Source organism: Mus caroli, unplaced genomic scaffold (genome assembly GCF_978045245.1).
Source record: "Mus caroli unplaced genomic scaffold, Mus_caroli_1 scaffold_8, whole genome shotgun sequence".
Classification (NCBI taxonomy): Eukaryota; Metazoa; Chordata; class Mammalia; order Rodentia; family Muridae; genus Mus; species Mus caroli.
Window position 1 is genome coordinate 75471413 of NW_028227263.1, and position 144179 is coordinate 75615591.

General features: G+C 40.3%; 1 long non-coding RNA gene across 2 annotated transcripts; it reads left to right on the forward strand.

Moving 5' to 3' along the window:
• The first annotated feature begins 51994 nt into the window (after positions 1 to 51994).
• Positions 51995 to 112046, forward strand: LOC110299240 (uncharacterized). Of its 2 annotated transcripts, XR_002378440.1 has the most exons (6): positions 51995 to 52093; positions 54044 to 54137; positions 54508 to 54662; positions 95027 to 95074; positions 105919 to 106031; positions 111772 to 112046. It is a non-coding gene; the product is annotated as an uncharacterized LOC110299240 (long non-coding RNA). The 2 variants fall into 2 exon arrangements; XR_015047732.1 differs by lacking the exons at positions 95027 to 95074; positions 105919 to 106031; positions 111772 to 112046 and adding an exon at positions 58320 to 58669.
• The last annotated feature ends 32133 nt before the right edge of the window (positions 112047 to 144179 follow it).

A 144179-nucleotide genomic window follows, 5' to 3' on the forward strand; every position in this document is an offset into this window, starting at 1 on the left:
TCTTTCTTTCTTTCTTTCTTTCTTTCTTTCTTTCTTTCTTATCATTTTATTTGTTTACATTTCAAATTATATTCCCCTTCCAGGTCTCCCTTCCATGAACCCCCCCCCCCATCCAATACTCTTCCCCTTTGCCTCTAAAAGGATGCTCCCACCCACTTCCACCTCACCCTTCTAGCATTCCCCTTCTCTGGGACTTCAAGGCTCCACAGGACCAAGTGCCTCCCCTCTCACTGATGCCAGATGAGGCAATCCTTTTCTATGTATGTAGCTGGAGCCATAGACATCCCCTGTATACTCTTTGGTTGGTGGTTTAGTCCGTGGGAGCTCTGAGGGTGTCCGGTTAATTGATACTGTTTTTCTTCCTGTGGGGTTGCAATCCCCTTCAGTTTCATCAGCCCTCCATTCCCCCTAACTTCTAATGGGGTCCCCAGGCTCAGTTCAATGGTTGGCTGTGAGTATCTGAATCTGTCTTAGGTGATGGCAGAGCCTCTCAGAAAACAGCCGTACCGGGCTCCTGTCTGTAAGCACATCTTGGAATCAGCAATAGTATCTGGGTTTGGTGTCTGCAGATGAAATGGATCACAAGGTGGGGCAGTTTCTGGATGGCCTTTCCTTCAGCCTTTGCTCCATTTTTGTCCCTGCATTTCCTTTAGATAGGGATGATTCTGGATTAAAACATTTTAGATGGGTGGGTGGCCCCATCCCTCTACTGGGGGTCCTGTCAATCTATTGGAGGTGGTCTCTTCAGGTTCTATCTTCCTACTGTTTGGTATTTCAGCTAATGTCATCCACACTGGGTTCTTGGATCCTCTTGCATCTCTGGTTTCAGGGACTTTCTAGTCGTCCTCCTCCCACGCCCCAGTGCTACTTATTTCTATTCATTCTGCTGGTCCTCTGGATGTCTCTCCTGTCTCTTCCTATATCTGGTCCTGCACCCCCTTTTTTCCCCTCCCCTTCCCTACTCCTACCCAGATGCCTCCCTCCCTCTCTCTGTCTCCCATGTTTATTTTGTTCCCTGTTCTAAGTGGGATTGAAACATTTACACTATGGCCTTCCTTTTTGTTAAGCTTTATATGGTCTGAGTTGTATCATGGGCATTCTGAGGTTTTGGGTTAATATCCACTTATCAGTGAGTACATACCATGTGTGTCCTTTTGGGTCTTGGTTACCTCACTCAGGATGGTATTTTCTAGTTCCATTCATTGAGATTAATATCTTAGCCTGACACCTGACCGGAGTAGGCCTAACACCCTTCCTGCTTCTGTGCCTGCCTCTTGAAGCATATAACTCGGAAACCCCCAAGCAGGTGAACACAACCCCCAACAGGTCAGTTGGGTAGATCACTTGGAATTATTCTCCATGCAAGTGAGGCATCTCAGTAGCCTTCAGCCAATGACCTTTCCCTCCCTAGATATTCTTATGCTCTTCCCCAAATGTATAATAACCCTTTGTTCAACCCAAATAAAATGTATGCATTCAAATCCATCCCCGATAAAGAAATATGAACAAGCTAAGATCATCTCAGAAAGCTGCTTCATTAAAACTCATTGAAGAAGGCCTTCGTCTGAAAGAGCTGTAGCACTAAGGTCCTTGGAGACCACCCCTCAAAAATCTCACTCCCAAAGGGACCAGGATCCAGCTTGCTCTGGACTCCAGATCACCTTCCTGGGCCTAGCATACAGAGGCATCTGACTCCCTGGAGGGAAGAGGCAGACCATGGACCCCACCTGTTCCAGACTCTGCCCTGTCCTCTCTGAGCAGGTGTACCAGAGCTGCTGGACCCTGGAGGGAGAGAGGCAAACCCCAGAACCACAAATAGGATAAACTCAAAGAAATTATTATTAAAATCTGTGGGACTTAAGAAAATGATGTTGAATGATGTGTTTGTGTAGTGTTTAGAATAAAATTCTTGAAAATATTTCCAGTTAATTATTAATCATTCCTTAACTAATTATTTCCACAAAGTACAATAATACAAACTTTTTTTTTTTTTGCTAAAAGGAATGCAAATGGCTTAGTGACCGGAGGATAATAAAATTGAACTTTGTAAGCACGGGACTTGATATACTCTTCTTTATTCCTAGGGAGCACTTCAGACATTTTTCTTCGTAGAAAGTTAAATAACTGCCAAATAATCAAAGTCCTATGGAAAGTTTCTTAAAATTAAATTTTAATTCTAGTTCAGGGTAACTTACAGACATAAACCTCTTGAATCCCCAAATACCAAATACATGCCACTATGGAAGGAAAATAGACATAACTCTGTAAAACCTAGGCCACCTCTTTTATTTTTCTTCATTTGGAAAACCAGAAGCTGTATAGGAGCCTTCGGAATTATGAAGCCAACTGGGAAGGCACAGCCCAGAAATTGATGTGGAGGAAGCCAAAGCTGTAGGGCTTCTTCCCTGGGGCAGCAGAGAGATTCTGCATTAGAACTTGAGGAAGAAAAGAGGCCCAGAAAAGGAGGAGGCTGAGCATAGCAGTCAGCCTCTGCTCCAGCCAGCAGGTACATGCAGACAACCTGAGTTTATGTCAGTTATGTAAACACCTCTTTTAACTCAGTCTCTCACTTTCTGCACAAAACATTTAGTTATAAGCTCTGTACAACTACCTACCTTTGGCAGAATCCAGAAGATATTCAAAGGACCTTGAGCAAGCCATCGACAAAAGTGTATGGAATATGTCTGCTAATGTCTAAAAGTAGACATCAGTGAGTATCAGTGGATTATGCTTTCTAGATTATATAATAAATATGTCATATATATGTACACATAGATGTGCTGGATATCAATAACCAAAGAAATGGAACTATGAAGGGGAAATTGGAAAGCTGGCAAAATATTGTGATTCTAAAGGAAAGTTATCATTTAAAAGGCTTTGACTATAGGCTTAAATCAAAGTCCACAAACTAGCCTCATCAGTCTATGCAGAAACCTTCTATGTTAACGTAGTATAGTTCATTTTTCAATCAGGACAGATAAATATCATTAGAAAGTTGAGTGCTCATCTGCTATGGAGACAAAGCAAAGGAGACAACAAAGAACCAAACCCCACAAACACCAACAGAAGAAAATGGAAGTAAATCCTATATCACAAAAAATAGAGGCAAAGAAGTACGGCAGAGACTTGTCACTCAGACCATCATTGAAAGTTCCTCTAAATAAATATTGAAAAGATAAAATGTAACAGGGTGAATGGTTATATTAAGAAGTAAGGGATTTTCTTGTCCTCAGAGAATCAAACTATACATTGTTACTTGACAGGCATGTGTGTGTGTGTGTGTGTGTGTGTGTGTGTTTATGTGTGTGTGTTAGAGCCAAAGATGACTCTGCAAATATCCATTTTCATGGACAGCCCTAAACTGAACAGCATTACCGATGAAATTGGAAATATTTTTTGATTAAAAGTGTGACTGTATAATACACTTGAGCACATTTTCCATTAGAGCAAATTTATTGTTATGTTAGACTTCTGCTGTAGAAACAGATATCTGAGGTAACAGATATCTAGTTTCACTTACAATAAGTAGATTTGTAGTCAAAGCTTGATGTGCCAAGTGTCCCTGAACATTCTACTAATCCTTCTAGGAAGGTCGAACAAGAGCAAGCAACACGTTTTTTTCTAAGACTCCTAGCATAAGATGACCCATTAAAGTTCAAGAGGGTTTTGGCCAAATGGATGTGTCTATCTCAGCAGCACTGGCCCTGGTCAAATGGATGTGAAAAGCAGCAAATCAATGCAGACCATGACTCAGAGCTTTAGGATAAAAGAGTTGGCTATTAATATTTCTATTAAGAGCAATCTTTAGCCCTAAAGGTCTAGCTAAGTATTAGAAGGCTCTAAAGCATGAAAGAGTTCTGGGTCTCAACACTAGCATACCCGACAACAGAACACAGTATTCAATACCAGCCCCAACCCATCCCCCCCCCCCAAAAAAAAACACCAAAAAACCTGACTTACAAATACAATCACAGGTTGAGACAGCAACAGTGCCTGTGGATTATTTGAATGTTCACAATGCAAATAATTTTATCTAAACGTGACTAATGTGCAAATTGTGTGTATGTGTGTCATGAAAATATTTGGATCACTCGTGGATATCTAACTATGCCGTCATTTGTAGGGAAGACACTAGTTTTTGTTATAGGTTTAGAGGGGATTAATATCTCCCTATCTAATCAGTTATTCTGTCTGTCAACCTCCCCATGGGATAGGGAACAAACATGGACAAAAAATACTTACTGTTGTGTTTCAACACTGTTTCCTCAATACAAGATATATTATAAACTCAAATTTGTTTTACCTGTGAAGAAATGGGGGAGGGGAGGGGTTAGAAGGGTATAAAACAATGATGCAATATTGTAAAGGAAGACTAAAGTTTAGCCTCTATAAATTATTACAGTTACTGATGGTGTTTGCAAGAGTCCCTTGACACATGACCCTGTTGTGTGACATCGCAGCACTGTAAGTGGAGAGCAACTAACTGAATGGCATTCTCTCCTTTGCCCCCTTTGACTCCTTGGCCTTAAGCAAGTAAGAGTGTCTTAACCTCATGCACTTCCTTTCCCATCGTGAAAATCTGAATCTAGAGGCAAGCATGCTGACATCTATTAAGCACAGCAGAAGGCGGACATCTAAGAAACAACCCAAATACTTGAAGGCCTGGACAGGCTGAGGGAGAGGCTTACAAGAGGCCACATGTTTTCTTAGTCTCTGACCTGCAGGCACACACCTGGACTGGGTCAGGTTACACCGAGCTCCTTCCCACCTTCAGGTCAAGCCCTGGTGGATGGATGATAGACCCAGGACCCTCCTTAATTAAGCATACCAATCACCTAAAGCAACAAGAGGGTATTAGGGAATATTGGATGTCATTCAGTTTCTCCTTAAACTTCCTGTCCCTTTAATTATTTCAAAAGAGAAATGCTGTTATTTTTCTTCAAGTTAAAAAGAAAGAAAGAAAGAAAGAAAGAAAGAAAGAAAGAAAGAAAGAAAGAACAAAAGCAAAGCTTCTTGAAGGGATAGATGTCTGTGAAGATAAAGCAGTCATTCCATGGAAAGTGAGCTGCCCTATGTTTGTGTCTATATTTGTCTAGAGGCTATGTGGACACGAGTCTGGGGTTACCTGTTCCCATTCACTAGCTGCTAATGTTTTTCTCTTTGGAAGATGGCAATGGTCAGGCACCATCTGGTTTTCTGAATGCTGTCTTATCAAATTCTTGGTTCTTTCTTTCTGAGAATCATCTTGTTTTCATTGCTGCTGCTTCTGTTTCTTTCACACTGCCTTCCCATGTATGGAGAGCTTGCTTCAGAAATGTCCTTAAATCACAACAGCGAGGGAATGAGCAGTGTCTCCTGTTGCCTAAAGAGATCTCAGGTGTGTGGCTTCCTCTAGTACAAAGGAGACAAACCATTCACAAGCTCAGAATCCTTCGCATGTAAAATGGGTCCAGAAGACTTAAACATACCTGATGTTTTCCATCAGCATTCAAAAGATAAACTTGACAAATTTTATTTCTCTCCTCTCTTTCTTCTTTTCTCTCTTTTTCTCTCTCTGTCTCTCTTTCTCTGGTTCTCTATCTCTCTGTTTCTCTCTGTGTCTCTCTCTGGTGTGTGTGTGTGTGTGTGTGTGTGTGTGTGTGGTGAGTGTGTTTAGTTATGTGCACACATGTGTAGTTGGTTTTGAACATGTGTGCATATAAGGAGACCAGAGGTCAATGTATGAAGTCTCCCTCTCTTGTTCTCTCCTGTATTGTTGCAGACATGGTCTCACACTAAGTCTAGATTCCATAGATTAGGGTAGGCTGCCTTACCAGCAAGCCCTTGGGATCTACTTGACACTACTTCCCCAACACTGGAAATGCAGATGTGCCACTGTGCTTAACTTTTTCTACTGATGATGAAGATCCAAACTCAAATCCTGATGCTTTCAAGTGAAGCACGTGATCCGCCTAGTAGTCAGCAGTACTGCTAGGATTGCTTTTAAAGTATATAGTAGTTATTCAGTATTAGTCTCCATGAATCCTTCTGTCCCTTTCTTAGTCAAAAAGTGATTCTATTAAAATATTGCTGAGTGGTGCCTCCAATATCAACCTAAGACAATCACTTAACATATCACCCCACTGAGATTTTTCCTATCTTCTAAAGCTAAACATTATCTACTGTTAAATACTAAATGGGGCACTCACTAAATATAACTAACTATGGCATGCTCACTGTCTTGAGTTCTTCCAATAGAATCTTAGCCCCATGAAGTACTGACAAAATCAATTAAATATACTCATAGACTATTAGAAACACTCAGTGTTTATTGAGTAATTCACAAACTACTCATTTCTGGGGATAGCTACCCACTAAACTTAAATTCCTAGAGTAGTCTTGTCCAAATGTAAAGAATGACTTTCAGATAAAATCTGTCAGTGTTCATGAGTAATTACTGGTATGTACATTTTCAGTCAGGTTTGGTAGCATCCACCTGCCATTCCAGCTCTTGGTAGATAGAGGCAGGAGGGTCAGAAATTGAGAGCCATGCTTGGCTTCAAAATGAATTCAGTTTAAGGTTACAGTCTGAGCTACCTGAGACCTTGGGTCAAAAACAAAACAAAATTATATCTTGATTAGGTTATGGATGTGTATATAGACAGATGATAGATAAATGATAGATTAGATAAACAGAGATAGAATGATAGATAGATAGATAGATAGATAGATAGATAGATAGATAGATAGACAGATAAATAGACAGACAAATAGATGAAAGACAGATAACCTTTCAGTAGCATGTAGTAGAATTCTCCCTGTTCAATTAATTTAAATATTAATACAACATAAAGCCTGTGATTGGACAGGAAAAAGGGAGGTGGAGCTAAGAGTTTCAGAGACAGGATCAGGGACAGGAAAAGGAGGGAGGAAGATGGAGGAAGAACAAGACAATCCAGATTCCGCATGGCTCTAAATAGCCACAGGTAGCTATGAATATCTTTTAAGGGATGGAGAATTACTGGAGAATTTGTCTTATCTAGGTAGATAATTTATATCATTAATAATTGAATCTGAAATTATTGTGTGGGCATCTTGTGAATTGAGAATTTATTGATATATAAATCTAACTGATTAATTATAAGCTTCAAGAGTTTTGATTTACTGGGTTAAGGGGATTTGTGTCAACTTGTCACAAGGAGTAGATAGCTGAAGAGGTAGAAGCATTTCTGAGGCAGGCCAACGGGAGCTGGGTCACTGGGGCCCAAGAGTATCTGGTAATAGTGCAGGAAGCTGGGCTTTTTAATATTTCCTGTAACAGCAGCATAGTGTAAGAATATGATAAATTAAACAACATTAACACATATGGGTCAGTTATGCAATATGATATAAAATTTTAGGAAAAATAAAATCTTTCAGTGTTTAGAAGGACATATGTTTGTTTCCAAGTTTGACAGTTTGCAGCATGACCTTATGAATGGTGTTTCACCTCTATGTATCTTGGATTTATTATCTAAAAACTAAGAAAAAAAAAGGAATCCACCTACTGTATCAATATGTGACCAGTATTAAAAATAGTGTATAACAACACAGAGTTCAGTGCTTGGTGCATAATGTGATTTCAAAACCGATTGAAGACTTTAGTTGTGCATGTGGTACCAACCTGCAATCAGGAGTGTGGTTAGTGTCATAAGTTCAAGAAGGATAAAAGCAAGTGTTAGAGGCCAGCTTAGGCTACACAGAGAGACCATCACAAGAAGAGGAATGGCAAGAGAAGAAGGAGAAAGAGAGAAGATGATGGGAGAGGGAGAAGAATGACTTCTAACCTTGAAAATGTTGATTGCTAGATTCCCATGCCTTGTGGCCTCTACATAGACAATCAGTTTGAACTAAACATTAAGTTTAGCAAGGCAGAGACTACAGGTTTTCTAGAAGATAGAGCTTCTCTTTAGGGCAAACCATTTCACAAGCTGGCAGTGACAATGAGCTAACCACTCTTCAGGAGAGAGATAGGGGCTTGTCTCAAAAATCAACACTGCAAATGCAAATTGAGCTTGCAGCACATAAAGTAAGCTTGGTTTAAAACCTTTTGTAAGCCCTTATTATAAACGTTTCAGATCAGCAAGCGAGTTGTTCTATTAAACACTAAACTTCATGGGAATAATTAAGACTCATTTAAAGAAGAATTACTCTAATATTCAGTAGGAGAAGCAAAAGCTAATTCCTGTTCTTTCTTAACTCAGAGCCTTGAGTGTATAGTGATCTTGAGACTGATGAAGGAAGCCAAGTATTGACTATCGACTTTTTTAGTCTGATTTGTGTTACTATAACAGGAGATCTGAGACTGGCTAAGTTATAAGCACTAGTTCATTTGGTTCATGGTTCTGAAGGATGACATAGGTAAGATTATGTTTTATATATTTCATCTGCTTGTTTCCCATTACTATATTAGGCCATATGGGCAAGCTAACTTATAAAGTAAAGGGGGTTCTTGTATCTCACAATTCTGGAAGCCCAGTTAAAAAAGAAACAAATACCAGGGGTGTTCTTCTGGTAGAACGCATGAAAGCAGAAGGCACTGACTGCAGAAGACAAAGAGAAGTGTGGGTTGCCTCTACTCTCTCTCCCTCCTTTTGTAGGGACACCAGTGATTGAGTCCATGGTCTAACTTGATCTTAATCACCTCCCAAAGATCCCGTGTTTAAGCACGATAATTTGTAAGTTTCCATACTGTTCATATCTTGTAAATAGGTTTAGATTTAGTAGACTCAAAGCCAATCTTGTCCTAACATAGATATTATATACTTTTTTTTGAATCAAAAATGATTTCATGCTTAAGTCTCAATGTTATTTAATACTGTTAAGAAGGACTCTTGATGGCTATACAAATGCTAGAGGAATACATCACTTAAGTATCACAACATAAGGTTCCATAACAATTGAGAAAAGTTGCCTAAGAACAGGCAATGGATACATATCTGAAGACTGGGAACATAGTTAGGTCCCTTTCTCACATGACATGTTAAAAGAAGTTAAGAAAAATTATGGTTCAATGCAAAGATTAAAATACAAAAGAATTCTAAAAATTTCATGAAACATTAAACAAAATTCAATTGGATTATAATTTTTAAAATGCTTCTTCAATAGTAATATGTGGGGCAATGGGCTATGCACAGACAGCCCGGTCCCCAGTCGAGCTGAGATCTTGAACCCCGGTAGGACCCGGTGGTGGTAATTTCCACCTACATGGGACAGTAGGCGTTCGACCATGTTACTGCCCCCACAGCCATCACAACAGAGGCTGGCTCATGGCTAGCAGTCAGGTAGACAATGTCCCAAGTTTAAGGCCTTCTGGCTAGACTCCTCCCCACAGTTACCTAGCAACAGCAAGATAACACATCCCACTATCTGTTTGCCCTCTCCTCCCTCTCTAAGTTTTTACCTCCCTCTCTTAAGCTTTTACCTTCTTATTCTCTAGCTCTTTTTCTCTTTTCTTTCCCCCCTCTCTATGTGGCCATGGCCAGTCTCTCTCTCCTTTTACCTTCTCTATTTCCCCCTGCCTTTCTACAATAAAGCTCTAAAACTATAGACTGTCTCTTATCATGAAGGGCTGAATTAAAGACTCTCATCTCCATGGGAACCACCCAGTGCCTCCTTCTCCCCCTGCCCTCTCTTCCTGTATCTCGTACTGGGGCCAAGTGCTGCTCCGGGGCCGCTATTCTGTTCTCAGCTTCTCTGCTGTATCCAGCGTGGGGTGCCAGAGTCTGAGAACCTGGTACCGGGGGCTGCCCCTTGTTCACCCCCTGCTGTGTAGGGTCAGTGACTTCACACAGCCACATGCCCACCCAGAAATCATCCAGCCCACCCAGAGCACCGGAACTCTGGCGGGACTCGGGCTATCTTCCTACCCCTCTTTCCCCACACCCAGGGGTCTGCAGTAATATAAATTATCCACCAAATTAGAAAAAGTATTTCCAGCTTTGAAATTTCCAGTACGTAAGTATTTGTACTTGTATTTGATTTGTTTATTTTATATTTTGAGACAGGATGTTTTTTTCTGTAGCACTGGCTGTTCTAAAACTTACTATGTAGTCCAGGTGATCTAGAACTCACAGAGATTTGCCTGCCTCATCCTGACAAGTGCTAGGGTATAAAGCATGCACTGTCATACCCAAAATTTTATATATGTAAATATAAGTGATAAGTGACATATAGACCTAATTACACACACACACACACACACACACACAGAGAGAGAGAGAGAGAGAGAGAGAGAGAGAGAGAGAGAGAGATACAAAACCAGAAGAGGAATCAACTTCAGAGTTAGTCAAAGAAATAAATGTTGGTTATGCATCCTACAGTTGATTTATTTTCTTTAGATCTGATTAATACTTAATAACACACATGTGCATGCCTCTCTCTCTCTCTCTCTCTCTCTCTCTCTCTCTCTCTCTGTGTGTGTGTGTGTGTATTGTGCAAGTGAGTCTAAGTTATCATATGTGAGCAAGGGTATATATACTTGGTAGAGACCAAGGACAGCTTGGTATGTTAGTCCTCCATGTTGTTTGACTCACTTAGTGGTGGTTATTCCCAGCTGTCAAACTGGCCCAGGAGCTTTTGCGGATCCTGCTGTCCCCAGCTTCTATCTCACCTTAGTAGCATGAGGATTACAAAAATGTGCTGCTATGTCTAGCTTTTACATGATTATGAGATGTAAACTTAGATTCTCATGTACAGCAATGATCCATGTCTCTTTTCTTGGCTCAGTTATTTCTACAAAATGCCTTTTAAGCTTTAGAGATGTATTTAAAATTACACATAATATGAACGTTGACCACACTCCACTACTACTCTGAGAGATCCCTCTTCTTTTTTACTTTAAGCTGAACTATGGTTATCAATGTTTATGGTTGCCTATTATTTCTTAGAACATTGCCAAAACAACAAAAATTTATTTTTTTCTATGAAACCAAGTATAACAATTTAAGTTTTATAATTAAAAAAAAATCATTTGAACTTTAGCAATAAAAAGTTAGTCATTATCTTTTGTATCTTAAATTGCTCAATAGATAGCAGACATCTGGGAATAGTGTGTTTATAAAAGTCACAATAGCTTGTTAGAAGTTCAATTATGGGTAAACATGTGTTCTGGATATCAGCAGGTGCATACCACAGGCAACTAACTCTGCTGGAACATCAGAGCAAAACTCTAAAATAAAAACCATGAAAACCATGGCTTTACGTCTCTATGTGTTTAGAAACGATAAACTTAAAACTGGATATAATCAGGGTCTGCAGAGATATCTCAGGCAATCAAGTGTTTGCTGTGTAAGCATCAGAACTCAAGTTCGAATTCTCTGTCTCCATGTAAAAGGAAAGCATAGTGGTACTGAGGGTGGTGAAGCAGGCCTGGCAGAAGCATCCTCAGGAATGAGTGGTCCACTAGCATCCTTGGCGATGCCTGGTCCACTAGCATCCTCGGGGATGACTGCTCCACTAGCATCCTCGGGGATGAGTGGCCCACTAATCTTGCCAGATTGGTGAGCTCTGGATCCAGTGAGAGATAGTGTCTCAAAAACATATGAAGGCAGATGCTTGACATCCAACTGTAGCCACTACAGAGAGATGCACACACACAGGGTGGGGACATTTTGAAATGCTGATATAAGATGCTCTCATTGCTGTTACACTCCTGGGAAGAGAAGAAGATGTGCTCTCTGTTCAGAGCCTTGAAGAGTGGAATGTTCCTCTTGTCAGGTGACCCTGAAGAGGGATATAGATAGATTCCAAGGACTCTCATGAGCTGTGAAGGTCCCCAATTTGCTTCTCATTCCAGCTTCTAGTTTTCATTAACTTTAGCTTCTCGTTTAGAGCCCCAAATAATGTTTTATAGTGAGGGCCGTTTATGCACCTATTGGAAAAATAAACTAGTCATAGTTTAATGCTTTGACCTTGTTAACTTCCAAACTGAGAACCCATGGAGTCTGTCCCTCAAGGGACCACTGTGGATGGGTGGAAGGCTACCAAGTAGAAGGCCTGCCCCAGATACTGGGAGAGATGCACATGCTGCATGTTCTGTTGATACATTTCTCAATTTGTTTGGAAAAGGTTCCAAAAAATGGTGGAAAGCTCAACTCTTTAGTATGTTCCTTACAATCCAGGACCAGGTAAATGTGTGCAAGACGGCAAGTCGTCTTCAAGATGAGGTCCAAGTTAAAAGTTTGACATACAAAGGTCAAAGGAGGGTGTCCTTCCAGCTCTCACATGGGAGACTTGAAAGATCCAAACAGGAACCAAGCATATCTGGAAGTTTCCTTCTGCCCTAACCCTATCAACCACCCACCTGTTACTTAGAGTTCTCTTGAGGAAAAAGTGAGCTTTGAACAGTGGAGCTTGGGAGCCCTGATTTAAGCAGTATCAGCAGAAAAGCAGTCTCTTCTTTATCTCAAATTAACTACAAATTCAATTAGAATAAAAATCTTCGCTCACCCCGCAGAAGAGATTTTACACAAAGAAAAGCAGATGTTCCCGCCACATTGAGAGCACTTTGCCCAGCAGTCGATGGAATTTTCCATCTTGCAAGTCCAATCAGTGGTGAAAGATACACAGAGCCAGCCTCTCCCACTCTGAAAAACAGCTTCCATTTCCTGCGCGCCTTTAATTAGATTTACTTCTTCAACTGAAATAATATGAGGCTGAAAGAATGCAGGGGGTGGGGAGGGGTGGGAAGTTTGCTTAATACTGGGTTTGCCAGGGACTGGGGAGATTGCTTGGTCTGTAAAGTGCTTGTGGCAAAGCATCACGACTTGAGTTCAATCCCCAGAATAAAAGTACAAATGCAGGATGTGGTCGAGTTGGAAGCATTGTAGAGGAAGAGACAGGAGAATTCCCTGAAACTTGCTTATTAGCCAGTGTAGTCATTGTTCCCTGAAAAGGTAATATGAACAAGTCCTTAGGAACAACACCTAAGGTTGAAGCCTGTCTCCATTGGCATATGCACGGATATCCCCACTCCACACTCCCACCCTCCAATACTGCATCAGCAAAGCCAGAAAAGGTTAAACATTTACTCCAAGGTGCTTTCACAGGTGAAGCTTTTCTTACTTACTGAGAGTTTGTTCAGCTGGACAATACATAGTAGTAAAACTAACCACTGGAGACTGTAATGAGATCATAGCTTAAAACTCGATGCTGAGCTTTGAACAAATAAAGGAACACAAATGGAAATTAGAAGAGACCTACAATAAAGTTATATGGATTTCTCTTTCTTTCTTTCTTTCTTTCTTTCTTTCTTTCTTTCTTTCTTTCTTTCTTTCTTTCTTTCTTTCTTTCTTTCTTTCTTTCCTTCTTTCTTTCTTTCTCTTTCTTTCTTTCCTTTCTTCCTTCCCTTTCTTTCTTTCTTTCTTTCTTTCTTTCTTTCTTTCTTTCTTTCTTTCCACATAAAAATGGCCCATGAGCCAATGTGCTCATTGAAGAGATGCTGAGCTACAGTTGGAGTCAGAGACACTAATATTGAAGGGACACACATATATCAGGCTACCATGATCTCTTTGGCTTCTGGAAATGTCTGAACATGCGTTAAAATATGTAAAACCTACTTTAGTTTATATTCATCCATTTCATAAGAGAGGAAACTTTAATGATAACTGTTAGATCATATTTTCAAATTTACTGAGAATAGTAATGAATTATTGAAAAACACACATTGTTTTTTATTATATATTATTAATTTATTAGGTTCCCTTTATTCTTAGGTGTATTACTAAATAAAGAAAAAATAACCCACTTGATGCTGAGTTTCCATTTCTTTCCACAGGATGGTATTGAAATATGTCACATCTTTTTTCAAATTTTCCTTATCAGGATTGGAATAGTATTGTTACACATCATTTTATTCCTAGCCCTCATGGATCTATTTCAGACAAGTTAATTCCCCACTAATACAGCCAGACTGACTTTGCTGAACTGTACATCTGTTTGTAAGCATCTCCACATTAAGTGGCCAGGAATTACCTTCCTAAGGAAGTGCTCCATGGATCCTGTGTTTTTCCAGAGTTCTTCTCTTTCCTGGGCCATTTCCGTTGCCTGTCCCTACACTCTATCCACTTCCTGTGTATGTGTTAAATGATTCTGCAATCCCCATGGCCCTTGTAGTTCATTTTTTAGCATGTTTGTCCTGGACAACACTATAGACTCTAGGAAAAGCCCCAAACAATACAGGGAGATGAGCAGAAAGCAGAGTGAGCCAGCAACTGCAGGTGCAGATGGTAAAGGATGCCAGGAAGAAAAGTAGAGAAGTAACAAAAGATGAAAGAGTGGTGTTTACATCAAGCCAACACCTGATGTAGCAGAGGTAACACTGGATTTAGCTGAAGCGAGTGACATTGTAGAAATATCTGACACCTGGGAACCATCTTAGATCTTTTGGAATGTAGAGTAGACGGCTTTGAATACAGAAATGGATATTATTAAGTCAGAGAAAGCATCTAGATACTCCAACACAGCAGTCGGCTCATGCCTGGCCCTGCAGGCTACTGCTACTGGCACTTTCCCTAGGTATCCCCACGGGTCCACAGCTACGTAATTCCCTCTCTGTCTTCCTGTTACACTTTCATATCTAGAATCATGTACCATATTCTCATTATAATTGATCCCATATTTATCTGTCTGAGCTGTAGAATTTTATTCATCTTCCTATGTCTGGGGTCTAGCACACACCATTGGCATTAGTAACGATTGGGTATTTATTATTAAATAAATGGTGAGTTGAATATGTGATTAAGCAAATGAATAAGTAAACAAACAGATGTACTTAGTAGCAATGGCTCTTCAGGGCAGAAAACAGGATAAAAATATTCATTATTTTTCTAACTGAATATTGTCTCAGTATTCTAAGTAATGGAATTTTATCTTCTCTGTACATTTTTACTAACATTTCTTCATTTATAAAACTGGAAATTATTGAAATATATTTATATTACACACACACAGTTTCATTTTGCTTTGACCACAACTCATAAAGAAGTAATGCAGACTTTTGTCTTGCCCACTCATGTGGCAAGGAAGTTGGCTCCAACACTCTCAACATCTGCCCAATGTTGTTTTTTTTCTTTTTTAAAATATTTTTATTAGGTATTTTCCTCATTTACATTTCCAATGCTATCCCAAAAGTCCCCCATACCCTCCCCCGTCCCACTCCCCTACCCACCCATTCCCACTTCTTGGCCCTGGCGTTCCCCTGTACTGGAGCATATAAAGTTGCATGACCAATGGGCCTCTCTTTCCAGTGATGGCTGACTAGGCCATCTTTTGATGCATATGCAGCTAGAGACAAGAGCTCCGGGGTTCTGGTTAGTTCATATTGTTGTTCCACCTATAGGGTTGCAGATCCCTTTAGCTCCTTGGGTGCTTTCTCTAGCTCCTCCATTGGGGGCCCTGTGATCCATCCAATAGCTGACTGTGAGCATCCACTTCTGTGTTTGCCAGTCACCGGCCTAGTCTCACAAGAGACAGCTATATCAGGGTCCTTTCAGCAAAATCTTGCTAGTGTATGCAATGGTGTCATAGGATCCAAATAACGGCCCAGCGTTTAAGTCCAAAGTAGTAGAACCTTTAGAGTACCACATGTTAGACTAAATATTAACTTTCAAATCAGTATAGATTGATATGTAGTTAAAAGGCTATTAAACAGTTCTGTATTCGGTTTCTCCCTAGCTGAAGTCTCGACATTTATAGTGTCAACAGAAGAAGTACTGTTTTCTTCTGCTATATACCCACAAGGTCCTTCCCACTGCCTCTGACAGGCACAGCTCCTTCCTCCACAATCCTTCCTGCCCTTCACCTTACCAGTTATTGTCTCAATATTGGTACATAAATGGATCCACAGAAGAGGGAAACATTGTCAAATTCACATCTGTCATTTTTTCCAAGTCTGGAGACCTTCATGTAGATGGACACATGTGTCTTCCGCTGTCGTTATTGGTATGTGTGTATTTGTGTTTCAGCTCTCAAAATTTGAGCTGTGATGTGTTTTGGTGTGGATTTCTTTGACTTTATCTGGTTAAAACTCTATTTTACAATTTTTTAAATAAATAAGATATATATGATTATATATGATATAATTATATATACACATATATTTTATACACACACACACATATATATATATATTCCAAGTTTAGAGAAGTCCACCCATCCATGACTTATTAGGGAAACTTCTCAAGTCCTTACCTTCTTTCTCCATAGGACTTTGATAATGCAAATGATAGGTTTTTTATTACAGCCAGAAATCTTTGTATTTCAGGATTGTATCCTTCCTTTTTTCAGACTACTTTTTGAAGAACGTATCCTTGCTTCTAAACATCAGCAGTCTTCATGGCTTCCAGTTCACCTGTATTTCACATCTGTCTCTTCCATTCTGCCCCAGAGCCTGCCGGAACACTGCCTTTTCATGCTGATATTTGCAATTTTTTTTTTCAGTTCAAGCATTTTCTAACTGGCCTATGATTGTATCTATGATTTTTGAAGGACAGAACTTTTCTGTTTTTCCTATTTCTTCATGGAGGCCTTCCTTCCTTCTTTCTCTCCATGCTCCTTATATCTATTAGTTTCAAGATTGTTTACATTGCTTAATGAATCATTCCCACAATAGTTGTTTTAAAATCTTGGTCAGATAATTTTAACATTTATGTCATAGATTGTGTCCTGTGTTGTTTGTTGCTTTGTTTCTTGCAGGTTGGTTTCATTCTTGCTCTAGACATGACAAGATGGAGGAGGAGGAGAAGGAGGAGGAGGAGGCATTGAAATATGGACATTGAGAAGCTATGGAGGTCTTTAAACTTTCTTTTTTAACTGTCTTCCTCTGAGACCACTCTAGTTGAGGAAAGGGAATAAGAGTTAGGAATGAAGATACCCAGGCCCCTCTGTTGTTCCATTGACAGATGGGAGAGAAGGAAGAGAGGATGCCACTTGCTGTAGTTGAGCTGGGATAAATCTGCAACCTTGCTTCCCCATGTGGGAGGGCCAGATGTGCCTGCATGGCTCCAAATGTGTATTCTCCCAGAAGCCCACGGTGGGGCTCTTGTCTGTCTTGCAGAAGTGAATTCTTCTGCTCCCCACATTAACTCCTGGGGTCTCCTCCTCCAGTTAGTTTCATGTGCTTGGCTTAGTTAAGCAGCTATTTATTTTTCTTTCTTTCTTGGCTTCCTGGTTCTTTGACACCTAACAGAGAGAAGGGAGAGAGGAGGGCAAGAGAAGAGAGGGGAAGCAATCATGAGAGACAATCACGTCTATGTCCATCGAGACTCCAGGTTCCTTGACTCTTTCTCATAGGAAAATGAAGGAAAGGCAAAACTCAGGCTCTTTCTTGCTCTCCTTGTGACCTGAAATTCGAGGTCAGTCTGATGTCTCCTCTCCACATTTCAACAGCTTCTTATGTGTGTTTCATATAAATTCTCAGCATGGTGGCTGTACACAGAATAAGAAACAGAAAAGAAAAAAAAATATTCTTCTGCACCCTCAACAGGACTGTTAACAAGAACACTGACACCGTCAGAGCTATAAATCACACTGATATTTGTGTATTCCAAGCATCTTTTTGTCGCAGTTTATTCTTCCTCGGTGGAAGCAGTGCTTCATTCTCTCAGAACCCCAGGCTATTCTCGGGGTGCTGATCCACCAGGAATTCCAGGAATTACAGGCATGGACCACTGTCACCAGCTTTGTCCCATTTGTTTTCTGCAGAAAGTTAATTTTCGTTACTCATCTGTATATGTCAACTTAATCAATATATCATTAGAAAAATCCAACCTAACATCTCAGTTATGGCAAATAGAGAATTCCACCTCAAATCCCCAACTGGAATTCCTTGAGGCCTCCTTGATTAGCAGCGAAGTTCTCATCACAACCTTCACCTCGCAGGTCTCACTGAAGAAAGAACGGGAACAGCCATTTTTAACCTTTAATTTCCCTCTTCTGGTGATTCCAAGGCACTCACTTGAGAAGCTGTTGGGATTCATATTCCACAAGCCCCGTTCCCTTATCTATAGACAATATATTTTAACCACTGAAATAATATCAATGCAGGTATATATTTTTGAACCCAACATCACCATTTCAAACTACCAAACAGCTTTGGTTTTTCCCCTTAGTTTATATGCCCAAACTTTTAAAGTACCTATTGATATAGTACAGCAAAAGTGTCCACTGAGCATTACGTGCTGAGTGTGGGAAAGTGTGATCAGTGTTGCTAATGGAGGTTTGTCACTCAGTGGGTTGGTGTGTCCTCGTGGCATGAACGAATTATTCCAACGTGTTTTTCATTTGTATTGTTAGCTATAGACTAGACAGTTAATATTAACCCACTGAGGTTGAGCTGGTAAGATACTCCACAGAGTTTGAGTTTAATATTTTATGTAGGTTTTTGGCTTTATGGACACACCTGTGACACCATGGACTTAAATAACAATACACTTATTTTATATCATGGAAAATTAAGTGTAAGGGCTGGCAAGATGGTTGAGTGGAGAAGAGGAGCTTGCTGAAACTCCCAGTGAACTGAGTTCAATCCCCAGAACCCATGTGGTAGTTCACTTTCAACTTAGAACGTGCTTATTCCAAGCTCACCTAGGTAGCACAGAGAGAAGGTCTCAGGACTCAGAGGGCATCAGGAGAGAGCGACAAAATGAGGACAACAAGCAATTGTCTAGACGGACTTTCCCTGAACACCTCAGATATTACTGTCTCAACATTTCTTTTGCAGATCCTGCTGAAAAGAAGGTATTACAATTTCGTTGGCATCGGTGACCTGGCATCTCTGAATTATTTCCTGCTTTGGTTTACAGAGGAATAAGCCTGTAATTAATTATATATCAGAACATGAGAATCGACCTGGCAATAATGTACAGGCTAAGAACGCTCTATTTACATATGTAGGTTATTTAAAATATGTCTTGTTAAATAAATATTTAAAATCTCTCCTTATTTGGCTTATAAAGTGTTCGAAAAGAGGCTGCAGTTTGACTTTACAGAATGTTCAAAAGTGAGAGACTTGATCTAGACAATTGTCCGTGCCCAGTTAACATCACCTCCTATCCTTGCATAGCAGGGCACACAGAAAACATTCTTAGTAAAAACAACAACATCAATTATTTACATCAGCACTGAAATGTATACTAATGGGAACAAGTTGGTCTTCAGGAATTCATATAGCTTATAGAACATATAAGTACAACAAGGAGCCTAGGCATGAATTAACAAGATGCCCAACAGTGGATAGGGTGTATGGAAAACAGTGGTGTCACAATAAAATGTCCCCTCTGTGGGTAATTTCCTCCTTGTAAATATCTAGATTTACTTTTAAAGGGAAATAAAATAAAATAGAGAACCAAAAAGAGATTTTTTTTTCATGCCCGTCAAATCAACAAGACCCTGGTAAGAAGAACAGACACAGGAGGTGACAAGGTGGGAAGATAAGAGAGTCTGAATGATACACAGGAGGGATTCTGCTGGAATTGATGAGGGCGCCCTGAAGTTAACTTTCCTCCAGAGGGTTTGCCTCTAACCGCCTTTGGTCCCTGCAGAACGGTTCCGTGAACATGGCAGCTGCGGATCCACCAGGGGGAGCAGTTCGCCAGCACAAAACCAACCTTCCCGAAAGAAGCCGCTGAAGTTGGCTCTTCCTCTCAATTTACACAGCTGACAGGACCCTGATTTTATCAGTTCTCCTAGATGCAGCACGCACATACCTGGAGCTGATTCCCTCCAGCCAGCCTCATGCTACTGGGATACGATACACCTCACAAACTCATGATCACAGGCACGCTTTTCCGTGCATAGCAGCCCTTGTAATGTACTGAAATCCCTCGCCTTTTTTTTTTTTTTAAATAGGAAGTAATTTGGGCTCAGCTTCCACACCATCTTTTAAGGAGAGAATGAATAGTTTATCAAACTAGTTGTTCGGCGTGGCATTAAAGTGTGTGAGAGTCTCCCTCAGGTCTCGAAGGCAGGTATCTACTGGAGTTTACTGATAACCCGGTTTCTCTCTTCAGCAACCCCCCCCCCTTTTCTTCCTTTAACCAAAGCCCTGGGGCTGGGAAAGAAAACAGCTGTCAGAGAAAGGCTGGTGTCGGTGATAAGCCTTTTGTGTGCAAGCTCAAACTTTGAGACCAGCCTGTCCAAACAAAACAGCTGTGGTCTTCAGTGTGGACGGCAGAGTACACCAAGCCTGTTGGAGAAGGGGGGTTTGGGGGGGGGAGGCATCCAGAAAATATGCTGGTTCCTGAAGCATTCTGTACATGGTTGCACAATCCATGAAGGAATTCCCAAGAGGAGCCAAATTTTATTTTTAGTAGAGGTCAGTCCTCCGGTCTCTTTATTCTAATCCTCCATTGTGGCGCTTTAGCACATTGCTGTTACAATAGCCCTTGATGCTTGAGGTGGAAAGCCTGGCTCCTGGCTCCGCAGCTCTGGCATGAGGAAGGCGGAGGAGCCTGGGGGCTCATTCTAGATTCCCAAGTCGCTAGTGAAACTGCTCTCAGGGACCCTTGTTTCTAGATCAATCTGCTTCAAGATCCGCCTCTTTCTGTTAGTCACAGAGCCTGTGTCAAGGGCCTGTAAAGAACAATGTAAGAGACGCCAAGGCTACTCTGTAACCTCTTAGTCTGTGCACCCGACTCTTAAAGCCACGAATGAAGCAAAAGTCAAACTCTTTTTTTTTTTTTTTTGGTGAAACAAACAAACAAACAAAAACCAACAGACTGTTTCTGGAACTTATCTGCTTTCCCGTCCCTCATTCGTCCCTCATGAGCAACTCTGTAGAAAGCAAGCCTGCAGCTGACATTCAGGGAGTAGCTGATACCGCCTTTCTACAGGGGTTAGTGTCCCTTCTAAGTAAATCAAACACAGGAACTAACTTAGGAGCATTTTCCTTCAACCTTTCTGTTATTATACATTCTCATAATTTTCAAATTGACTTCTGAATAAACCACAGAGGAAAAAAAATCATGATTCTCAGGTGATCTTCCGTATCAAATTTGTCGATTTATTGTTGTATGTTGTTTTTGAAGAGGACCAGGCTGAAAGAGCTGAAATCATTTTGGGCAAAGTTTTATTTTTGGTATTCCACTACTGGATCACAGTTGTTCATCCTGGAAATGGAAGTGAAAAGAATCCCATTAAAATCCATAATAGTATGGGCCAGGCATAGTGGCATATAGAATCCCCACACTCAAGAGACAGAGGCAGTGGTGAAACAAACTCAAAAGCTAACATTGTGATCTGATGTTATCACAGGGATCTATGTCTCAGTATGGGGGTAATCTGGGTTTTTTTGGACCAGGAGACTGAAGGACAGACAGCGCTTTACCTGGCTGATTTTCTTGCTAGTCTTCTAGTTGTGTTTGCACAGATACCACAATGCTATATTCTGAATTCTGGCACAAATCCATGAGAGGTAAAGCTTACATGGATATTAAGTGCTTAGTCACCAGATTGAAGAAATTGAGTCACATTTTATACCTAGTAGAGGAGTAGAGGGCTGTCTGCCCCTGCCCCTGCCCCTGCCCCTGCTCCTGCCCCATTTCTGCTTTTGTCTTTTTCCCTTGTCCTTCCATTCCTTTCCAATCCCTTGCTTCCTGAGTTTCTCCGACTTAAGGACCTGTATGTGATAAACAAACTGTACTGCAGAGTCATGGGTCAGACCCCAGAGTAGAGACTTAGCATCGCAGGCAAAAGGAGACACTGATTTCAACAAGATGTCAAAATTGTGCCCATACCTGACCCAGATTTCTTAACCCTCCTCATTGAGAAGTGGCCCTCTGCCTAGACCCATCACAGACCCTCAGTGAGTGGGACAGGCTGTTCCAAGCATCCCATTTAGTGTGAACTGCTTGGAAAGGAATTCAGAGTTTTTCAGAGTTTTGTGACAACTTCTGCCCTGCAGATAACTCACTTGAACGGTTTCCTTCCTCCCCACATCTCCCGCTCAGCACTGAAGAGAAGTATCTACCTTCCGAGGCATGAAATGAAGTGATTTACTTGTTGCTCCAGAACCACTTCAAAGGTTCCTAGATATTGAATCAAATCTAAGCAATTTGTTTTTCCACCCTGGATTTCTGAGCCAAGCTAGCTGTTTCTTTCTGCAGCCCAGGTCATCCCATGAGAGATCAGTATATATCTTGTTCCGTGCCATTTAATCGCTATGAACTTCCAGAGTGTTCTGCATGTTCTCCCCCAACTTTAATTTACATTACATGCTTTCTATGGGGATGCTAAGTGGCCACCAGAACTTCTAATTTGGTAGAATTTTATCTTAAATAAAATGGAAGAACACAGGCATCAAGACTAAAGGGGATTTCCATCCTATTGTAAGAGCTCTGCTGATACCCCTGAAGAGTAAGAAACACAGCTCAGGCCAGAGGGACAGGACACACCCAAGCTGACTCAGATTAGTGTCTAACAGACATCTTTAAAGGCGAATGCTCTATAAGCAATTTTCTCCCGATGTTTTAAAGGCATGAAAGCTACAGTCTGCAAACTCCCTCCTCACACAAGCCCTCCTCACACAAGCCCAAGCTCTTTGTTTGGTGTTTCCTCATTTTATAACCAGAATCAAAGGAGAAAAAGTTCTTCTTCCTCTTGTCAAACATTAATACACAAACTGAATAATTAACATGAGTTATCACGGCTCTTGATGTGAGCTATGCAGCCACATTTACAAATAGCAAAGTAATTGGCAAGATGAAAACAACTCAGACGTGTAGGAGTGAAGCCCTGCCAGCATCAGCGAGAGAAAATAAAATATCTTTCATTCTTTCTCTGGACATTTTTGAGGAGCGGGGGTGGGGATAGGGGTTACTGGAATACTAGAGTGGAGTAAAGTGTGAGCCGTTTGAATCAGATCCGTAACTGTCTTTAATTTGTGTCCCTTTTAGCCTTCTTAAGAATGCACCCAAACATTTAGAGGGCTTCATCTCAATTATCTAAATGTTCCCAAACTGAAAATGAAAGGGTCTATCTAATCACAGGTGAGGGGGAAAAAAAAAAACCAAAAAAACAACAAAACAACAAAACAAAACAAAAACAAAAAACAACAACAACAAAAAAAGAAAACCAAACCCTCAAAGGGCTGAGGATGTGGCTCAGCAGCAAGAGTGCTTGCTGTGCATGAGTGAGGACCTGAATTCTGAGCCCAAGCCCCGACATGGGAAACCAAGGGTAGTAGTTGATGTCTCTAATGCCAGAGCTGGAAGCCAGGGTCAGGCAGATCCTTGGGGCAGGGCTGGATGGCCAACCAGCGTAGCTAAGTCTGTGGGCACCAGGTTCACGGAGAGAGAAACATGGTCTCTAAATTAATGTGAAGAATGAGCAGGGGAAATACCCCAGGTCCACCTCTGGTTTTCGTGGGCACATGCGTGGGTCAATGCGCCAGCACGCACACAGACACAATTGTGGGAGCACGAGCACACATGAGAGAGGCAGAGGGACAGCAACAAAAGGAAACAGAGGCAATGGAAGACAGAGATACGCAGAGAAACAGAGATAGACAGAGAAACAGGCAGAGAGCAGATAGACTGAGAGGCAGAGACAGATTCCGAGAAAGCATGGCTTTCTGTGGCTTCTATATACTTGATTCCCAATTTGTCTGTAAGGCAACATCATGGTTTTTTGTTTGTTTGCTTGCTTGTTTGTTTTTTTATTATAAATAAAGTTTTAAGAAAACAAGGAAAGGAAGCATCTTTAGGAAGGAGCCCAAACATCCATTCCCAAGACATCAGAGTACCTGCTTTCCTGGCCCTGAAAGAATCTCCAATGTCCATCTTATTCTGGAACCTTCCCTAGAGAACACAACAGGGAACTACTGTGACTTGCTGAACTACTGTGGACTTGTAGTGACTTGTAAAACAACTTACAATGAAATGTTCTGGAATCCAGATAGAAAGTTCTCCAACTTTTAATAAATACTTTAAAGGAGCTGTCCCCTAACTTGGTTCTCAGTCTTTGTTTTGGAAGTTTTGTGTTGTTTAAGTTAACATTACTTAATGTGTGTGTGTGTGTGTGTGTGTGTGTGTGTGTGTGTGTGTGTTTGTGTCTGTCTGTGTATGTCTGTGTACATGTTCATGTATGTGTGTTCACTCACATGGAGGCTGGTGGTCTTTCTCTATGGCTTCCATCTTTTTGAGAGAGTATCTTTCATGGAATCTGGAGCTCAGCGATTTGACTAGAGCTGCTGGCCAGCCAACCTCAGAGACCCACCTGTCTGCTTTGCCAGCACCAGGGTGACCAGTGAGTACTGCTGAGCCTAGTTCTCTGATTTAATCACCAGGTCCCAAACTCAGGTCCTTACAATTGGATGACAAGCAGTATAGAAACTGACTCATCTTCCCAGTGTTCCTTAGCTGTGTGCTTTTAGACAAATGAACCCCGACAGTAGATCTGTCACCTCACAACATTCCCACCTCAGAACTCTCGAAACTTGAAGCTAGATATTCTTCATTGTACGGAGCCATGGTGTCCATCATCGGCCTGATTTGACTAGATACTGCAATGCCCTTATTCGCAGTCTGTGGCAGTTTTCAAATAGTAGAAGATGCCTCTGAGGGCAAAGGAACCTCCCATTGAGAACTACCACTGTGGCTCATTTACTTGAAATAAGGATTCGAACCTTCCCTAACTTTACTTCTGCTACTACTTATTAAGCAAAAATGAATCTTCAAGTTGATAGGCTAAATGTTCTGACCTGAATGAGCTCTGGCAAGCAACACTGTATAAGAGAGGAACTTAACGAGTAAAGAGTCTATAAAAATAATGACTGCTGTTATTAACATATGCAGTTAAGCTTCTGTAATGAAAGAGTTAAAACACCTCCTTCATGGTCACCAAACAGGGGACATAATTATATGAGACCTGTCTCAGTAAATACCTGTTAGCTAGTTCTGAACAGCAAAGTTCTCAACTCAAGTTTCAAAAACAAAACTTGACTTTACTTTTTAAATGATCTGGGTAAACACTGGAAAGGCGTTTTGAAATTCATCCTGCACAGCCAATTTAAGTGCATCCATTTCCTGAGCTCAGATGTCCTCTGAGAAACAGAGAAGCTAGGTAATAAAGGTGAGGATGGGACAGCAGAGGTTGCTTAACAAGGCTAGCTGTAGCTGCTTGGAAGCAGTCCTAAAGACGGCGCCCAGTTCATTCAAGTGTGCCCAGGCATCTGCGAGCCCAGAACAGGGCGCCCTGTGGTGTTTAATGTGTGATACAGCTAGTAGGGCAGGAGTAGGGAACTGAACACCAACCTTGTGTCTCTGTGTTTATTAAGTTGTATCACATGACATTCGCCTCCCTAAACGGTGGCTTGGTGTGACACCGAATACTGTGATGTGTAAAGGAAGGTAACAGAGGCAGATCCAATCACTCCCGGTAACAAAGGCTTCTTTCTTAAGCTCTTTGAAAGGGTCTTTGGACACAATTTCCTTGTGTAACAATCACTAAATCCTATTCTCTCTGAATTGTGATATGTCCTTGCTCCTGGCTCGACTTTGGCTGACGTCTCTTCTTACACTTGTGGTAGGTGACCTATTTTACAGGGCTCCACCAAACAACGCCCCAGTTACCTCCCAAGTTAATTCAAACAAAAGCAACACCACCATTTGAGAACTGAAGAAGGCCCCGCCGCTTCCCAGGAAGCTTTCTGCAGAGTTTTTCTCACTTAGGACTAGCTATGGGTCCTGTCATTTTTTTTTTCAGATCTTTTAGAGACATCTTGAGCTTAAAGAAACACTTTGTGGGGAAAACAAACCCGACCCACCAAGGAAGCCCTGAAAAGAGAAACCACTGCCCAGGACAAAAAAATGTATCCCGGAGTTGAGTCTGAGACCATAATAACACATGGCTTAGTGAAGGGGCCACACAGATTTGTGAAAATTGGCTCTGGGTTTATTTTATAATTGATTTTTTTGTTGTGTCTTTGTGATTATTTGTTTTGTGTGTGTGTGTGTGTGTGTGTGTGTGTGTGTAAGTGTAAGCATGCATGTGAGAAGACCACTTGTGGGAGTCAGCTCCGTCCTTCCACCAATTAAAGCTTGAAGTTGGGTTCTCAGGTTTGGTAGCAGGTGCCTTTCCCAGAAGGGTGATCTTACTGGCCCCACCTTTGACTTTATGTGGAAAGATCTACAGCTCTCTGGGAGGGGTGGATGTGTGCTTCTCACAGGCTCCTGTCCTAATTTTGTTTCATATCCATGTTAACATTCTAACCAAAAGCAAATTGGAGAGGAACAGGTTTATGCTGCTTACCCTTCGGCTCACCATCTAACTTTGAGAGAAATCAAGACAGGAATTCAAAGCACTAACCCGAAGTTGAAATGAGAGGGAAATGCTTCTTGCTGGCTCCTTCTTTGGCTTGATCGTTCTCATACTTTGATAGCACTTTTATACATTATAGGACCAACCTACCTAAGAAATAGCGCTACCCATGGTGGGCAGGGCCCTCCATCATCAATTAAGACAATGAAGACTATCTTTTATAGACATGTTAACAGAGCAACTCTCTTCAAGGTGACAGCTAGTGTGGATGATAAAGCTATTTACTACCTTCAGTGTCTTCTTAACCAGATAAAGCACACTAGTATAAGAATTGTGGACATTTGTCACTCAAATTAACATGTATTTTTATAGATCATGTTAGATCAGTTTCAAGCTTCAAATCATGTTTGAAAATAAAAATAAATAGTCTGTCATTGTTTATAGAAAGCAACAAAATACAGTAAACAGGGCAACTTGTGGTTCAATGATATAATAATGGCAGTAATACGAAACACAACTCTATCACGGTTACATTTTCTTTTCAACTGTAAGAAAGAGCTGGTTTAAGAAGCTACCAGTTCTGCTTTGGCCTCTGTCTTGCCAGTGCTTGTCAAGGGTCCAGGGGATAACTCATGGTGAGACAAATCTATCATTTCTCCTGAGTATTTTCTATAGTGGTATGAGTAGCCTATAAGATTGATGCTCCCTCAAAATGCCATATTAAAGTGAGGGAATTTGTTTTTGATACACCAATGAACTTTCTCCTTATTCCAATTGAATCTGTCGCCATGGGTGTATTGATTTCACTTTCCCTGGCTCCCCATGCTTTTTCTTTCCTTTTGAAGTAATGCCTGTTGAAATTTGTAGTTAAAAAAAATGAAATTCATCTTGCTCCTTCTGTGGATCCGATTCTGTTGAAACCAAGTTTTACTTGAACACTGATGTCCTGGGCATCAGAATTTGAACTGCTATCCCTGGATTGCAAGTAGGATCAGTTGTATTCTAGGCTAGTACTGAGGGCCTAGGGAATCATTCTCCATTCTTTGAAAACTAAACTCAAAACACTCTTCAATTGTCAGGTCATTGTCAGCAGGTTAGTCGATGCATTTTTTTTTTTTTTTAGAAAACCTTTCTTTTTCTTTCTTGGCTAGCTGAAGCTTCTGGACTCAAACATCCCATAATGTATCACCCGTGGAATTCAGTCTGGCCCTAAATACCAGCTGACTTTACAATTCAAATGTAATTGCTGATACACTTAAAAAAAAACCACTTCCAGGAAACTGTAAATGCTTGGTTTAGCTTATAATGAGTGACAGTATTTTCTATTTGAAGAATTTGAGCCTGGAGACCAGAAAATGCACATCTATATTTTGCCTGCTCTCTCTCTCCATATATATATGTTAGCAGGCTTAGTCTGTAGAGAAAACCTTGAAAAAAAAGTGCCAATGCAGAGTGATGTGATAGATGAGAAGAATATCCAGAACTTTTTTCTGACCTTGACATTATCAGTGTCTTTGATGTCTCATCTCCCTGTGGCTATGAGATGTGACACCACATCCTCTCCACACTTGGCATCTAGTTGGAAGGTGACTCTATGGAATTGAGATCACTATCACTGAAAGTTCACACTATGGCTTCCAGAAGTATCCTTAGAGGAATATGGCAATCCAGAGTTGCCTACTGGAAAATAGCTATTGCCTTTTGTCTGTCATAATTCCAGCCTAGAATGGTAATCTTAAAACCTGGATTACACTAGCTTTTGTTTCCAGAATTAACACCAACCCTCTGTGTGGAATCCAAGACTGCTAGAGGTCTGTACCATGCTCAGTAGATCCTTTTACCTAACATTTATCACTGGATGGCTGTTGATTTACTTATCTGTGTTCACAACCCTAAGAGACAGGTAATCTTCTTAAAGGAAGGATCTGAATTCTGTTGTCCTTGGGTCCTATATTCTACTATGTAATAAACGTACGAAGGAGGAAGAGAAAGAAAAGGGCACAAAGGAGTACACTGAATGTCTTACAAGCATTGCATCAGGAAAGACCATGTCCACGTGTGACAGCCGGATACTTCTGCTCCCCAAACTTCTACACACCACGTCTGATGCCCCCTTAACTTCCTTCTGGGTCCTCCATTTCCCAGGCTCGCTCTCTCCCTCTCCCTCTCCCTCTCCCTCTCCCTCTCCCTCTCCCTCTCCCTCTCCCTCTCCCTCTCCCTCTCCCTCTCCCTCTCCCTCTCCCTCTCCCTCTCCCTCTCCCTCTCCCTCTCCCTCTCTCTCTCTCTTGCTCTTGCTCTTTCTGAGATTTTCTTATTCTGGACTAGAGATCGATAATTCCTGCAATTGTTCGAGTCTCCACCTGTTTTCTGCCTCATTACCGTACATGCATGTGACATCACAATCCTCTTCCTCCATTCTAGCCTTGGCTAGATCCCTCTCATGGTCTGCATGTTACCTCCTCCAGGATGTCTCTTCCCATTCCCTTATTTGAAGCGCTCACCTCCTTCACTCTGCCTACTCTGTCTCTGTGGCAGACCTTGTATGTTTTCCTGATGTTTCAGAACTTGGCTTCATTTTGCATTTTCTTTCTCTTTACACACCACTGTTCTCTCTTTCAGACAGTTTCCTCTATGAGTCTTCCTAGGCTTATTCATCACTACAGCATCTGTGCTTATCCAACTATTCTTTACTAAGTAACTCGCTGCCAAATGCAATCACATCATCAGCCATGGAAACACATTGTTTCATCTCTCTCTCTCTCTCTCTCTCTCTCTCTCTCTCTCTCTCTCTCTTTTTCTGGGTGAATATTAGCCACTCAGTGTTCAATATTTACCAATGGGATTTTCTTCTTTTGGGGGGCTGGGAGAAGACCACCAAGATAAGTACAAGCTTAGTTTGCTTTTAATGAAAAAAATTCAAAAGCTCTTAAAAGCCTGCAACTTAAATAATAAAAATGGCCATACAATGTGGTAACAGTCAATTTGAGAGTAAAGTTTGTATGCTGCATTCTTCTAATTTGTACTCATGATTATTAGATTATTATTATTATTATTATTATTATAAAGATTATTTAGAACATGCGTCTTTTTGGGAAATTAGTGTGCTAAAAGATGATAGCCAACTTCTAATGAGAGCTAAGATTTTCCAAGGAGGTCCTACTTTGTAAGGTTGCATGATTGGGCCAGACACATCTGAGCCTATACTGGAAATTTCTCCTATTGGTTTCACCATTTATTCTTATTTTACTGAAACTCTGTCACTCAGACTACCAAAAACATCGGTAGTGTTGCAGGGTCAACTATGCTCTGAGTGTGAACTGTTAAAGAAAGTACATTTACATTTAAATAAGAATATTTCATATGTTCAGCTCAGCTCAGGAGGGCTCTGGGCACTCAGTCTTCTGGGGATTACTGTATATTGGGCCCTATGTAAATAGATCCAGTTGTACTTCATTTCCAGCTGTTGGTGCTTAACAAAACTAAGATGCTCTTGAGAGCACCAGATGGTCCAATCATGGAAGTTTAAAGAGTGGATCTCCTTTGGGGGTTTAAGTGCCCATTAGAAGTTTACCTAGCCATCTTTTGTATGCTGAATTTTTATCACTATAACATGTTCTAAATGAGATCTGCATTGCTTCTCATGGAGAGACTTCAAGAAAGAGCAATATGTCTCAATGCTTCTTTTTAATGAACTATTATGTCTTTTATGAGGGCATTTTTGCCCTCTGGAAAAACGGGCTTTCAGAAACTCTGAGTTCCTTCCTTTAAAACAAAAAAGATTGTTACTTAAGGCATGTTTAGATCAAATGATTTTTTTTTGATGAATTCATGAGACAACAATTTAGACTACATATTAAAAAGATATTCCATCTGGGAAAGAACACCTCAAGGGAAGAGGGAAATCTCCCTAGCCTTGATACAGACTACATTGGATAAAATTCCATTGAAGGGGGTTGGGACAGGCCAGGAAAACTAAGCCAAAAGGAACCAGTTCACTCTAACAGATCATGGTTTTTCCATATCTAATTTCTCAGCTTGTGACTCTTGTGGGAATTTTTAAACCCATAAAATGTGCCCTTTCTCTGTCCCTGGTAATGGCCTAATGAAATAAACACTCATAAATATATGGTGTTCCCAGAGATAAGATCTGAACATCAGATGCCTTTTACCTGTCACTGGATGATTTATTGGCAGTATATTGGTCATGTGATCTCTTCCAGTTATTCACCATGCCCCAGCACTGAAGGTCAGTCAGTTCTCTTGTCAATGGATTCTTTTAAGTGTTCTAATGCCTAAGTGCCTAATGATTAAATGAACTTAACTTTATATACACAACCTAAAAGTCTACAAAATGGTCATTGGATTTCATTGGATGCTTATGAGTTTCATCTGAATTTCTTAGAATCTGCCCTAAGACAGGTAATCCTTTGTAAGAAAACTTAGGTGCTCTGACCCTGCAGGCAGCAAAGGTAGATCCACTTTGTGCATTCCATTGGATTTAAATTAGATGAATGCCTGGATGGATGGATGGATGGATGGATGGATGGATGGATGGATGGATGGATACATGGATGGATGGATGGATGGATGGATGGATGGATGGATGGATGGATAGATGGATGGGTGCATGCACGACTCTGTTACCAATGGTGACATTACTAAGACTTGAGTCTATAGGAGCAGCTGGCTTGACTTCAGAGCTTCTGAATTGAGCTCATGGTGTTTTACCAATAGGAAGAGACAGTGGTCGCTATCCTTTTCATCCCTCCTTTCTCTTCAAGAGGCAACCAGGAAATAGGTCAGGCTTTACTTTGCTTTCTCTTTTCTTGGACTTCCAGGACTTATCTAGGCATTATAGATTCTTTAAACCTGAAAAGCAGCCAGTTCCCCGTGACAAGTGAGGCCAGGAACTCCACCCCACACCCCACTAAGTTGAGAGCTGTATACTTCAAAAACACAGAGGGAAGCAGGACTTCCTTTGCCCACATCCTGTTCCCTCTATCCGGCTGCCTTTCCCTAAACCATTGTTTGGTTACCATGAAGAATGATTTTACTTCCTATAGTTCTTATCTTTGTTGCCTTTGATTGAAGATGGGGCTTTCGCTTTTTCCCCAATAACACCACACTAGAATGACAATGGGAATTCCTGAGGAAACTCAGAGAAACTGGACATATCTGTTGTGATTTTTATACTTCCTAGTTTTATTCTTTATTTTACTCTATGATAGATATCCAAGCAGCTGCCTAAGTCTACAACTTGGGCAATGCATGCACTATCAGTAACTCAAAGTACAAACGTATGCTTGTTTACTGAGAACTCAATGAGTGATCCAAGTGCTTAAAGCTCCTGCCACAGCCTGAGAAAGAGCTATGAGGCCTCTATGTGGAATCTGTATACATAGCTTTCTTTGAGCCTTTGTTTGTTTATAGGACTTTCCTTGAAATACTTAATCCCTTCAGACACTTTGGTCTTAGATGGAGACTGGAGGCTATATTAATACTACCTTCATTGCTATTATAAAACCAGCTCCATGGTATAATGTCAGCTCAAGAATTTAGCATACATTGTTATTTAAAAGTTTGCTAATGAGAAATCAGTTTTTAAGTGGAGTAGATACCAGATATCATTTTACCCCTCCAGGCTTGGTGGTAAAGAATGAAAGATTTCATGTTGGTATTGTCAGAAAACTGCTAAAAGAAAGAAGACAGAGGAAGGGAGGAAATTGGAACCATGAGAAATGGATATGGTGGGAGTTCCCACTAGAGTCAGGCAACAGGAGCTGAAGACCGACAGCTTGAGCCCATCTCGAGGACATCATTTATTGCACTGGATTTAGACTCTTTATTCTCATGATCAAAACTAAAATGTGAACTTCTGGGCTTGAGTTTCCCTAATGAGTTTTGTATCTCTAGTGCCTGGTACAGCTCTTGCCACAGCAAGTCATATATCTTAGGACTCCTTGGTCATAAACTTTGCTCAACACATGAGTAATCAAATGACCGGATGTGCTTTTGAGCTTCTCCTCCCCAGTCTCTCTAGGTGCTTTTGGTCAACCCACAATTCTTTCTTTCTCTCTAGACACATTAACACTTACCATGACCTTTTGTCTACAATTTCCAATTTTCTGCTCTGTTTCCAGTTGCCATGAGCCTCTCTTTGTGGTAAGACACTATGGGAGTGCTGACATTTCTGACGTCCAGGTTTTTCAAATTCTGAGTTGAACAGTTAGCATGTTTCATTAGCTCTCTGCTCATCCTGGGTTGGGGATGGCATCACTCCCACTTCTAGGAGCACCACAACCAATGTTTCTGGTGCACAGTCCCATGGTACTGAGTCTCTCTATCCCTGAACCTCAGCAGGTTCCCTTGGTATCCGAAAGAGACCTCTGATTTATTGGGATTGCAAAGTCTTCATTTACAACACAATACTATATTTTTTCAATGTCTGCCTATACTGGTCCTCAGTCCTTTTAATCCTCATTTAGTTATTTTTCACTGAAAACTCTGCCTCTTATCCTTAAAAACTTGTCTTAATTTGATCTTTGGTTAACCTGTCTTAATTTGATCTTTGGCTAACCTGTCTTAATTTGATCTTTAGTTAACCTGCCTTAATTTGATCTTCAGTTCTCTTTGACCCATAAAGTTGCTCTGACATCTCTCATATTACACTATTACTCCATTTTCATCAATGCTGTGCTCCCTAGAAATTCTACTTTCACAAGGTGTCCCAATAAATCTGAGTTTCAAAGTCACATCCCTTTAAGATCTATGGCATGCTGAGTTCCTCTTCATTTTTAACCCAATTAAAAATGGTAACAAACCTGGTCTTCTTAGTTTTAGCTATACTCCACTAAATGTGGCTAAACATAGACTTTCTCTCCATGCCTGCTGAGTCACACCCATTCGTACTCTACAAAACTTTTGAGATATGCAATTTATTTTGAAATAATGCCTACGCAAAAATTGTATTTTAATCCCTGCTACTAAAATAGTGACAAAACGAATAAAACTTTTTATGGTGTTGATAACCCTCTTCTTTTTCTTTTCTAACATATTTGAACCACTATTCTTTTGTTTTGATAAGAAACTGTTATCTCTCTTCACCATTATGCAAATAGAGATTATCCATTACCAAATAGATGGAAGTAGAGACCTCATCTCTGTCTCTAGGAACAAACTCAACCCTAAGCACTGTGATTTCAACTATGTTCATGTCTTCATCAGCTGGCCACTTATAGCACAAGCTGCCCTTCTTTGTGACCCAATTCACAAATGCTATCAGCTCCATTTCCAAACCAGCTGGTACCCCAACCTTCATTGTCCAAACATCAGTCACTCACATTGACTGCAGAGAAGTTAAAATGATCATTTTCATTCAATCCAGATATGCCTGAGATTCACTGCTGGCTATGTTGCTTTCTGAATGAGTCTGAGTTCCCTTCTATAAAATAATGGCAAGAATAACACTTTTGTAGATGTTGTGAACTTAGTGGGTACCACATGTCTATAGTGTTTTTCCATTTGAAGTATCTCATAACTCCATTTCATCTCCTATTTTTCTTTCATTCCTAGAGTTTAGGCTAATGGAATAGTTCTAATTCTTGCTCTCAGGACCCTGATATCACTCCCTTCTATAGAATAACTATTCTTAGATGTGTAATTGTGACCAAGTGAATTGTACAAAAACTAAACCAATTGTATACATATTGTATACAACATTATGATCATGTAGTGACAAAGTCAGACTGTGAATTAAAGTTTAATGATGTTTGGATCAGTGTGTTCCTAATTATTATTATTTTTCTTGTTACTTTTCTACTATCTTCTGAAAACTGAGAAGGCTTAGAGAAGGCAAGCTTTATTTGTAATAGCCAGAAACTAGAAACAACCTAGATGTCTCTCATCAGAAGAATGTGGTACATATATACAATGGAATATTACTCAGCTATTAAAAACAATGACATCATGAGATTTGCTGGAAAATGGATGGGGTTAGAAAAGATCATCCTGAGTGAGGTAACTCAGAACCAGAAAGACAAAGATGGCATGTATTCACTCGTAAGTAGATATGACAATAAGGTACAGTATAGCCATGTTACAATTCATTGACCCAAAGAAGCTAAGTTACAAGGAGCCCAAGAAGGAAAGTCAGAATCTCACTGAAAAGGGAAAACAAAATAGACATCAGATGTCGGTGGATGAAGGGAACTGGGTGGGAGAGCAGGTATGAATGGGAATATGATGGAGCAAGTGAGGGAAGGAAGGAAGGAAGGAAAGAAGGAAGGAAGGAAAGAGTTTTGGGAGAGACAACTAGAATTGAGGGGGTGGGATTTCCTGGATGAGCTAGTAACCTGGGACAATGGAAACTCCCAGGAATCTATGAAAATGACCCTAGCTAAAACTCATAGAAATGGGGGATACAGAACCTGAAAGTAAGCAAGACTTCCAATGGGGTGATTGGGACACCAGGCCAGCAATGAAACCGTTGACCTACAATTTGTACTGCCTACAAGATGTGCAAGGGTAAATAAAGTGGAGCAGAAATTGAGCAAATGGCCAGCTAGAGACCTATGCACTGAGAGAGCCCACTCCTGACATGATTAATGATATTAATAATATTATGCTATACTTGCAGACAGGAGCCTATCATAACTGTCATCGAGAGGCTTCACCCAGCAACTGATCAAGTAGATGTAGAGTCCCACAGTCAAACATTAGACAGAGCTTGGAGAATTCTGTGAAAGATGAGGAGGAAGGATTGAAGGAGCCAGAGAATTCAAGAACACCATAAGAAAACCTATAGAATAAACTAACCTGGGCCCATAGGGGCTCCCAGAGTCTGAACTAGTAACCAAAAAGCATATTTGGGATAGACTTCAGCCTTCTACTGCTTATAACAGTTGTGCGGGTGGGTTTCATGTGCAACCCCGAACAACAGAAGCAGGGTCTGTCTCTGGCTCTGTTGCCTACCTGAGGGGAGGAACTGGGAGGAGAGAAGGGATTGTGGGGGGGGGGCTGTGATCTGACTGTAATGCAAATTTATTAATTAATAAAAAATACGTTTAATAAAAGAAAGAAATGTACTACAACTAGGAGCATATCAACTGGTCCATAGTACTGACTGCCTTACCAACTGGACACTTAGAAACTCTGCCAACACACACAACAGGGGAAAGAACAAAGTGATAGTTACTGACAGGTAAGAACTGTTCTAGGTTTATCAATGTGTTTATAATTGCCACAATAAACAATGAGGTGATGGCCCATAGGGTCCTCCACACAACTTGGACTGGGCACAGTGGTGGGTTACTATCATACATCTGAAGTTCAAGTTCAGCCTGGATCCCTACCAAGGCCATAGATAAAGTTTTCTAAAGCTCCAGAGATGACAAACACTTGCCGGAAACTGGATGCTCCTTCCTGGTGATTTTGATATTTTCTGGTTTGGGCAGAGATGAGAAACAAAGTTCAAGTGAAGCCTTTTAGACTACCAAATAGCTGATTATCCAAATATGGACTTCACATAGTGATATACCCTCAATGTTCTTCTTAACTGAGTTACACACAGCCGTGAACTGTTCACATGTTCTGTATGGAACAGTCCTCATTGTCAGTGTTAATCTACTTTTCAGGTAGTCAGGGCTTAGGGACTACGGTGCACTGTTGAACAAGTACTTACTCTTTCTAGCATTTGCTTGGCCAGTTCCTCCAGTTTTTAGAAGTGGTTTTTAAATGTTTTCCTACCTCCCCACCCCCACCCTCCGGTCCTGGGCTTAGAAGCAAAGCCACAATTTTCTCAATTCTTCAGCATTAGCATGCTGGTCCTATCAGGAGGGAAAGCACACTTCATTGGGTTCAGGTGCATTAAAGCTTAGTCCATACAACCGGGGGTGAAATGGAGCATGGTTGAAAAATATAGTTAACCTGATTACACAGAAAATGTGGACGCAGAATGTTCCAGCGATAGCTGGGTTCCACTTCTAGATCCATGAACCTCACTGTGGCAAGAAACAAACTGTAGCAAGTAAAAGTCAACGGCATTCCTTTTAAATTCAATGCACATTAGCTAAGATGGTAAACAATGTACAATGTAAGACTTTCTGTTATTTAAATAGCAGGGCACTTGCTTGGTTGGCTTTAAAGAAAAAAAGGGCTTCCCAGTTCCAAAAGGCATTTTTGTGACTTAGGTCCCATCCTGTGACCAGTTTGAAAGCATCCATTACAATTTTGGGATCTGCTGTTGGTCCCATGAGAGTTCAGTTTCCTTAAAGTGGAACAGTTTGGGGAAGAAGCCATATCCCTAGCTCAATGGTCAGCATGTGGAGTAGTCTGTTGTAGCTATCCCTTTAACCCTAGCCACAGCTGTCCCTTGCACTTAGTAGGTAATCCCTTATAAAGGTTCATTGAATTTAATGAATTTCTTTATGTATATGTAGTCTATTGTCATGTGTGTATGTGTTCCATTCACATATCTGTGGGCAAACAGACACGGGGCATGCCTGGGCATGTGTGGGAATATAAGTGTGGAGGCCTAACATTGCTATTGGGTGTCTTCTTCAATTGCTTTCTATTATTATTTATTGAGAGTGGATATCTCAGGGAATCTGCAAATCATGGATTGAAGCTATTCTTGCAAGCCAGCTTGCTTAGTCGATCCTTTATTTCTGCCTATACTGGTACTACAGGCTTCCACATGCACTTGGCTTCTTAAGGGGGCTCTGAGGGTTTTTTTTCCACTAAGACATATCCCCAGCATCAGGTATCTTTTGAGTAATGTAATTCAGACTCATAAAGAAGAAAAGAAATAAAAATGCCAAGGGGAAGTCACATAGTTTAGTTATTTTGGTACTTCTCAACCTAAATAATTATATACATCAATGGAGCATTGGAGATCCTAAGGCAAGAGAAGGATTCAGTCTGGCAGTATCAGAAACAATACTAAAGGTCTAAGTGGCTCCATGATACCAGTTACAGAATCCCTTACATATTGAGTACTCACTATAAGCAACCAGACAGAAGTGTTAAAGACACACTGTGCAGGGTTTTAGAAGTCAACGAGATATCAAGACGGGTTATAGAATCCAGGCTAGACATTGTTATATTGGTACTGCCAAGGTATTTGTATATCATCATGTTGTATCATCTTCTAATCTACTATCTTGAGATCCCTGTAGAAAGTAGGATCTGTCTAGCATAGTTGGGAACCACGCTCACATATGTAATAACATTTTCTTTCCTTTTGACATTCCTTATGTGGGAGAATAGCAGGCACATTATTCATTGCAGAAGCATGTTAAGATTTTTCATAGGGGCCTAAATATCTTTCTGGAGAAGTCAAAGATGTGTTTGAAACCTTCCTAGAGAAGCTGGAGAATAAAGCACTTTGGATGTTTATGTGAGGGTCAAGTGGGACAGAGAAAGTAAAACATTTTATAAATCATAGCATTGATGTAAATATTTTTTCATATCAATATATTTGAGTATTTGTATATGTTTTTTCATATTGTGTGTGTGTGTCATGTACACAACTGAAAACCTAAGTTTCCATAATTTAAAACAAGTAATAACTAATCTCAACATAATTGAACAAAAGCAGGGCAAAGTGTAACTGTTACAATTACATGAATATTTATATAAGCATAATTATGTTTTCCTAAATCTTCTATTTTTTTTTCAGTTGTTTGTATGCATGTATTTTTTCTTTTCTTTATTATTTTTGCCAAATCCTCAGTGCTACTGTTTATTCCTTTGCATTCATCTGTACTATTTGGGCAAATTATCACAGGATATGTCTAATACTCAATACAATATAGAATAACATCCATTATTTAGAAGTCTTATTTTTTCTCTTCTATGTTAATATGTCAGAAAAGCATCCCTTAATTTTTTTTAATCTCCATAATTTATATTTCAACGTTCAGTTTCTTTATGATAATCTGTAATTAGTAATCCATATTAGAAGAAATTCCTAGTCTATGTCATCAGAGAAAGAGACTTAGGAAATCTCTGTGTCCCTGCAAATGAGGGTTCTGACCCCTCCTCCCACTACAATCCCAGCCCCAATTGCAGAATGGAGACAGGATCATAAACACAGGAGTTTTGGACTATAAATCATTATTAGGCCCTCTTGCTCTTGGAATCTGCATTTCGACATTTTCATTCCCAAATGGATGACTTTTAATGTAAACAAGAGAGTTCCTGCAAAGACTCCTGCAAGCCTCCCTGGTGGGACCCTCTTTTTGGCTAGAGAAGGATTCTAGCTGTGCCTCTTTCTAGTCCCGTTCTGGTCTCCGAGACTCATCACAGTCTGGCTTCTTACTGCAAGCCGTGCACTTTGATACGGAGTGCTAGCAAATGATTTTCTTTGATGAGGTCCAGAATCCAGTGTGTTTCCAGGCAAAGCCTGCTATCCTATCTGCAGGGAACTTTCACAAGTTCATTAGGCAAGACCTTCCCCATAAATCTAACAGTCAGCTTTTCAAGGTGCTCTTTAGCTAAAGCCCACTGCAATAGTGCCCAGCATTTCCTTCCACACCTGACTTCTTTCCAGAGTCCATGAACTCTGCAACTGGTAAAGCCATACTTGAAAAAATAATTTAATGCCACCATTCTCCTGGCTGTCAGTTACAAGGCCTGCGATTCTTCTGGGGGGACATCTGAGGATGCCTCCTTTGGATTCCTTATTAGCAGATACCGCTGTTATCGGGACTCTGGAATTTTAGAGGAAGACAGGCTTGAGGCTTAATTCTAACATTACCACTAGAGATATAAGGACATATGGGCATATTGCTATAGAGTTAGAGTTACAGGGAAAATAGCAAAAGCCTGGACATAGTAAATCTTCCATTAGTGATACATAAAACAAATTTCCCTCCCTGTTTGCACAAAACTACAATCCCAATACTCAGAAGACTCAGTGCTATGAGTTCAAGGCCAGCCTGGGCCACATAGCATGACACTGTCTCTGCTCCCTTCTCCCTTTCTCCTACTGAAAAGAGAGAGAGAGAGAGAGAGAGAGAGAGAGAGAGAGATACAAAACAGAAAGCAATCGGATATGTTGAGACATTTTTCTCTTGAAAATAAGTATAGTCAGTGTTGGTTGCTGTGGTTGTCTAGGCTTAGGGCTTCTGGAAATTTCCATAAAGTATAAAAGAACCTCTTCTCTCCTTTTAGCAGACAGGCTGAGACAATAGAAGGAATGCCTAGAGAACAGGTCAGCTGGGTTCTCAGGATGACAATTCTCAAGAGTTACCTTTAGAGAGGGCTTGACCGACTTAGGTGATTCACTTAAAATTCTCCTGTGAAACGTGGGTCATCCGGCTGGTTTTATTTGCTTTATTTTAGCCATTTTTTTGGTCTTCTTTCCAGTAATTTGTATTTACTAAAAATTAGGCGACCCTAAACTTAAACTGGACCGGCCTCAGGTTAATTTTTCCCTTCAGTTCCCCCACCTTCCAGTTACCCATTCTCTGCCTCCTGTGCCAGAATGTTATAGAGAAGGCGTTTTGTTTATTTGAACTAAGCCAGTGACCTTTGCCAGCATTCGAATCATGAGCTGCAAATTACATGGAGTACCTTCCCTGCAGGATGAACAAACGGGATCAAGTTCCATGGCCTTCTGGGATGAAGCTGCCTTTGCTCTCAGCTGCTCAACGTTTGAATGAGAGATCCTGAACAACAGATAACCTTGACACAATATGAAAAAGATCCCCTGGTGGTAGGGAAGCTCTTTTGTCATAATGGTCATGTGCAAACTTCAGAAGATTTAGCCCTCAAGTTTGGACACACTGCCAAGAATGTGGATTCCTTTTTTAAAGTGTCCAGATGTCTCATGTCTGTAGAACGGTACTTTTAGAGACGTTTTCTTTATTTGTTGGTTTAGATCAGTACAAAAAAGTACATTGCCTTCTTGAATCCAATTCAAGTCACTTCTCGAGTCTGAGAAGCATACCATACCTTCAGATATCTATTTTTATCGTTTAATATATTATGTTGGACTTTTATTGACTGTGTCAAAGGTAAACTTCTTTTAAAACATACATATTTCATCTTAAGCAAAGTCAAAATGTTAAAAGTCACTGCATAAAAAAAAACATAGAAAGTGATGGAAGACTTGGAGATTATCAGAAAGAAAATTCTAAAGAATTCTTCACAAACATCAAAGGAAAATCAGATGGAGTTTTGATAACTTTGTTCTGTTGTATGTCCTGGTATGCTGCATGCTAGGACTATCTTGCTCATCTCTACCTGACTACCTCTTGTGTGCAGTTGACTGTTAGTGGTGGACAGAAGATTACTGAAGTACACAACTTTACTTGTTGGTTAAATTTTATTTCCAGGCATTTTAAGCAGATACAACACCAAAGAGTTAGATCTTCCCAGGTCAGCATAATCCCTTTACTCACTCATCTCAGGTCTGAAAGGGGTCGATCAGTTCTCCAGGAAGCATAGGCTGAACTCACGGTCTTTACTGGGATTTCTTGTGTATTCTGTGCCTTTAGACCCCTTTACTCCTTACACTGCCTATAATGAGTCGGAAAAGAACACTGATGCTGTTTGTTCCCTATGAATTTTCTGCAACAATAACTTAGGGCTTCAGAACTATATAATCAACAGTTCCTGTTTTGAACATTAAAAAGCCCATCTTAATGACCTCAATTACAGATTTGGTGGTTGCTGATATTTGTTTAAGAGAAAGGGTGAGAGTTCCTACAATCCAGAGAGAACTCATAATGGATGTTCCCTCCTCCCACTGAGAATGGCTCAATATAGTTTTCAGGGTGGTGGCCAGGGTAAGAAGAAATCTCTCTGGTGTGTTTGCCGGGTTATATCATGAGGTGGCAGTCTTTCTTACAAATTGGATTTTTTTTCCATGCACTCGTAATGAGACCCTTTCCAAACATTTTCAGCAGCACTTATGATTTTCATAATGCTAAATCCTGTTCTTCATTGTTGTGATCCAGCATTGAGCCTAAGAATTATGTAAACCTTAGTGAGTCGTTGGCCATTCTTGTCTGTGCACTTCCAGAGAGCAGTGATGATGTCTACAGAAGACATTTAAACATCCTCTGCTCTTCCCACACCAGCACTGTGATTACACTAGAGTCACCAAAGGCTGGGAAGGAGTGACAGGGATCTTGGGATGGAATGAGATGTTTAGATCTAACTTGCAGTTCAGTTTTGCCGTTGGCTTTCTATTCGTGGCTGTTTTTTTTTTTTTTTAACAATTTGTGGACTCCTAGGAAAATGTAATTCAGAAATGTATGAAGTTCTCCTTAAAGAATTGGTAAAAGACCCAAATAAAGACATAGGAGAGAACATCAGAGGTCTGGCAAATCATCTGCAGTGTGCACTGTTTATACCAAAGGAGAGGAAAAACCAAAGTAGTGTCTTGTTCATAAGTATACTATGTCAGCAGTGGACAGCACATTCTGGGAGGAGTTGAAACGGTGTTTGGAGTACTTACGTAGTACCCCATTTAGCGCCACTTCACTTCTCTTTCTAAGCAATGCCACATGGTTAAGTTACTTTCTCTTTATTTTTATCTAGATGAGTCAGCCACTTTGCTCATGAAAGAGTAAATGAGATAATGCATATAAAAGTGTTACCTAGGCCATAATGTGTTCTGCAAACATTATACATTGTCAGGGCCCATGAATTTATTTTTAAGAAACCACTCTAGTTCTTAGAGATATGCAGATACTGGACAGGGATCATTGGTGCTGTGTCCCATGCAAGGTCTGAGTGACATCCTCCTTGGGAAAGCAGGGAGAAGGGAGAAATAAAACAAAGAAGCAATGTTGTTAGTTTGCACAATATTTTCATTCCATTTCTATGCTGGCAAATGACAAACTTGTTACTGGGTTCTTGGCTTTCCAGGACCTAGAATTCAAGAACAGTGGAATTGAACTTAGTAGCTGAGAAAAAAGACAAGTTGGTACCTATCCTGGAAATACAATTAGTAAAGTGAAGTCTACAAGGGTGCCGGAGAAAGAATTCATCTCTGCAGCTGTAGGCTCAAAGAAGACTTTAGCAAGCTTGGATACAATATGTGGAAATAGCCATAGCAGACACAATTATTTGGATCTTCGAAAATCAAAGCGTATAGTAAGGGGAGAGAGACTAGGATGGGAGGATGTGGTATACCTAGAGGGAAACAAGTCTCTGAACAAGAAATTGATTGGATAAATCAAGTAGCTGGTTAACAAGGGTTAGGTAGGACTTCCGAAGAAAACCCTTAGCCTTGTTGGCCCACAGATTCAAACTCATGTCTTAGTGATATACCAAGTACCACTTACAAATAGTGGTGCAGATCAAGTCCTTATAGAAAGGTGTGTCTTAGATTAATGAGAGTGTGGGGGATGCTTGGGGGAGAAAATTTGAGTCATCTTACTAGCATGGAAAACTGGGAGAAATAATACTTTCTTGTTTCCAATTTCTCAGTAGGACAATGGCTGGACACATGCTTAGTTAACTGAAGATATGGACCAGTGTTCTCTGTAGAATGTTAATATTCCCCAAATTGCTTCAAGTTAAATTGGCTAGCCTACTCCTACCGAGGCCAACTGAACTTAAATCTCCAATTGGGGATACCTGGGCTTCCCCGTGTGGTTTAGGTTTCCTAAATGGTTCCAATGTAAGCTTAGGAATAATTTAGTTCCAATTCTTAAGATATATATAAAAAAAAAAGTCTAAGAAGCTTACACTCAAATCACCTTTTCTCTGGTGACTCTACTGTCAGTTATCTCTAATGGCATCTAGAAATGCATCGAAGGGCAGTTATTAGCCAGAGGCAAGCAGTGCAAACTGACACCATCCAGGTGGGCCCAACAAGGTAAGTACCGAATCTGATCCTTCACAGTTCTTTCCAGATCGAGTAAAGAAGAACCAAGTTAGGAACTCACAGCTCCTCAACGTCTGTGGGTCATTGATGCTTCCTATTCTGTGTGCAGATGATCAAGCTTCTATGAAGGCTGGCCCTGATATCATAGTGGGGCACTGAAGACAAGTAGTCTGTGGCTTATCTGACCTAATGACTATGGTCATGAGTAGCCATTAGTAGTTCCAGTGGGGTCAAAGCTTTAAGAGATGATACAGTGCAGAGAACAAGGGATATAAGCAACAACGCCCATTGAAAATACCAATAATCTTGACTGTAGCACTGTTGATCTTTTCCTCTGCTTGTACATCTTGTGTCATTAGCTCTTCTCAGATCAATAAGCTAGAATAAAACTGGCCAGAGCCCAGGGGTTGCTTTTAAAACAAAAACAAAAACAAAAACTTAGGACTTCCCAAGAAAACAAAGACTAATGTCCTGGCAGGTATCCAAGCAAGATGAGCAGTATGGGGCTTCATAGCAGTAAGCATGGAAAAGGATACAAATGTCACATAACACTGAATTTAGTGCATACTACAGTTGGTATCCACTTCAAATCTTGAGTCCTAGAATGATGATAGGGCATGTCTGGTACCTGCAGAACAGATTATCACATGCTAAGAAAAGGCTTCTTTATAGAAAAGCAAGAGGTGGTGTTGTACTGGGGCAATTGCATAGAACGAAGTAAACTAAGAGTTCAAGGTTTGTGCCATGGAACAAACTTGGACTAAGTCTTTGGAAAGGGAACCAAGTTTTTCTAGGCGCCAAGGGGCCTTCGTGTTTGGCTGATGAAAGGCTGGTCTATTGCTCTCTGAATTCCCCAGGCCTGGGGTCAAGAGAGTTTCCAGGCATTTGGGGGCTGGATTAGAGCTTGGGGTTAAGTGGTTCCAGCTTCTATACAGAGGCAGAAAGCCAAAGTGATCATCACTATAATTGTTTTAAAACTTCTATCCTAGTTTCTTTGCTAACTAGTTTTTGGTGTGGGAATATCATCCATCTAGTAGCATGGCCAATGAAAGGAGATGAAATGAGCTTTTCCAAGTGAACAAAGTTAGACACTATATAGCTCTATGTCCACAATGCCATAGTCCAAAGATCACAAAAGTATTTATCTGAGAGAACAACTATGCTTACTTGATAGTCTAACAGGCTCTGAAATATCTGATATTATATGCAACATGTCATATTCTTTAAGTCGCTATTGATACACATTAGAAAGTCATGTAACTCTGGTACAGGCACATTATTGATAAAATACGATTTTCAAAGGAATAATCACTATCCCCTTCCAAAATTAAAACGGGGTTTGTTTTAATCAAATATTTGACAAATATACTTATTCTCTTGCTATGAAAAGACAAATATTAGTTAGTTGTTAGGAAGAGATCTTATAGCCCTGTAATCTCTCTCTCTCTCTCTCTCTCTCTCTCTCTCTCTCTCTCTCTCTCTCTCTCTCTCTCTCTCACACACACACACACACACACACACACCATCACCAATAAAAGAAGCCCTAAGGGAGCTGTGTTACCCAACATATCGCTGAGCTAGCAGCTAAACAACCATCCACCCACTCCTCTTCTGTATGATCAAGTAGAGCACATTCTTAAAACGATAATGGGACTAAATTTGGAGAGAACAGGCATTAAGTTTCCAATTGTTTCACAGTCACAGGCTCAAACTGAAGGGAAAATTATGCGGCAGTTTGATACATAAAGCCCTATACATTCAAACGCAAAATGCAAAATGAAAACTTTAAGAACTTCGAATAATCAAGGACCTTAGATTAATTCCATCAGTGGTTGTGAGGTTTTTTGTTGATGTTGTTGTTGTTGTTGTTGTGAATTTGCTGGAGAATTTGGTATGAAAGCCCTCTAACTAGTGTCTGATTATATCAGTGTCTCTATTTCCTTTTAGAACACACATCTGTTGTTGTGGGGGGGGGGGTGGAGGGAGAGTGTGCTGTGGTTATTGTGGAAATACAGCAAAACCAAATATTTTAAAGCAGATGAGAAGAAACCCACAAACAGTTGGCTCACAAATGGTGTTCCGTTTACCACGCACCCCTGCACAAAGCCAGCAGCGGCGGCAGGCAGCGGCATGGGCCACAGCAGCATCCTGGTGGCCTCGGTTTATCTGTTTCAAACACTGGGCTGCTCTTGGTAGTTAACTGACTGGGGGTTGTGTTTTCTCTTTATCTCCCTCTCGCTTTTTAATTGTTGTTACTCTGTTTTGCCTGAAAGCTGCAGTATCTCACTGTTCATTATTCCCTGTTCAGTCAAATCCTGTCCAAAATTAACTCCTTGTGCACTGCTCTGTCTCCCCACCTTGCTTCTTTCCAAGATGCACAGCAGAGACCTCATTGTAACTCTTTTTTTAGAAATAAACTCAACTGATTTTACTGGTCTGTCTCTTTAATATTTAAATATTTCTAAAGGGAAATATTCCTAATTATTGAAAAGTTGTGCTCCAAACCCAAAAGTTTCATATTAAGGTTTTTTTTCCCCCTTCTATGATCCATCCCCCTTTTCCTCAGAGTATGTACAAAATTTCTGGCTCAATTTACCTTTTGCTACCTTCATTTGAAATTACCAAAGGAGTTTTCTCAGACTGTGTCCTAAAGCAGGGGGAGAATATCCAACAGTCAATACCTCTGGGAAACAGAGTTTCTCATATCAGCCTCCAGTTGTAGAGTCTTCAACTTGAATTAAGTGCAGCCATCAGACAGACCATAGAGACTGAAAAGTTGCTGTTATAAATTAATGACTATTTGCCGTGCAGTGGAAGGCCTGTTTGTACTACATTTTACTGTGATGTGTTATTCGTATTCAGTGCAACAGTAATTGGGTCTTAAACATGATAAAGTATCTTTAAGGCTGCATTGGTAGCTCAGCTGCCTCCAGCAGGTTTTTAACTCAAGTTAAAGAAGGTTAATCAAAGCTAATGAATCTGTTTTATCCATTGCCACAAGTATGTCAAAAAAAAAAAAAATGTTCCGGGAGATGACTGAACCAAAATCCAGATTGTTCAGCTGTGAAGGCAAATGCATTTTGAGCATAATAATTTTGCAAGTGCCTTTGATGGCCTCGGATCCATGGGATAACTGCTACCTGCAAGCTCTGTATTTTCTTATCTTTCCGCTGCCCACTCTTTTGCCTTTAAAAATGAGACGCCTTTTGCAAGCACAGGGAAGGAAATGCAATCTCACACTACAGCCTTTAGCGTGAGAATATCAAGAGACTGTTGCATTCAGAAGTTCAGAATAGCTCTGTTCTTTATGAAAGACTATGAGGAGCCCCCTAATAAAGCCAACTCATTAGAACAAGTGTTTGTTACTAAATCCCCCACGCAGGACCACAGGCAATCGGAGCCAGGACATGAAGCAATTAAAGTTGCCTCCCTTCTAAACGAAGCCTGTGCTCCAACTGTCACCTACCAGTCCTATTTTGTTTTCTTATTGGAAATGTGTTTGAAGAATTCAAATTCATAATTTGTCAGGCAGTAGAGGTACAGTCCATGCCTCACCCTCGTTTTTTTGAACAAGTTTGGAAGACAATAAAATGTAAAACTGCCTCTTTCAGTGTGTGTCCTTTGCCAAGGTTCCAAGGTTAGGGAGCAAACAGCTGGGATGCCATATACCTTAAAGCCTTGAAAACCATGCCTAACTGCATCAAACAACAACAGCAACAGCAACAACAAACAACAAACCCCCTCAGCCAGAGATCAGGCTCCAAAATCTAAATTCACAATGGTGGAGAGCCTTTTATGTCCAAGACCAGTGTTTACAGAAAGCACCCACCCAGGCACGCAGGAGCAGGCAGACATTCTGAAGTGACACCTTTCCCTAAAGCCTTGGGTGCTCTGTACAGAGATAGAATGAATTGCTTAGCAGTTCTACACTGTGACTGGCAAGGAGAACCAGGAGAACCAGAGAGCCCCTCTATGTCTTTCTCTTCTGCTTATTTTTTTCTTTTTATAATACCCAGCTAATATTTGCATTAGGGGAGAGGGATGTGGGCGGGGAAAAAAGGGGGGACTCAATGTGATATGAAGCAAGGTAGACCCACAAAAGCAAGCTAGGAGTAGCACAAAAACAAAACAAAACAAAACAAAACAAAACAAAACAAAACAAAACAAAACAAAACAAAACAAAAAAACAACAAAAAAACCCCGAAACAAAACAAAACAAACAAACAAACAAAAAACCCAAGGACCCAGCCTAGCTTTGGTCTGAAGAAGGCCTACATCATAGGTTTCAAAGCATCTTTTCTAGATTCACAGGCACAGCCCCCTTGATGAAAACTAGTTGCTAAATTCAGGGCCCTGTTAGGCCTCAGCTAATTAGAAAAAATGGGCTTTTAAATTTTTTTTCTTTTCCTTTCTTTCTTTAGCACCTTTTCTTTCAAGCATTTAGTCTCAGGAGGGGGATCCTGGCTCTTGGCTGGCTGTTTTGAAAACACGCCTTTGAATGCCTCTCCCTAATTCACGCCTTTTGTTTTTGAGCCTTTGTGTTTGCCAGTTTGACCATATAACGTTATACATCTGGTGTATAGCTTGTTGGGGCTTTTTTCTCCCAGGGTTCCTATGCATTCCCTATAGGACCCTCCTGAGCTTCAATTTGAGCGATCGTGTAACATAAAGGGGCGAAGGAGGGCCTAGGAGGCTGGGGGAGGCCTGGAGGTTGGAGGGGGCAGAGGAGGGGAGGAGGCCCGGGAGGAGACAGGGACAGAAATGAGTGAAACATAAAAAAAAAAAAAAAAAAGTTGAAAAGAATTCTTTCGCTGTCTTCTTTTCTTCTCACTGTTGCGACTGGACCCTGAGTCAGCCGGCGACAAGGCCTCGGTGGGAAAATGACGGGGCGCAGAATAGATAACTCATTGGAATTCTGGCAACATATTCGTAAATAAAACAAAAGTGCGGAGGCGAGCTGGGGGAGGCCGTGTGTTCCAGGGGAAGCGCAGAACTGTGCCAGCACTAGGAGGACATTACAGAGCCAGCTCCCTGCTTTGCCTCTTGCAGGCAAAAACCAAAGATGCTCAAACGGGAAGGATTGGTGACTGCTCGGTCAGTGCTTGTGAGCCAGGCTGCTGGGAGATGTTTCTTACTGTAGTCTGGAAGCCGCTTTTGCAGGCACACTTTGCAGCCTGAGGAAAGTTCAAATCGGCGACGTTGTTTCTTTAGAGTCTGTCTGGTCTGTGCTCACAAAAGGGCCGCTGTCGGACAGACCTAGGAAAATGGGTTTATTATGATTGCTTTTATTCCTAGCTCCAAGATTTAATTTGCATTTAACGTTTCCAACCATCCTGTCTTGAGTACACTTTTTGCAAGACGGCTTGAAAACTGGAGATTTTTATGTCTGGAGATATTTATGTCTGTTTTCTGATGTCCAAGACACCCAGCCTTTTAGCTTCTATTATCTGAGTATTGATGGCTCTCCTCCTGGTGCTAGTCCGTTTCATCTCAATTTCCCCATCTGCAAAATGGACATAGCCTATCACTGGAATCACATTGCTTAGGGCTCACATGTCTTGAACACAATGGGTCTGTTTCATATATACACTACATGACCCATTATAAATGCATGGATATGATGATCTACCTTACTTAGCTGCAAGTTAGACACTGGCTGCAATAAAACTTAGAATTCATAGGATATGAGTATGTTTGTAGCTGTTCTTTAAAGCTAATACCAGCACCCCCCCCCCATTTTTTTCTTTTCTGCAGAGCAATTTGCAATGTAATACAAGGCATGAAAACCAAACAAACTCATATCAGGCAAAGCTTATGAGTTATTTCTGCCTCCCTGAATTCAAGTTACAAAGAATGGGGGTAGGGAAGAGATATTTGTTTTAAATATAGCAGTGGGGTGGGGGAATCCAACCTCCTCAGAATGTCTTGGAAGATTCTGCTGTTTCAAGCACACATTATTACAGATGTGAGGAAACTTGTGGGTATCATTTTTAAATTACCTTCTGAATCTACATGGTGAGAAATCCTACTGAAAGCATGCCCTTCCCCACCCATGCCTTTGTAAATCAAGTCCCTTGCTGATTAACCCTTGATAAATTTCCTCATGTGGGAACCCATACCCTTGGCTGTCCTTAATCAATCCAGCCACCTGGCAGATAAAGGGACCCCAAGAGTTAAACACAATTAAATTAGCAAAGGTTTTCATGGAAATGATCAAATCTGCTTCTCTTTTACAAAAATGTTTAAGATGCTTTGCTGTCCCAATCAGACATATAATTTTTGCAATAGGCTAAATTGGAAGATTTTTGTTTTCCTCCTCTGACCATTAATCAGAACAGAAGAAGGTGACCCATGCCCAGCGTGGAGGTGCATCATCATCCTAAAAAAAAATCAGCTTATCTCAGGAAAGAAGAAGAAGTTAACTTCCCAACAAAAGAGTTATTTATTTTGAGCCCCTGCCTTGCACACTTGGGTGATTTGCCTTCCCGTTCGGCTTTGCTTAAACTCATCACAGAACTTGGAAAATTAAGATCAAACCGAAACAACATCAAAAAAACAAAACAAAACAAAACAAAACAAAAAACAAAACAAAACAAAACAAAACTGTGGAACCAAGTTCAAATTCTGAGAGGGATTGTTTAACTTCAAAAATGTAAAACCATCTAGTGAGAATGTCTCCAAGCATCAGCCCACTGAGAAGGAGCCCTGCATTCTGTAAAACAGTAGCTGATGTTCAAACCATACACAAATCCGTAGACATCCCCGTTTCTGGTTTGTATCGTGTGTCCCAGTGAGCCTAACAGTGTTGGTATTGCTTGGTGATATCGAGGCTACCAAAGCCCCTCACCTCTCCTCCCAGGTTACAAGCCTAGGTTCCGAAGAAAATTGCTCTCTCTGCTTCTGTGTGAACTGATATTTTTACTGATTCTAGAGGAAGGAAAAAAACAATTGAGGTAAACTTGGTTGCAGGCAGCAGTAGCAAACTAAAAGAGACAAATGGCCGTTACCCACTTAAGAAAATAATGTTGTGCTGATTGACAAACTGCCTTTACATCTCAGCTCCTAATGGCTCTTACAGAAACAGGGACCTGTCAACAACAAACTTGATTTCTAAGGTCCCCAAGGTAATAATAATCCACTAATTTGACTGGCTCCCAGCTGGCCCTCTCCAGCAGTTTCTCTTTGGTTTTTGCAGCCCAGAAGACTTCTTCTCTTTGGAAAAAAAAATGAGGGGTCTGGAGGTGGAGTGAGGGAAAGGTGGGCAGTAAAGTTAAGAAGTAGTGTGGAGGGAAAACACATGGAAATATAATGTGAAAGTTTCTTGTTGCAATAGAGCTGTTAGGTTTGGCATCAAGACGGCTATCAGATGCCTCCTTTGACATTAGTTGAGCCTTCAGTAAGTAAGACAAGCCTGAAGGATTAGGTTGTCAACTTCAACCTGTCATCTTTGGAGTCAGCAAAAAGAAAAAACGTGCTTTCTCGTTTCTCACTTCTTTTCTCTTCTTTTCTTTTCTCTTCTTTCCTTGTCTTTCTTTTTTCCTTGTCTTTCTTTCTGTATTTTTTTCATCCCCCCCCCCTTTTTGTTACTGTTTGCATCTTCTGCACCAGTTTTGAGCTTTTCAGACGGGGCAAAAGAAACAGTTAATAGGCGACAACCTCAACCCCACACTGCTCATGAAAGTGTCGTCTTTAAAGACGAGAGAATCAAGCAGGCTGTAAGACTAATCGCCCTGCGCCGGTATGAATTTATCTAAAGAGGATTTCGTGTGGAACCCCCGGAGCCGGCCGCCAAACGGATGACTGCACAGTTTAAGAAAGTTAGTGGGACTCGTCCCAATCAACTGTCAGGCTGCATAAAAGGTTTGGGGCAAGCTGACTTAAGCAAACAATATTTAGCCGTCTAAGGATACCATAAGGCCTGAGATTTTGCTTTGTTGGGCTGTCAGGAAATATTGGTACGTATCAAGTAACACTCCTGGTGCAGAAGAGGTGCGTCTCCTTTCTGACTATCTCTATTTACAAAAGAGGCCTGTGCTCCCAGAAGGGTGGGGGCAGGGAACGTGCCAAACCCAGCACTTCACAGAGGTCCTTACTTGCCTTTCCTGGGATCACAGTCTTCTTAAAAGAAGGAAAAAAAAAAAAAAGAATTGAGCTAAATAAAAATAAAAATTAAAAATCCAACCTCATTCTAAAAAATAAAAATTAAACATTATTTGAATTTATAAATTCCCTGATTGCCTAGCAAAGACCCTGCCCATAGCCCCCAGACTGTCTGCTATGGATTCTTAAAAAACATGTTTCTCATTGTTTAGCACGTTCTGAAGTATGTTCAAAGCATCTGAGTCTCCAGTGTAAAATACAATCAGGAATATCTAGCTATCAAGCCTACACAGTAAACATTCTAAAGAGGTCCCATGAGCCAAAACTATTTTTGTTAGAAATAATCTCCACAATTCTAATGACTCATCCCTTTTAGTGTTTTAAGTACGTGGGGGAAGAAAAAAACATGATGTCTCCAGTTGGAAAATTGCACTGGGAACACTGAGTTGTTACTGAAGAAAGGCAGTTGAGTTGGAGAGTTTAATTTAAAAAGAAAAACAAAACAAAAACACAAAACAAAATAATATCAACAACAACAAAAACCATCGTTCTTTATGTGAACACTCTAAACGTTCATTTGCCTTCAGTACTGTTGTGCCTGGGGTGAAGTCCTTGAAGATTATGGTGGTGAGAGTGTCAATGAAATACCCTTTGGCATTAAGCGCTCTGCCTTGAATCCTGATATTGCCACCCGAAAGGAAAGGAACGGGAGTTCCTTAACGTAATAAACCAGAAGAACGGAAGGGGAGAACCCGCTTGTTCTGTGAAGAAGATCGCTCCTAGTTAAACAAAGAAATTTGGGGTCGCCTGCTTTTCATGGAAATCGCCTACATATGGCCTTTGAAATTTGTCACTGAAGATGGTTTCCGCTCTAAGGTAAAAAGCCACTACTTTATAGCCTTTCAGCTGCAAGTCTCTGGGTTTTTTTTCCCCTCTCTCTCTCTCTCTTGGCCTGCAGCCCAATATGAATGTATGATCACTAGTGTAATAGTTAAACATCTGAGTCTTTTTGAAGTGCCTTCAATGTTACAAGGATGTGATGGTTGATTGCCTAGCAGTCAGTTCGGAAAAGAACTACCTTCTGCCCCCTAGTGGTAGAAATTAATAATGGCTGCCTCGTCATACACCCTTCTCAGCCAGTTTTCCAGCCTTATGCTTAATACTTAATGCTGCCTGGGATATATTTCTTTTTGCCCTCGAGACATGGGAACTTGCCATTTTCTCAGACTAACCTTGAGCTCTTAATCTTGTAATCCACCTGTCTCAGCTTCCTGACTGGTTGAGACTTGAGGTGTGCCCTCTTGCCTTGGCCAAGGGTGAATTTTAAACAGTGCATGTCTGCACTGTGGGGAGGGGACTGGTTCCTGTGTCTCTGTGTCATACCTTGTATATCCTCAACCCTCTGCACTTCTCTGTCAAACAAAGTACACAATACTATAAACAGACATCGCCCCTAATGTAACTTTCTTCCTGGGAACATTCTGGACTGACTTAATGGGGAATATTAAACAAGTATGATTGGTGCTGCCAAAGTTATAAACAAAATGTACTTATATTCAAAAAAGATGCTGTGGGCTCTTGGGTATTGTGAAAACTTTATGTCTCCTCCCAGATGACATTTTGTTTTGTTTTGTTTTGTGTTACATCAGGCAATATAAACAAGTTGCACTAATTAGCACTGGATATGCCACAGGTCACATCTCCTTGTGTTAAAGGTCATGAACTAAGCCACATACACTGATATAGAGAAAGGGATTGTGGTGTGCTGTCAAGAATGTGCTGGGGCACACACTGGTTACATACATATTTTCCCTCACTTGCAGGAAAGCTGAAAGGAATTTGTTTTAATTTTGTTATTTGTTTATTTCCTGTATTGAGTTTTTGGTTATTTTTGTTTGTTTGTTTTTTCATCTCTCACACAGGAGTCAAATTCCACATACAACCAAGCATTAAAGGGCAGGTGGAAATGATATCCGCGATGTAGGTCCCCTTTAGGTTGGATATGTGTTTAGTGAGTGGAAAGGAGACAGAGAAGGAGGAGAGGGGGCCCTCAGAGAGGGGATGGGACAGCTGGACCATGTGGAATGTGTCAGTTTGCTTCTGGGCCACTATTGTGCTGCTGATGTTGGAATTCGGGCAAGGCGCGAGGTTATTGAATAAGGAGCCATGTAGATTCCAGCTGTCAACATGCGATCAGCTCTTTGTACAAAGAGAAGTTTTCTCTGGCCTCCAGTTTGATTGCTAGTGACAGCTACATGTTTCCCTGGGCTCTTTATGCTACCAGTTTGCATTTGGGTAGCCTTTGGCTCTGTTCTCTTTTCAGACTGGCCCTGTAAGCTTTAGTACCTGGCTCGTGAGGGCATGTTGACTGATATTGAAATGACGGAGACATCAGGCCTAATTCCAGAAAGGACATTAGGGCTGGAGTATAAACAAACAAACAAAACAGTCCTCTTTTTAAAGAGAAAGTGCTTGCTATTGTTTATTTAGGTTTTGTGCACATATATATGTGGTGTGTGTGTGTGTGTGTGTGTGTGTGTGTGTGTGATCTGTGTGGGTCCATACATGTATGGATGGCTGTGTACTCAGTTCTGTTCTTCACCTTCGTTTTGACACAGGGTCTTTCCAGTGACCCCAAAGCTTACTGTTCCAGCCATTAAGCCCAGAGGATCTTTCTGTCTCTGCCCCTACAATCCTAGAGGTTTTAGACCCCCATTGCCACATCAGTTTTTATATAGGTACTGGGGATTTGAACTCAGGTCTTTATGCTTGTTCAGTAAGCACTTTACTCACTACTCTCATTGAGCCATCTCTCTATCTCTACAGGAGTTTCCTTGCAAACATTTTACTCAAAGAGTGTAATTCAAGAGGGAAAACAGTATGCTACGCCCTTTCTTACCAGAAGTATGCCAACTGCTGTGTAAGTATGTTAATGAAAGCCTTTCTTCAAACTGCTCCAGTGGATGGTAGGAGCATCATGGTGCTGAACGGACATCCACGATTTCTTTTGCTGTCTTGCTATCAAGCACCCTTACTCTGTTGCTGATGCTGCTGAGATTTCTGTTGAGATTCTGAAATCCTCTCTATACATTGGAAAGGAAGGGAGACGAGGAGAAGGGGGAGTGGAAGAGAAAATTCTTTTCGGTGTGAGCCCACTCTAAAGCTCCTTGAATCTCATAGGAGGTCAGAGGGAGAAAAAAAAAACACATAGTTGTTCATATCTAAGAGATTTCATATGTCAATTTTTAAAATTTTTATCCCAGCGTTTTTGGTTTATGACACCATTGTAGGAGCCGGAGGGGTCAAGGACACCACAAGAAAACCTACAGGGGCAACTAACCTGGACCCATAGGAGTTCACAGAGACTCAACTGACGAGTGCTCCTGCTTGGATCTCGCCTAGGCCCTCAAGTTGATGAAACCAAGTTGGTGGGCCACAACCTTGAGTGAGTGAAGTTTCTCTCAGACACCTCTTACCTGACTGCTTGGCTCCCATGGTCATCCCTGTGGCTAGACATAGCAAACGGGACTCTGAAGAGTCTTCTGATTGGCTTTTATACATTGTTATCTATAGGCTACATACATATAGCTCATAATTACATATATATTGCACATATATGTGTTTGTATGTGTTATACACACATACAATTTCACTTTATGTTAGTCGTAGTACATGTATGAGTTTCACGGGGATATTTTCTAGAAATATGTGGCTAATCATACAGTTTTAATTGTTTCTTGTTTCTGTTTTTGTTTTTGTTTTTGTTTTCGTTTTCGTTTTTGCCCTGGCTGTCCTGGAACTCACTCTGTAGACCAGGCTGGCCTCAAACTCAGAAATCTGCCTGCCTCTGTCTCCCAAGTGCTGGGAGTAAAGGCGTGCGCCACCACTGCCCGGCCAGTTTTAATTGTTAATTGAGAGAACTTTGGTCTGGGAACTACCTAGTCCACCTCTCTTTACTTAAAGTCATAACTTTTTTTGGAAACCCCATTATTTTCCAATAAGAGATTTAGCTGTTGCATTAGTTACTTTGCTCATTGCTGGGATCGAGAAAACCCTGTTTGAAGGAGGAAAGTTTTATTTTGGTTCACAGTACCCAAGGCATCGTCCTTCAAGGAGGGAACTGTGGGTGCAGGAGATGGCATGCTCACTTCTCAGCTGATCAGGAATCAGAGGGAGGAGACGCTGGCACAGAGCTACAGTTGGCAGCTTAGATACTCCCTTGGATCTAAGATACTCCATTCAATCGGTGGAGGAGTCTAATATGGGGCCTGGTAAGGGGCTATCTTCACTCAGTTAAAATTGTCTGAATTAGCCCTCAGTGACACCTCCAAACATGTGCCTGAAGAATGCCATGGGTCAATCAATCAATATCACAACCAAAACTAGTCATCACAGCTCTCTAGCTCTCAGAGGAGAATCCTGGGGGGATTGGTGACAGGATTCCCATAAGACACAAAAATTGGAAGATGGTCATCTCCATTACAACTGGACACAGTATACTATTTCCAAAGAATGTATGCAAACCCTTGTAAATAGTCTGTAGGTGACAATGGTGTAAATCATTATGGCATCTCATCCAGTGTACCTGCCATGTAAAAAGTGTCAAGATACCATGTCATACAGGGAATAAGGAAGAGCATAGCTAGCATGTGGAGTTTTTTTTAAAGGATTTTTTCAGTCTAATACTGGATGAAGCTTGGAGTTTGGAATTTGCATATATTGGGACAATTGCACTGAATTTAGATGATGCAGAGAAATCACATCTTAAAGTTGTTTATTTACTTCAAAACATTGCTGCTGGCAACCACCTTCATTCCCTTGCTATCAAGTGTGGTCAACAATGAAAAACACACCCTTGCCAGTCAGGATGCTTCTGTCTCTCTCATTGGATTACAGGGAAGTTGATGAGCCCCGTAACCATGTGTAAGAAAGAATCTGCAAAATGGCCACTTCGAAATTACCTATGAGCCTGGAGCAGAAAGAAAATCTGATTGAAGAATTCAGCTTTCACTTAAACTTTGAGTCTTTTCTTACCTGAGAGCTAGCCAGCCCTTATTTGGACTCCTCTGCCAATGACATTCAAATAGTGTACCTTGTGATTCCTGTTCTTCTTGAACTTTGCATCTAAGGCAGTCTTTACACAGCTGATTACACAGCCTAAAAAGATGGGCAGATACTTGGATAGTTTCTGCCGACTTAGAAAACATGCCTTTACAGAGTTTCTAAGAACTTGTTCAAGATCTGTGTCTTACGGCATTGCCTCTCAAAGGTGTTCTTCTCCAGCTCCCAATTCATGTAATGATGCACTCTGCTTTCTGTGTAGTATGTAGTGCTTTTTTTTTTTTTATCAAGCATGAGGTACTGGAAAGGCTAATTTCCACACATTCCTGTGTCTTTCCCTTATCTGAGCATCACCCAAGGCTGTCCTTGAGTCCTTCCCCAGGGTTTGAGTTCCTGATCCAGGTGACATGTCATTGTCCCTCCTTCCTAACCTGGAACACTGCCCTCATCTACTTCAGGTTTCAGTCGTTAGAAATGTGCCCTTCTCAACCCTGTCCTTTGGGCTGTGACTTTCTGATTCTCTTTGCACAGAGCAACTTATGCTCTGCACCTTCCGAACCTGGCATCACATCTGCCACCAAGAATGCTTGATGTGAGCTACTTGAAACTTCCCCCTTGCTAACCCAGTGGGGGGAGAGAGAGAGAGAGAGAGAGAGAGAGAGAGAGAGAGAGAGAGAGAGAGAGAGAGAGAGAGAGAGAGAGAGAGAGAGAGAGAGAGAGAGACTGCAGGGCATTAAAGCCAAGCTATGCCCTATAACAAACTCCAGTTGAATTTGGTCTGGGGGCTGGGAGGGTTATGGAGGGAAGATCACTGAAGCAGTTGGCTCTTTTGAGCAGATTGTACCTTGACTTAGGTGACTTAAGAAAAGACAAAGAGGTAAGGAGAGAAAGGAAGAGAGGGAGGGAGAGGGAGAGAGAGAAGAAGGGAAAGAGGGAGGGAGGGAAGGACAGAAGGGGAGAGAGAGAGAATATGAAAACGGAAGAATATACATCTCTATTTGCACCATTTAGCTACAGAGGAAAAAATGCAGCAACCACCTCTCAAGTCAGGAGGCTACTCCAACCAGCCAGGGTGTTATAAATTAGAGGCTGTCAGTATTACAATGTATATTAATAGTCACACCTCTTTTTAATGAGTTTGGCATTGGCAGCTGAGAGGAAACACAAGTCATCATGGCTCTGCTCATGCAAACCCCGACAAAGGAATCCGTAATAAATCTTCCTCGAACAGCACTCACCATAAATATGTATCACAGAAGGCATCTGTTTTACATTCTGCATATAAATCAGCATAGCGCTGAATAGCAATGAATCAGCTTCTCAATGCCTGATTTGATAACAAATCGACTTGGATCTTAGGAGAGAGAATTTACAGCCCTCACCCTCAAGACAGAGAGTCAATACTTAAGACGGGTGCCAAGTTAACTTTTCTTCAGCCAGCAAGTTTACAGAATGAGAGTCTTGGTGCTCAGGGTCAGGGCGAGGGTGACCCTGGGTAAGCTCTCCTTCTGTAATGATGCACACTGTAAGTCTCTACCTTAAACAAGGTTCAAGAGAACAAAAAAAAAATGGATTTTGGATTTCTTCCTTTTTCACAGGTTTGACATGGTTAAGGTTTTGTTTTAGTTAAGTTAAAAAGTGCTAAGGAGGGAGGGTCTGGTGAACAGAAGCGAGGGCATCTTTTTGTTTAAGTGATTGCTGGAAATATTCACTCTTGCTTTGAAGTTGTTAACTGTGGTTCTGAAGATGTTATGTATGAAGAGTCTTTTGTCATGACTGAGCTGTCTGTGCTTACTGATTCAGGTTGGCAGAGCCCACACCAAGGATGCCAAGATTGCTGTCAGGTGAAATCTCCATTCTTAGTACTTCATCCTGTGGTCAGCTCTCAATGCTAAGAGAAATTCAAAATTCCTCTGAGATCTGTTTTACTCGATGCTTGAAGAGTATGAAAATGCCTCCTTCACTGGGAAAGGGGACAAAGAGTTTGTGAAATCCTGGCCCATCAAAGATTATTAACCAGGTGCCTCTTTCTCACTGATAGATACTCCTAGGCTCTCACATGGCAAGATGAAGCTGGTGGAGACAATAGGAATGAGAGATCGCTGTCAGATGAGAACTCCATTCTTAATCATTCATTCTGCCACTTACCCAAGACCTGGAACTACAGATGGTCCCCTACTCAGCACTTGCTTTTCAAAGAGAGGAGGTAGTCATACCACGTGCTGATAGAATGGCTACAATACTGAATTAGTTCCTAAAGATCATCTGTCTCATACCGCTGTCACCATGGGAAACTCTGAATCAACTTGGTTTGCTGTAAAAATCCTTTTTGAAAAATCTGATTTGTTTCAAGTTGTAAATACACGCTTATATATTTTTTAAAATAATGGAAATTATGGGGCCATATGAAATAAATTAAATTGGAAGATTTTTAAATATTTTAGGCTTACATAGATTGGACCCAAAGTTACAGGTGATAATTGATACTAAAATTCAGTCTTGACCTGCACAATGAAGTGAAACTTAATGTGTTGATGATCAAAGTGTAGTCCTCGTCTTTGCTTGTCTACACCATCCCTGTAGCAAGGGTGTTTGAAATCCCAGCATCCATGTTTCACCTCAGTTGTTTGAATGAATGAAATTTTAGAACTAGGGTGGCATGCCTTTCCTTTAGGGGAGGGGGCTGTATAAAATGCTTTGTTAGACTACTCATTTTTCAAGATTTTTGTTCAATGGAAATATTTTTTCTTCTTTTTTTGGACATAGGATCTCATTGTTCTCGGCTTGCCTCAAGCTTTCTGTCTAGATGAGTTTGGACTCGAACTCCTAATCTTTCTATACTTCCTTTGTGCTAGGACTGAAGAAGTATACTGTCATAGCCAGTTTATATGTTACCAGGAAAGAAACCCAAGCATAAGGAGCAAGCATTCTACCAATGGAGACACACCTGCATAGCCTGCTTTTCTTGTCCTTTCTTCTCTCTCTCTCTCTCTCAAATCCATCAAACATACTTGTACCTAATTGTGAGAATTATCTTCCTTCTAGATATCAGGATATAAATTACCAAATACACACACACACACACACACACACACACACACACACACACACACACAATTTAAATAACAAAAAGCAATGAAGCAAGCAAACAAATTCTACTCTGGTACTTGGAGGTATAAAATGTTCTCTTTGAATTGTCTAATGAGTCAGATTAAATGAATTCTCTACATTGTGTTGAGTTATGTCCAATCAGATTCATAAGGGCAAATAGGGGTGAACCAGCCAGGGACATGACCTCCACTTGCCCCCATAATTAGCGTGTATTGTTGGGTGAGAGGGGAGAGGTGACTCAGTGGGAAACAGACCAGCTATTTAGAAGACAGCCACAAACACTTTCTGTTTTCAAAACGTTCCCCAGATACAAGCCATCAAAGGATATGAGGGAGGTAATTTTTGAAGTTCTGGTTATACCTCAGAATATTAAGGACGTTCTCAAGTCTTGCTCATAACTCCGAGTTACAAGGAAAATGCTACATAATGAAATAATCAGAGAAGTAGATAATCGTTAAGCAGAAACTCCCTTTGGCCTCCACACTAATCTGGAAGGGAAATGCAGGTTAGAGAAATCAAAGCTGCAATCTTAATTTTCAGAGCTATGTATATCACAGGACATGGGCAAACCAGGAAACAGAGTTTGGGCAGGAGGTAGGATGAAGCGAAGCGTTGCCCTGGTGAGTGTGCCCAGGGTGGTTGATAGGGACGTCTAGGGAATATATGGTGGGGCTTCCACTGGAGCTGCTAACTGGGAGCTACCGTTTCTGGGGTCTGGAACCTTGAGGCTTTTGCTTGTGAATTGTACTCAAAATAACCAGGAACAAGGTCAAGCCACCCTGGCACGAGCGACTCAGAGAGCTAAACAAACCCCCCAAAAAACAGAAGCCCATGGTCTACCTACTGAGCAAAGCAAAATCAGCTTTGGTTAATTTATATTTGCTTAATTTCTCAAAAGTTCCCTTTCCCAAGGTGTCAACCAATCTTATTTCTAGTTCGCTCCTCTTTAGATAAACCTATTTATAAAATCCCAACTCGTTGACTTCTGGCAGAGATCTGTTTTCTACGTCATGAAATACACGGTGTGCAGAAAATCCTCAGCCGTGTTTCACAGAAGCAAGTCTCTGTAAATCGGAGAGGTTTGTACCTGACCAAAAGGGCAACCAAAACTCACAATCCACACAAATAGTTTCCCGAAACTTTGTTTCCAAGTCTCAAAGGTAACGGGAGTAGCAGTGGGGGAATCAGGGGCTCCTTCCTTCAGAGCTACAGTTCAGGAGAGGTATGGGAAAGGGCTGGTTTCCAACTGGGACGGCAGAGTGCTCAGATGTCTTCCTCTCATTTATGTTTCCTGTTACAGCAGTAGCTAGGGGGTGATCACAAAACAGGAGGATATTTATTTCCTGGTTTGGGCTGACTAATGAGCCTGTAAGAGATACGTGGGACTTCTGTGAGCTTGCTCACACTGCAATGTCTCTCAGTAGCCTGGTTCCTGTGTTCCCCTTCCTCTAACATCAGGGGAAGGTGTGTGGCCTCCTGGTTCCAAACTTACAGAAAACAGAATGGAACACAACTAAGGGCTTTCAGGGCACATCACAACTGCTTCGTCATTTAGTGGCAAATGCAGGGTGATATGACTTCTTTACTTTATGTTTTCCAATTCCTGCTAAGTAATTTTCAAATCAGGGTAAAAGGGGAAGGAAGGGGAAGAAAATGAAAATGGCAAAACTGAAAATTAGTTGATAAATATAATACCAGATTCACCATCTCAACCACAATAATAATGCTAAATGGCATATCTGAAATGATCCCACCAAGTCCCGTCCCTCTCATAGACTCACAGGATATCCCGTCTCCTGCAGAAACAAAACATGGAAATGAATCAGCCGATAAAGGATTTTTCTCCCATTGAAGATGTTGGTGATTTTGTCCTGTGTTGGGGAAGTTGAACATTGAGATGGATATTCATAATCTGTAGAGACCTCTGCCTCCCTCCTGTGTGATGCAACTGGTGTGTGTGTGTGTGTGTGTGTGTGTGTGTGTGTGATAAAAAATAGCAGAGTAAAGGTAAAATGCTTTATCTAAGTATGAGAAAAACTCATGCCATAGACTGACCTAAGAATTTAATTCTTTCTGTCATGGGTGGTTAATCTTTTGACTGACACCCCGCTGACTGCCTTTCTCTTTCTTAGGATATGTATAGATATTAATGTAGTGTCAGTATAGAGCTTACCTTTTCATTGAGGGGGCTTAAGAAGAGGATAAGCTAATAGCTCAAGGAGGTGTAGTGATATCGTAAACAAGGGCAATAATGATGGTTGCATTGAGTATTCATTCTGCGATCATTCCAGAATTCTTACCACAATACTTGTCATTTCCAAACCCTGACTTGCTCTTATACAACAGATATTTTTATAAACTTACAGCTGAAAATGCATAAAGAAAAAAGGCGTTCCTTCTGTTTCCAAGATTGACATGACCTAGAGAAGAATTGTTCTAGAGTCAGATTTAGGACAATTTTTTCCTATGCCTTCAAAGACTTGAGCTTTGACTTTCTCCCCAACGAGAAGCTTAGTAGTATTCATAATTCTTTCTGCACAGACCAACATGGAGGGTTTGCTGGGGAGAAATATTTCAAAGAGGAAGTGAGGAGAGCTGTGTGGTGTAGGCATCTCAGGCAGCTTTCAAGGTTAACACTTAGTCCTGTTTCCATGGCCTATTCCTTTTATTCAGAGACAACGTGATCAGCTCTGAATAGCTACTGCTGTCACCAGCCTCTTGCATGACACCTGGGCCACAAAGCCATCTTGAAGAGTGTGTTCTTCACAGAGCATTTGGGAAAGCTACAAGTAGGGGTTATGGATTTAATCGGAGGGGAGGGGGGAGGAGGGGAGGGGAAGAGAGGTAGAGGAGAGGTAGAGGAGAGGTAGAGGAGAGGTAGAGGAGAGGTAGAGGAGAGGTAGAGGAGAGGTAGAGGAGAGGTAGAGGAGAGGTAGAGGAGAGGTAGAGGAGAGGTAGAGGAGAGGAGAGGGAGAGGAGAGGGAGAGGAGAGGGAGAGGAGAGGGAGAGGAGAGGGAGAGGAGAGGGAGAGGAGAGGGAGAGGAGAGGGAGAGGAGAGGGAGAGGAGAGGGAGAGCAGAGGAGAGCAGAGGAGAGGAGAGATCTATAGTACCACTCTGAGCTAGCTGGATGTCTTACCCACATTTCCATTGTGGGCATTTAAACGGGCCACCCAAACTCTTGACATCCTTCACTGACCCTTCCGAAACAATTGTGAACCTAATGACTTTGGTTTTGGATTTTGGAACTGAACTTCACAGGGACTGATTCCAACCTTGGGTGGTGCTGAGAAAATTCAGCCGTACCAGAACTTGGCTTAGACCACCAGTGTGTTTCATGTGAGGGCCTTTTCCCATAATCTGACCAGCATGGTTTATGAATGTTCTGGGGAGCAAAACCTGGGTCCCAGAGGCCGAGAAAGAGGCCATGCCCTGCTCCATTAGAAGACCACACAGCCATCCACATTCCCCTTTGAGTATTTATAGTTCAAAAAAAAAAATCACATCACCTCTCTCCTTCGGAAGCTGCGGGTGAAAGTGGGGAGAGAGCCAGGAGCACAGATCGTGTCCTCCAGCTGAGAAAGCCTCACTCTTGGAAAAGCTAGGAAATAAATAAATAAGTGGGGGGATATCCAAATGGGATCGCTCTTCAAACACTCAAATGATCTTATGCTAACAGTTGGGATTAAACAGCTGTCTTGTGGTTGTGCGATCATAACAGATGCTGCGCGTTTCCTGCTAGCTTTGTTTTGGTTATTGCTGTTTGTGTAGTTCATTGGGCTGACTTCAGCTTATGGGATACAGGTTTTTATGATCCTTCTGTGAGGCACAAGCAGCTTCATCATCTCTCTAAGAGGAGAGGGGGTGTGTGAGAGGGGAATGCGGAGGGAGTAGATGGTGGACTCTTTGGTGTCTCACTGGGAATGATGTCATATTGGTGAAACTCTAACACTCCAGTTTATGACCACCTTGCCATTAAAGTGGTCTCCAGTCTTTATTTATTTATTTATTTATTTATAGTTTTTTAGAGATTTTTATTCTATCCTGCTATTCTAGTATAATGTCTGTAGCTGAATCAGAATTTTGGAGCATTTCTAAAACATAGAGCATTTTTGTTTATTTGGTTGTTAGACTGATGGATTCAATATTGCAATGATCCCTCCCACACTTCCTGTTCTCCTGTCCCTTCAGGAACAGTAGCTACCTTCTTAGAACTTTCATTCCATTCTAAAGGTCTGGAGAGATGGATTAGTGGATAAAATGCTTGTTGAGGAGGCATGGGGATATGAGTTCAGTACCCAGCTCCAGTGTAAAGCACAGATGTGGCATTTGTCTGTAATTCCAGCACTGGAGAGCGAGGAACTGATGGGCCCACAGAGCTCTCTGACCAATCAGGTGAGACAATTGGTGTGCTCTAGTTTTAGCAAAAGGCACTGGTGTAAGAAGTGAGGTAGGAACATGGTGGGTAAGAATACCTTCTATGAAAGCAACCGGACTAGAGCTCCAGTCTTCTGTACTCCATGGAAAAGTTGACCATGACTGCAAGTGTGTGTCATCCTAGGTCGATCCTTGGGGGAGTTCACTAGCCAGCCAAGCTACCTGAAACAGTGAGCCTTAAGCCCACTGAGAGCCTCTGCTTCAAAAAAATAAGATTGGAAGCTACTGAGAAAGATACCAGGCATTGTCCTATGACCTCTCAATGTGTGCATATGAATGCATACACACACACACACACACACACACACAGTAAGGCAGAGAATAATAGAGGAATTACACCCTATGTCTACTCCACTTATACATGCATATGGATGCTTGTTCATCCCACACATATGCAGACATTGACATTAGCATATGCTAAGTGTATCCATCTACACCCTGCACCAAAAATTTTATTCTGTTCTGGAAGTGGAGATCACTGTTTCCACATCAGCCAAGGGATGAACAATCACCATGTTGTTCCCAGACCCCTTTAGAAGTCCCAATGATGTAATTTTGAGCTCTTTCACATTACTTCTTCAAAACAAAACATGGAAAAATCTTCAAAATACTTCCAAAATTCATAAAACACTTAACAATAAATATTACTATTATACGTAAAATGCAAATATAAACTGTAGCGCTTGCTGTACTTGCAGGTAGGCATGTTGAGCATGCTTGGTCTCAGCACTGATTGCCTACTGTTCTCCACCAGGACTCAGGAGATAGCTCAAAGGGCACTTGGCAAGCAAAAATGATTACTAGATAGTGGATTCCCAGAACCCATGTCTGTCTCTGTAAGCCCAAGACTCCTCTATTGAGATGGAAGGTGGAGATGGGAGAATGCACTGAAGTTTACAGGCCAAGTAACCCATTGTACACAGTGGTGAATAGTAAGAGAGCTATCTCAAAGACAGTGGAGTGTAACCATTAACATTTCAGCCCCTCATATGCATACATATAAATATCATACATCTTTCTCTTATACATACGTAAATACATACATACATACATACATACATACATACATGTACATACACACACAAAAGTACACACACACAAAAACATACACAAGCATACACACATACACTCATATATATATATATATATATATATATATATATATACACACACACACACACAAGCACACATACATTATAGGCACATAGGGTTACAAGCAAAAGATAAAAAGTGCATGTTACATGGATGAACCCTGAGGATATTATTCTAAAGGAAATAAACCAATCAAAAACGTTAAACACAAATGAAACAAAACTAGAGCTTTTCAGGGCACTTAACAAGTACTTAGTCATTTAGTAGCAAATGCTGAGGGATATGACTTTTTATATGGTGTTTTCTAAATACTGCTAAATAATTTTCAGAGCAGGGTAGAAAGGGAAAGGAGGGGATCAAACTGAAAATAGCAAAAATGGGTATTATACATGAAAATCCCCTGGAGTAGTCAAACACATAGATGGAAGGCAGAATGGTGGCTCTTAGGTTAGGAGATGGAGGAAATAAAGAGTTCAATTCTCATAGAGTGTGGAGGTTTGAATGAGACTGTCCACCAGAGGCTGATACGTTTGCATGCTTATTTGCCAGCTGGTGAGCTGTTGGCGGGGTTAAGGCCACTAGGGGTAAGATTTGATTTTCAAAAAGACCATCCCAGGCCCAGTCTCTCTCTGCCTGGTCTCTTTCTGCCTGCAAATCGGGATGTAAAGCTCTCAATTACTGCTACAGCACCATGCCTTCCTGCCTACCTCCATGTTTCAGTCCATAATAATAATGGTCTCATGCTCTAAAACTATAAGCCACCCCACAATTGAGTGCTTTCCTTTATAAGGGTTTTCTTGGCCATGGTCTCTATTTATAGCAATAAAACACTAAGACCTAGAGCTTCAGGTTGGATTGGATGGTCTACATGGTTACACAGCATTGTGGGTAAATTTAATTGCACTCAGTGTTCATGTAAAAGTGGTAAGACAGAGTGACCTTATGTTCATTTTACCACAGTGAAAAATATTCAGCCAGAGAAAAGAATGAAGGGCCATTGTTCACTTGGAAACCAGAACCTGCCTCCTTTTTCCGCTGTGAATTTGGGCATAACAGTGAACATATGCCCACTGTTTGGCTTTACTGGGTATGCACATCTTGCAGCATGCCTGCACTTCACACCTATAGGATGAGCACATGTCAGACCACCCACCTCAGAGATTTGTCTTGCCCCTGCCTTGATGATTACAGCTCCCACAGAACTTTACCCTTTTCTTTTCAAGTTCCATACTCAATAAAATGAAAATCTTTCTACAAGAATACCTTTTAAGTATTTTTTTATCTTTCAAATTTCAGATCATTTCATCTTTTGCCACTTTTTCTCAAATAAAATATTTTTTAATTATCATAATGGCAATAATGTGCAAAAGTTAGTTAATCTACACCCCGGGTTTTACCAGTCTGTCCGGATGGAGGCCAATAGGTCATCTCCACTCTTAGTCAGTTCTTCCAGGACACTCCCTCAAAAACACGCCCAGAGTCCTGTTTTTTCCAGTTTATTGCAGATCTAATCAGTTGACAACAAAGGCCAACCATAACAAGCATCTAGAAACTGGTAGACTCTATTATAGACAGGATGTGCAGGAAGAGGTGCAGGAAAATGTGCATTCAAACCACAATTTATTGAAGTGTTAAGCAATCTGATTGTGTATTTAAAGCATGAATAGCCTTTCACTCTGTGGTTCCACTAGTAGAAATCTACCCCAAGCCAGAAAAGCAACCCCCTTTAAGCACTGCAAAAACCTATGTATAAGCATATTTGCTATAGCGCTTTCACACTTAGAAAACAGTCAGTTGAACACAGCATGGAATATTATGCAACCACTATAATAATAAATTAAAGCTATATCAATGGAGTAGTGGAATTACATAAAAATATGGAGACTCCTATGTAGGAAACATGAATCATTTTAGAAAAATAAAAACCCTTAGATATATACCTTCCCTCTATATCTATACATAGATGATCACAGGATTATATTTGTATAAGGACAATAACACTTAATGATACAGGAAGGCTTATTACTAGGTGGCTCACATTATTTATGAGAACAGGGCTGGCAAGAGAGAGAGGAAAGGAAGAAGAGAACTTATAAGCTGTAAGAGAAAGACAACAACAAAAAACGGTGCCATCAAAATGAGTCATTTTTTATACTGATTTTTAAAATATGTGTGAGAATAACTGTAAAGAAATCTATTTTGGAAAACGAATCCCCCTGTTTCCATCTGTGTGACAAAGTGCCTGAGATAAGCAGTTTATAAGGAAGAGAAGCTCATTTTGGCTAATGGCTTTTTGCTGTGGCTACACAGTAAATCATGGAAGGAGTATTTGTGTGGTGGAGAACGATGCTCACCTCATAGTGGACAGAAGGGAAAATGATACTAGGAGTGGGTAGAAGTCCAGACACCTCCTTTCATGCCAGTCACAACTGACCTAGCTTGTTTTACTAGCTTGTATCTCTTAAGGTTCCATTACATCCTAAATGTACAGGCTGGCAGCCATTCTTTATGCTGTGGGTCTTTAGGGAACATGCAAGATCTAAATGACTTCATCCTCCAATCAGCTCTTTTTATAACTAGAACCAGATGATGTTGTCTTTTACAAATCATCTTACAGGTCACTTTTAGGATTGTTGATAACTCTCATAATTAAAATTAACCACCACCCCTGAACTAATTTTTTTCTTTTTTTTTAGAGATAACATTAACCCTGAAGATATACTCAGAGTACAGTAACAAACTGATAATCATTTAACTCCCAAACAATTTTTATTTAGGGCCAAGGCAGTTAATACAAGCTAGGTTACATCAGATCCGGGCAGGTTCCTGAGCCTGGTGCAGTGGAATCACCCAAAAGCTGAGCTGAAGACAATATCACTGGCTATAGTTTTAAGTCTCACTCCAATCCAGATAGCGGAATTACAGCAGACAACTCATGTTCTGCTTCTCGGCATTGACACGAAGGCTCCTAGAATCCATTGATATGGGCAAAGAACAGTGACACTGGACTTGTGACTGTTTTCCAATGACAAGAGACTCCTGATTTTGTTTTCTAACTGCATTCCTAAAATGGATCGTCCAGGGTGAACGTGAAGAAGCAACCGTTTTAGGGATGGAGTCCTGCATCTGTTTTGTGTCTGTTGCTGAGCTAAAACATCATCACCAAGAAAGATCTCTAGAAGAAGGAGTTCATTTTGGCTGTGATTCCAGAGGGAGAGTCTAGGATGCCAGGGGAGGCATAGCAGTAGGCTGAAACAGGAAGTTGAGAAACTACATCTCAAATGCTCACAGGAAGTAAAATGTCTGACCTGGAAGTCGGGCCAGGTTTTTCATTATCAAAGCCCACACAAAGTGTTTTGCTTCCCTTAGTAAGGCTGTATGTCCCACGAGTTCCATAATCCCTCCCAAACTGTACAATCAATGATGAACCAAGTGCTTAAATACCTGAACCTAAGAGAGGCACTCTCATTCAAACCACAAGTCCCTATTCAATATTTCTTAACTTGGATTCATTTTTCTGTGGGTTGATTCACAGGAATCAGGGTTCCTAGGTCTCTGTTTTTAGATTGTTTCAAATGTACTTATGACCTATTTTTGTGCAAGAGGAAATTTGATCAGTGGCAAGGTACACAAATTGTATCACAGAAGTGGGCCTGGCTTCTTCTCTACTACTGTTGACATTAGCAACAACAAAACTGAAGGTCTTCTTTTGTGTTATTTTTCATGTGTTTCTCTTTTCTACTATTCTTCTTACATGTCTACATGATATTGAATTTAATTACTTAATAATCCTGCCAACCTTTTAAACTATTCCCCCCAAATTACTTAGCATTGCCTTGAACTTATTTAAGGAAAACTTTTATGTCAGTTTGTGAACTTAATAAAGTTTTCTTTAATTCTATCTTTCATTATTTTTTCTGCTACAAGTTTTCTGCTTCTATACATACTCTTTTAATTTCTAAACACAATCTACATTTTATAATTAATATCTACATACTTTAAAACATGTTTTTGAGTCCTCAAGTAGCTCACATATTTTCTCCAAGATAATAAATTGCTTTCTGTCTTACGATCGATCACTTTTTCAAATCGTCCAGTTAGTAAAAGTTATTTGCAGTCTTACTAAGGGTTGCCAATTAACAGCATTATTTATTTTTTTATCTTAGTCTGAAATGCCACATAAGTATAGAACTACTTAGATGATCTTTGAAATAGAAGCATTTTCTCTTGATGCAGAGAGCATGCACCAAGGAAGACAGGAAGGTGGAACATGGTGGAGAAGAAACGCTAGACAGAGGCAGCATTCAGATACATGGGGTGGGCCATGGGTCTTGAAGCCTGCTGTAGAAACTCTAAACATTCCTCCGGAAAGCAGTCTGTTTTAGGCTCTGCCTACTTGCAAGTTAATTTGCAAATTCTGATACCATCCATTCTCCAGTGAGTGTGTACTCTTTCTAGTACGTCTTTCCCTACAGAAAACAATTTGCCATGACAAAACTCACCTATGTCCACAAACTGCCCAACTCTCCATCTAGACTCTTGCTTAATCTTTATCAAGCTGATCTTCCTGGACAACACATTCTAAGAAGTGCTCCCTATATCCCTGTTATTGCCAGATGCACATATATTCTTTTTCCTTAAAGCTCTGCATCTACCTCTAAACTCATCCTGTTGTCATTTTTAACAATCAATATCCCGATTAAATGGGAAAAATATTAGTCAGTGTTCTAGCAGTGTTTCAAAATACTTGAGATACTCAACTTATAAGAAGGAGATCTATGTCTATAGATTTTTGCAGTCCAGTCCATAGTCAGCTAGCCCTTTGCTTTTGAGCCCATGATAAAGTAATGCATAAGAGTGGGAAGGGTGTGGCAGAGATAGATGACCCCTTCTTGCAATGCTTTTCCAATGTTCAAAAGGAGAAGACAGGAAGGCCTGGTGGCACATACTTATAATGCTAGCAGTGGGGAGATCGATTCTGGAAGGTCAAGAATTCATAATCATTTGTGACCCCATAGTGGGTCCTAGGAAAACCTGGGCTACACAGACCCCTATCTTAAAATCCTGTTTGTTCGAATTTGGAGGGACGGGGCTGCTTTGTTTTGTTTTTCTCCAATAGAAAAGAATGCTTGGGAAATGATCATGTATTTACTACCTTCCTTTTAAATTTTTCTTAAATTACTGAGTAAAACTGAATATATCTTACATACAAGGTAAGAACTTTATTCAACCCTCTCTGAGGATTTTGTTGGATGAGAACTACCCAGAACCTTCACAGTCTCTTCTAGGTTGGGTTCATCTGCTGGAACATTGGCTTCATATAGGTGCCAGACGCCATGTTTTCCCCTGAGGAAAGTGAGATACAGTTACCATGGCCCTTATGAACTTCTATCTCTCACCAAGAATTTCACAGAATCTCTTATTTTCTGACATCATAAAAAGGTAAGGAGGCTGCAGAGATGCCTCAGTGGTTAAGAGCGCTGACTGCTCTTCCAAAAAGTTCTTGAGTTCAATTCCCAGCAACCACATGGTAGCTCACAACCATCTGTAATGGATATACATTAAATAAATAAATAAATAAATAAATCTTTTTAAAAAATTAAACAAGCCGGGCGTGGTGGCGCACGCCTTTAATCCCAGCACTCGGGAGGCAGAGGCAGGCAGATTTCTGAGTTCGAGGCCAGCCTGGTCTACAAAGTGAGTTCCAGGACAGCCAAGGCTACACAGAGAAACCCTGTCTCGAAAAACCAAAAAAAAAAAAAAAAAAAAAAAAAATTAAAGAAAAATGAAAAGGAAGAGAGGTTATAATTTTCTCAAGGTGGACACCAGTTGCTAGTAATTGACACCTCAGCAAATGGTTCTTTTGGTTTTATTTTCAGAAGGAAAAAATGATTTCCTTCTGATCAAGAGCATGACATCTCTGGCCTCTGGGAGCAGGTAACATTCGTAATGACCCATAGAAGGGACCATTTCTAGGAAGATGGGTTCCCCTTAAGCTATTCAAAAGAGGTGGGCAGAGTAATTATCCCTTTAATGAAATATTGTACCTTTTCTTCTCAGAATTCCTATTGGTCAGCACAGTAGCTTACTGGGGTGATAGCCATGTAGCTTCATAGCACTGTCCGCTCTTTTGTATTACACAGAAAATTGTCAGTTTTTCTTTCCTTCTTTCTGTCTCTGCTCTAAGCATGTCTTCCCTGATACTTGGCTCTTCTTCCTGTCATGTGGTTCCCTGACAATCATGTGATATGATTGACTGACCTGTATGCCAGCTTAGTTAAAAAGGCATAATGGTTCTTTTGGTTTTATTTTCTGTTTTGTTTACTGTTTGTTTGTTTGTTTGTTTGTTTCCTTCTTCATTTACCTCCTTGCAGCAACTTTTGAGACTTCTATCTTGCCTGTCCCGGAATTTTCTTTCTACATTCTAGTAATAGTGTCCTGAAGCTTTCAGTTGGGTCAATTATGCTTAAGTTCTTTGATTGATTTATTTATTACATATAGTGTTCTACCTGTGTGTATGCCTGCTGGCCAGAAGAGGACACCAGCTTACATTACAGGTGGTTATGAGCCACCATGTTGTTGCTGGGAACTGAACTCAGGACCTCTGGAAGAGCTTCTATTTCTCTTAACCTCTGAGCCATTATCTCCAGCCCCATTAAGTTCTTTTAATAAATGACACTAAAAGTTGTAAGAGGGCAAATTCTGTTTCCCTAATATCTTCTATAAATCACAAAGGGACTGCCCCAAATTCCTCAACCCATATTATGTTTAAAATAGCCTTGTTTCAATGAAACAGACCCAGAACACAGTCATCATATTAGTTCTTACCTGGTCATGACTTTCTATGGACTATGTTTACATAGACTCTGAGCTTCAGGCACTCGAGGCCAAATTTTCTTAGTTTTTCCCAAAGACTACGGTTTGCTTCAATTTTCTCAACAGATATTAAAGAAAACTACTTGGATTAAGACATAAAATAATGTTTTAGGACAAAAGAATCATGCACATTCACACATTCACACACACACAGACACACAGACACACACACACACACACACACACACGCCAACTTAGAAACATTTTCCCTTCCAGTACTTGACTGCAACTACAGAGAAGGAACTTTCTAGAGTCCTTCAAAGGTTTTCTCCTAGATGTACAGATAAATACTATATAACCACATAAATACTATATAACCACACCTGAGCCCTGAGACTGTCTAATTGGCATAGGAGAACTATTTTTAAAGTGACTTGTGTTGGTGGTTCTGAATGTGCCAAGTTTGTTTCAAATATAAAAGAGTGAATATACACCTAAATCAGATAAATTGTATAGGAACTGAGAACCTCAGAGCATCTGCTGAAATATTAGCTAAGTAATTATCCCAATACACCTCAGAAACTGTGAGTTGAAAAAGAAATCCCAGGAAGTGTCACAGAACATTGGTATATGCATAAGTGTATTTTCCTAAAATATGGAAAGTTCTGCTGGGTCAGTGATACTTCCGAAGGGCTATGAAGAGGGAAGGCAACTGTGGAAGCCATAGAGAAGAAAACACTGGAGAACAAATGTCTTGTTCCAGAATTCAGGCCTGGGAACTAAGGCTCTTTCTGGGGATCTGAGGGGAAAGCCCATGAGAGAGAATGTGGTTGTCCAGGGCATTTTGTTAAGGAGGTTAGTGTTAGTCCTTTGTGGAGATGATATTTTATTTCTTTTGGTTAATCTGAAAATGAATAAGGGGAGAAGGGAATTGGGGAACCATATCACACATCATCTGTGAAGTGGGAAAAAGATTATTATATTAGCTTTAAATAGTGATGAAGTTGTCAGATGCAGTATAGACCTGTTAGAACAGAAAGGCTGAAGAAATCACAGGGTCCACGGCATCAGGAGTCTAGAACAGTCTCCCAAGAAAGAGAATAGATCAGGACAATTGTTCTTGCTTTGTTACGGAAGACAAAGCCAGGCAAGATGGTAGCCTCAGAAGCCAATGGGGCCCATTTTCTGTGAGCACAGGGCAGAAATCAACTGGAGCAGGCTGAGACCTGGTGACAGGGAAGATGGGAAGGTCCCCACAGAAGATGACTAAAGTACTTATCTGTGGACAAAAGTCCAAACAGGTGACAATAATTTTAATCAGATGAGTTTTAGGAAGATGAACAGGTGAAAATATCAGTAAGGGAAGAGTTTGGTAGCAAAGTGATGCAGAAAAATCATGGAAGCTTAAGTAGTATGGATCCTTAATAAGGTCAACAGGTGAGAAACTCAAGGTCACTGGAACAGCTTAGACCTTCCTACCTCACTGCTGGACTAACATTTACATATGAGGAAGTCATGAGAGGCTGAGATGCTGTCACTGAACATGCTGTATTCATTCATTCAAGAGTAGAAGAAAGCTGGAAAAATGGGAAGATCTCACATTTGATCTAAAAATAGTTTGTTTTTTAATCAAGAGCCTAAGGATCAAGTAATCATTATTAAGGCTGATGCCCCACCCTTGTGAAAATTAACATTTGCTTATTACTAGTTTGTTTACTGATTTTGCTTATATGTTGCACAGTAAATGCATTGGCTGAGAAGAGAAAAAGATCAAGTTCACAAAGTTTTGGGAGAAGATGAGACATAAAGTCAGCGAACAGGAAAAATGCAGACTTCAAGAGGGAGGGACACAGGTCAATCTAGAGATTTTTTTTTTTCTGAGCATCTAATGTGATAGAGACATTTCTGAGGGCTGAAGGCAGAGTTTAGCAAGTAACCTTATTTGAGGCTTACCATTTTATCCACCAAGTAAAATCTCCCTTCAGCTAATGGTGGGGAGATGCTGCTTGCAAAGTGTGGTGAAGGAGCATGGCTGCGTTAACTCAGTGCTAGAGTAATGTAAGGTATATACTGAAAGATTGGGTAGGACAGGGTTGTTAAAGTAACTCCCAAGGAAGTGATTCTGACACATCACCGTTGTCGCCATCAATCAGCTTCCATAGCACCTGATTATTTATTGAAGGTCTCATTTGCATGTAGCATTATTTTAGGTACAAAGGAATGGTGTTTTATTGCCTCTCTTTGTTGTTCATTACAAGTTCTTTTTAGCTTTTATGGTTAATGTAATGTTTTTCTGTACATATAAAATTGCTCCTAAATTAAGTCCATTCCCTCAAGTGTTATTACCTTTACCTCGGGAGAAAATGGACCTGCAATTTCCTCATAGGTCATTTCTTAGACTCATCCTCTTTTATTTTACTCTCAGCAGGATAATTTTCTAAACATGTCTCAAAATTCTTTTGTTTCTCTCATTTGAATCTCTAGTCTCTGAACTTTCAACCATGTCTCCATCTCCCTTTGCAGTGCAGGACCAAAGCTAAATGCAGAATTTAGACGAATGGATGGGGGAAAATTAATCTCTTATTTGATAATTCTTCAAAGGAGAATGTTATCTTCACTGATGTAGAGTGTCGCAAACTAAAGACAAGGAGAAGTGACAAGTACGATTTATAATTTCACCTCTTTGAATTGTAGAACAGATGTATGGCTTCTAATAAGCTGTTTGGAATGAAAGATGGCCCAGTTAGCAAAATGTTTTACATACAATCATGAGAACCTGAATTTGGACCTCCAATACTCCGATAAAAACAAATGTGGTGGCCTGCATCTGTGCTCCCAGCACCAGGGGAGGTTCGATCCCTAGTGCTCATCGTTGTGTCAGCCTAGCTCAAATGATGACTTTCATGTTCAGTGAGAGGTTCTGTCTCAAAAGGCAAAGTTGAGAGTGATTGAGGAAGACATTCAGAGTCAACCTTGGCCTCCACTGTATACACACAGAGATGTGCACCAAAGTGTACACAAAGAGGTACATAACACACCCATGCCCACCCAACTACACACACACACACACATATTCGCAGGTGATTCCGGAGTCTAGAAAAAGGTATTGGATGCTCTGGATGGGGTGTTCCAGGTGGGTATGAGCCACCCAGTATGGATACTGGGAAACAAACTCCTGTCCTCTGAAAGAGCAATCAGTATTCTTAGCTGCTGAGTCATCTTTCTCATCCCCCATTGTAGGTGTTTTGGTGATTACTAGTAACAATGGATCTTGTGTTAACACATTTTTTTGGCCACTTGTAGGGTGCTTCTTCCTCCCGCTCCTTGGACAGAAGGACTCACTGTACGGTATAGATTACCTTAGAATTTCAGGTTCAATCTCCCAAGTGCTAGGGTTATAGGCAGGAGCCACCATGAACAGTTCTTTGTAGAAATGTCTGTTCTCATTCTTAGCCCATTTTGAAAATTTGGTTGTCAGTTGTTTGCTATTGAGATGTAAAAGTTCTTCCATATTTTTGAAATTCATGTCTGATCTGCCATATGGTTTATAAATATTTTCTCCTTTTTTTTTCCCTCTGGCTTCTCCACTGTGCAGAAGCCTTCCATCTTCACGTAATAGCACTTGTCTCCTTTTGCCTTCATCTTCGTTGTCTGGGATTCTGGGCTCATTTCCAAACAAACACACCCAGGCCAATGTTGTGACCTTGTTCCCACTCTTCTTCTAGAAGTTTCACAGTTTCAGGTTTTTTTTCTTGAAGTCTACAATCCATTCTCACTCCCGTTTTGGTTTTGTGGATGGTGTAAGAGGAAGCTGTCATACAATTCTCCGATTGTGGATTTGCAGTTTTCCCAACACCATTTGTTGAAGAGCCTGTCTTTTTCCCATTGTGTATTCCTGGCAAGCTCACCGAATTGATTGTATATGTATAAAGTCATTTCTGTGGTCTCTCTTCTGTGTTTTTGCTCCTCTATATGCTTGTCTAGCTTTCTTCACTTTGTAAGTGCTTCTGGCACTCACCAGGTATTCCTAGGGCCTAGAAGACCAAGAAAGACCTTTTGTCATCTCCTATGCAGTGGTAGAATCCACCTAGGATACAAGTTCCTTTGAGATATTTCCATAAGAATAGTAACTCAGGATGTCAATGTCTTTTTGTATTAGACACCTAAATTTCAGAATATGAGCCTAATTTTCATTAAGTACAAAAAATAGAAAGCAAGAGCTTGGTTTCCATCTCAGTTCCCATATCACCATACTGAATAGAGGAGAGGGCAGAAGATGGTCCCTGTAAGATTATAGGATCACAGGGAGATATTTAGACTTTTGGAACTGGGTATGACAGAGGTCACATTTATGCATCCTTTAAAAGAGAAAGTTGTTTTCCTTTTAAACGTACTGAAAATAGTAACGTATGTACATGCAGGTAAAATATGTATACACACACATGGTTTTATGTGTATGTATATATATATGTATGTATATGCATAGATACATGTGTAACTTCTGTGAATGAATATATGTATACAAATAACTATGCATGTGAATATGTGTATATACATACATAAATCTGAGGTATTCCCCTGGTTTTACTCTTGATTGGGATTTAGAGGTCTAGAGGAACTGCTGTCATATTTTTGCTGTAAACAAAACAAAACAAAACAAAACAAAACAAAAAACTGAGATAAAAGTAATCACACAATTTCTTGCAAAAGAAAACCCCTCCATTTGTTCATCAATGCTAATGATCTCTATTTCACATCATTGGGGGTATTTTTTAAGTACATTATTTCTTGCACATCTGTAAACTGTAATCAATTCCCAGATTATGTTGCAAAAGATTACAGTACTGTAGTACCTCCTGCTCGGCTAGCAGAGCAAGCTACAGAGTGGATCAGATGTGTGAGGAGAAATATCTTTATATGCCTTTGTCTTTAAGAACGTGAGTAATTGTCTCCTTTCTTGCCTGTTTCCTCCATGGAGAATTTACTGGCCCAAATTCTTTAAAAAGTCTCTTCTGCACTTCCATTTGCTGTAAGCGCGATTAGTTGCAGGTAGAAAATTTGGAGCAAAGAGGCCTCTCGTGGCCTGTTGTGCCTGCAGTTATCCAACTGTGGCTGCAGCTTTTCAGTGCACAACTGATTGCACCCACGAAAAGAAAAGCTCAACTTTGAAAATGGGTCCCTTTAAGACAGTTGGGGGATTGCATGCCTTTGCTTGGCAAATTGCAATCTTTTATAAGGGACCAGGCATCACCTAGACTCGAACTGCAAGAGTGAAATCCAGGTTAGGCATCTCTGGTGGGATATGGGGGCAGGGGCTTGAACACATGTGTGCAAGACTATCCCCTCCTCCCCTAGTTTCACCTGAATCTACTCACAGATGCGCATTTGTAATATTCAGTCTTCCTTACTTCATCTTCCGCTTAGTTCTCCAAATGCTTTGCAAAGAGAAGCTCCGTCACAGCGTCAGTATAACACATTTAACCAACTCTAAATTTGCTTTAAAGAGACAGCTCCTGAGATTGACTTTTGCAAAGTGACTCTCTCCACCATGTGGCAAAGGCATCTGATGCTCCCGACTGTTATTAACTGTGTCACTGAGTACATAAGAAAGGGTTCTGAAGGAATTCCAGTGTGAATCCACTAATTCAATAATCCAATAACATAAATTCAAGTAATGGATATTAATACTATGTTCAAAACACGCTCCCAACGTTTATATCTCTCTTTCCCTGACAGACAGAGCATGCGTTATGAGGGGCTCTTGATGCAATAATAAAAACCCAATTCTCATCCAGAAAAAAAGAAGAATCATTATGGGAGGGTGGTAATTTACTTTATACGACCTTCCATTGATTATTCTGTGGCTGCTACACAAATATCACAGGAGCTATTGATCGTAAAACCTACCAAATAGATCTCTAATAGCTTTTACTGGGCAAAAATAATTATGCTTGCACTGTGGTCAAACACGCATAAACCAATGTGGAGGTATTAATGTATGGTATTATTACCCATCTGTCGGCAAGATATGGAGAAGAGCCTTCCCAGGTACACACTATGTCTGTGCACCATGAAAGCTCGATACCCATGCCAACAATTATAGCCAGTTATACTGAAAAATTGATTACTGTAACTAAAACCTAGAGCAGGAAAGCAGAGGCTGAAGCTTTCCTTAATAAAAAGTAAAATAATAACGAGAGAGCCTAATTGAGCCCAGGCTTCGAGGACACAGAAATTGAATTTCCCTGTGGCGTGTTGGCAGCTGAGTCAAGAGCTTCCTAGCCAGTCTTGATCAAGATCAATGATCAGCACGTGTAAAAGGTCAAGGTATCTAATCCAAGAACTGACCATCTATCTCACAAGGAAAAATGTACTGCCCTACTCAAAAAAGGAGCCTCTGCTGGCCATGGATGGTGGGGAAAACCAAGAGACATTCCAGTTCCACTTGAGTCAACGTGTAGAATGTTCTATTCATACAGAATGCCCAGCAGACTCTGCCAGACATGGGTCATACTTCAGAGAGACCCAACCACCCCCAGCTACACCCCCCCCCAAAAAAAAAAACTCAATTGACACAATAGTGATGGTTCCAGCAATCTAAGCTCTCAAATTCTGGGAAAGATATTTCAGATGGTCATCTGTGACTTTCTTTTCACCTACCTGAAAGAATTATTCTAAATAACCCTATAAATATCTTCATCAATATCAGCATTAAGAAAATTCAAGCCACTATCAAGCCACTTCACTGAGACATGGGAGTGATTTGTTCACGTGTCATCACTCGGGTGTGGAGGGCTGAGGAACCCAGGACACAGGTTAGAGTCCTATTCCAGGAATCCCATTGATATAAATAGTCCAGTTCTGGGTAAGTTTCCCAACTACATCTATCCTGGCCACACCATAGACAACCCTCATTAGATAATTCTTTAAAAGTAGCCAGAAGTCAGCAGTGAAATTAGGCTTCTACTTGCTTAGAAGATGACTCTTCTCCCAGAAGGACCCTTGAACTTCCCAAGAGCAGCTGCTCCTTTCTACAGCCACAAAGCACAACTTCTCCATTTCTCTTCGTTTTTTTAGCCATATTGGTTCGAGTTCTAAAAGCATGGCTAAACTAAAATCCTCATGTCTCTCCCCTTTGGTGATTTATATAGTTCAGAAGCAAGGCAAGGGCAGGTTGAGGGTGATGCCTACTGTATTGAAGTTCTTTTCTAAGACAAACATTTTCCAGAGCTTTGCAACCATTTCTTAACCTGAATTGCCACAGCCGGGGATTTGGTCCTTGAAACCTTAAGTTGCTATTTGTGATAGTTGCAGTGTCAGATAGAAGCTGTTTTAGAATTTTGGGTTGTTTTGGACTGGCTCTGTGTGTGTGTGTGTGTGTGTGTGTGTGTGTCTGTGTGTGTGTGTCTGAGTGTGTCTGTGTGTGTCTGTGTGTGTCTCACATAACATGGAAGGTCAGCATTAGTGTCAATGTTTATAGACTGGCTCATCTCAAGAACCGTGCTTGGGGTTGTTCTTGGAACAATGCTGTTTTAAAGGTTCATGGGCCGTCCAAATTCAAACTAAGCTTGCAAACTCTCTCAGGTCAGTGTTAGAAAGCACAACAGGCCAGAGGTATATATAGATATTATAACCCCCAAACCTGTTCTTCCAAAGGTAAGCATCCTAACCTCCAGTGGTTTAGAGAGTAACTCTTGTGAGGGTATGCAAGGGACCCATGCAAAGTAAACATACTTCCATTTTCTCACCTCCTCACTGGCTACACCTTGGGATTCAGCACAGATGCAAGCTGGTCAGTGGAGCCTACCTTTCTGGGTTTGGCCTTGGAGAACGCAGTGGCTCTCAAGGGCACCACCAGCCTGTGAGGCGTGGCAAGGAGAGCAGAGGGAAGCTGCAGGCTGTCTCGCAGGTGCTGCCCCACCGGCCATGGTATCTGCGATGGATGCAGGGCTCAGCGGGGAGGAAGATGGATGATGGATGGTCTGTCTGCCCGCCCGGGTCCCACCAGCGGGGAACCTGCGCATGTAAATAGGAACACACTCACAGCACAGTGAGGCGCCTGAGCAGGGAGGGAGAGATGCCTGCACAAAAGGACTGGCCCTGGAATGTTTAGATTTTGAAGGTTAGTTTCTATTATATCTTGGTGGGAGAAAGGAAAACCTCCGGATGGGAAACCAGAGAGAGCACAGCCCCGCACGATTTCGGGCTGTCTGACAAATCATTTCGCCAGCAAAACCGGCCGCTCCACTCAAACTGCAGACAGTTTAAAAACTCAGATTAGCTCATAACAATAATGATTCCTGGTCCGAATATGAGACACACCGTGGTATCAGATCTAGACAACCTGGTACCCGGGGCAATGTTAAAAAACACAGAAAACTGATGAAAGGCGAGTAAGTAGGAAGATATGTTTCCGATAGTCTATGCAAGGTGAAAAACTCAAGATCATTTGCTATTCAAAGCCACTAAGACTTTTCACAGAGACATAAGTGGGACAGAGAATAAATAGATTGCGTGTTAGGAAGTATAAAAGTTTCGTCATTTACATGCTTAGAAGTCACAAGCCATTTGAGCATGTTTTGTTCGTCCTTGTAAAAAGCCGGAAGTCCATGGTTTCAGTCCATTCGGTGTAAAGTGTCCTTTTAAAACTCATTAGGGATTGAGACAGATAGATGGATAGCAGGAGAATACATGTCGGAATCAGCCACTGAAATGGGCCTGCTAGCAAGTCATTGTATCACCTGGTCTCTTGTTTGGCAACTGAAGGACAGGCTCATTCAAGGCAAATATTTCTCCCAGCCAGCCAGGCTGCTAAAAGGAATGCATTTCATGTCAAGGAAAAGCCTGTCCAGTCAGCCTGCTGATTCTCGCCTCTGGGAGTTCAGGAAGAGCTGGGTTTCTCCCCCATGTAGAGAGATTGTGGTTTGTCCGATGGTGCCTTTAAATGCCCAATGTCCCCTTCTGCCCTCAACGCCATCCCCACTAGGGAAAGGAGAGTGGATTTTGAAACTTACTGCCAAGGTATATGTTAGCTAAGTGGAGTTTGAAACTTATTGCCACGATGTATGCTAGCTAATAAGTCTAATCAGCGAGGCGGAAGTATCAATGCATGATTTTTTTTTTAGTATCACATTTTCATTAACAGTTTATTTAGGAAGCAGAAAAAAATTAAAGACACCTATTCATTCTACCCCACTGGGTTCATACAGAACCCAGAGAGATGCAAAAGCAATCAAATCATGCTTATACGGTTAGTAAATAAAACAGCTGAATATCTGGATTTTCATAGCACATTATGTTAATATTATTACAAAGTATCTCAGGAGGTTTCAGTCTCTGAGTCTCCGGCTCCTTTTAGGTCTCGGTAAACAAACCAGTAAGGAACACTTTAAAAAATTGTCCTAAATTGTGAATTTCATATATTTCTTAAGTGTAATGAATGAACAAGTGTTCTGATTTTACACATATACACACACACAAACACACACACACACACACACACACACACACACTCACACACTCACATACATCCTCCCACTCCGGGGGAAAATTATTATTTGCTATTTTTTGCTTTATTGAGGTAAAATTGACAAACTGCATATTTATGCTTAGTGTTACAGAGGCTGTTAGTAACAATATCTAGTTACGTAGTTTATGGAAAGTATTATATGTTATTCATTTTCTCTGCTTATTAATAAATGTGCTTATGCCCAATTGTTCTTCTTATTTGATATATATTTCTTCTTAATATCTGATTCTGTCCTCATTTAGTCCCAAAGGTGGCTCAGGCATTTACAGATAAAGTAGAACATAGCACTTTTGCAAATCACTCTTTAAAGCTGTTAATTTTGAACTAAAGTGGAAGCTATGGTTAAAGCGGTTACAATCAGCGACGCAGGAAATCACAACAAAACCCGGGCTAAGTTGCAGGCAGAAATTATGTACTGAACTTAGGTTTCCAGCAAGCCTTTGCTTTCTCTCCAGGGTGGCACATCAAATGATATTCTCATCTGTGAAATTACCCCCAGAAACTTAAGGTGCGTTACACAGATCCGATGCTCTTATTAGGAAAGCCAGAATCGTTCATCCTCGCAGTGGTTTGTCGTCTAGTCTCAAAATGTGTGTTGTTTTCTTAAGCTGTGAGGCCGGTCATTTAAAAATGTCTTCCTGTGTTCCCGCACCTTCCACAAGCGCACCGGTGTCCAGTAAATAAAGTAGCGGCCCATGTCCCTTTTAGCAAAAGCTATATATCTGTTCAGACTTGTAATTTGCTCCGTTTATATCCTTTGCCCTTGAACTCTGGTTATTAACGCAATGTTTCTCCAAATGATGCCATATAACTCTGCTCGAAGCACATTCGTGGTGTCACCATGAAAACTTGCTAAGGGCCAGGGCCAGCTGAGGAGGGGAAGAAATGACGGCTGAAATGTGAGAGTTGTAACGTGTGTCTCTAAATGGAACAGCTGTAACACTGACTGCTAATATTCAAATTGCAAAACCAGACCTAGATTTTGATGGCTAATATTCTAAAGTCTGCTCAGGAAGCAATTTTTTAACAAAGTATCTAAAAAAAAAAAGCTGTGTATTTTCAAAACTAATTTAATTATTTAATCCAATAATTATTGAATGTCAAGTATGCGGATGTATTTTCCTTCCACTATAAAATGCACAGTGTATATATGTTGACCTCCAGACCACATTCCTTTGTGCAAGCCAAGACAAACACCAATTATCATTTTAAACATTAATACTTTGCATTGTGTGGTAACACTTGCGTGAAACTATTGGACATTGGCTGGCTTTAATACGTTTTCATACAATAGTAAAATCTACTAATTAATGTGTGAAATGTTAGGCAGGGGCAGAACCAGTCTCCCTTTAGAATATCAGGGAAGGCATCCTTTAGGTAAGTGTGCAGTAGCTCCCCATTCCCTACTTTGTAATGGAAGTTGTTCTTAAACCCTTTGCATTGCAGAGATAGTCACACATTTGCAACACTGTGCCTCAACAGGACCCTCTGTGTATGAGCTAAATTCTAAATGTTATATCTGCTTCAACATAATAGATTCAAGAAAACTGAAACCTCAAAACAATCTTTATTTGAACAGTGTCTCCTTAAAGTGACTGGACTGAGAACATCTTATGTTTATATCCCGTCACTTATTCTTGAAAGGCATCTTCAGAAGAATTTGGATTTAAAGTTTCAATTTCTTTTGCTAAACCCCGGAGCACACATACCACACAGTTCATGTTAAAAGGTTTATGGAAATGAAGGCGTTACTCTATCAACTGTTGAATTTCATGTTGAATCTAAGCTAATTCGGAATTTGAGACACTTGGCTCTATGGTTCGTTCTTTGCCTTGATTAAGAAATAAAGGAAATCTCTAGCCTCTCCAGTTGACTAACCTAGTACATAATTTTAACAAGCACAACATGATCTGAGTCCACTTCCACGTTCAGACACATGCATGTGAGTATTGTCACTAAACACAAATGATCCACAAAGGTCTGAGAACACAAATACAGTGTTCGGTGACCATTATTTCAAAGGGAAATGAATTTTAGATTCCAAGTAAGGTATATTGAGAACATTCATGAAACATTCCTCTCTCTCTCTCTCTCTCTCTGCCTATACCTGAATCAAAAAGGTATTGCACATTTAATAAATATCAACAAGCTTGTGATTTTAAACTCAGACATACTACTTAGCTAAAAAAATGTGAAAATATAACAACTTAAAATATAAATGTCATTTTCAAAGATTCCTAAACATCTTAAGACTTCATTCACGAGCAGGTGCCAGAGACAGACAAACTGACTACATTCGTCATCTCGGAAATCCTTCCTCAAAGAGTATTCAATGAATGCCCAGCCTCTTGAATTCAGTTTATAAATGGATGCTCTTGAATATTTATCACTTTGTAGAGTTAGACGGAAACATAACAGAATTGTGCATACTAACATTGATTTAAATTGAAACAGATTTGTGTCTAAGCATTCCCAGTTGTGTATTTCATTTACACAACAACGATGGAGCTATCTATCGGCAGGAAGATGACCACAACGATGCTATCAGCAGGAAGAGTATTTTGAGGACCCCTGGATTCTTGGTTATATCCCACTTTTTCTCCTATAGAATTGCTAACATGCCCAGAACCTTAAGACTGGATATGGCATTTGATGTATGTCTTTTGATAATTGAGAAGGGGAATTGTCTTAATTGATAACAATGGGAACAAGAACAAGAACAACAACAACAACAAAAAACCCACATGTGTTTAACTCTTGATAGAATGAGGGCAGAGCTTATTAAAAATTCTGAGTAACTTGAACTTTGCTGATGCTGCAGATTAATGATTGTCAACTTTAGCCTACTAATTAAATGCATTTACATACATCCCATTTTATATATGGTATAATTACACCACCGATGGTTTCAAAAGTTCCTTCCAAAATATGAGGCTATCCCATTCCTGGTTATGCCTGTCTTGATTTTCCTGCTAAGCGCAACAACTTCTCGAATTTCCCTCGTGTTCTTTCAGAGTTGCCCAGCCTTTTAACAAACTACCTTCCATTTCTCCTTCTCCTTAGTATTATTTACTGCTACAAGTCAATTTAGTGACTTTCTACTAAAAGAAATGGACATTTCTTTCTTTTCCCTAATCCTGTTTCTCATTTTCTCCCATCACTTAGTTTTTCAAGGCGACTCTGTTGCAATGTGTGTTAAATTAATGCGTAGTGTGTATTGTTATAAATAAATCCTAGCCAGGAGTGGTGGCGCACGCCTTTAATCCCAGCACTTGGGAGGCAGAGGCAGGCGGATTTCTGAGTTTGAGGCCAGCCTGGTCTACAAAATGAGTTCCAGGACAGCCAGGGCTATACAGAGAAACCCTGTCTCAAAAAGCCAAAAACAAAAAAACAAAACAAAACAAAACAATCCTGCTGAGAGCTGGTCTAAGGAATAAGCTGTTGTTGCTTTTGTTGTTTTTTTAGTGCTCTGGTGTTGGTAACTATGTTAAAATATTTTTTTCTATCACTTACCTCTATAGATAGTTACCAAACTTCCCTTTAATCTCGGAACCTATAATTGTATGATCTTTGCTAGTTTGTGAGTACTTTTAAAGGTGTATTTCCAATTACAAGCATGTGCTTGTGTGTGGATAGGGCAGCAACTGAGGGCAGGTGCCTACAGAAGCCAAAGGCATCAGATTCCTTGAAACTGCAGATATAGGTTTGATATGAGGGCTAGAAACTGCAGATATAGGTTTGATATGAGCGCTAGGAACCATATTCAAGTTTTCTGGAAGAGCAATGCAAACCCTTAACTGCTAAGCCCTCTTGCTAACCCCTGGTTATCAAATTAAGAATTTGGAAAAACATCTTTCCAGAGTCTGCTGATCTACCTCCAAGTACATTAATTACCCTTCACCCTGGGATCCAGCTGCCATATTGGGCTGTCCCTTAATTTAAATCAATGTTAGAATGCACAATGCTGTTAGGTTTCAGTTAAGTCTGCCCTCCATTCAGGACCTCCTCTTCTACTGGCTCATTCTGAAACTGTTCAAAGAGTCTGTGGTGTCACAGTGTTCCTATATTATAAAGAGATTAACTGAGAGTCTCTGAAGGCAAACTCCAGGGTAGAACCTCTTTGCAGACTTTTTTTTTTCTGGAGAATAATCTAAATTTATATGGATGCTTGTGTTTTTAGTACTGATTCAATTACCTCTTCTTTCTCTAATATGTCTTCTGTTGAACATTGAGCTTTCTAGTAAAGAAAATGAAAGTGTGTGTGTGTGTGTGTGTGTGTGTGTATGTGTATGTATGTATATGTGCATATGTGTATGTATATGTGTATGTGTGTGTGTGTGAATTTTTTAAAAAAAACTTTTAAAATTTAGAATAGATCCTTAAGTGCCAGCCAATTCTCTTGAATTAATTTTTCAACAACTGCACGCCTAATGTTTTTTCTTTTCCTTTCTTTTTTTGGATATTTTGTTAAGTTTTGTACTTTCTACCTTTCCATCCCTCTGTTCCCTTCCCCTCAACTTCCCTTATGTTTCCCTACCTTCCTCTCCCCTTCCTCTTTCCTTCCTTTCCCTTCTTTCCTTACTTTCTTCATGGCAGTTAATTTCTGATACATGTACTCAAGTCACCATTCTCATCTAGAAGACAATTTTAAAATTTATTTTTTAATTTATTTACTCACTTTAAATCCCAATATCAGTTCCTCCCTCCTCCCAGTATCCACTTTGGCATATCCTCTCCCATCCTGCCCACCTTTTATCCTCTGAGAAGGAAGAACCCCTCTCTGGGTATCACCCCCTATTCAAGGACATCAACTCACCACAAGATTAGATGCATCCTCGCCCACTGAAGCCAGACAAGGCAGCCCAGTTAGGGGACCGGGATCCACAGACAGACAGCAGGGTCAGGGTCAGCTCCTGCTCTAGTTTTTGGTGGATACACATGAAGACCAAGCTACACATCTGCTACATATGAGCAGGGGGGCTAGGCCCAGCCCTCGCTCACTCTTTGGTTGGTGGTCAATCTCTGAGAATCCCCAAGGGTCCAGATTAGTTGATCCTGTTGGTCTTCCTGTCCTCTTTGGGTCACTCAATCTTTCCCCTAACTCTTCCACAGCAGTTCTGAGCTTAATCTAATATTTGGTTGTGGGTCTCTGCATATCTTTCCAATGACTATTGGATGGAGCCTCTCAAAGGACAGTTAAACTAGGTTCCTGTCTGCAAGCCTAACAGTATCATTAATAGTGTCAGGGGTTGGTTCTTGCCCATGGGAAGGGTCTTAATTTGGGCCAGTCATTGATTGGCAATTCCCCTGAGTCTCTATCTTTGTTCCTGTACAGCTTGTAGGCAGTACACATTTTTGGGTCAAAGGTTTTATGAGTGAGTTGTTGTCCTTACCCCTCTACTGGGAGTCCATCCTGGCTACAGGAAGATTGTGGTGATTTTTTTTCCCCTTTTGATTGATTTTATTTTGGTTACAGAAAAATAATGTTGTAGTTCAATATATTTTCATTTTCAAAATGTGTTACATTTCTCTCTGTGTGTTTCTGTGTCTTTGTGTCTGTCTGTCTGTCTGTCTGCCCCCCTCTGTCTCTGTCTCTGTCTCTGTCTCTCTCTCTCTCTCTGTATGTGTGTGTGTGTGTGTGTGTGTGTGTCTATAGGACAACTTTTATGAGTTGTTGGTTTTCTCATACAACCATGTGGGTCCTGGGAACTATACTTTGGTCGTCAAGCTTGGCAGCAAGTGCTTTTCTTACTGAGCCACTTTTACTAGCCCAAACTAGCTTATTTTATTTGAGATTTAAAAACACTTTGAAATAAAAACATATAGTTAAGAATACTGAAATATTAATCTTCATAATTTCCCAATTTCCAAGGAGATGCTAATTTTATATACCAAGTGCTTTAGTGCTTTCCAAGGTTATCTCAATATTATATCATTTGAAGGAGCATATTATTATGTCATCAACTGACGAGACCCAGCGTTAGTAAGGAATGACCGACTATGAAGGGGAATAGACAGAATGAGTGATGAAGAATTGTGTTTGGCATTAGCCACAATAAGAAATGGTATCACACACTAAGGATTAATTTCTATTACGGGGCTATCAAAGACTGAAATTTGAAACAGGATAAATAGACCACAGAAGAGTTATATTCAATGATGCAAGATTTAATGAAAGCAAGCTATTTCTAATTCAACTTGTGCCTATGAACTCTAATGAAAGTGAGTGTTAGGCCTGAAACTCACATACATAAAGCATCAAAACGTCAGCTGCTTCTCAGCATGGAGTTATCAAGGAAACTGTCTTGTGTCTGACCCTTCACATCTCCTTTGAGTAAACTCAGCATCTTCACAGTGATTCCTTGACTTAATCTCAGTAGCATCCAATTAACAAGAACATTGGTACTGACCTAAGAATGAGCTAGAGGATCATTGTTTCCAGGAACCATATGTACATAGCTGATTTGGATATAAAATAAGACTTAAAAATATTACTAGTGTTAATATCATTCTCAGAAGCAACCCAAGTCCAGTGTAATATATTCCAGGCTTGTGAGGGTCAATACAAACTGACAGATTGAAATATTTTATGTGACTTGCAAAAGTCATTTTTGGCTAAGCTGTTTCTCAAGATTTAAATTAAACGTAAGTTTGAGCAGGATTTCTTTCCTACATTTCTTTCTTTTTCTTTTTTTGAAATACCAGATTATGATTTGATCTTAAAAGGAATATCACTTTCATTCTGGGTTGTCAAGTAGATATTATCATCACAGCAATAAGCTTGATGGCATGCAGCAAATACTGATTAAGGACTGGCCCTGTTATTTGAGGAAACCATACTTTTTAATCATTCAATATTAAATGCCAAAGGTTTCTTTCAATTCTTTCATTCTGAAGCTGTAATTGAGAGAAAGAGAATTGCCCAGTGTTTACGAGAGAGAGAGAGAGACAGAGAGAGAGAGACAGAGAGAGAGAGACAGAGAGAGAGAGACACAGAGAGAGTCTGGAGCCAGTCACATTTGGGTTCACCCACATTGGCCATTTGTCAGCAAGCTACTTAACCTGTCTCTGGTAGCTAGTTACCTCCTATGTAAAAGGAGATAATATCTGTTATCTGTCAGACTCAGTGAGACAGGTATGTGGTATCAGATTGAGAGCAGGCACACATATAGTTAACAGGCATTGCACTGTTGATATTTTGTTTAAAATTACATTCATCCCCATTGTGTATATAAGGGGGTGTGGGAGAAAGTGGAGGGCGTGGCTAGGTCATGTCCACCAGGGCATATACTGTGGAGGTCAGAAGATAACCATCCAAGGTCAGTTCTCTTTCAGTTCTTTGCATCTCAGGGATCCCTTTTAGATGATCAGGCTTGGTGACAAGTCCCTTTACCCACTGAGCCATCTCATTCCACCTCCTCTAAACCTGCTGTTTGAAAGAGTGGTTCATGTAGGTCAGGCTAGTCAGGACCTTTTGATTTTCCAGCTTCCCCCTCCAAGTGCTTGTACCACCGTGACATGCAGCTAGGTCCTGCTGGTGATCTGATCTTTGGCTTTGTGGGTGCGTTATTATGGTTATCCACTTTTCTGACTTTTGGGTGATGTTTATTTTATATGTAACTCTGAGATGAGGATCCAGAGAGATTAGATGGTATAGCCAGATTTAACTAGTTTGTTTCTCATCATGTGCTAACATTTTGCACAATCTGGAAACCCTTATTGTTTGATGGTTGCAGCTTCTGGAGTGTGCAAATCTGTGCTATGAGCTCTCTCCACACAAACTGGAGTCAAGAGTCAAGACTCTACTTTACACTTTGCTCATGAATTCTGTTTCCCCTCCTCCCTTGTCAAACAGCACTGTGGCCTTACCTGGCCCTTGAAGGTGATCAAGGCAGGTCCATTAGAACTGGCTGGGTTCATACAATACATGCATGCAAAGTATCATAATGGAGTGAGTCAAGTCAGTCTTGACTTTTCAGCTGTTCATTTTTAGGCTAGGCTACATATGAGTCATTAAATAAAAGAGATTTGGGTAGCATTTTATTAAATTAGTATATGCTTTAATATTTTTTGAAAGAAAGAATTGGTTAACTTTAATCACCAATTGGTTGGTTTTCATATTTTTTAAAGATTTATTTTTAGGTATCTCCATGAATTGGCTGATCTATCTATATCTATCTATATCTATATATCTATATCTATAATCTATATCTAATCTATTTATGTGTGTATACATATATAAACATACATCATATAGATATACACATATCTATATGGTGTATATGTTTATGCTTAGGTGCATGCATATGTATGTGTATGCACATGCATGTTTACTTATACATGTATGTATACACACACATATATGTATTTTCAGTCCAATTATGAGAATCTAAGGAGTAAAACATTCTCTACCATTGATTCATGCCTCCAGCTCTTTCTAATTTTTTCTCCATTTTAGGATATGCTGTTGAATAAGAATTTCCTAATCACCCCATATGCCCATGGGTCTTTGACCCTCAGAGGATAGCCAATGGCTTCATTTCATTTTAGTCACCTAGAAAATAAAACTATACACTGAGTCCTTTGGGTCTTCAGATGATTGAGAGTGTTCCTTGAGGCATAAACACATCAGCTTGGAAGTTCCATAACATACTGGCAGGAAGTCTCCCTGAGAATACATAAGACCTCCACACTGCAGAAGGAGCAAGAAGTAGCAAACGAGAAACTGAAGCTGACAATGGCCAGGAATAGGCTTGCTCTACTTCTCACACCATGGCCTAAGGAAGACCACCATGTTCAAATACCACCTTTACATGCTAACCAGTGGGGTTGTAAATAAGTAACAGCTTTCTTGTAGGTGTGGCCCAATGCCCCAGAGAGTCAAAGGGAGAGTCATATTGGTTCACCATTGCAGAGGCTTTAGCTCATGGTGGTTTGGCTCCATTGTGTTAACTGTGTTAACAAAGCATCCTGGTGGTGCTGTGTAGAAAAAAACTACTCACCTCATGGCAGCCATGAAGCAAATCAAAGAAAAGAGTAAGAGACCCCATAATCACAGCATCTTCTACATGGGCACACACCTTAATGCTCAAGTTTCTTCTCCCCTCTCATTTACCTCTTAGTGGTTCCACTATCTCCAAATACAGCTATGGACCAGTAACCAGTCCTTTAAGGATGCCTCATGGTGATATTTAAGATCCATGAGGGTCTTTCCCATGAGGAACATTCTTCTTGGAAAACTGTAATTATTCAATAGTTTGTATCTAAAATGTCTCCTGAAGGATTGTGCATTAAGGGCTATTGGGAGATGGTAGAGGAGAACTAGCAGGTAGAACTTACAAACTCTGTCTATTTGCATTCCATCCCATCTCCAAGTTTTAGAATGACTAAAGTCAGATATTGCTCATCTTCAAAATGTCACATACCATCCTATGATCTGTATTTACCAAATTAAGGACTTACCCCTTGTTCCTGTTGACCAGTTCATTGAGACGAGAGTATTTGTGTCTTTGGTTTTTATAAACAGCAAATATAATTCAAACACATTCTAATACTATTCTAGTCACTATTTGATATCAGTGAATCTAGTCAAGTAATGTTTGCTAGGACAGAGCATACAGCATCCTCATGGCAGCTTAAGCTGCTACCTGTGGAAGCTCGTGAAAAGCAAAGGAGGGTAGCACATGGGGAGATTGATCTTCTCTATAAGCTCTTGGGCTCACCAATCTGTTTAATGTCCTTGGCATTACTCATACTGTTACTCATACTGTTACATTACTCAAGGCTCATACTGTCCTTACATTTTTCAAAATGTCCCCTTTGAACATTAAGGAAAATTTAGAAGCCCTGGGACAGACCTCTTCTCCAGACATTGTTAACCATGGATAACACACTTTGAATTCCCCTGTCACTGTCCCTTCCCAAGCTCTGTGCTTCCCATCTTCCTCTATACATACATACATACACACACACATACATACATACACACACACACACACATACATATAATAAATGTTCACAATTTTAGTGAAAGAAATTTTTAGGAAACAGGAATATAGGTGATATTTTCGGTAGGACAAACTACCTCATCCTTGCATCATATTGTATGCTCAGCCAATAGTAAATTCTTTTACCTGTATCTTGATGCCTACTTCACTTTGTCTGTATGACATCTCTTATACTGCAATTTGGATAAGATTTTCTATACATGTTAAGATTTCTGCTAGTTTAGTTGTTATTGTTGTGTAGCCCTGGGTGTCCTAAAACTCACCCAGTAGACCAGACTAGCCTGAAACTCAGAGAGATCTGTCTGTCTCTGCCTCCTGAGTGCTGGGATTAAAAACGTGCACCACCAACCCAGCTAAGATTTTTTTAAAACCTAAACTGATTAGAATTAAACTGCATAGTTAACTACTGGATTAAGAAGCTATATTCCTTTATGCATAGAATATGCTTTCTGAATCCCCTAATGAAATCCTCATTGTGCTTAAAAATGTACTGTGAGAAAATATTTATAGTGATTTAGGGTATAACACTAACATTTTGATATACAAGGGGCTTTTACCAATTGATAAGGAAACTCACTGAGAAAGAGACAAAAAGCTAACAAGGATTTCAGAGAAAAGCAGACCAAAAATGTATGAAACACTAGATACCAGCCAAAGCAATTAGGAAAACCATTATCAATTATTGCTTTCCTAACTCAAATAACTTGCACAGTATTGATTAATGCGGCTAAGGATGCATGTGTGATTGGTAACCATTGAGAAGTTTGGCATTATCAAATGTAAACTAGCTAACTAAAAAAAAAAAAAATAGAACGTTTTGTTTATAAGTGAAACAGAGTACGTGTCTCCAGTTTATTCAATGGGCAACTGATTCCTAAGTCTTGGTGTGTCTGTACCATAGAACTCTAAGCTTCCCTGAAAAGTGCAGTTTAGACAGGATATCTAAGTCATGTGAAGGGCAAGGTTAAAGCAAGCCATACTTGCATTTTTTTTTTACATAAAACAGAACTTGTGTATAAAAAGGGATGTAAATTTACCAAGAGGCAATCAGAGTGGCAGGCACAGCTCTCTAGAAAGTTTATATTTCCTGGGAATGGATGGATAAGAGTAAATAAAATGCAGGAGAAAGTGAGAGAAATTAAGAAAAAAAGAGATTTAGCAACTTGTTCTATTTTAGCTAGTAACAAAATAGAACACATGTAGGCATTATATAATTAAGTAACAGGAAAGAAATCTGTTATTTGATTTTAATGAAATGACTCTTTGATGGTTATGATATGTTGTTATAGATTTGGAGCAGTTCTTTGTATGCTCTGCATATGAGCTTGTGCTTCTTCATGTTATAATCTACCAGACTGGTCCTCACTCTTTTCTTCAGTGGCTTCCCTTGTTCAGCCTTCTGCATAACTTTATGGTCTGGCTATAGGCACTTCAAGATTATAAAGAGTACCCTGAATTTTACTTATGACTAATGTCTGATACACCTAAGCTGTTTGTAAATGCTCTATGATGTAGGTTTGTTTTACTCAACCAACTCAAAATGCATTGTGTTTCTTTCTCCCAGTAACTTACATGGATAAATTATCATATGCAAATGGGTATTTTTTCCCAGTATTTGCCATCCTCTAACTTATTATCTATTAATTCTAAGTTGCCAGTGAATCTTATGTATATGTGTGAATTATGTTCTTCAATACAGTAAAATAAAGTTATATTAACTCGTCTTTTTTTCTTTTAAAATCGTTTACTCTATTTCTATGTATTTTTCATTTTAGAATCAACTTGTCATGCACCCTCAATAATCCCTTGGCGATGTTGGTTGAAGTTTCCGTCAATTGACAGATACCTTTAGACTTATATTTTTTTAATATTGAGTTATTCAATCGATATGCATGACTTCTACCTCACACACAACTAGGTGTTCTTTATCACTATCTGGTAAAAATGAACTTTACTGTTTCTTCACACAGACAGCTTTCTTTTTAACTGATTCTGTTCTTAGGAAAGCTGGGTTCTTATTATTCTGAATGGCCTTCTGTGTTGTCAGTAGGCTTTGCAAATTTACAATTTGTGTTAAGAAAGTGTGATGTCTTACAATGTGAACCTTGTATTTCCAGCACCCTATGAGCAGTAGGGTTCTTACAATTCTCTTGTCTGTCTATTTCTTTAAAAAATATTGGCAAACAACCATGGTTTCTCTAAATTCTGATTCAATTGTATTTCTAATTTTAGTACTTATCTCTCTTATGGTTTCACTTGCTATCATATTAATTAGCATTTCTAACACAGAGATAAATTGTCAGTTTCACGACTCATAAGGTGAGTTTTGATAGCAATTATTCTAAATATTCCATTTTGAAATCTCATGTGCACTATCCATTGCTTAAGGTTGAGACATCTCCTTGTCATAGCTGATGTTTTGTTGTTTGACTGCCTTTCATTTAAATCATGAATGTCACATATATTCTGGTGCCATGATACATTGATGCAGAGATTATTTTGGAGTCAGGATGCTGCATATATCACTTGGCTGCATCACTTAACATCTGTCCCAAATTTTCACTGGGAAAGTGAAGGAATGAATGGAATTTAATATACTGTGATATTTTGCGAAATTAAAAGACCTTACTTTTAAAGAATTTAAACAGTGAGGGGATGCAAAAAGTTATAAATATTATTGCTGCTAGTAGAGAGGTCTCTCTTTAATGATGTTTGTGTAAAGTCGTAGAACATTCGAACAGATTTCTTGGTATTACATCTTTGGGGCATTTTAGAGACACACTCTATTTGTTTATGATCTCTATGAATCACTGCTGGACTGGGTTAACTCATATTGTATATATATATATATATATATATATATATATATATATATATATGCAGATGCTTTGTTTAGATATTTTCTTGTTTTGAGATTAAGGAGGTTTATTCTGCACTCATTTGTTCTCTTTCTCTCTTCCTCCCTCTCTCTTACCTCATCCCTCTTCTATCGTCTCTACCTGTGCAGAATGAGATTTTAACAATATTATTTTAGTGGCAAGTTTACATTAAACTCATATAATAAGCTTAAAATGCCGAGGTCTTTTTATGTCTTGAGGTATTCTACAAAGCAATTCCATATATAAAACTTTGTAGAGTTTATCCTCTAAAGTTTGGAGTCATTTTTACTGGAAGATGTGTGGCAGTATCTTATTTGTCTTCTTAATTATTGTTGCACTTGGATTTTCTTATTTTTGACAGAAAGCTGACACTTTGTATTATCCACGATTTCCATGTTGTGCAGCAGGGAGTATATTCAGTATTTTCCTAATGGTCTTTTTAAAAAACCAAATTAATAAGATGTATTTTACTTACTCTCATGTCATTTTTTTGTTTTAATTTGGAAATCCTTTAAAATTTTTTTGATTAGGCTTGCCAGATCTTACTGTGTTTTCTTTGCCTTTCCTGACACTAGCAGTTAGATATGTTTCCATCCATATTATTTTGAAATTCAAACTGTTTCTTGATTTTGGCCTCACTGATTCATTTCCTCTATTTTTATTCATCCTGAGGTTATTGCTCGTGAGTTTTCCACAATACATTTTGACTGTATTTGTTGAAATGATCTTGTATACTAGGTTCCATGATTTACTCAGTTTCCTCTTAACTGAGGGTAGAACACCAAGCCATGAGCTTAATCTCTTTGTCCACTACAGGCACATGGTCATTGCTTTTCAATAATGAGATAGAAACAAAAACTGCATATTTCTGTCTTCCAGGAGCTCACCATCTGATGAAGCGATCACATTGATCTAAGAAGGATACAGGTAAGAAGACATGAAAAGTGCAGGGCGTGAGAAGGAATGAAGGATAGAAGGGCATGGAAGAGCAATAAAGGGAAAAGAAAATCAGGATAAAGTAGAGAAGTCACATTACTCCTATGAGCAAAGCCATATGAAATGACAAATCTGCAACAAGGGAGAGTCACGATTGTTCTGCTCAGCTCAAAAGACTTCAATAAGAAACAAATGAATCAATAATGAATGAGAAACCATTTTGAAAACTGTACCAAAAGATTAAATACATTAGGTCAGGTGGGCAGGATAAATCTTGGATCTCCACACTCAATCAAGAAAGCTGCCATTCTCAATGTCAGCTTCATCTCTAAGTGGGTCTCACACTTTTAAAATGCCATCCAGGAAGTTCTTAATGTGTTCCTGGTGCCTCATGCACACTGTACTTGTTCCACTGAAATATGTGTCTCTGTCATAATATAATGATTACATTCATTTATGGCACAAGTGTTCAGTTACTGCCATCTTCAAATAACTTATTTTATGACTATAGCCAGAAAGTTGTGGTATTCAGTGGTTTTCTTCTGATGGTTCCACAAAGGGATACCTCATGGTCACATGGACACATCAGTAGTCCGTGAATCTCCCTCAAAGGTATCCAATATCCTTTGGTCATTTTGAGAACATGCAACCTCCCTCTCCCAAGTACTATGCTCCTAACACACATCTAATATAAGACATCCATTTCCCTCCACCTCTTTTCTCCAAGCCCCTTTCTAATAATAGCACACATTCTTGTTCTTTCTATTTGGGGACCATAGCTATAAACAGGCATTATAGCATAGTTCATGTATGTTAGTTCCTTTTGTATGTTCAAAGATACTACCAGTCAAGGTGCCCAAGGTAGAAAAGTAATATGTGTTAACCTACAGTCTTCTTTTGCATTTTTCGTTTGGAGAAATTTGTACCCTAGCGTTGTCTGGAATTGTGTTTTGACTAAACTATCAATCTGCATAGGACAATGGTTTCTTCTTCATGGTTCCTCCTTCCTTCATTCTTGAAAACAACAGACTTCTCTTGTGTGGACTCCAAACTTCCCTTTTTGGTATGATATGGTTCCAGTCGTTGGTGGTGGAGTGAAATGATCCAAGCTGATCTACCATGCTACTTTACTTCTCTTGACACAGTGACTGGATCCAGATAGCAGAATCATGGTCCTTTGACTCACAGAGAGCTTCACAGCCTGAATGGAACTCTTGAACATATTGCTTTATAACAGAGGAAAACTACTTGCAGGATGGAGTTATTTTATTGTTTAGTTGACCTTAAAGTATATATCACCTTATTGGAAAGTGCTTGATGTGAACAGAGGGATTCTTTGAAGTAAAAGACAGGCAAGTCACCAGAGTGATACGTCAGTCTTCCCGCATTATGGGCCTTCTGCATGGAGTCTGTGAACATATGTTGTATCTAGTAGTTGGAAAGGCACAAACATGAAATTCATTGCCCAAGAACCTCCAGAAAGAAACAAATCTTGATGTGTATCTTGACTGTGACTCAGGGAGACCTATTATTTCAGACTTCTCACCACCAGAACTGTAAGATAAAATATCTGTAGTATTAAGCTGTTAAATTTGTGAATAATATGTGAGGAACAATTTCACATATATGTTATGTGCAATATATATTGTGTCTCTACTGGAGTTTTTCACACATGGATAGTGGCTGCGAAGCAAGACTGAGATGTGAGATGAAACTTGGAAGTGCTAGAACACACTTCCAGAAAGCTGGTTTGTAAGAATGAGCTGCTCAAGGCAGAGAGGAAGGGATACAAAGTCAGCCTTAACCTCTCCGTGCTTGGGTTAAACAGGTATATCTGCTCTGCTTTCTCATTTGCAAGCTTGTACCAGATCCTTTGATATTTCTCCTCAAAGCTTTTAAACATGGGGCCTAGGGCATGAGGAGTTGGCTCAGCAGTTAAGAGTATATATTGCTCTTGCAGAGGAACTGAATTTAATTCACAGCAAACACATTAGGTAACATGTATTATTGATGTGTACACACACACGCATACACATATGAACACAGGCACACATGTGCACAAGCACATGCACACACACACTCTTAAAATGAAAGAAACCTGGGGCTAAATATTTATATCAGAGACTCCCATCAAGAACAGCCCTAAATATAGAAAGGACATGGTGCAGAGCAGGGTACTTCAAAGCAGAACTCTCTCAATGTGCTCACAAGATCTTTTAAAAGCTAGCTGTATGAGTAATTTGCAAATCATTCCTTTCCATTCTCCTTGACTCAGTCAACGCTTGACTCATAAATAATTCAGCATCTTTTAAATTCACATCTATACCTGTTAAATTAAATAAGCATGAGGCCTTTCGACTGAACTTGCCCATACTTGGGTTCCTGTGTAATGAACCTAACACTACGTTCATAAACCAAACTATATAACTGAGGAATCTAACTTCTGTGGTATATAGCTAGGTCCCATCCAATCACAGCTACCAAAGCTCTAGCCTACCACAGTCTCTTAAAGAACTAGTTCATGCCCTAGTACGGAACTCCTAGCCAAAATCAATCAAATTTGATTTGAACTTTCCATTCCTTTCTTCTCTCCAAATCCCCTCTGTCCAACTTTTTGCAGCCTGCAGCTCCCTCCTGTCTTCTGGTTCCGGTGTTTCCTCATCCACAGATCACATTTAAAGTTCAGATAAAATGCTACCTTTTATGTGTTGAACTCTTTCATGTAGCACATATTACAAAATAGACATTTGGTTCAGTTGGTGGTTACTCAACAAGTCAGAGGTGTAGTCGATACACTTTAGTTTTGGTTTAATTTGTTTGATTTTCCTCACTGACTCTTGCTCCCTATGTGTTATAGATAAGATGGGACAGAGCATAAGGGTAATCAAGTCATTTCAGTTACACAGCTTTAACATGTGTTCTTGCTTAGGGCTAGGTTATGTCATGTAAGAGCTTTAGAACAAGTATGTCTTTTAGATGTCTTCCATTTTAAGGAGACACAGTCACCTGCCTACCTTTCTCCTTCCTTCCTTCCTTCCTTCCTTCCTTCCTTCCTTCCTTCCTTCCTTCCTTCCTTCCTTCCTTCCTTCCTTCCTCCCTCCCTCCCTTCCTCCCTCCCTCCCTCCCTCCTTCCCCCTTTCTTTCTTTCTTTCTTTCTTTCTTTCTTTCTTTCTTTCTTTCTTTCTTTCTTCCTTTCTTCCTTTCTTCCTTTCTTCCTTTCTTCCTTTCTTCCTTTCTTCCTTTCTTCCTTTCTTCCTTTCTTCCTTTCTTCCTTTCTTCCTTTCTTCCTTTCTTCCTTTCTTCCTTTCTTCCTTTCTTCCTTTCTTCCTTTCTTCCTTTCTTCCTTTCTTCCTTTCTTCCTTTCTTCCTTTCTTCCTTCCTTCCTTCCTTTCTTCCTTTCTTTCTTTCTTTCTTTCTTTCTTTCTTTCTTTCTTTCTTTCTTTCTTTCTTTCTTTCTTTCGTCTTTCAACTGGTCTTTTTTTGTCTATTGTTTTGTTTTGTTTGCTATCCCAGGCTAGGCTCAAACTCAAGGTCTAGTTAAGAATGACCTTGAACCTCTGGATCTCCTGCCTGAGTATTGGGATTACAGACTTGTATCAGCACATCATGTGTATGGCACGCTAAGGATGACTCTCAGGATTTTTCTGCATATTAGACAAGCAGAAAAACAACTAAGACCTATTTCTCGCCCTTCATTTCCTTTTTCTGTGTTTGGATCTGCCATATCATCAGCAGTGATTTTTGTCATAGAGGCCCAAGATGTCATAGAAGTTCCTTGTACCCATGGTACCTTGAGTCTTTTGGGCTAAGTTTCTATTCCGGGCTTCCCACATATGTGACTATCAGCACAAAAACCCATTCCTATGTCACTAGATTCCAGTCTAACCTATGTGTTACCTCTGGGTTTCTCAGGAAGCACTGGTGCATTCTGGTTGGTATAGTCATTTCTCACAGTGTTTGTTACCTTTACTGTTCTTTCGCTCTAAGTTTGAGGTGTGTTCCCACTAACTTTGGTATTTGCTGTTTCCTAATGGATGCTGTGGGAGTTCAGATGTCCCTCCTTGAGTTATTGTTTGCATAAAGCTCTTGGGTACATGCATACCTTTCTCAAAACCAGATCCATGCCATATTTACACAGAGAAGACTTGGCGAGATGCTACTGTGATGTTGCATCCTCCAAGATGGAAGTCGAGGACCAAAGACTGAGCTTAACCCCAGGGTTGTGGTTGTATTTACTCTAAATTCAACAAATGAACGTGTTTCTTTGGGCCTAACCTTGGTAAAAAGGAAAATTAGAAACCTGCAATCTTCCCCTCTGAGCTCTGACATGGAGGAGAACTCCTTCTTCACTTTTCAACATTTTCTTCCCCTATCCCCACTTCCAGCCTCACAGCTGAGCTATAACCTTCGTGGGATGGAAGTGGACCTGGGAGATAGCCATGGAATCTCTTATCTACTAGTCTGATGTCTCTTGGTTATAAAGTACTCCTGCTTTAATTTGAGTGGGGTACTTTTCATTCTGTTGTAATATAGTTAGGAATGGGAGACGGTCTTATCCTTCTTCAGATAAACAGCCATAAAAGAAGCCACTTAGCATCCCTGTCACTGTTTCTCTTCTTGTGAATGTGTGACTATGGTGTTAGTCATGTGACTACAAGGTAGTCACAACAGGGTAATTAAGACTTTGCTAGGGTGGCAAGTGCTCCAGGGATGCTAATTTCCCTCTTGACTCCCAGTGCCATGCAGGAGTGGAGATCAGGAACAGGAAAGTTCATTTTCTGGAGGAAACAATTTCCCAAATGCCATCCGAACTTGAGGCTGGGAAAGAAGAGCCATCAAGAGTGATGGCATTTTCGAAGGGGGCTGTTATATAAGATAGAAAGAAAAAAAATACATTCTCTCAGTTCATTGATCACGTTGGGAAGCACATGAGGAGGACCTGCAAAGGTAGGGCTCAGAGCTGGACACCTCAGCCACTTCCAGGCTGTGCTGATAAGCAAGTAATGAGAAAGCTAAATAGCAGTGGGTACCATGTGTCCACATAGTGTGGGCATATGGATCCTACGTGTGCCCTGCCAGTCATTTACAGGACAAATGTCCTAGTGCTTAGGAGGAAATCAGGTCAAGCTCTCTCTTAGGATGCATATGTGCAACAGTTGTCAAGGCTTTTTCCATCCCTGCCTGCTCACTTCCCAGCTCACCTTCTCTTTTAAGCCACTTGATTTGGGACACAACTCTAGGTAGAGTTTTGTTTTTCCTTTTTATTGTGAACTCTGCTGTAGGCTCAGTCTTGCCACAGCTTGTCTCCCGCAGGACCTCAACCAATTCCTTAGGTATCTCTTCCTCGGCTTCCAAGTCTGCATATGGTGAGCAGCAGGCCATGACCCTTTATGATGACACCCTTGTCACCACCATCTCCAGCAAGCAGTTCTGGTGGGAACAGTCTCGCTTAGCACACACTGAGCACACGCAGGTTGTGTTCTACAGTGTACAGTCTGCAAAGTGTGAGTTAGAAGTTCAACCCAGTCACCTGAAGCATGCAATTGATAGGAACTCCACACACAGAGCCAGAACACCTGGTCATATGGTAGTAAATACCATAAAATATGGACATGAACTACTTGGCACCAGTGTTAGCCTGAGAAAGTTACTTGCTTCTCAGACACTTCAGTTTTCTCCTCTAGTAAATGTGAAGAATTATCTCACACTGTCAACATTAAAGAAGTTAATATATACATACTGATACATACTGAGTGTTAGCCAATCTAAGAGTGTCTGCTAGCAATTCTGTTCCTTGTTGCTTGTACTAATTGATGAATATTTCCTTTACCCTCATTACAAGTTTAGAAAATTAAAATCTAAAGTATCAAGCTGGTGACATGGCTCAGTGACTACAGGGGTTTTCCTCCAAGCCAATGGCCTGAGTTCAGTCCCCTGGACCCATCTAGGACAAGGAGGGAACAATTCCCATGAATTATTAATTTATCTCCACAAAGAAGCTGTGGCACATGTACACACACACACATACATACACATTACTACACACACATACATACCACTACACGTACATATATATATATATATATATATATATATATATATGTATATATATCCAGTATCCAGGATACATATCATAGAAAACAAATAATTTTCACAGTAAAATGCCCTATGCAACATTTGGAACATACCTCTACTTAAAATGTTCTTTCTTCAGTCTCTGCTCCAAACTTTGTCTCTGTAAATACCTCCATGGGTATTTTGTTCCCCCTTCTAAGAAGGATTCTGAGATTCTGGGCTAATATCCACTAATCGGTGAGTGCCTATCATGTGTGTTCTTCTATGATTAGGTTACCTCACTCAAGATGATATCCTCCAGATTCATCCATTTGTCTAAGAATTTCATAAACTCATTATTTTTAATAGCTGAGTAGTACTCCATTGTGTAAATGTACAACATTTTCTGTATCCATTCCTCTGTTGAAGGACATCTGGGTTCTTTCCAGCTTCTGGCTATTATAAATAAGGCTGCGATGAACATAGTGGAACATGTGTTCTTATTACATGTTGGCGCATCTTCTGGGTATATGCCCAGGAGTGATATTGCTGTATCTTCTGGTAGAAATATGTCCAATTTTCTGAGGAACCACCAAACTTATTTCCAGAGTGGTTGTACCAGCTTGCAGTCCCACCAGCAATGGAGGAATGTTCCTCTTTCTCCACATCCTTGCCAGAATCTGCTGTCACCTGGGTTTTTGATCTTAGCCATTCTGATTGGTGTGAGGTGGAATCTCAGGGTTGAGAAGGAATGACCATCCAGAGACTGCCCCACTTGGGGATCCATCCCATAAACAACCACCAAACACAGACATGATGGCAGATGCCAAAAGGGCCTGATGACAGGAGCCTGATATAGCTGTCTCCTGAAGGCCTTTGTCAGTGCCTGGCAAATACAGACGTGGATGCTCACAATCATCCATAGGATGGAGCACAAGGTCTCCAATGAAGGAGCTAGAGAAAGTAGCCAAGGAGCTGAAGGGGTCTGAAGCTCTATAGGAGGAACATCAATATTAACTAATCAGTACCCCCAGAGATCCTTGGAACTAAACCACCAGTCAAAGAAAACACATGGTGAGACATGTGGCTCTAGCTGTATATGTAGATAAGGATGGTCTAGTTGGTCATCAATGGGAAGAGAGGGCCTAGGTCTTGTGAAGGTTCTATGCCAAGAATAGGAGAATGCTAGGACTAGGAATGGGAGTGGTTGGGTTGAAGAGCAGGGGTGGGGGGAGGTAAGGGATAGGGGAATTTTGGAGGGGAAACTAGGAAAGGGGATAACATTTGAAATGTAAATAAAGAAAATATCTAATAAAAATGTCTATTATTTTCTGATATTCAAATGTAGCTGGGCATCTTGTGTTTCACAATGCAACCCTTACCCCCATCCTTTTGTGTAAAAGAGACTAGGGCATGTGTGCTACAGCTGCCACAGAGGGTGGTGGTGAGAACAAAAGGGCTGTGGATCCTAAATGGTGCTTAGAAGCTGTTGTGCACAGGTGAAAGGTCTGGAGGTTGGATTCTCAGGATTCATGAGGAAACCAGTGAAGATTTCACCTATATGTAATCCCAAAGCTTCCATGGGAAGATGGGAAGTGGAGACAGGAGAATTCCTGGCAGATCTTGGGCCAGATAGTATGGTATCAATGATGATTGAATCTCTAAGCAGGTGGGATGTGAAAACTGATACCAGAGGCTGTCCTCTAACCTTCACACCGGTGATGTCACATGCACACACATCTAAAAGTCAATAAAAAGCATCCACAGTAATATCCAACTGGTAGACTTAGATATTACTATGATTGCTAGTGCTCAGGTTGAAGAATACATAGATACAATCAGTGATGTTGTTCAGTATGAGTGTATTACTCGTGTTGGGGTAGGAGTTAGATTAGGGTTTGGTTAAGTTGAAACTTCTAGTTCTTTGCAAAGTTAGCATGTCAAATGTTGTGCTGGGCATACAGGTGAAAGGATGTTTTTTATATAGCAAACACATGAAAGGACACTTGATGAAGGAGTGTAAATATGACCCCAAAGACTGTGGAAGAAAACCACTGAGCCTTGGTTTGGTTTGCTCTACCTCGCTATTCTTCGCTAAAGACACTCATGTATTGGTTTGTCTTACACAGTTATTTGGCTCAACTTATAGTAACACTACCATTGAGAGAACTCACTCAAGAACTGCTCATTAAGTTCCTATGGCAGCTTGTCTCTTCAGAATTGAGCTATAGCTGCTTGGTATCTGCTTGCTGAAAGGACTGGACTGTGGCTGCTGGTTTGTGCTTGGTGTCTGGCTGCCTAGAGGACTGACTGGTCTGCAGCTGCTGGATCGTATTTAGTGTTTGCTATGAGACTGAACTGCTGCCAAAGAAGATCAAGCTCTCCCTCAAAGAACCATTGCTGAACAGGGCCACTTCCCCCATATCCTAATAATTTTTCTCTTCTGCTATCTCTGCTGGGTAGTGGGTTAGAGGAGAAGTTGAACCCTTATTGAAAGTAGGTTGCAAAAAAAAAAATGTATGTCTCCAGGTTAGGGTGGGGTTAGAGGTGGCTGGGCAGCCTCTCAGGATTGCTCAGACCTCGCCATTTTGTCTCACTCCTAAAGCATGCTTAGCTGCCTCTGGTAAGTGCTCTTTTTACTTGTAGAGATGAGCATACTTGTAAAGAGGATTGTGAAGGGAACCACCAACCTTTATACAGGGACAGCTATTTCCTTTTTAATTAAATTTCCAGACATGCAATTTGCCTCTTCCGAAGTGTTGGGGTTTTCATCAGCTTTTTCTTGGTGCAGTGGCAAATCACATAGGGCTTATTACAAGCACAGTCATAGGAGGGGCTGTCTGTGCTCACTCCTGCCATGTCTATATCTCAAGCATAAATACTCATCTAAAAGAGTTGTAGAGAAAAGTCAAGGCACAAAGAGCAAAGAAAATGATGGAGGCTTCTCAACCCACATATAATGGTGTATTCCTGGAAGTTCTTAGATTTTTTCATTTTCTAAAAAGAAAAAAAAATTGTAAAAAAGTCTCTATGTTTTCCCATTGGCAAGAACCTAAAAGATTTCTGTCTAACTTGGGCAACTTTCTTGGATGATTAAAAAACAAAACAAAACACACACACATACACACACACACACACACACACACAAAGAAGTAGAGAAATGAGGAGGTGGCTCAGTAGTTAAAGCACTTGCCACTCAAGCATGAAGCCTGAAGATTGGATTCCCTGAACCTATGGTGAATGTGGTGTCCTGGTTGAAATTACAGCCTTAGAAAGCAGACACGGGGTTCTTCATTAAGCTGCCTAGTAAGATTAGACATGTAAGTGAGCTTTTGGTTTGATAGCGAAACTCTGCCTCAACAAATAAGGTGAAGAATGATCAAGGGTGACTCCTGGCATCAACGTTGAGCCTCCACATGCACAAAATAGTGTGCCCTAATGCATGCAAAGTTTTGCACACATACATACATGCCCAGAAAACAAACATACACACTGGAGTATAAAATAAAAAAGAAGAAATGGGGTCTGTGCCTCTACAGATCCTCTGTGCCTCTACAGATCCCAAACTGCTAGATAATTGTTTTCCTTTAGTAAAATGTCATCATGTCAAAAATACCATCTTTATTCATTATTAGGTTGGATACAGCTACAGAAAGGAAGACCTTGGTGGTAAAACTCAACTTTCATTTGAAATCAGTTCAACCTGTTTCACACACCTACTTTCTTGGGCATGTACCACACATAGGTCAAGAGTGGAGACACGAATTTGAAAATCTCCTGCACCATATAGGTAAATAAATCTCACTGTCCATTTGGCCTTTGACTTTGCTGCAAAAGCCTTGAGTGGGGCTGAGTCTCTATTGAGTGTTTGGGGAAATGGCACTGAGGCTGTACACATTCCACCCTTACCATAGGGCTAGCGATCTCAGGTCTGAGCAGAGGGTTCAGTGGGCACAGTGTTAGCCAAACAAACATGAATAGCTGCATTCAGATCCCTATTAGCTGTGTAAAAACCTGGGCACGGCAGGGTGCATTTGTCTGTGATCCCAGTAGTAGAGTGGCAGCGACCACAAGTGGATACCAGGCACTCAGTAGAGCTAACCAGCCTACCCTGATCAGTGGGAGGATCAGCAACAGTCTGGGTTATCTTGCTAAAATAAGATGGAGAGTTACTATGGAAGACATCACATGTTTAGCTCTAGTCTCCACAATCATTCATACATATGCATTCATATATACATACATACATAATACATACATACATATCTGCATGTTTCATGAATTCATATATGCTCATTTACAAGAATACACACACACACACACACACACACACACACACACACACACACACTAAAACTGTGTGATTTTCCTACTTCTGGAGTCTGGTTTTCAATAGGAAGACTTAACAGACATGACTAAGTCCTCTGTGTGTAAGAACTAAGACTCGCTTCTTTTTATGGGCAGAACTTGAAGATAAGACCTTGTGTTGAAGACTCTGGCTGCAACGTGAAACTAGCTCATGAATGTTTAGTTCCCTTAAAGTCCCTGAAGCTGTCACTTTGCAGTGCTTCCAAAGATAAAAGTCCCAGCAGGTTTTGTGTTCACAGTGATGCTCAAACTCTCACTGGCCACAAATGAAGGAGATGGGAAGTGAGCTGTGAGATATTCAGACTAATATTTAGATAACTGCAATCTATCTCATCTCAAGGATCAAGCAGATTGAGCCTGAGCCAGGGAGTTCTCCCTGGCTTCTGTTTACTTGGTCTCTTTCCTCCAAGCAGGGCATCTGCAGCAAGGAGCAAAGGGAGAGCTGAGATTTCCGGCTGACCTTGGAACCATGAATGACCAATCCCAATAACAAATAATAGCAAGAATAAACAATCACGAAGATTAGGTAGGTGTCAGGTCCAGTGCTGAGAAGAATTAATTTCCTATTTGAGTTCCATTCGCATAAATACTCATAGTGACGTATTTAAATCCAGACCCTGTTAAGTCCTCAATCCTCAGTACCTAAGCCAACAGTGTGGGTCTTGTATTTAATCGGTTACTGTAATAAACATATAAAATGTTTTTTTTTCTTGAGAGGACAGAGCAGTGGCTACATAAAAGGACATCAAATGACACATCCTCCATCTCTCAGCAAATAAAAAAGCCATCAGCGCATAACAAGGCGGTGATAAAAGGTGCTGAGGCCAGTAAGATTAAGACTTTGTAATAAGGTTCGGGCGCCAAAACTGACAGCCATTTTCTTTTATATTTATCATGTCCTCACATTGGGGTGAGAAGCCACGGCTCCGTCCCATTGCTGGCTAGAATTTATAGCAACTCCATTATTAGGAGATTGCACTGAAATGGGGTAGAGGTATGGTTTTCTGAGAACGTTACGATAGCCTCTTACATTATACACTTGACAGGTTTGTCAGCTCCTAGTAACAAGCCTTGTAAAGTACTTTAATATCATTAGCACTATTTTCTTAATGTGTCTGCTCTCCTCGCAGCCTGGAAATACCATATATCATAGGCTGGAGGGTTACACGGACTGCTATCTCCTCTTTTTTTCTGGCTTCTTAAATGTGATTTTATAGTAACACGTAGGTCTGATATTTTAATCAAAATAATGCAGCCATTTCCCTTTATTGATTAGTAAGTAAATATGTATAAATATGCAGTTAGGGGTGGGCAACCCTTTTAGAGGATATTGAAAACACATAATGAATGGCTTTGAGGGGTAATCTTGCTGCCTGCCTGCTTAAGTTATCGGCTATGTGCTAGAGGGTTTCTATGTGACTTGCCTTGCCCATAGACCTCAGGCGGGCACCTGCAAGAGAGAGTAGACTACGTCAAAACCAACACTCTACAGTAACATTGCAGACAGGCAAGACCTAAATCAGAAGTCTTTGAAATGCCTGCATCTCCATCTCACTCTTTGTGTAAACTGGCACCAATTATAATCTAGGCGATGGTTCATGGTGCATTTAAACAGGACTTATTTTGGGTAAGCCCTGCTAGGCTTTCCTCCTCTTTCAGTAATAAGCACATGAGAAAGTCTGTCTATATTGCTTAAGTAAACCCAGAGGCAAAACCCCGAGTTTCCTCAACAGTGCAACAGTTTCTGGAGTCTGAAATTTCAAAAACAAACATATACTGCTTTGTGAGTGTTATAATGATAATAGAGTATAAATTCAGTTTCCAACTCATTTTTAAACAGGATACAGACTCTACTAACATTTTAAATAGTTTTATATCTAACTTTGATCACAGAAATTCAATTATCTCCAAAAGGACAGCAATATATCTACACCAGTGGGGATAGATAAACATGTGAACATACACACACACACACACACACACACTCATTCACACACACAAAGTGAACTATATTATCTCCTGTAAAATTTTAATGAATTTTTTTTGTAATTTTAAAGATGCAAACTTTACTTGCAAACATGAGCTCAGATTAAACAGACTCCCATCATGGGGGAAAGTATATCAGACTGGATTATTTAGCTTCCATTGCTCCAAGTGGGTTATTTTCTAGTTACCTGTAAACATGCCTTCCTCTCTCATTTCAATTGGGAGATGGAAAGGAATCATTGCCCCAAACTTAAAGCCCAGGACACTGTAGGCAATGCAAAAATATCAGTGACAGGCCTGGACAAAAGGGTAGACCATCCCCTGTCATCACATGGGCTGCTTGGTCAGATGCACCCCTACGTCTCGTAGAAGAACAAAGACATATCAGTTTCTTTGTCATTGATACATCTGAAGTTCTGTGTTCACAGAACAGTTTTGTTTGGCTATCTCATGGCAACATCACTAAGCTCTCTGTTGGTAACTGGACAGGACTCAGCAATCTGAAATATCTGTCGAGAACTTATTTTCATGAGTGTACGATGCTCATCATTAGTCATTTACAAGTATTACTCAGGGTGGACGGAAAGGGGAAGGGATTGCTCAGGGAGTTGAGTACTTGTTGAGCAAACCTGAGGAAAATTTCTACCATGTACATTAAAACAAACCCTCCAAAACCCAAAGCTGCCTATGCACTTACTATAACTCCAGGGTTGTGGTTGGAGACGGTAGCTTCAGCCTGAGCGAGAGACCCAGACACCTGATGCTCTCCTTTATCGTCTGCCCATTTGTACCCAGCACTACCTGCACAATCATCTCTCTCTCTCACACACACACACACACACACACACACGCCCCTCATAAACAGAAAAATGCTTGATCTTTCTCTCACAGACTCAATATTATTTAGGGAATACAAAGTTAATAACAGCAGAGGAAGTATTTAGACATTTTTCTTTTTCATCTCTGAGTATGATCTTTTAGATCCTAGGTGATACAGATGTCCCAAGATAACTGTCAACTTATATTTTTCAACGTAATAGTTCTGTTTTTTGTTTTTTTTTAAATGACCTAACAAGTCCTATATTCTTATTGTATTTGTAGAATTTTTCCAAAGAGAAAATTTGAGAGGATCTCTCTACCTACCTGAAGAAGAGGATAGGTTGAGATCAAACTCATATTTTTGTCTATTCTGATATTCTTGTCTATTCTTATAGTCAAGACAACTGGCTATGATTATTTTTTCCTCTGTAGTACAAATGATTAAGTTGTCTAATTTTCAGAGGGGTCTAGTCACCACAGAAGGACCTAAGGCAATGACCCTTGACTATTTTACATTGCTTCCTTTGAAGGGAAACTAGAAATCTGTGTACTGAAGGAGAATCAGCCTAGTTAGCATGGGTAGGTTCTTCAGATCTGTCGATTCCAGACTATTCTTCACCAGTCACATGGCTACTCAGAAAACCATTCCATGTGTTTATTACTAGAAGACATTATGAATTAGATTCAAGGTACTAATGTCATAACAGTTGATTGTATGTGAAAAAATATCTACCAAGTTGTTTGTGTGTGTATCATGTTATACACACAATCTTCATTAAAGATGCTTTAATATCTTGAAAAAATTTTTAGAAAATATACAAATGACCAAAATATGTAATGAAAATACTCAATCATTACTAATTATCTGGAGAGTACAAATCAGACCAGCCAGAAACTAACACATCATCTCAGAACAATAATAAAAATAAGAAAAATTAATGACTTATTATACCCATGGACCAATGCATCTCCATCCTCATCCTTAAAGCTGTTATTTGCAGTAGATTGTTATTAATTCAGAGACCCATGAATGGCCTAGATGCAGAGACTAAGAGAATAAAGAATGCTTATCCTTGAAAGGGGCATCTGTCTCACATCCCTTCCTCCAAAGGCTTAGGGCTCATTGCAGAAGAAGGAGAAGGAAGAGGAAGAGGAGAAGGAGAAAGAGTGTAAGAGCCAGAAAGGGTAGGTGGCTACCGGAAGCAATTCTCTGTGGACAAAGCAGGGCAACTGCAATAGGGTCTCAGAGAGGTTACAATAATATTCACAAGACTTGTGCAAACTCAAGTTGGACCCAATCCCAGCATAGCAATGGCAATTGAGCATGAAACCCAACCCTTAGCCATGGAGCTAGTGATGATCGTTATCTGGTGGGAGGGGAAGAAACACCCTAAAATTGTAGCCCATGGTAAGTTAACCATGCTGTAGGCAGCACATTAGTCTTGACGATTTTAACGAGAGAGAGAGAGAGAGAGAGAGAGAGAGAGAGAGAGAGAGAGAGAGAGAAAGAGAAAGAGAAAGACCACAAAGTTGAGTGGATAGGGAAGGAGGTTGAATAATAACAATAACAATAATAATAATAATAATAATAATAACAAACAATAATTTAAAAACCCTTTTGTGAGGATGCCAAGAACTAGGACTCATTCCCTGTGGTGATATTATAAACTAGTGTGTGTATGTGAAGGGAGTGTGGAGGCTCTTCACAAGGGAAGGTATAGGGCCACCAGCGTTCCTGCCATTGGTTATATATGCCAAGAGAGTGAAACCGTGTATGAGAGACAACTGCTGTAAAATATTTACTGCAGTTCAATTCAGCAGCCTCACGATGTCCACGGACAGTGATTAGAAAAAGAAGATGGTGCAAAGGTCTGCAATAGATGGGCATCTGGAATGTACCTACAGAAACTTGCCATTGGCAACAGCATGGATTCATGGAAGTATATTATGTTAAATGAAATACCTGAGGACTGAGCAGCAAATGCTACATCTTCCTCTGAGAGAACTAAACACAGGCAGAGAAAGCAGAATAGCGCCCTCCAGAGGTGGTTGGAGGCATAGTTGAAGGATCCAAGATTGCTAGCTAACACAGGCAATGGCTGAAGAAGTTCTATAGTACAGCCTTGTAGGTGAGATAGTTTACACAGATGACCGACAAGGATATGGGGGATATCCAGTAATCAAATTTACTACATATTCTCAGAGAACCTGAAGAGAGGACACTCAAGAGGTTTCCAACACATGAGAAAGGTAGATGTTTAAGAAAACAAAATGTTAACCACCCTATCAGGATGACCAGATCTTCATACTATGTTGTTTATCAGTTAAAAATATAAAAGAAATTAAAAGCTGTCTAGTCCAAGGATTAGAAAAATTGCATTAAGGAATCATAAGCCCTCACTGTTGCTTTTGTTCAATATCTTAAGAAAACAGGAGGAAAACACTATTTTGTCTAGAGAAAGCCTGCCTCAGCAGGAACTTAGACATATAACTCATCCACAGAACACTCACCCCGGTGGGCTATTTCCTTCTGCCTTACTTGTCTAAGGGACAGGAAGCCAGGGGGCTCAGAACCACCGCTTTTTGTCTCTGAGAGGCTGGCAGACTATTTTAGCTAGCTGGTTCTGAATGTTTCACTTGCCCTGGCTTGCCTATCCACAGAAACCTATGTAAAGGCTTTGGAGCAAGCTCTCTTCTCACGGATGTTTTCTATGCCCTCTGAGTGCCCTGCTGTCTTCCCTCCAGGGAAAAAAAAAACCTGTCAGTTTCTTCCCCCTAAAAGCCTGAATGAGCCTTGAGGCAGGGAAACACTCACCAGCTTTCAGCTTGCCTCATCCTTGCTTCAGTTTACCTCTGCACTGCGATGTTTGAGAGACTGTGGGCATTTTCAAAGACAGATGATTCTTGCCAAAACCCAAACGGAGCATTTTGATGCTGTTTTTCATGCTTCACCAAAAACATGAGTGTGGAGTTAATTAACTGAGGAGCGCCAGAGGGAGATGTCTGGGTGCCCTGCTGGGTCACTCTCTGCTTATTACATTTAGATAGGTAGCTCACCTGAAAGGAGCAGCCAGCAAGCCCCAACAGTTGCCTATCTTCACACCCTGGTCCCCATAGCACTGGAGTTGCAGTCATGTAAATGACCACACCCTGCTTTTTATGTGGGTGTTAAGTCTCTGAATTCAGGTCCTAATACCCACAGAAGGGCTCTTACCCATTGAACCATCTCCTTCTAATCAAAATTTCCTCTTGATGACTAATTGCCCATAGATTGAATTGTTTCCTTTTTATTTCAATGAATAAGCTCATTATTTTGACTTAGCAAAGATGGAGGACAAGGGGACTTAAATCTAATGCTGAATAGAGAATAAATTGATGTAATCATCTTCGGCAACAGTTAAATATTATCTAATCACTTGTAAATTTGTTTCCCTTCTAATATGTTAATTTGACTTCTACAGATGTAAACCTGTGAGAAGTCTTGTGTCTCTGCCCAGTGCTATGCAGAATGGCCCACAGCTGGAAAAAGACACAGACTCACCTATAGCTGAATGGAATAGAGCAAAGTGTACCGGGAATGGACAAGATCTGCACCCTGGAGGAAAGAAGAGGCCAGCCAAGGCTGTGAGCATCTGCAAGCGCTGCTGAAAGAGGGACCCATGGAAACACATGGATCCATTTGCATCACACTGAAAACCAGCAGATCAATATCCCATATTGGTGGGGCAAATCTATATGAAGGAGAAAAGAAATAAAAGAAAGAAAGAGAGTTGCAAATGGCATTTTCATTTGTTACCCTGAGTGTGCAGAGACAAAGTGGTAAAGTATCAGTGAGAGAGAGAAGGATTCCAGAATGGATTGGTAGCATGCTTTCTATTAATCTTGCAACAAAAGAATAATGGCACTTTCAAAACACAGGTGATTTAAATTGCACAATGCAACTCCTGTATCTTTTAGTATACATTTTTAAATTTTAAAAGTAACAATTAGGTAAATAGAAGTCGAGAAGCGGTGGCCATGACACACACATACAAAACAATCAGCTCTATTCTCTTCTTGTTAAGAAATAACAACAGAATTCTGACAATGACCAATTAGTATTTTTAAAATATGCAGAAATGGGAAGTTCTCTAAATTGTACATCTCATTCTGCAAATAAAAATGTATCCCTGCAGCATGAGATGTAAATCAAAGCTATGCAGAGATTATGTAATAAATCTGGAAATTATAATCAACTCTCAAGTGTTTCATATGTAATATTTTCATAAGAACTTAATAGTTACCAGCATGTATAAAGATTATGATTTTAAATCAATTATCCAGACCTTTAAGTTAGCCAAATGCAGTCTATTAGAATGTCCATTGTTTTATGTCCCTGTCTCTTTGGAGGACAATTTTCAGACCATATGAGACACTTAAAGCACCACCATCCTGTTTATCCCCAGGTGTGTTTAGGATGTAACTGGAAGATCACTGTTGTTGCATAGCTTGAGGGGATTTAGAGAAATCTTTTCAGTCCTGCATCTTAGAGTAGTTTGTGGTATTTGTATTGCTTGTGTCTTTATCCTGTTACCCAAAAATTAAATGGAAGGTGACAGCACTCCATGTCCCCTGCTGAGCTGAACTTGTCACCAAAAATAACAGAAGGCACTAAAACCATAATGTCCCATGGTATGCCATAGTTTCCTCTCTCAGCAAAACTTAACTCTCATATCATCATCATGCAAAGGAGAAAACTAATTGGGACAAAGAGAACTTACTCCAAGTTATAGCTGTGGAGAGAACTGTGGCCTGTCTATGAATCCTCTCTTGCACTGTCCTTATCTCCAAGATACCAAGAATGGACAAAGGATTGTTATTATAATGATGCATATGTTAAATGTACATATGGACACAAGTCTGTATTCACACTGGTCAGCGTGGTTCACATATATTATTAAATTATATCGTAAATTTTCATTTTCAGTCCCATTATCTGATGGTGAACGATGCCCGTGCATCCATCAAATCACTTCATCTCGTCTTTAAGGGATTAAGGATGCTTAATAGAAACTATAAAATATTGCCTTTGAACATTTTAAAGTTCCCGATTGCAGAATGTGTGTGACATTTCTATAGAGATGATTGTCATGTGCTTATTTCCATTTTCCAGGGTCCTTCATCCTCACACTGGGCGGGTAATTAGCCAAGCTAAAAACTGCTACCTGAGCATACAACATCTCAGCTGTCATCCTGCTGGAGTATGGGGGAAAAAAAAGTTATTTTGTAAAATGAGAGCCCAGTGGTGCCGTCGTATTGACTTTTATGTCATGTTTGTTTCAGTTTCCTAGTCAAAACAAGTTTCTCAGCTCCTCCTGGCCCAGAAGGTTCCGTTTGCTTTATGAAAATGAAGCTGTCTTGTTTTCTGGTTCATAAATCATTGTCAAGTGGAGCCAGATAACAGAAACAAGTTCAGATTCCAGGATGATTATCCTTAGAGATGATGTATTAAATATACAGAATACAACTTGATTTTCATAAGCCGTGTTGACTTTGCAGAACAAAGGCTGCAGGGGGGAATTATCTCATAAGGGGAGGTGGGAGAGCTTGCTAAAGCTGGTCAGGTGGGGAATAGGAGGAAAGGGAAGGAGGCAGGGTATCCAAGCATAGAAAGATGTGTGAACTTTCTCCACTTCCCTCTACATTCTTTTCCTGCCGTCAGGCAGAGGTCTGAGCATCCCCATGCCTCTTAGGCGTTCGTGGTTTTGAATCATCTAGGAAACATAGTCAGAAAGGATATCCTTCCTTTTTCCTTTGCATTCTCTAACTCCTCTTCCATCCCTTTCTCTGACTATTATGCTCTTAGGTCAGAATTCTCTTCCATGTATTCACAGTTTAACGGGTTTCCCTGGAGGTGACCTGATGTGAGACACAGGAGCTCACGCCTTCCCAAGTTTCTCAATGACTTTACAAAGTTGTCTCATGGGCTCTAGAAGAGATTCTGGAGAAAAAAAAAAAAAACTGTGGAAGACTGGGTCGATGGCTCAGTGGTAAAAGCACTTGCTTTTGCAGAGGACCCAGGCCCCCTCTCATCACCCACAGAGCAGCTCACAGATAGTTCTGACTTTCAGGGGCAGCAGACACATAGTGGTATGCACACATCCATGCAGGCAAAACAATTGTACACATGAAATAAAGTAAGTGAGTCTTAAAAATTGAAAAAAAAAAAAAAAAACATCGCCTTGGAGTTATGAGGAGTCAAGGAAGGAACACCTCAAGATATGAAATGTCCATTCATCAACACAGGAAACCGATTTCTTTTTCCCTATTTTTAATTTTAATTAATTATTTTTATTATTTTGAGACTGGGTTCCTCACATAGTTCTTCTGACTAGCCTGGAATTCGCTTTGACCAGTACTGAGTTCTAGGTAGATGTGGCTGGCTTTGAACTCACAGAGATACACACCTGCTTCTAAGTCCTTAGTCCTGAGTTTAAAAATGTGTGCCCCTATTGTTTAAAAAATATTTTATTTATTTTATTTTATTTTGCTTTGTGACAGTCACTGTGTGGTCCTCAGCGCCCTGGAACTTGTTTCATAGATCAGGTTGGCCTCAGCTCTCAGAGATCTGCCCATTTCTACTGGGAGGAAAGATATGTGGAACCAAGTTTCTTCTAGATTTCTTGAACTTACTGTCTTACTGTTCATTGAATGAAAACTTCAGACGTCTGAGCAAATTCAAATGCACGCCTCTAACAGAGGGCTTTCTTCTGTATGAGATGCCTTCTGTTTAAATAGATGGCTCATTTCCTACAGAAGCCGCAAAGCTGTTTCAGAAATGGCTCCCTAGGAACTGTTTCTGTTTCCCAGCCCTGGCTAAGGGCCTTGTCTCGGAGCTTCTTCTCATTGTTCCATTTTTGTGTGTCTTGGAGGCAGGGGCATGAATTCCCTGCTTTTTTGTGTTTGAAATATTGATCTCATCTAAGAGTATGAAAGCCTTGCAAATGTAATGGGGTTTTTGTTGTTGTTGTTGTTGTTGTTGTTGTTGTTTTTGTTTTTGCAGAGTTGTGCCTAGGGGCACAGCACATAGTAGGTTTGCATTAATTCCTTGGACATCAGACATAACAGGAAATTGAAAAATATGGCCATAGCCACCAGAACTTCTGAATTAATTGCTCAACAGAGCAAGCAGAGGGAGGTGCATAATATCACCAAGGCTGACTTCAGTATCAATTAGGATTCCTTCCAATGAATAAACTGAAAAACTTCCAAAGGCCCAGTGGCAAGGCATAAAGCCTAGACATAGATTTCTTGAATTATGAAAAGGGATGTTCTCTGCCTACCTGGAAAACTGTTTCATATGAAGACGGAATGAAAGATAATGCATATACCCAATAGCTTATGTATGCTATGAGCCTTCGTTTTGCAGTTCAGAGAATGGATGCCCTGGGGAATGAGTATCTTGCATTACCTGGTATATCTGACCAATTTATCACTGATGGACATACCTGGTAAGCCTACTCATATGTTCCATAGGAAGGAAAAATGAAGAAATGGAAAATCGCCATGTCTTTTTAACTGATACCTATAGAGGGCTGGTCTTCTTTATCTGCATATGCATGTCCATCATTTCTATCATATGACTCTTTGTCTCAGCTCATACATGCAAGGCAACTAGCTTTCATATTTACTCCCAATGGGCCAAAATGTCTACTTGAGCTTCCTATGTTCTAAACCACATGGAATTTCAGAGCGATACACTATGTGCTTGTTGCACACTTCATAAATATTTACTTTGGGAACTGTCACCTTGTTTTTCTACCCCAGTGATGTAGAAAGTTGGAGACACACACTTCAGGATAAGCAAGTTTCCGTGAAGCAATCGATAGAGAATGCCCGCACGGTTTATTTTCTATTATGGATACCTTACAGGTCTTTGAGTCAAGTACTGTGGCAGGATTTCTAGAAGGCTGCTGCTTTTTAGGAAAGATCATCAATAACATATGTAGCCAAGCAAGCTAAAATAATTACAATCAAATTTCATGCTTCAGGGCATAAAGTGATTCCCAGCAAGGGTCACGATGGAATTGTGCCGCCTTCACCCGTGTGTGCTGTTTCTTGTTTTTGTTGTTTTTCAACCCTTTCCCCATCTTACAATACTGATCAGTGTTCCCAGGAATTCAGGTCAGCTGAGCTCACACTTCTCCTTGCTTGCCTCATGTGTAGGTTGACTTTTTTCATCATGTCCATGATTTTTTTTTCTCTCCCCTCTGGAGCAAACCATGGGTTTAGAAATGTCACCTATCCTGATTATGGGTTTTCATGGACTTACATTTGAAAGTTGTGGGTCTGGAGGAAATGAGAAACCAAACTAACCAGGGGCCAGCTTTCCAGTGTCTAATTTAAATGGTAGTTGTGAATTATTCTCTCTTTCTCTCTCTCTCTCTCTCTCTCTCTCTCTCTCTCTCTCTCTCTCTCTCTCTCTCTCTCTTGCTCACCCACTCTGGCTCTGGCTCTCTAAGCCCACATCCATTTCTAGTTTCAGTTTTTTCTTCTTTTTAAAAATCTCTCTTTTCCTCAGCCCAATCTTGACTGGCTCCTTCTCATTCAAAGCTCTATGAAAACCTAGGGCTGTCCTATTCTGAATAGCTTTGGAATCCATAAACAGTAATGTCACAGGTTCTTTGAGGACAGTGGGTGGGCAGGATGGAGCCAATGGTTGCCCTTAGTCATATGCTTCTGCACACTTAGCATGAAGACCTTTGAGATAATTACATTCTGTCTATCCGAGCCAACTAGCAGAGCTTCAGGCTGACAGGAGGATACATCTGGGCCCGATAACAATTGCAAATACTCAGGGCACACTCTTAAAAAGAGCTTGTGTTACCATGTGAGACAGCATGTTTTACAACACTCACAACAATCAGATAAATAAAACAGCTCTCGGTGGTGCAAAGCTTGCTGGGGGAAAAATGTATTTCGTAACATTTCATTTAGAGCAGAAAAATTTCCCCACTGAGAAGGGAACATTTGACCCTGAGAAAATGTTAAGTCCTTTCCACAGCTGCTTGAGGTAATGACAACGCAATACTCTGGGCTGCTATTAATGATGTTGCATGGAAAATGACATCACCTCTCCTTCAGAGGGACAGTTTTGGAGCTGTGGGTCCAATCTGAAAGACTAGAGGAGAGCTGGTATAAAACGTCAGCCTCCTTACACATTTCCAAACAGAGAGAGCTAGAGTGAAGCGTCTGTCTGTACCTTTATATTTGCACCCACGCTAAGCGGAAGATTTTTGTTTGTTTTGAAACTGTCTTTCGGGGTAGGCTTAATGTGTGGAGCACAGCTGAAGTCAATTGCAAGATTATCATTCATGCTTTGGAGTGAAAGTCAGGTAGGGAGAGGAGAAGCCAGAAACTAAGTCGTCCACACTTATAGAGATGGTAACCATTGCAAGTGAGTTCCCAAGCAAGCCTGCTGGCTCACATGTTTAGTAGCCAACAGGCCCCTTTCCTCTTGCTATAAAGAACTGCAGGATCAGAAACAGAGGAGCGCATTGACTGGTGCCTGCCACGGCCCCCTGGCCCCTGGTGCGACTGCACTTTTGGTGGATGCAGTTTGGCATGTGAGTGGTTAATATTCTTGCTCTTTCATCCTTGGGCACAGTCTTGTAACACTGGAAATCTCACACATCTACCTTTCCCTTCTGGACGTTCGTTCTTCTTTCAGCCTTGTCTGTCAGGATCAGAACGTTATCCTGATGGAGCAACAACTTAATATGTGACTCCCATCTCTCAGGCCCACTGGAGCCTTTCGCTTTTTAGTAAGTTTCACTTTCTGAGTTTTCGCAGATTAGGGAGGGGCGAGGGAGGGGTTTGGTCTCTGTTTAACAGATGTGACTGACTGGGGCTCAGCTGTATGATGATGCCCCTTACCCCGGATCCCACATCAGAACCTTGCAGAGCCCAAGCTCAGGCCTATCGGATCTAATTAGATAACGACTCTTTATTGATGAGATTACTTTAAAATGAACAGTGATTTCAGCTTCAAAAGTGCTCGCCTTTCTTTTCTATATCTCAGACGTAGAGCAAAGTCAATAGACCGGCCCGCCCACAATGTGTTCTAAAATAACCCTGAATTCAGATGCACTGAAAAAAATGATTAAATGAACTGATAAAGCATAGGGAATAACATATAATATCCTGTAGAGATGTACCCCTCCTACATAGATGGATACTGAATATACCTCTAAACACGTGTTATTTTAACAATCACATGCTGTAGCTCCCAATTTATTCTCATGAGGAGGGAAATAAACACAGATTTTCTTGACCGTAATTAATGTGTTTAGGGACCACACTCCACGTTTTACTGAGTCCCCATGCACTGGGCTCCTTCGGTCATCTCTCTTGAAGACAAAATGCACCTTTTTCTTAAGTAGTCCCGAGGTTTGGTTTGTTTGTTTATTCGGGGGGATGGTGGAAGGACATGGTTTCTCTGGAAAGCTGGCTCCTGTGTTCTCAGGGGTTATAAAAATGGGAATCATTTTTATTGGCAATCCCCGGGAATAGTGCTGAGACAAATGGAAAGCTGAAGATAAGGATCCTCTGAGGTGCGAACATACAGCTGTTGGGAATTGCCAGAGAATCGGACCAATAAAGGAAGTCACTATTTTTCCAGGCCTGAAGTGAGTTATAGGGCGAGACGGGTGTTGTATATTTATGTAAGGCAACAGCAGGGAGTTTAAGCGGCTGGATATTGCTGAAAGAGCATCATTCACATTCAGGCAGAGACAAAAGGTGGAAATGAAGCAACATCCTGGCCAAAGAAGGCCTCAAGACAGAATAATAACAGTTCAGAGAGGGGGGCTGTGTGCACGGCCGAGGGTCGGCCTCAAAACCAGGAAATGATCGAGATGCCTTGTCGGATCTTCAGAAAACAGTCACACACACGCACACGTGCAGGGATACACATACACAGTCAAACTCAGGCCTGGCCAAGTGTCCTTGGGAAGGAGGTCATTTATCTTTCATAGAACTGTGGAAAGAATTACATGCAACCTTCATCAGTGTAGCCAACAAGATTGGCTTACCAAAAGTGCTGGAAAAAATTGTATTTTGTACTGTTGTATGTGTACACACATACATACAAAAATTTTTTATACACATGTATGTATAAAAATATGACCTCCACATGTGTCAGCGGGCCTCTTGTTTGCTATCTGCTATTACACAGACTTTACACTCACTGAGTTAGAGAAAATTCTAATTCAGGAAAATATTCAAAGAATATTCTAAGAAAATAGTTCTGGTTGTCCTAGAGTTCCAAGGAAGGGGATGGGCAGGCAAAGAGACTGTCTTATCTTCTTGTTTATTTATTGTCCTTTTGCTTAGAGGAAGTTGCAAGCTGAATGGAAGGTTCATGAAATCACATACTCCTCTTGTGACAAATACTAAGAGGAACAGAGAGAAAATCTGTTTTAGGGGGGTCGGGGTTAGGGGTGGGATAATGACCCCAAATAGGAAATAGAGGAGTTTCAGCATTCCAAAACAATTTTTATAGGTAGTTTGTGGCAGTCTTGAATTTTTTTTATTTTACCCCCCTAAGAAGAAAGGGGAATGAAGAGAGGAAGGGGGAGGTAGGGAGGGAGAGGAGGAGAAGGACAGGGGGGTTGGGGCAGTTATGGGGATAATTATGATCAAAATAAATTGCATGGAAAAACAATTTTTAATTAGTTAAAGAAAGAAAGAGAGAGAGAGAGGAAGAAAGAAAGAAAGAAAGAAAGAAAGAAAGAAAGAAAGAAAGGAAGGAAGGAAGGAAGAAAGAAAGAAAGAAAGAAAGAAAGAAAGAAAGAAAGAAAGAAAGAAAGAAAGGAAGAAAGAAAATATTCTAGTATACCCAAATGTTAAATGTTACTGAACTTTCAAATGTTGGGTTGTAGATGTTTCTGAAACTACTCATTTGAGTACAAACCAACTGAACATCTATCCTATAGCCAACTTTCTTTAACACTAAACCTGAGTGGTTATTAAAATAAGGAACGGTAGGCACAGCTGGCCTAAATAAGGTGAGAACTATCCAAAAGTTATCTGAGGAGCTGATAAAAAAAATTGGGAAAAATTAAAATGCTTGATTGTAAGATGAGTGTTTTGTGCACCACAGAGTCAAAGCATGAGCTTTTCTCATTCATAGGAAGTGCACTGAGAAGGGTGTCTTTTGTGAAGAGCAGTATGCACTGAGAAGGGTGTCTTTTGTGAAGAAAGGGTGTTTGTATTCTTGTGGGCATTTTGCTCAAATGTAAAGGGAATAGTAGATAAAAAAAAATGAACAGAATGGCTTTCACTTTTCTTTCTTTTTTCTTTCCTTCTTCAGTCTTATGGCTAAATAAATGGAAAATCAAAACAGCCAAGAGTGATAACTAAGCAAGATGAATAGGATGCACTGGAATGCAGTAGCTTCCTCCCCACACTCTTCTTACACTGCCCATGCCAGCTTTCTGCTTCAGGTCCAATATTGTCAGAGCATGGGATTCAACAACTTTCCTAATCACCAAAGACAAGGAAGACTAAGAAGTCACGTCCCAAGAGTTAGCAACTTGTGTATGGTGACAGTTTGTGCTGCAATTGCTGGTGAGCCTACTAGACAGAGTAGAGAAGACAAAATCCTTTAGAAACCACATATGTAGCAAAGTGGTTCTCCTTGCCAACTTACTATTTTCCACTGGGGAGCATCTCAGGGCTGGAGTCGTCGTGCAAGTTCATTCCTGGCTTCTGAAGCATCAGGTAACAGGCTGGGCCATCTGCAGGTTTTCAAAACCACGAGTCCAGTGGTCTAATCCTGTATGGAACATTTAGTGTCTTGATCACACATCCCATCTTCTGCACCACAGTGCATCTCAGGGCATGCTTGCCTGGCACTAAAAATGCACTCATGGAGAACATAGAGTAATAGGTCACTTGCTGAAACATACATAACCTAGAAATAACTGAAGAAAAAAATGCCCTTTCTACAGAATTTAACAACCATTGGGAAATAAAAATCTTAAACAAATATTGTTCAGTCTCCATATAAGTGCTTATGATGTGTGGGCTGATGGATAGACAGATAGTCATAGATACTACAGACAGAAACACACACACACACACACATCCCTTATAACAGAGTTAGAGGGAGAAGGAATGTATCCTTCCTTTGGATCTTCCCTTAAATATTTGAGAAAGAAATTGATAGTTACATTGCAACACCCATGGGTTGCAGTATTCTGAGAGAAAAAAAAAAAAAGAAAGAAAGAAAAAGAAAAAAAATCACCTTCAACTTAAACAGGGATTTTAACCTTTCCACCTCAGCCTCTTACTTTTCCTTTCCTTCTACTCAAAGCATTTAGGTAAATTAGGACGAGATTCTTCCATAAACATGCAAGGGATCTGTTAAACTTCCATCCCTAATTTATTCATGAAGGAGCCAAGTCTTCCCCGGCCTGGTTGTGCATCATGCTGTCAGATGACTTTCTCTCTTGTTGAGAAGGGGGGGGGGCAGGGAGCACAAGCCTGGGCTTTTGAGGTAACTGCTGCAAGAAAACAAAACAACAATGCACCCCACACACAAATGAATGAAAGCCACCAGTACCTTCTTGCTTAGTTAAGTGATGGTGAGGAAATGTTTGTGAATGGTAGGATGAGAACTAAGCACCCATGCACGGGCAAGTGTAGACTACAAAACTAATGTAAGTGGTTTATTCTAAACATGTAACGTATAACATGGAAATACATTCTTTAAATCATATGTAAGGTGTTCTATATTCCTGAGATTGTTTACACAGCAATATTGGGTAAATATACTATCAGTTTGATGAACCATGGGATATAGTGTCCTGAACTATGTAGGACACATCTGAATTAAAATCTCTAAGTCAAGTTGATTACAGACCTATTGTTGCTGTAATTCTAAGGGCATGGAAGCTTCAGATTGGGGGATTACATATCCTAACAATTATTGGTCCCCATGTGAAGCTGCAGATTTCTGCTGTACTCTGTGCAAGGGAACACGCACCTGCACCCTAGGCAAACCCCAAACATGTGTGTGCTGTGAAGATGTAAAGTTTAGAAGACCCTCAGTTTTGTTTTTGAACTTAACAGTAGTTTGACACAGTGGATGATTTCTATTCCAAGTTTCTCATCCTTTTACATTTTCTTTCGCACTGAGATCATTTCCCAGCCTGTTTGTTTCTCTTCTGTCTCCTGTCGGCCTTTGGAGGCTCATAGAACAGGAAGTCGTCCTGTGATGTGAAAGCCTTTTCCGTGAGTTGATAAATAGGTGGCTTGGTTTTTGCCATCCCCACCCCAGCGTTCAAAAATTATCATCTTTTATACATGGGAGAAAGGGAGGGGGGTGTGATATGGCATTAGTTCTTTTAGTCGTCAGGAAATTACAAAATGTACACTTGCGAAGTAAGCAATTTTTGCAGTCTGCCTGCACATCCATCTTTTTAATGAGCCTTGTTTATAACTCCACGCCACGCTTCTACTCACCTACCCTGTTTACGTCTTTGGCCCCTTTAATTAAGAGAAGAACCAGTTAAAAGAAACTGGGAAGAAATATTAATATGATCTGATTAATTCAGCTAGCAGGAGGTTATGGGGTAGCAAGGTTATTATAACCTATAAAGGCAATATGAATAAAGCTGTATCCATTTGTAATTTTATTAGGCGGAGCAAATTAGTGAGACTGCATAGCAGTGACAAAAGACCTGTTCCTATTCTCCCTTACCCCCTACTGCAAGGGCCAGGTGCCCAAAGTTAGGCTCCATATTAGGCAAATGAGGTCTGATAAATCTCAGCTGCTCATCTAATGAGAACCTCCTGAGCGGCTGCTATGCTAATTTGGAAAGATTAGCCGGGATGTGTGTGCGTGTGGCTAGTTAAAGTCCAGGGAGATAAAAGTGAAGCCAGGCAAAGTGAACCAACACCTTTAAAGGGTTAAAAGCAGAAAGCCTCTCCTGGGACAGGTAAGGCAAGGCTGATTGATATGCAGTAACAGCTATCAAGGAAGAAACTCTAGAGGCTAGGTGGAGGAGTGGCACACAATTGGAAAAACTAGAACTTTAAAAGTGATACTGCTCTAACTGGCCTTTTTAAATGATGAACACCAGACATCCCACCTATGAGGTCCCCTCTTCAGCTTCTGGAGTCTTCCCGATGCAGACACTATTGTATCAGAACATAACTTGTCTCCAGTTTGAATCAGGAAAAGCTGTGGCATTTATTTCTGGCAAAAAAAAAAAAAAGTAGTGAATCTTGAAAAGGAGGATTTAAAGAAAGAGCTGGTGTGTTGAGAGCTTTCACTACAAAGATCTTACATATCTGCCATAACAGAATCGCTTGTAGACTGGTCTGGGGACTTTGGAAACATCCTCCTTATTTCAGAATTCTGTCTAGAAAAATGTTTTTCGGGTGCTAGTAGACAGTGTGTTGTTTTCCATGATTTGCATTCACTGACCAATTCTTCACATCTCTGATTTCTGGCTTTCTGTGTAGCTAGTTGTTGTTCTCTGTGTCCAATGACTCTCGCACTTTGTGGTTATCCTTATCTTCTCTCGCCCTGTCTCCTTCACTACAGACTCTGGCATTGTAAGAGCCCTTCCTCTGCGGTAGCTCAGGGCTGGGTTTCTGTTCAGTGCCTTGTCAGCATTATTTTATTTTGATACTTGAATATTGTTGTGGTTCTTAGTCGGAGAATACAACAACATAGATAAGAAATCTGTAATGGCTTATCTGAGATGTTATCCAAGTAATGAAAGTAGCCATCTATCAGCAGTAGCACATTCCAGGACATACCTTCTTTCAAATAAGAGCATTTATACATTGGCAAAAAGCCTCAGTGATCTCAGAATTCCAACGGAAAGATGAAAGGTCTTTTAAACTGGAATTCTAATGATCAAAATCATTCAAGTATTTTAGTTTACGTTAGAAATAAAAATGAAGTTGTTCAAAAAAGTAAGACACAAGAAAATAAAATTCTATGCCAGGCAGTGGTGAGGCACACCTTTAATCCCAGCACTTGGGAGGCAGAAGCAGGTGTTTTCTAAGATTGAGGCCAGCCTGATCTACAGAGTGAGTTCCAGAACAGCCAGGACTACACAGAGAAATCCTGTCTCCAAAATATAAATAAATAAATTCTACCTATCTAAGTAATATCTTTTTTTTAAATCAACATTTGGATTCCCTTTCAGAAATTCATGTTAGAAAACATTCCAAGACTCAATAGTGCTAAGTGGTAGGGTCTTTGGGGCAATAATGAGATGAGGATGTAGGTGCTATCATGAACATGAAAATTGTACACTCATGAAAAAGGTATTAGATCACACAAAACGACTTATGGGGTAAAACTGCCAAACATGTCCATCCAAGGACTAGTATTTCAGAATAAAAGAACAAGTCCTCTGACCTCTACATCCATACCACAACACACCTACACACACACACACACACACACACACACACACACACACACACACACAAGCACTTGAATGCACAGCACATATAAATGAATCTGAAAAAAAAAAGAGAGATGGAGAGAAGGCTCAGCAAGTGAAATACACCAGAGGATCTTACAGAGGTCCTGAGTTTGATCCCATAATCCACACGGACACTCACAAGCATCTGTAACTCCAGTTCCAGGGGATATTATGCTTGCTTCTGCTTTTGATGGGTACCAGGACTATACATGGTACACAGATAACCATGCAGCCAAAAAGCCCATACAAAAAAAAATAAATTTTCCTGCATTAACTAATTAATTAATTAGTTTACTTTGCAGCCTTATCAAAACCCCTTCCCTCCTCTCCTCCCAGTCCCACTCTTACACTCTATCCTCCATTTCCCCCTTCCTCAGAAAAAGAGGAGACCTCCATGGCTACCAACCCTGCTATATCATGACTTCATCTAAACAATAGGCTAAATAGGTGGTATTCATGGAGTCCTGTGGAAAATTAAAAATTTTTTAAAGAAAGAAAAAATCTTGAAAGAAATAATTTTAAAGTGTAGAGCAGAGACTGAAGGAAAGGCCATCCAGAGACTGCCCCACCAGGGGTTCCATCCTATGTACAGACACCAAACCTAGACACTATTCTAGATGCCAAGAAGTGCTTACTGACAGGAACCTGTTACAGTTGTCTCCTGAGAGGCTCTGCCAGAGTCTGACAAATACAGAGGCAGATGCTCACAGCCAAACATTGGACTGAGCATGGGGACCCCAATGGAGGAGTTACAGTAAGGACTGAAGGAGCTGAAGGACCATTTACAATGCCATAGGAGGAACAGTATCAACCAGCCAGACCTCCTCCCACCCCGCCCCAGAGCTTCCAGGGACTAAACAACCAACCAAAGCATACATTTGGAGGGGCTCATGGCTCCAGCTGCATATGTAGCAGAGGATGGCATTGTCTGGCATCAATAGGAGGAGAGGCCCTTGGTCCTGTGAAGGCTCGATTCCCCAGGGTAGGGGAATACCAGGGTGGTGAGGTAGGAGTGGCTAGGTGGGTTGGGGGGCACCCTCATAGAAGCAGGGGGGAGGGGTATGGGATAGGGGGTTCCAGAATGGAAATCAGGAAAGGGGAAAACATTTGAATGTAAATACATAAAATATCCAATAAAAATGCTATTTGTTTGCAAAAATTTTTTGAAAGAAAGAAAGAGCGAGGGAGGGAGGGAGGGAGGAAGGAAGGAAGGAAGGAAGGAAGGAAGGAAGGAAGGAAGAAAGAAAGAAAGAAAGAAGCTCGAGAGTTGCTGGCCTCTTTTGTCATGCCAATACATAGACAATTACATATGTTAAAACCAGGAAGGCATCTTCAGACAAAATTTGCTTCTGTCTTAATCTTGAACTTCCCAGCTCCTAGGACCATGAGAAGAGAATTTCTTTTATGTAAAAGTTACTCATCCGTGATGGGTATTCTTGGCTATCATCTTGACCACACATGGAATTAACTAAAACCAATAATAGAAGGTACACTCCTGAAAGGTTTTTTGATTAATCTCACATAGGAAATAGGAAGATTCACTTTGAATTCATATCTTGAGGCAGGAAGATACAGGTTTAATCTGGGTCGCACCTTCTGCTGCAAGCATGTCTAAGGACTCAGAAAAAGGAGGTTTTTGCCCTATGTCTGTGTGGTCTTGCCTTTCTACTAAGTCAATTCTTTCACTGGCATTAGAGCATTCTTCCTCAGAATTCCAGCGTCTATGCAAGACCACCTGAGATATCCAGACTTTTAAACTGGGTAACTTCTGAGTTTTTGAACATTTCATTCATAGCCATTAGCTGCACCATAGTCTCTAAGACTGTAAATTTAATTCATATTAAATACTATCATGGCCACCAGATACAGTACAATATTGGTGAAGTTCACTGTATCATGGAAAATATATAAGAAAAAATTCACTTGAACAGGCAAAAATCAGTCAATCATTAAACCTCCTTTTATCTCAAATGTCCCTCTTGGGTTGGAGGAAACTAAAAATATACACCAACATACAGTCCCAGACATGAGGGTGTTTGTTCAATAATGGTGGCATACACAAACCTGGCTCCATTGCCTGATTTCTATTGTGACACTGTAGCTCTCTGTTGGTGTACGTACACTCCATGACGTTCACCAGGTGTAAGCATAGTCCATGATGTTCACAAAGTGCTAAAGTTATATAACAACACATTATCAGAATCAGGCAACACATAGCTCTAGAGAAACATGGACATGGGCTCTACCACAAACACATGGAATTACTTCCCAAGTTCACTGGCTCCTAGCTTATATTTTCCTTATTTAAAAAGAAAATTGCCCTGACACTTATGGCCACTTTTTCAGTAGGAAATATTCATGGACATTTTGATATTTACATGAAAGCCAAATGTCCCCTGATCTTTTTCACTGGCTCTTTGCTTCCACGTCTCAACTGAGAAGTAGTTAAAAAGAGAATCTTAAAAGCAGAATGATACATCACTCAGAACAGCTAAAGCCAAGGTAATAAAGACATGCTTGTGTGATGCAAAGGGCCTTTCAAAGCATTTCTTCCACTACAGGGGAACGTGGCCTGTGGTTTCCACCACTCCTTCATCACTGCAGCCACGGACTCAGAGAAGAACAGTTAGAAGACTCATTTAGTTCACGGTCACTGTGGCTTGGTATACTTCCTTATGTGGGAATCTCAGCTCTGCAACTACTATTGTGTGTTGTAGGGCAATTCGCTTCAACTCTCTTTGCCTTGGCTACCTGCATGTACAGTGGCAAAGGGTCAATGACAAGGATTAAACTTTGGAGTTAGGTTAAACATTTAAAAATTAAGTACATGCAAGTCAATTAGAAAAACACACAACGAATGGCTAAAACGAGTGGTCATGAATACTTTTCCTTTTATTAGGGGAAATCATTTTGACAACTGTGTCTACCTCCCTCACAACAGTGGATTCTTTAAAGCAAAAGTAGTTTCAGCCACCTTCTTGTCACCTAAGGATAATAGCACAAAACTTTGCCTAAAAGGCATCAGTTTGGAGAGAGCTAGAGAAAGGGAGACAACCTTTTGGAGCAACCCTGAAAGAAGATTCCTTTCACTTTCAACGCAATGCTTTCACTTTCCCTCTTAATGTTGTTTGCATCTTGAACAGCAGCAATAAAGCATCAGATAAGTCCACAGGAAGCCACACGGAGATTTGAATGCTAAGTGCCACATAGAACAGCAGCAAGCTACTCATGTTTGTGTCTGTTAAAGACAACAGGGGGTCCGGGAGCATATGTGACCTTATTATTTCTTAACTCAGACAAAATGCAATTGTTGATGTTACTGGATGGGGGGAAAAGCAGAAATTTTGGAAAACTAGCTCAACCACCTTCTAAGCTGCTTTCTGCTATTCTAAGTAACAGTAACACCCAGCTCGGGGAGGTGGGGAATCTCGGTGATGAAACATATGTAAAGAACCTGGCACTCTATAAACCGTAGTTATTGTTATTCACAGAAACATGACCCTCTGGGTGCTGCCAAGCAGAGAAGACTCAGAGTAAACACCAGTTGGTTTGCTGCTCAGCTGTCCTATACTATAAAAACTACTTGTAAGACATCAACTCATAGGGACGAAACTTACCTAGTTCATAGTTTCTCAACTGTTGAGTACACACTTGCTTTTGACTGTGTAGCACAACACAATATGGCTGAAACCTGTGGCAGAGAATTGCTTCCTTCAGGGTAGCCAGGAATCGAAACAAACAAACAAGGAAGAAACAAGGTAGAGGCAGTTTTGCTATCACTATACCCCTAAAAATCTATGTCTTTAACAACCCTGCTTTCTTCCCTTGGTCCCCACCTTTTGAAGGGTGTAAGTTTCAGTACCACCAGGCTTTGAGGGATATCTTAGGAGCAGTTGCCTTAAGAGTTGGTAAGAGTGGGTTGATATGAATGACCCTGAGTCTGAGGCCACCCTTGAGAGTTGAAGCTGTGAGACAGGAGCGATGTCTGCACGGTGCACAAAGCAAGAAGGATACCAGCATCTTTCTCTATAGAGTCTATAACACAGGTCCTTCTGGTTGGTTTGCTAAGCAATTCTTGTGGAAACGAGAAAAAAAATCTTATGAACCTGCCACAGAATAATAATTTAAGATCAATAATGTAAAGTATGTTAAAATACAGTCCTTATAATATACAAATATGAACTATGTCTCTATTAATTCAACATAGATTAATTAAGATCTTGAGGCAAATTTGGGGCTGTCAACACTTCAAAGACTTGTGGTGAAATCATGCTATTTTGAGATGGGTGACCATGGAAAGGCCGGTGAACACATCAGTAATGGTTTTTTTAATGACAGATTATCAGAAATGGGTGAGACTGTTGTTGTGTGAGGTCCACATTCATATTGAAATCCAACAAAAAGTTATCCTACAATTTAGTGATAATTAAATATGAGCCTGCCTTTCCCCATGCTGTCTTTGCTTTAGAATTCTAGAAACAGTCTTTTGGAGAGCAGGCTGTAAAGCTCCTGTTGAGTATTGACAAGTACTTTGTTTTTATTGGTGTGCCTTCGTCATCACCTTGACAGAAACCCAGTCTCCTACATTTCTGTGTGTGAGTCCTGTGTTACTCCTGCCCAGACTAGGGCTGGTACCATGATCATTACAGATAATTCGAAATATTTTGGTATAAAGTTAAAATGTCAAGGTTGAAAGTGTCTAGAGGCCATACTAATCTATTAAGGTATTTTAGGAAACAAAATGCTTTATGAAGCAAGGAATGACTTCAGTCTTGGAAAAAACCTCACATCCAATTGTGTAGGATAGAAAGATTGAAATGCACTCTGGGAAGGTTGCAGACTAAAGGATCCCCCATTCCTCTTGAACTTTAAATCTTTTGGGCATTGACCCATATTCTTAGACAAATATAATAATCCATTCTCCTAGATGAGAAATAATTCTTCACATGATTTAATTAAATGCTCCAAGTATATTTTACTTATAGAGCTGGTTGCATTGAACACCATTTGAAGTAGACTAATGTGTGTCAGCCAATAAGGAAACACAATTGAGGAATCCATTGCACAAACAGGCTTCAGGTCAAATGGGTATTTTCCATGTCTATAACAGCTTTACATAGTATTGATAGCCTGTGAAAAGCCTGTGTCCCAAAGCATGCATTAAAACATGTTCATGGTCTATGCTTATTGAGAAACAACTCAGAACGGCAGGCTGCTAAACATGACCTTTCATAAGACTACACACTTGTGGCTCTTGATTGTTGGTCTATATTTGCCGTACTGAGAGGATTAATTGACTGTTCAATAAAGTATCACTTTACAGATCTGGATAGTCTGTTAAACAAACTAACAGCCACCTTGTTCAACATGTAGATATGAATGGATTGTTTTCAGTTGGATCCCACTAGTCTCTGCCTAGGTGTGGCAATTAGGTTATTGATTTTAGGTAAATGTCTAGTTAATTATGCAGTAGGCTTTATTTCTTCTGTTAATTAAGCTACTGCTCCTTTAAGTCAATAAACAATAGTCTCAAGAGAAATGGGGAGATTCCCGTTAGAGATGTCCAAGTGGTCTCTCCAAAGCAGGCAGAATGTTAGTCTCATATGAGGACTATAAGGGTGACTTTTATGTCCAGTTCAACTACAGGTTATGTCTAGAACTGGGATAGAAATCTGAGTAGAAGTATTTTCTAGGAAATAAATTATTCACTTCCCAGTTATTGAAACGGCCGAGAAAACCCCCTGCCATTGCTGTCCTGTGTGATTTCACAATGACAGCATTTAAGTTGCCTTCACTCATCCACACCCATGAGTCTATGCAAATGGAACCACTCTCATTTAAGTGTTAATTATGAAGGTGATGTAACTGGAAGAAACTGGACAGGGCTGTTCTCAGAAGTGAACTGGGAAGAGAGTGTTGGTGCATCCATGCCATGCCGACTGTCCTTTTGGTCTTGCTTTAGACCCAACATGGCTTGATAAATGGTAACTCTCTTGTCAGTTACTACTTGTGATTTCTGTTTGTTTGTGGATTTAGGTTTCTTTTCTGCTCTTTTGCTTCCTCTCCACTTCTCTTCTTCCCTCTTTTTGTGGCATTTTGGAACAAAGCAGTGCTGGTGAGGAGTGACTATGCCTGGAACCTGCTGGACTTAGGACAGGCCCTTCTCTCATTTCCTAACTTGATGAGACTGCTGTAGTTAAGATTATGTGCCGTCTATTCTGATGTCACTTCCCAGGTCTCACTTTCTTGCAAAGATGATAACATTTTGCAAGCTATAGATGAAGACTACTTATTTAATTAAGTGACTGCAGGGTGGGAACAATTTTCATATTTTGAAAAGGTTCTTATAGTATTCAAGCAGCCAAATACCAGCTCTCAAACATCCTATGAGTGATTGTTATTTTTTCTTGACTAGAGAGTAACCCAAGAGAAATAATTTTGACAGTGATCATAGCTAACATTTATCTACTCCTCAGTCTGTTTCAGACATCACTGCACATAAATGGTTCACATTATCCCATTGAATCCCCACAAAACATTCCTCAGTAAAGCTTTATATGTCCATTTTACAGATAGAGAAACTAAGGTAGAAAATTCAGTGTCACATAGAAACTAAAGGATGAAAGGAGAGGATTTTCATTCAAGAGCAGCAGATCAGCGTTTGACCACTGCCCTACTCACGTGACTCCCAGGAAAGCAAGATCATTCTGTGTGACCCACATGCCTGACACAAAATGCTAAAATGATCTACCTGCACTGTGTGGCCAGAAACACTTTTCCTTAAAGATTAGTCAGTTTAACAAGCATGGTTTCATTTGCCTCATTGTGAAGTGAGCCTGGGAAATAGCAATTTACCAATCACAGAAAGACTGTTCAGGAAGGGCCTGGCATTCTAGCAAGTGGACGGGGTACCAGCCATCAAAACATGTTATAAATCTTGTATCAACCTTCCTAAACGCACGAGTGATACATAAATAAGAACTTGCCTCCCCTGACTGTATTGCTTATTCACAGGATAATAGCCAAGCAGCAAGGGCATGCCATGATTTTATTTATATCACCTAATCACATTACAGTATAGTTGGCCATAGCACTCCCAACCACAGGGTGGGTTATGCTGCTTCTTCAGAACCAGTTTCCTTTTATAGCAAAAGCTAGAATTATCCAGAGAATCGATAACTGGACTTATCTGAAATACCACCAGAGGCAACCTGGTAAAAGTGAGTTTCTGGTGTTTGTATGAAACCCACTGTACATAATTTTCTGAGCTGTTTTCAATCATGCAAATGATTTTTCCTTTGCAATATGCTAATGCAATCTGATTTATTTCAGTTGTAAAAGTTAATTACAATGTGTTTGTGAGTCCCTAAAGATGATGTATTAAATGTTTATAACCAGGATTATTAAAATGTCCTGTCTCGATTACAGAGTTTCTCTTTCAAACACTAGAACTAATTGTAGCCTTAAATCACAACAACCTCACCGTTAAAATTAACACAAGGGCAACATTGCATAATTTTAATTAATTTTAATTTGGCCAAAGCAAATTAATTTTTGTTTTCTAGAAGGACGGCTAAACTCTGTCATAGCTTCTGCTATAGAGGGTTCATAAACCAATTCTCTCTCTGGCAGGTTCAGTCCTCTCACGTCTGTGTCCCAGGGTTGCCTCCTTGGTAATAGTTTTGAATCCAATTTTCATATCTAGGCCTCTCTTATCTTCAGGTGTTAGTAAGGAAATGAAATCAGAGTGGTCTGTACCTATGGTGTGTGGCCAGGGAGACACAGTTTTGACTGTAACTTCTAGATTCTTTTTAAGCCCAGGTCTCTGATTGGCATGTTCAGAGACAGAGAGAAGGTTGCAATCAGTTTCTATCATTAGCCTCCCTAAGAAGCTAATGACTTTTTCAGAGTTTGCCAAATAGTTTTCTAAAGAATATACACCTAGGTCAGTGGTTCTCAACTTTTCTAATACTGTGACCCTTTCCTCATGTTTTGGTGATTACTACCATAAAATTGTTCCATTGTTATTTTATCACCATAATTTTCTACTGTTATACATTGTATTATATAATATATCATATGAAGGATATATGGTATTTGACCCCTCTGACCCAAGAGGGTCAAGACCTACAGGTTGAGGATTTCTAACTTAGATTAAATTGGGTGTGGGCTCCTCTCTCTTTCTTCTTGAACTTCATGCACGTGGCACTTTAATATAAACTATAATTACTAAACCTTGTTATACTGTATCAAGGTAGTTAAAAAATAATACTTTTATTCTTAAAGCTTCTACCATAGGATAATTTAGTCCCCAGTCCTCTCCTGTACAAATGTGTATTCATGTGATGTTTGCTTTTTGGTTAGGAACTGCCGTTATAAGATCCTTGACAGTCCATCTCAGAAACTCAGTCTAGTCACTTAGAAACAGAGGATGGAGATATATTACACAGAATTTCTGTGTTGTGTATTTATGATTATAAAACTCTAATTGTTTTCAACAACTAAACAACTATTTGTTTTAATTTACTTATAGGTGTGCAGAGTCTTTGAGTTGATGAGGTTTATCATCAACCGTCATTTGTTGCTGTGAGCCAAGGTCTTATGTTGTAATCTAGGCTAACCTAGATCTCCTGTGTTTGAGGTTGGCCTCAAACTTCTGGCAGTTCTCCTGACTCAACTTTCCTTGTTTTGGGATTTCACATAGTCCTGGGAACCAAACCCAGGGTTTTGAGTATTCTAGACATGCGTTCTATCACTGAGCTCTATGTTCAGCCCCTGGGTCTTTGAGACAAGGATTCATTAGGCAGCACAGGGTAGTCCTTACTCAGAGACCCCCCTTTCTCTGTCTCTGGGGGGCATGATCGCAGGAGTGTATCACTTTGTCATCTACATTTGTCAACTCTCCATACATACCTATGTACTTTATCCTCCCTAAATTCAGAAACAACCTTATTTCATGGCCAGGTGATAATAGTAGATCAGAATCAAAGCAATTCACAAGTTTAATATAAAAGCTACTGCAACTATACACTAAGGAAGGGAATAATTCTTTAGGCCCCGGATGTGAGGACACTGGTCTGTAATTCAGAACTTGAAAGGCTGAAGCAGAAGGCTTTCAGGAAGTTTGAGCCATAGCATACATATACATATACATATAGACAGACCATATTTTAAAAAGGCACTTCTGTTCTAAACTCTCCCATTTAGTTCGCTAAAAGTAGAAGAGAATGCCGTTACAACCCCACAAGAACACTGAGCATAAACTGGAGTTTCCTGGGAGAACTGGAAGATTTGCTCCCCCTCTCCATGGGAATGGAGCTGGCAGCTCTTTAGTTGTGGTCCATCTTATTATAATTTCATCTTCCTGCTGCTGTCCTATGGAGATAAGTCTCTGGTGATTAAAAGCAAACTACATGCCACTATTCTAAATGTGGCTCACTCATCTGGGTGGAGATGTTTGATCAAATTTTATCCATAAAGATTTACCTCAATTGAGCATAAAGGCAGTTAAACGAATCCCTGGACCTGGCTATCTCTGTAACAGGCAAGGCTTTGAGTGGGAGACCTACTTTATCCCATGCCATGAATATATTCACCATCAATGAAGGTGTGCATTTCCGTCAAGGATCTGGGTGTGATGTTCCTGATTATTTTTTAAGGTAATTAATATATAGGTAAAAACATGTGCTTGTGTGCAAGTAAACATGTACTTCTATGTAAAACTTAGACTGGACTGGAAAGATAGCTCAGTCATTAAGGTATATGAAGGCCTGAGTTCGCATCTCTATAATCTAGAGGGAACGCTGGGCACAGTGGTATGGGTGGTTTGAGGAAAAGGTGGGAGCAGGGTGATTCCCTGAAGCTCAATGCCAATGACTTCAGATTCAGTGAGGGGCCCTGTCTCATCAACACATAAAGATGGAGTGTGATCCAAGAAAGATCCTCCATCTCTGCATCTTGTCTCTATGAGCATTTGCACAAATGTACAACTGGACTTAGGTGTGCATGTGCATATACCTATACTAACAAGTACATGTAGCAGATATACAATACAATGTATGCTCCCATATATGCATTAAATTCTATTCACAAAACGATGAAAAGTTTGTACAAGCTCCAGTTTGATAGCCATACATTGGTGGCTACTATTATCCTACTGGAATTTGATAAGTAATCAATACTCAATATTTTCCATGTCAATGACTGTTAAAACAACTCAATATGAAAATATACAATCCTCTAAAAACCCAGATTGCTTTGAAAATTGTAGGTGTGACAATAGATAAATTCCATTTTTATTTTGGGTTAAATATGAATCTCAGGAGGAAAAAGACACAATTTGAAGTTTGTTTTGAGAGAATTTTCTTTGTAAGTGAATGAATGTTTGTCAGAAAATCTCAACCCACTTTAGAACCCCACACTTCTAAAACATGCCAAAAAGTGTAAGAAGAGAAGAATTGTGTCATGCCTATGAACAGGTGGAGAGGGTAGGGTCAATATTTTACTCTCCAAATGCCTCCTATCAATGTGTTTGTTATGATTCTAGGTAGAAACAGCTCTCTGTATCCATGGTTTTTTTCCATCTCAAGAACTTTCTGGAAGCAAAGATCTCCTTTAAGTTCTTTTTTTTTTTTTTTTTAAGATTTATTTATTTATTATATGTAAGTACACTGTAGCTGTCTTCAGACACTCCAGAAGAGGGCGCCAGATCTCGTTACGGATGGTTGTGAGCCATCATGTGGTTGCTGGGATTTGAACTCTGGACCTTCAGAAGAGCAGTCGGGTGCTCTTACCCACTGAGCCATCTCCCCAGCCCCTGTATCCATGGTTTTAAGCAGGTGAGTATAAAAATGCTTGCTAATAATGCACCAGGAGGTTGGGAAGGCGAACTATGTGGATGAGCATGTAGAATCTGGATCTTCAGAACCCACACAAAAGCAAAAAAGGTGTGCCTATAATCCCAGCACTTGGGAGAGAAAAGGGTGGATTCTCCCAGACAAGCAGTCCAGCTAGAGTAACTGGGCTTGACAAACTCTGGTGTCAAGGAAAAGATCCTAACTATTGAGAAAAATTGAGAAAGGTACCAGGTATCAACTATAGGCCTACACACATACACCTACCCCCCCCCCACATACACATGTACACACACACAAGTAAACATGCATACAAATAGGCTCCATACATAAATACACTTTCAAAAAGAATGGGTTAGTACTGGACACATTTTATGGCTGTTTTGCCCTAAACAACACAGAGAAATAGCTATTTCCTCAGAACCTATCTTGTATTAGACATCCTATGACATCTAGAGAGAACTGAAAGTATTTTGGAGGATATGAACCTTATACATAAATACCACCTTCTATATAATATACTTGGACATCTGCAGATGTTGGTCCATGCTGAGGCTCTGTATTAGTCAGAGTTCTTTAGAGAAACATAGAGAAGAGAAACATCTTTATGTAGCAATGGGATTTGTGAGAGGGGCTTACAGACGGAGGTCCAGGTAGTTCAACAATGGATGACTACCCATGGGAAGTCGAACAACTCAGTAGCTGTTCAATCCCTGGAGCTGGCTGTCTCAGCTGGTCTTCAGTATATGATGGGATCCCCAAAAAAGTGGATTCTAGGAACAGGAAAGGAGCAGACTTGCTACAAACATGAGAACATGCCGTCAAAGAACCAAAGCTTCATTTTCATTTGTCCTTTAATTCACGCCCCGTGAAGGTGTGGCCTAGATTTAAGGCAGATTTTGGGACCTAAAATGATACGGTTAACTGAACATCCCTTTTAAGTGTGCCCATGTTTTTAATTAATTCCATATATTGTCAGGTTGACAACCAAGAATAGCTATCACAGAAGAATCAGACTCCTTTGGATGTCAAGTGATGTCTGTATATATTTGAACAGAAATAACGGATAGCATTTGATACAGGCTATGAATAATGATATTAATGTGCTTAACAATTTCAAGTTTAATCTTATAAAATACAACAAACTTCAAAGTTAAAGCAAATCACATGAAGCATTGGATGTATTGGGAAGTTGCCCCAAACTTCTCAATATAAAGAAGTGTATTTAGCGGAATCCAGTGTGAGTGAGACTCCTTGAAGATACTCAGATGACCTTGGTGTTTTAAAATATAGGTCTTATCATTTATCTTAAACATAGACACAAAGAAATTTTGGAAACTTTATCTCTTTTTCACAGTGCATCTGTTTGGAAGAGCTGGCTGTATTGTAGAGTGCTCTTTACACCTCCTAAAGTGGCGCTCCACATTGTCCCTTTGATGTCATAGCTTCTGTTGTTCATGTTGCCAAGTATTTGTGAGCTTCTGCTCCCTAATTTTATAGATGACACTGGCTGGCATCTATGTGCCAAAGGCTTAATAGTTGCCATTTATAAAGGAGCTGCCTCCACCCACTATTGATGGAGTCTTTTCTGCTCGTGCTCCTGAAAGGACACGGGTAAGAAGAATGAGCATACTGCTTGATGCAGACACCCATGGATTGGAGAAATAAATCTCACTTTGGCTAAATATGCCAATGACGACACTGCATTCTTCAAATGCTGTCAGTCTTATTGACTACACTTCCAAGGCTTGAGATAGACTCCTTGCTCACAAAAGGATGTTTTTAACTCTGAGACCACAGGTCTATCCTATATCAGCAAAAAACCTTCTGGACCATGAAAATGGTGTTTCTTTGGGAGCAACCCCATTTAATATAATGAAACAAATATATCCCTTATGATTTCTGAGTGCTATTTATTACTAAGCTCTTAGAATCAATTCTTTAGAATATGAAACATCAAATTACAGATGTGGCATGGTAGCTCCTGCCTATAATCCCAGTACTAGGGAGGCTGAGGCAGGAAGACTGCCACAATATGGCCATGTGAGTTCTAGGCCAGCCTGGGCTACAGAATTATATAATGTCTCAAAATGAAAAAGAAAATTAATACACTGAATAGATGTATACCTTTTCAACCTGATGGTCAGTGGAAATGATGGTAGAAACCATTAATTTCAGTCTTCAACTTCTCCTGGCACTCTTGGGCGTTATAATGCTAATTGCTATTTTCAGTTAGCCCTTTGTGCTATAGGTGAATAGGTATACAATAAATTTCAAAGTATCTGTTGGTTTTCTATACAACCAAACCTGAAACTTAAAATTAACAATACACCAATGTTTATGAGCAACAAATGTAGACCTCATATACAGATATAACAAACTATATAGAGAATCCAGACATGGAAACTCACCCTCTGATGAAAGGGCTCAAAGAAGGAAGAAGAAAAGAGAAACTTCATGTGTATAGATGGGAAGACTTGCTGCAGTTGAGATATCATCTCACCCCAAGGGAATCTCTAATTCACCTGAGTCATGTTCAGAATCCTTATCATTTTCCTTCTTTCATCTTGGTAATAGAGAAACTGGTTTAGAAGTTAGATGGAAACAGGAAGAATTCAAAATACTCGATAGAATACTAAAGAAGAACAAAGTTGAAAAACTGACACTGCTCATCAGAAATGTGCAGTAGTCAAGGCCTCAAGGTGCCAGGAAAGGAAGACCAAGAAATTCAGTGAGACAATAGAATGTCCAGAAGTAGATCTATACTGACTTACTCCCTGACCCTAAGAAGCAAATGCAAGCCAGAGTGGGACACTAACTCCAACAGGCTACACTGAAACCACCAGAAACTTACATTAAGACAAAAAGTGAAGTGTGAGGTTCTATAGAAACCTCACACTTTCACAAAAATAGACCCAAATATAAATGCAAAACTATAAAATTCCTTAACATCAGAGAAAACTTCACAACACTGAATTTGGTCCTTTTTTTTTTTTCTTTTTCTTTGCTTTTTTTCTTCTCTCTCCGTCTTTCTTTCTTTTTCTTTCTTTCTTTCTTTCTTTCTTTCTTTCTTTCTTTCTTTCTTTCTTTCTTTCTTTCTTTCTCTCTCTCTCTCTCTCTCTCTTTCTTTCTTTCTTTCTTTTTTCCTTCCTTCCTTCCCTCCCTCCTTCCTCCCCTTCCCTCTCTTCCTTTCTTCCTTTGATATACCACTTTCAGCACAATCTATCCCAGAAAAGTACCAGCAGGTTGGATTTGATTAAACTTAAAACTTTGTCCAGAGAACAATGCTGTAAACTGCAGATTGGGAGAAAAATTATTTTTTAAAACATCTTAAAATGGACTGTTATGTAAAACATACAAATAAAAAAAATAAGAAAATAAGTGACCTAACTTAACATGGTTAAAATAGCTCAACACCATCTTAGGAAGATACATATATATGTACTAAATGACAAATGAGCAGAAGAAATAGCCTTCAATGTTGTATGTTATCAGAGAATTGCATCTCCAAAGTATGTTAGGTAGCTAATATATACCTATTAGAATGGATAAAATCTGTAGGGTCAATAACAACAAATGTTGAGTGGGACTTGAAATCCTAGTATCTCCCATTCATTACTCTGAGAATGCAAACTTATATAATTACTTTACAAGACAGACTGACAATCTCTTTAAAAGTTAAACATGTCACAATATGGTACAAAACCATGTTCTGTGACATTTGCTCACAGCAGTCATTTCTGTCTCTGTCAAAACCAGCAGGGAGATGTTTGGATAAACTGTAGATATAACGGCCAAACATAGCAGCAGCCAAGATTCCACTCAAAGAGAATTGCAATCCCAATACCACTCAGTAGATGAAAGTTTAAGTAAATGGTGGGATGCTATGTAATGGGATACGTATTCTGTGGGACAAGAGAAGGAACAATTGAGCTATGGAAAGGATAAAGAGACATGGCAAAACATAGAGAGCTCAGTGGCAGAGGCTAATTGCAAAAACTACATAGTCTATTATTAAAAATATGCAACATATGGAAAAGGTTCAAATCCATAAATACAACAGTTAAAATGACATGGCTGTAGATGTGATGGACATGGCTGTAGAGGAGGTAAGGAAAGAATCAACGGAGAACAGAGAGCAGTGAGGGCAGCAGAATCATTGGACATGATATGGAAGTAATGGATACTTACCAGCATCTGTGAGACTCTATAGATTATAAAGTACACAGTGAACCCTAATATAAACATTAACCTTAAAGAATTATAAAATTTATCAATATTGGTTCATCAGGTAGCACACTAATAAAAGAAGCTGGCAGGGCTATGTGGGAATTCTTTGTAATTTCAAACAATTTTTCTGTAAACCCCCAAAGGACCCAGAATTACTTAGTAATTAAATATTATAATTTGAGCGGTTGTTTTATAGGGTCTTCATAAAAGCATAGAGAATGATGTTTATCTGCTCAGAAAGAATCTTGTGGACTTGGGATGGGTGACTATTCATGAGAAAGCAACTTTGAAACTTAGAACTGAGGGACGGATGCTACTAAGCACAGCTTTGATGGAGTCTATTCTTTCTCATCTTAGATTGTAACATAAACAGCAAACATTACTGCTTATGCTCTTTAAATAAATATAAGCTGTGATTCTGAAGTTCGATAGTGACTGTCATTTATGGAATTTATATACTTGACATGTTTTCCCCGATACACGCTCACTTCAGTTCACACTACTTAATCCCCATGGGCAGGCAGTTCATGTATGTGAGCAATTAGGCCTTACTTTTGTATGTTGCTTTATCTGAAAGAATAAATGTGTGTGTTTCCCTCTAAACAAAGGGAATTGCAATCCCAATACCACTGTGGGTGACAAATCCATTTGTCTTAATCTTTGCAGGCTCTGATATAAATACAGTTTGCATTGTTCTCCAAAAATTCTTTCAGTTTAAAAAAATATGTAATCAGCTGCCTTCCTCTCTAGTATAAGGTACGTGTGACTGGGGAGACCTTTCCAAAATAAGGTTGCAAGACTCTTAGACAACAGATAAGGCTATTCTGCCAAGCTGGAATCTAGGAAAGGAGGCAATGATAGATATCGCATTAGAGCCCCGTGTTTCTAGATAAACATTTCTGGCTGTGGATGATCTTACACATATCTGCTTTCCTGTGTTTCTTCCATTCACTGTTATTGTTGTATCAAACTCTAAAATTGGAATTTGTGACAGAGGAGTCTCTTGTTTTCTGGGCAGGGTTATCAAGGCCATAATAAGCAGTTTTTCCTCTTTCCAGGCCCTTAATTGTATTAGTAATCTTGGGATTTACTTTGAATTGTGAGAAATGAGAAAAAAATCCAAGAAGCATAAAATGGGTTGTGAAATGGAGCTCTTATGTCATAAGTGCAGAGTTTCTCATCGGAAAAATCCCATCCTTAACTATGGGAAAAAATGAAGATTGCTTAGGAAACCCACAAGGAATGAGACCCTTCTCTCTCCGTCGCCTCACAGTTCTGCAGAGTGTAAGAAGGAAAGCACTCCCATGTCAGGATGAATCAGACAACTGGAATTCACACATAGAGAAAGATGAGGGGCCAGGAGCTACAGAATGCCAGCTGCAAACATTGAAATTACAGCGGTTCCTAAAGGGCATCCTGAAGTCAGCCCCATCCCAGCCACTCTTTCCAAATCCTGGTCTATGTCCTGTCACCTCTACTATAAGCAAAGCAGGAGATAGACAGATAAGGAGACAGAGCCGGGCAATCTTGGGAAACTGAAGCCTGGAATGGGGGGAGAGAGAGAGAGAGAAAGAGAGAGAGAGAGAGAGAGAGAGAGAGAGAGAGAGAGAGAGAGAGAGAGAGAGAGAGAGAGAGAGGAGAAATAGATGGATACTTACACAGATATACACATAGATAGGAAGATAAAGAACTTACTACTAAAGCACACTGAGTTATGGGAAGGAGATTCCTCATGTCTTGTTAAAAAGAGTTCAGATGTATTTCTATCAACAGTGCTTCCGAGGGACTTTGGAAGTCGTATGGCATAGCCTACCCCCTGCTTCCTAGATAGCTGTGCTCTCAAGGCTTGAGGGTAAATCTGAAACTTACATCTGGAAAGAGTCAGAAAACCCGCAGGAGGGCTGTACCAGGGAACCCATTCAGCTGGCAGGTGTCCCCATATCTGCATCGAGTTCTACTTACTTCCAAGTGTTTTATGGGAGCAGAACATGTATGTAAATTCCAACATCCATTACAAGTTGTTGATTGCTTGACAGGTTTTCCGATTTTCATTTTTCTTATTACAATGTGGTAAGTGTATAGGGTAAAACGTTTAGAAAAAGTGAGTAACTGTATGCATAGGAAAATTTGAAAGCCACTGCATGACTTTAGTGCTTGGGGGTTTTCAGGGCACGGGGTTTTATTTTCTGAAATGTGAATTGATGTGTGATTTCACTTTACAAAGTTAAATTGACTAGTGGAATGTTTAGACCTTATGGGGGGAATAATGAATAATAAATGTGACTAAATCTCTTAAAAGTATAAAAGTGAGGGGGGGGAGTTGTTTTAATAAAAATCATTTATATAATGACTGAAATTTAATGGAAAGGTGACAAGAATCCATGACACCTTTTGACTTTATATGAATTGACTATTTGGATTCTTAGCAGAGGTTTAATACATGTGTGGCTTCCCTTTTATTTCATTTGACTCTTAATAAAAAGCCGCAGTTTATAGTCTGTCTGGCAAGAAGTAAATGGGGGATGGATTGACAATTTGAAGCAGCAATTGCATGAGTTAAGTTTGGCTTGGGGAAGTGGGGAATACTCTGTCAGCAAGGACAGCCTTGTCAGTTAGGGACAGAATGGGTACCACATTGAAGCTGCCTAGGAATCTCAAAAAAAGGACTTGGCCATGCTGGGCTGTTTATTCGTTTGTTGACTTTGAGGTATCACAGAGAAGGCTGAGTACTATCTGAAGCAACTCTTTTGTTGGGTTTAGACAGTGCCTCCGGCATCCCAGGATGACTTCAGAATTGCTGTGCAGTCTGATCCTCCCCAGTGTTGGAGGTTAAAAGCAATAGGACCACTCCCACTGTACCTTTTCTATCATACTCTCTAGTATGTTAGATGTAGTTATCTGTAGCCACTGCAGCTGTAACTATGTCCAGGTGCACAGAGAAAGGAGCTTTGGGTCTTAGTTTAACTCTAACCCTTTAAGCCAGAGGCACGTGGACAATGAATGCTGTTCTAACTCAGGCAGAGTCTACCCTGCCCCACCCCCCATTCACAGGCATGGAGATTTGGAGTGAAGTGAGTGTATTATGGAAACTTGGTTTCCTCCCACAGCAGTGATCAGGACTGTTTCTGAGGCTGCCCTCTAACCCACTTGAGCACATCATGTGGCAAGAGCCAAAGAACAGACAGAGAGCATGGTTTCAGACATTGGCTGGAGTGGCAAGGCTGATTATTTTTCTTATTGCTGTGACTAAATCCTGACCAGAAGCAGTTTTTACAAAGCAGGCTTATTTCAACGTCGAGTGTATGAAGGAAAGCAACCTGTCCCAGTAGGGAGAGTCGAGCTGCAGGAACCTGGAGCTGCGTTCTCTACTCATTGGATGCAAGGAGAGAGGAATGGGCAGGAGGTGGGATTGGGTTATATGATTCGTAAAACTTCTTTCAATAAAGACATAAAAATCAGGCAAGATACGACTTAACACTGGTGAAGGGTTTGGTGGCATAATTTAAAATCTAGTCACTGTCATTTCCAGATGTCCAACCTGGGCATTAACCCTCTTAAATCTCTGTTGCTCTGTTTACAAAAGAAAAGCAACATTGGGATCTTTGGTTTGTTTGTTTTCTTTTTGTTTTTCTATTTCATGTAAACAATTTAGAAGAAGAAGAAGAAGAAGAAGAAGAAGAAGAAGAAGAAGAAGAAGAAGAAGAAGAAGAAGAAGAAGAAGAACAGAGGGGGAGGGGGAGAGGGAGAAGGAGAAGAAGAGGAGGAGGAGGAGGAAGAGGAGGAGGAAGGCACTAGAGGACTCAGATCAACAGTTCCTTCAGAGTAAATCCAGGATCCCTTTTAGCTTTTGTTAGTTAAAAGTTGTCTTCACATTCTTCCCCCACACTTTTCACTTTTCTCTTACTTACCAATTTCTTGTCTCAATCTCCCCCCTTTTCTAAAAGTATATATATATATATATATATATATATATAGATGGATAGATAGATAGATAGATAGATAGATAGATAGATAGATATAGTAGCTGATATAGTAGCTGCATTCAGACACTGGAAGAGGGCATCAGATCTCATTACAGATGGTTGTGAGCCACCATGTGGTTGCTGGGATTAGAACTCAGGACCTGTGGAAGAGGAGTCATTGCTCTTAACTGCTGAGCTATCTCTCCATCCCTCAGTCTCTCTTTTTAAGACTGTGAGCAAACTTTAGCAACTTCTTCATCCTGAGAAAGCAAGTGTCTGTGGAAGAACAAGCCCAGAAGACATTTACTCAGCAAATGAACAAGCAAATGCG